Genomic DNA, 144179 nt, shown 5'->3' with positions numbered 1-144179 from the left:
TATGGGAGTTGCAGCAAGACTTGGGGGAGAAGGCAAGGCCCGGTGGGGGAGGGGGGGGAGATGAGTGGGCAGAATGGGGTGAGGGGGCAGGTGGCAGAGAGGGCTTCATTTGCCGAACCATCTGTCAGAAGCAAAGGAAAGGCACCTAGCTCCACAGCCCAGAACCCCCCCTGCACACACACTCATACACACTCACCTATGCGCATGCCCACACACACACATATACAACCACATCCACACACGTATAGTCATTCACACATGCACACATATCCACAGAATCACACACACATAAAGATACACTCAAGGGGAGTCTAGGTGGCTTATTTGGTTGAGCATCCAACTTCGGCTCAGGTGATCATCTCACTGCTCATGAGTTCAAGCCCCATATCGGGCTCTGTGGGCTGACAGCTCAGAGCCTGGAGCCTGCTTAGGATCTGTGTCTCCGCCTCTCTCTGCCCCTCCCCTGCTCACACTCTATCTCTCTCTCTCAAAAATAAACATTAAAAAAATTTTTTTAATAAATAAAAAAATTTTTTAAGAGATACACTCAAACACACATACTCTTTTACATGTGCACACATAAATGTATACAAATGGGCACCCTCACACACATACACAAGCACACGCACAAATATGCATACCCAGCCATAGAGTCATACACAAACTCACACTCACGCATACACCCATGAACAGAGATATACACAACCATATGTACACATATTAGTCATATGTACACATATGTAGTCAAACACACACGAACGTACTTACACACGTAATCATGTACTCCATACTCATACGTTGTCTCTTACACGCACCCATGCAGAAATACATAAACGAGTGTGTACATATACATGTCTGCAGGTACAATAGTACACGTGCACACACATATACTCCTGCCCATATACTCTCACACTCCCACACAACACAGATTTGCCTATATCCACACATACTCCCTCACATGCGTACCCCTGTACACATTTATACACGTAGGCACATGCTCGCATACACACGTACACACATACACAACTCCGTTGTCCTAGTCAGCTCAGGCTGCCTTAATAAAATACCATAGACTGGGTGACTTAAACAATAAGCACATGTTTCTCACAGTTCTGGACGCTGGGAAGTCCAAGATCGAGGTGTCGGCCAACCGGGTGTCTGGTGAGGACCTTCTTCCTGGCGTGCGAACAGCCACCTCTAGCTGTATCTCCACACGGCAGAGAGGGAGTACACTGGTGGCTCTTGCTTTTTTATCAGGGCATTCGCGCCATCATGAGCGCCCCACTCTCATGACCTCGTCTAACCCTATTTACCTCGCAAAGACCCCACCTCCAGACACTATCACATTGGGGACTAGGGTTGTAATATATGAATTGGGGAGGCTGGGGAATACATTCAGTCCATAGCATATGTGCACATACAGATATACATGCATATACCTATATACAGTCACACAGAGGCACACACCCCTACATACGTATGTATACAATCATATACGCACATGTTTATACTAACACGAGCACTCATGTATGTAGTCAAAACACACGCACATTCACACACACACCCACATATACACTCCCACACTGACGTACATACATACAAATACACGTGTGTACGTACATGTGCCCACAAATATATATACACAGACATATACACTTATGCAAATATACTCATACAATCCCACACACAGAGATACACTGATACACACACATACTTCCTCACATGCACATATATGTCCACACACACATGTCTGCAATTACATAAGTGCACACACATGAGCATACAAATACTCAATCACATGCACACACACTTTCTCTCCCTCTCTCTCTCTCTCTCTCTCTCTCTCTCTGTCTCTTTCTCTTTCGTACACAGACACAGACACAGACAGCCTGCTGGCCATCTTTTCTTCCCATTAAGAAAAATCACTTTTGCTGCCAATAGGCAGGAGCCTCCAGTGGGGTCACAGCACCACGTCTGCAGGAGCGAGAACAGCCGCCACCATTCCCCACTATCCCCAACATGAACCCACATTTACCCTCCCCTGCCTCTCCCACCTCAGCACCATCTGCTGCCCCCAGGAATACACCTGAGCCGCTGTTCTCGAGCCTGGCCACACATCAGAATCACTAGGGCACTGTCCACCAATAGGGACCCCAGGACCCTGATTTAATTCATCTGAAGTGGGACATGGGTATTGAGTTGGGAGTTTTAAGTTCTAGAGCCTCTCTGGTGTAAATCGCCATCCCAGCTCCATAACTTCGAGGAACTTAAGCTACTTAAAACCCTCAGAAATTACTTTCTCCATCTGGAAAATGGGAGCGATAATAATGCCTATTTCACAGGTTGTTCTATGGAGTAAATCAGATACTCCATCCAAACCACACAACACCTAGACCATAGTAAGAGTACATAAATGTCAGCTATTGTTACGATTTCTGGTTTTACACTACCACAGTATGTCCCCCAAAAATGTTGAGTCCAAAATGTTTAAAACTAAAAGTAACCCCTGAAATCTGTATGATCCCGAAACCATCTGAAGCCCATTTGGTTGACCTCTTTCTGATCCTTTTCCCCTGTGGTACCGACAGTGCCTTGGTGCCTGCAGCATCCAGAAGTCACCTTTAGGGATGGAGCATCACCCTCTTCCTGCTCGTTATCTTCTTCCCCTCTTATTTCTTTAGTACAATAATGACAATAACATCATCCTACACACGCCTGAAGCTGCACAATCTAGAGCAAGCTCCCGCCCTCGAGGTCGATCACCACTCTGACCCGTAAGTGGTATCCAGTCCCCACTTTTGTGATGAGAAAGCAGAGTCACAGAGAGCTTGGCAATTTGCACCAAGTCACATAGTTATTAAGCAGCAGAGGCATCTGGTTCCACGTCCAGTTTTTTCTCCCCTGTCATCCTGCCAGGCTTTGAATCCTCCACCCCCCTTCTCTGTGCCCCCTTCATTCTCCATACCCCTCTACTCTACTCAGAGGTCCTTCACAGCCAGGCTGGCCCACCACTCTCGTCAGGAGAACAAGGGGTGTAACAGACTTGATGGGCAAGAGTTGAATGATGGGCAAGAGATGATGACAATCTCGTTCTGGAAATTCTTGAAACGGAGGGAGATGAAAGGGCAACCAGTACCGACCAATGGCTCTCTGATTTCACTACTTTACTAAAAGCAGGACCTAGACAAAAGGGAAGAAAGGGACAAGACCAGTATTTCTGACTACCTCCGAAGCCCGAGGCACTGTGATGACACAACTTGATATTGTAGAGAAGATAGAAGGTATGCAGGTTCAGAGCACTGAGTTGGTTTGAGTTCCAGCCGCACCGCGTCCTAGCTGTGTGATCTTACTCTTTTAGCTTCTTTGAAGAGTACGCGGAGGTCTGATGAGGTCATATCTGGAATATGATCGCCTAGTGCCTGGAACACCCTAAGAACTCAATAAATGTTGGCTATTTTAATCCTGTGAACTATTATCCATATTTCCAAGTTTTATGAAAGAACCAAGATTCAAGTAAGGACTCAAGATTTTTTAAAAACATATTTTATTTTGAATGAACTAACATGGTATCCACTCGCCGGACTCTGTGGTTGTTTCTGAGCTTCCACTGCTATCTAATTATGCTCCCACACGGAGCCACGGAGGCAGCACAGCCCCTGTTCCCAAGGAGTTTAGATTCTCCTAGGGAAGAAAGGAAAGTTAGAAAGAAACATAAGGAACTAAATGAAAAATGAATAAAATGATCCACACCCACATGCAAATAAGAAAAATGAGACCTAGAGAAGCAACATAATTTGTCCAAGGACACACAGCTGATAAGGCAGGGCCTGGAACTCAGGCATGTTCTGATGCTGAATCTACTGCTCTATACACCAAACGTAAGAGCTCAGGGGACTCAATTTTTAGAGCAAATAGAAATTCTGGCAGACTGGGTGGTGGGGCCCTAGAAACATGGTCTGAACCCCTGAGAGACTCAGACCCAACAAAAACAAGAAGTCTTAGAGAATGACTAGCAAAGCTCAAATGGGAACTTTTAAAACCTCCATCCATAAACACAACGAAATACATAAACAGTCGAAGAGTGACCCTCACAGTAATAACACAGCATTTTCAGAGGGACCTGCACAAACTGAAGAAATAACGCGTCTTCTACATTTGAAGAGGGACTATCGAGAAAATGTTCACCTTTCCAACATAGCTCATGACTTTAACCAATTCTAATCAAAATCCTGAGAGAATTTTCTTTAGAACTTGTAAAATTGATTCTAAGTTTCATCTGGAAGAATGAATAGAGTTGGGCAAGAAAATATTGAGAAAAAGAAACACGGTGACAGAACCAGATATACTGGATATGAAAACTTATACATACATGTATAAAGTTCAATACCGGTAGGGGGGCAACAACACACAGGTCAATACAACAGAGTATGCAGCCAGAAACAGATGCTAGTAAATACAAGAACTTAATATCAAATCAAGGTGGCTTCACAAACCAGTGAGAACTGGAAGGATGATTCAATAAGCACAGGTGAAAAAAAGAGTGGATACCTGGGGGAAAAAAATCCTGTTAGAGCCACACCTCATGGCATTATATCTTTAAAAAAACAAAACAAAACAAACAAACAAAACTAGGAGGAAAATGTAGCTGAATATCTATCTGGCATCTCTCTAAACACAAACATCAACATTGGGAGGAAGTACAATGGAAAAGATGAAGATTGAACTGGGCACAAATTTAAAACTTTGAAGGGAGAGGGGTTGCATTATGCCATCTGCTCTGCTTTTGTGTGTGTTTAAAAATATCCACGATGGGGAACCTGGGTGGCTCAGTCACTTGAACATCCAACTTTTAATTTCAGCTCAGGTCATGATCCCAGGTTGTGGGATCAAGCCTCATATCAGACTCTATGCGGAGGATTCTGCTTAGGATTCTGTCTCTCTCTCTCTCCCTCTGCCCCTCTCCCCTGCTCGCTCTCTCTCTCTCTCTCTCTCTCTCAAATTAAAAATTTTAAAAATAGGGACACCTGGGTGGCTCAGTTAGTTGAGCGTCTGACTTCAGCTCAGGTCATGATCTCACAGTTTGTGGGTTCGAGCTCCATGTCAGGTTCTGTGCTGATAGCTCAGGGCTTGGAGCCTGCTTCAGATTCTGTGTCTCCCTCTCTCTCTGCCCCTCCCCCACTCACACCCTGTCTCTGTCTTTCAAATGTTAAAAAAATGTTTTAAAAAATGTTTAAAAAATTAAAAAATTAAAATATCCATGGTTATAAAGAAGATATATATATAATATATGTGATATATAATATATAGGAATATATTATATCTAATGGAATATTATGCAGCCATTAAAAAAGAATGGATCTTGTATTTGCAACAACATGGTTGGACCTAGAGGGTATTATGCTAAGTGAAATAAGTCACACAGAGAAAGACAAATGTGACCTGATTTCACTTATATGTTCACTCCAAAACAAAACAAATAAACACAAAAAAGCAGAAACAGACCCACAAATACAGAGAACACACAGATGACTGACAGAGAGGAGGTGTGTAGGGGGATGGGCAAAAAATGGATGAAAGGGAGTGAGAGGTACAGTCTTCTAGTTATGGAATGAATAAGTCACAGGGATGAAAGGTACAGCATGGGGTATATAGTCAACGGTATTGTAATAGCAATGTATGGTGACAAATGTAGCTGCACTTGTGGTGAGCATAGCATAATGTTTAGAGTTGTTAAATCACTATGTTGTGCCCCAGAAACTAATGTAATGTTGTGTGTCGGCTATATTTCAATTTTAAAAAGTCTTTAAAAAAAATTATTTAAAATTTTTAAAAATTAACATAAATTTGAAAGGCAAACAGCCAAAGGGAAAAATACCTTTACCACCAATATGGCATATGAACCATTACCATGTACTTCTTTGAGGTACAAAGAGCTCCTCCAAATGACTAACATTCATTAAAGCATCAGTGGATAAGAAGTGACCATTTGTGGATTATTCCCTCATATCCAATCCCCCCTTCTGCTTCCTCATGGCCTTTGATTCCCATTGAAAGATCCACAGGTTCTGGGGAAACTGACTGTGTCCTCCACTCCAAGGGGATCATGTGACTTGGCTACCCCAATCAGTTCATCCTATTCCCCAACCATTGTGATTGGCTGAGGAAGAGGCATGTGACCAAGCCAGTCCCCCACCCCCTCCACCTGCTGAGCAGACTCATTCCCAGAGCTTCTGAGGAGATCAGGGACAAAGAAGCTCTTTCTTTCCCAATGGACCTTAGTAGAACCCCAGGAGCTTCTGGGAGAATGCTGGGGCCCACAAGAACAGCTGCAGCATGACCACCTTCACCCCCAGGGTAAAGCCAGCACTAGGAAGCAGAGCCAAGAAGTCAGTAGAGACAGAAAGAGGACTTTGTAACAGTTTTTTTGAATTCAGGACCAAGTTTCACTAAAGCTAAACCCACCCACCCCTGTTTAAAAGTATTGAACAAAAATCCCATTTTTTTCTGTTTTTTTTTTTTTTAATTTACATACATATATGTGCATACAGTGCAAAATGATTTCAGGAGTAAAATCCAGTGATTCATCCCCTATGTATAACATCCAGTGCTCATCCCAACAAGTGTCCTCCTCAATGCCCTTTGCCCATTTAGCCCACCCCCCACCCACAACCCCTCCAGTGCCCTCGGATGGTTCTCAGTATTTAAGAGTAGTCCCTTGGAGCACCTGGGTGGCTCAGTCGGTTAAGTGCCCGACTTCAGCTCAAGTCATGATCTCATGGTTCGTGGGTTCAGGCCCTGTGTCGGGCTCTGTGCTGAAAGCTCAGAGCCCGGAGCCTGCTTTGGATTCTGTGTCTTCCTGTCTCTCTGCCCCTCCCCTCTGGTGCTCTGTCTCTCTCTCAAGAATAAATAAACATTTTAAAAAATATGAGTCCCTTATGTTTTGCCCCCCTCCCTTTTTTTATATTATTTTTGCTTCCCTTCCCTTATGTTCATCTGTTTTGTTTCTTAAATTCCACATATGAGTGCAGTCATGATATTTGTCTTTCTCTGACTGACTAGTTTCACTTAGCATAACACACTCTAGTTCCATCCATGTTGTCGCATATGGCAAGATTTCATTCTTTTTGACCACCAAGTAATACTCCAGAGTGTGTGTGTGTGTGTGTGTGTGTGTGTGTGTGTGTGTACATACCATATTTTCTTTATCCATTCATCTGTCAGTGGACATTTGGGCTCTTTCCATACTTTGGCTATTGTCGATAGCGCCGCTACAAACATTGGGGTGCATGTGCCCCTTCAAAACAGCACACCTGTATCCCTTGGATAAATACCTGGTAGTGCAATTGCAGGGTCACAGGGTACTTCTATTTTTAATTTTTTGATGAGCTTCCATACTGTTCTGAGGAACCTCCATACTGCACCAGTTTGTATTCCCACCAGCAGTGCAAAAGGGTTCCCCTTTCTCCACATCCTTGCCAACATCTGTCGTTGCCTGAGTTTTCTGGGTTTCTATTGCTTGCAAACAAAAGCAATCAAACTAAAATGAGCCAAGTAAGTCTGACTGTGTAGAGATCTCAAGCATGCTCCCAAGCAAGGAACAGAGGTCAGATTTTTCATGTGAGCCTAGGTGGCCAGGGAAGTTCAGGGAGGGCTGGTGCAAGCAGCCTTTCCCTCCCTCAGAGGTTGAGTAGAGTCTCACTTGTGCTCTGGCTTCTACTCTGACTCATCTCCAGTCTCCCCACAGCCCCTTTCTGTCTCCCTCCCTCTGAGAAAATAGACTCAACACCACCTGGGCCCCTGGCATCCCCATAGCAAGGCAGGCTTCCCTCAGTACCATGACTTCCTCTGTCCAAGAAGGTGGTGAGACACCTGGGGGCAGGTGCTTTTGAATTGTTTTGGTAGAGACCCAGAATCTCCAGCCTGAATGTCCTTTCTCCTGCCCTAAGATTGGAAAGCAGATCAAGGAATCTTCCAGCAGGATGCAGCCTCATTGGGGGTGGTCAAGAGTGGAGACCAACTTCACTGACTTTCTGGGTGTGGCCTCTTCAACTTTATCAGGCCAAAATGGAACTTTCTCCATGCACCCAGAGAGAACCAAATTCTCAATGACAGACAGTTAAATCAGAACACCTGGTGAACAAGCCTAACAGTGAAAGCATTCATCCACAGTGGTAGTCTTCTCTTTGTAGACCTGAACTGTTCATGCCCATATTCAGGGTCCCTCCAGGTCTCTCAGTCTCTGAAGTGGCCTAATGAGCATGATATTGGGGCCAGTGGGGACTCAGATCCTCTCCAGGCCCAGAGGTGCCTGGTAATCTGAGCTGTCCCCTGCACAGGGCCTGTGCCTTCTCTTCCAGGACCTGGAGCTCAGCCCCAAAATGTATTTTGCTGAATTTGCCTCTAAGAACCCTGCTTTTCTAAGACAACTCTTTTCCATAATCACTTTTGTCAAGTTTCAAATTCTTTCCTTTCCTAGTCAGTATTTTTGCATTCTAATTATATTTTGAGCATAGTTGACACAGAACAAAAAGGATAAATGCACCAAATATAAGTTAAAATCTATATTAAAATGACCACCCCTCAGCTCACATTCCAGCTTAAAAGCTAGAACACTACCAGTAACTTGTATCCACCGACCCCATCCACATCGCTCCCCTGCAAAATAGCCACATCTTGAATTTTGTGTTTACCACTCCTTTATGTTTTTTGCAGTTTGCACATATAAATGGATTCCATAATTGGGGTTATACTCCGTATAGTCTTCTACAGACTTGCATATTCTGCTTAGTATCATGTTTCTAAGGTGGATTCATGTTGTTCCAAATAGCTGGGGTTGGTCCATTTTAATTGCTGCACATTATTCCTCTGTGTTACAATGTGACCTGATTTATATGTCCATTCACCTGTCTACAGACCTGTAAGTTGTCTGAGTTGTTGAGGGCCTTGTGCTGTACTAAACATGCTGCTATAAGCACTTCTGCACACATGTGATGCCCATATGCAAGAAGCTATCTGGGGTCTACACCTGGGAGTGGCACTGTCGGCTCAGTGGAAATTCAAATGTTCAGTTTCACAAGACAATATCTAATTGTGCCCCCACACTCTGTCTTTAAGTATGTGGTTGCCACTATTACTGTTCCCCGTTATTCGCTCCCAGCCTATAAGAAGATTGATAATAAATCTCAACTCCTGCCGGTGGCATGCAGTGTCTTGTTGTGGATGGCGTCTGCCTCCCTGCCATGTGACTTGCACTGACCAATGGAACGTCACAAGAAATGACAAGTACGTTATCTAAGCAGAAACTTTAAGGGCCACCACAAGGTTCTGCTGTCGTTCTTAGATGGCAGCCGCTCCACCACTCCGGACCCCAGGAGGAAGACACGTGGAGCAGAGTTGCCACCATCACAAGTGATAAAAGTTATGAGGGAGAAATAAACCATGGTTAGAAGCCACTGAATTTGGGGGCTGTGTTACCGCATTGTAATACGGCAAAACTGCCTGACTCAAGACAAGTATTTACTGAGCACCTCCCACATGCCAGGCCTGGTGCTGGGTTCTGCAAAAGCAATGACGGCCAAGACAAACAAGGTCATGACCTCCTGGGGTTCACACTCTACACAAGCATCCAGTCCCAAAAGTCCTTGGGATTTTCACATTTAACTCCCAGGAACAAACCCATCAGTTAAGACTCCTTCTGTCAGAAGGGATGCACTTGAGAAAGAAACATGGAAATTTGTGGATTCTCATAAACAGAAAGTCCAGGAATTAAGCTTGAAGCAGGGCTATCCAGGAGCAAACAAGACTATTGGGGCCCATTCTCATTCTCTCTCTATCCTCTCTTTCTCTCTCTGTCTGTCTCTCTCCATCTCTGCCGTTTTCCTCTGTGTTTGCCCCCATGCTCATGTAGTCAATCTGGGCTACACCTCCCTATAGCTCTAAGAGCACTAATTCAAAGTCCTGGGCCTGACTCCCACAGACAGATTGGCCCACAAGCCCATCCCTGAACCAATCAATGTCCAGTGAGAAGGGATACACTGACTGGTCCAGGCCTGGGTCACGTGCCACCCCTGGAGCTGGTGAGGGGGGTCACCCTCCCCAAACCACATGGGCCAAGAAGAAGGTAGGGGGTAGATAACCTCAGGAAAAATCAGGGCACTCTTACAGAAGGCACAACAGATGCTAGATGGCAGACCAGCAATCACCCTTCCCGATGGTACACTGAAGCTGGCTCCCCCTGGCCCATGAGAGACGAACACACTCCACATTCAGTGACGTCACATTGGTAGTGGGAAGTCAGCCGCTGTAGGGTGTTTATACCAAAGGAATAGGCAGGCGCTGCACACCAGGGCTCTAACTTCCCCAGAGAACCAGTTGCTCTGTGTTTGCCAGCACACTCCTGCCCCCAACTCTGTTTCCTACTGGTTGTATTCCAGCTCTGCCTACCCCATATCACAGCGTCACTTGGACATGGCCACAGACCTCAATGGGACTTGACTTCTCATGACTGTAAAGCGGGAAGTTGGGCTCACTCCTTTTGAAGGGACCTGCCATCTCTGACAGTTGTGAGTCTGTGAGCCCCTGGAAGGTGTGTGTGTGTGTGTGTGTGTGTGTGTGTGCGTGTGCGTGTGCGTGTGTGTGCGTGTGCACGCGTGTGTGTGCGCGCGTGCGCAAGTTTAAATTTGCTTTCTCTGCATCAGAAATCACAAATGCAGGCATTGGCTATAAACTCCAATATAATTTGGTGAGCTGTACCTCTTCTCTCAGGCTATTAAATCATTTCTCCTCCAAAGGTACACATGTTGCGGCATAAGGAGCAAACTGTTGACAGATGGTGGAGAAACTTCACAGGCCCATAATTGAGACTTATTTTCATACATTTGTGCCAGTTTGAAATCTAATTGCCAATAAAACAATACTGTGATACTGCCACATCTAATACCTCTGCCACTCTCCAAAGTTACACTTGAATCCACTAGTAAATTCTAATCTCCCAGAGAAAAATATTTCCCCCTCTCCGTCGGCAAAGCAGAGCTATAAATCCATGTACAGTGGTTCATTTTCAAATGCGAACCTCCTTTCCCTGGTCCCCAAAGAGCCCTCACTCGGCTAATGTTAGTGCCTGCCTGAGAGCAGTAGATATTCTTTGTTTACTTGACAGAAGCACAGATGTGGCCTAGTGAATCTGGGATGAGGCCTTTTGCAGAGAAATGCTCTGATGGGTCGGTCACCCTTCCTCTTCAGAGTGACCCAGGACCGTGGTTAGAGAGATTTTGCCCCAGTAGTAGAAAAGTGGCCAGAGACCCATCACTGCCCACTGAGCAAGGGAAGGTGGAAGAACCGAGAATCCCCCTCCCTGCTTTTCTATTTTCACCCTCCTGATGAAAAGGTTTGAGGATAGATCGATCCAGATCAATTGAGACTGTAAATAAAAAGCGGGCTTTCAGCAGGAGGAAGGAGAGCAGGGGCTGGGTTCATTTGTGTCTACTGAAAAATGCATCCTGTCACCTCAAACCACAAGACTGCACGTAGCAGTAATAGCCATTGTTCACGAGTCAGAGCTTTGCCCACTTTACAAAGAAATCACCATTGCGGGCTGAGTGTGTGCCCCGTCTGTGCCAAGCCCAGAGATGGTGTGGTGAATACAGCCAATATGGCCCTTGCCTCTGCGGTCTTATGTGAGCCCTGGTAGGTGGGTTAGTATTTCCCTACCATATAGACAGAAAGCTGAGGCTCCGAGTGGCCAAATAACTCTTCCTGCAGGACACACAGTGGTTGGCAGAGGGGTGGCCTGCGCTTGGATCATCTGACTCAACTCCAGGTCCAGTGCTGTCGTTACCAGGGTTCAGTGAGACAGTTAACTCTGGAAGCTTTAAACAGGTCAGGTGCCTTCTTCCCTCCGCACCCACCCCCCCGCCAGCCCCGCCTCCCCCATCGTCCTCTCTTCCACTTGGGACTACATCTCCCTCACCTTCCACACACAGACCTTTAAACACGTGAAGATTGTTATGTAGCTTTCTGGAGGCTTCCCTTCTCCATGCAAAATACACTCAGTTGCTTCAGACATTCTCCAATCCTGGCCGGACATCTGACCGCCTCTTCTCAAACTGCGGTGTGCACAAAAATCAGAGAACTTGAGGAAATGCAAACTTCGGCTCGAGAGGTCTGGATGGGGCTTGAGACTGCATCTGTAACCAGTTCCCAGGGAGTACAGGTACTGCTGGGACACAGACCACAACTGGAGGGGTGACCTCAGGGCACAGAGCTGCACTGCCCCGTATTGGTAACCACTGGCCACATGTGGCTGCTGAGCATTTGGAGTGTGTCTGGTGCAAGTGAAGAACTCAGTTTTTATTCATTTAATTTTAATTATTTAGAATGTAAATTTTAAAAAAACTAAAGCATTAAAATTAAATTTAATTAAACTTAATTAAAATTAAAAAATATTTTTCCATTAAACACAATTTATTGTTTTGCTAGGACTCTATTTTTTTATTTTAACCACTGAAAATTTAGCATGTGAACTAAGATGGGCTGCAAGTGTGAGATACACTGAATTTCAAAGACTTTGTACTTGGGAAAATATTGCAATACCTGACTAATTATTTATACTGATTAATACTGAAATGAACATGTTTTGAATATACTGGCTATTATTGGCTACTAGAAAATTTTTAATTTAGGTAGATGATAGATAGATAGATAGATAGATAGATAGATAGATAGATAGAGTGAGCTTACATTATAATTCTTCTGAACAGCCATTGTCTAGATCATTCTCTAGCCTTTTGTTTGTCTAACCTCCAGTTTATCAACATTCCATTAACCCATGGTCTGGACACTACACTCAGACGGACACATCCTGAGATTATTGGGTTGTTTTGCATGAGTTTGAGGGGCAACGACATCACATCAACCCCTTTGTCTTTTTGTCACCTGATATTCATCAGCTCTCCCCTAACCTCCACATGTGTGGTCTAGACTTGTGAGCTGTTACCATTGTTCAGATGGTACCATTTGCCTTATTCAGTTTCTCTTGCTTGTTTCAGCCCATTCTTCCTGCCAGTCAGGGTCCCCCTGCACCTGGATTCTGTCATTCAACATCTGTGTCTCAACTTCAAAGCTCCTTCCTGTTTGATAAGTTTGCCCTCGTGTCTGCCACTAGGGCAGCAATTCAAACGTTGAAGGGAATAGGCCACATCTACATACTCACTGCTGGCTCCCAGAGCCCTGCTTCCAGGGTGACAACAGCCCATTTATCAGCACCCTTTGGGTACTGTACAAAGAGGCGGCACTCTGCCTGCCTGTGCTATCACCCAAAATCTGCAGGAAGGTGTAAGAGTTTGTCTACCGCTCAGCTAAAATTCCATTGCCAGGGGCGCCTGGGTGGCGCAGTCGGTTAAGCGTCCGACTTCAGCCAGGTCACGATCTCGCAGTCCGTGAGTTCGAGCCCCGCGTCGGGCTCTGGGCTGATGGCTCAGAGCCTGGAGCCTGCTTCCGATTCTGTGTCTCCCTCTCTCTCTGCCCCTCCCCCGTTCATGCTCTGTCTCTCTCTGTCTCAAAAATAAAAAAAAAATTAAAAAAAAAAAAAACAGAGCCATTTAGTATAGAAAATAGCAAGGAGCACCTTACATGCTGTCGATAATCAGGAATTGTTTAAAAGACAGTATGATAAGTCCTGCTGGAACGACCTGCAAATGTTTTTTTTTTTTCAAATGGTGTTCCAGAAAAACATTTAATGACATGGAAAATTGTCCTTAATATATTTAATCGCTAAAAGCATGTACCATAACAGTATGTAAAGAATACTATTTTCAAGTATGGATTTATAGTAAGTGGAAAAAAGACTGGTACAAAAATATATCAAAATGGTAAACATGGTCATCTCTCGATGATGGACTTTTATTTTCCTTGTGGAGGGTTCTGCTTACATTGTCTTGTTTAATACTGGGGGATCACTGGCATTTTACAAGAGACCGAAACCAAGTTTCAGGGAGGTTACCCAGTCTGTCCTTGGCCTCTCTGCAGGAGGCACAGGGCCTCTAGGAACTAGTGTGTCGCTGGCAAAGCTTCAGGCTCTTCCCCAAGACCCACTGCTGCCCTCCTAGGGGATGGGCCCAGAGGTACAGGATATCCAGATTTGAGCAAAATGTCTAATTACAGCCTATCTTCCTAGTTGTGCTTTAAATCCACTCCCCTTGTGCCTAGTGGAGGACATGGCTTCAGCTCTCTTTCCTCTCTCCCACAGCACCATGCTTCTCCTCTCTACAGGATCACCCCTTTCAGCAAATGAACAAGCTCTTTAAAGAAAAAAAAAGGCTTCCCTAACCCCATGTTTCCCTCCAGTTACCACCCCATTTCTCTCTTTCCTTTTGCAACAGAAATTCCTGGAAAAAACGACCACACAGGATTATTGAACAAATGGTACCAATTGTTAGGTACCCCATCAGATATGGCAAGGAGATGATGGGGTGACCAGCTTTGCAAGACACTTTGTGACAACTGTCTCATTTGGCTACTCAGAGCCCATGTATCAATGTACAGAATGTTCTGCCATTTCACACCTGACCCCTATGACAAGTAAGAGCTAGAGTGGCAGGAGCAGTTCCAAGCCCAGGGCTCCTGGTTCCCAGAGGAAATCTACACAAAGAATATGATGAGACCCTCAGGAACCAAGCCCCAGAACATACCCCATCTCTTTAAGAACAACAGCAACGGAACTAGTCAGAAAACAGAAAAGTAGGGGCGCTTGGGTGGCTCAGTTTGTTAAGCGTCCGACTTCAGCTCAGGTCACGATCTCGCGGTCTGTGAGTTCGAACCCCGTGTCAGGCTCTGGGCTGATGGCTCGGAGCCTGGAGCCTGCTTCCGATTCTGTGTCTCCCTCTCTCTCTGCCCCTCCCCCGTTCAGGCTCTGTCTCTCTCTGTCTCAAAAATAAATAAAAACGTTAAAAAATTAAAAAAAAAAAAAAAGAAAACAGAAAAGTAGGCAAAGATATAAGAAAAGACAATATTCTAAAATAAAGAGCTGAGGGGTGCCTGGGTGGCTCGGTTGGTTGAGCATCCGACTTCGGCTCAGGTCATGATCCCATGGTTCATGAGTTCAAGCCCCACATCAGGCTTGCTGCTCTCAGCACAGAGCCCACTTCAGACTCTCTGCCCCTCCCCTGCTTGAGCTCTCTCAAAAATAAATAAAACATTAAAAAAATAAAGATTATTTAAAAAGCAGGGAGCACCTGGATGGCTCAGTCGGCCTAGCTTCTGACTTCAGCTCAGGTCATGATCTCACAACTCGCGAGTTCAAGCCCCATGTCAGGCTCTAAGCTCAAAGCCTGGAGCCTGTTTCAGATTCTGTGTCTCCGTCTCTCTGCTCCTCTGCTACTTGCACACGTGCGCGCTCTCTCTCTCTAAAAAATAAACATTAAAAAATAAAATAAAGAGCTGAGGAGCATCTGGGTGGCTCAGTCGGTTAAGTGTCCAACTCTTGATTTTGGCTCAGGTCTTAATCTCACTCCCTGCATTGGGCTCTGTGCTTACAGCTTGGAGATTCTCTCCCTCCCTCTCTCTCTGCCCCTCCCCTGCTTGCTCACACATGTTCTCTCTCTAAATAAATAAACTTGAAAATTTTTTTAATAAAATAAAGAGCTGAAATTGCAGATCAAAGGGTAATTTGTCCTCTCAGATTAATTCACTCAAGAGGTAAAGACTCCAGTGGGCGGAGAAATCGAGTCAGCTACACGGGACACAGTCAGGCTGCCTCCATGCCCCTCTCTGGAGCAGTCAATGTCAAAAGGTGGAAAAACAACTCTTGGATGACAGAGGGAGGTACGTGGGAGATGGGTTAGATGGGTGATGGGGATTAAGGAGGCACTTGTGATGAGCACCGGGTGTTGTATGTAAGTGATGAATCACTAAATTCTACTCCTGAAACCAATATTGCACTGTATGTTAACTAACTGTAATTTAAATAAAACCACAGGGGGAAAAAAAGAAAAGAAAAACAACTCTTACAGAATTTAAGGGTTGGGGGTGGGAAGAATGGGACCCAAGACTTTTATTAACCCAGATAACGTGTCACTATATATAAAGACAACAGAGAAGTTCTCAGAAAGATAGCACTCATCAAACCCTTCCTGGTGATAAAAATCTAGCCAACCAATAAATGAATCCAAAAGGGGTAAAAACAGGAACTTGTGAATGGAAAGGGTGTACTGTACAAGACAGTAAAAAATGAATTCAGTTAACTACAGAGAAAAATCTAGGGAAATGTGAGAACTGAGGTTACACTGAGAGCTTCAAACAGGATAGACCTTGACAATGTCAAAATCATAGTATAATGAACAACAATCAGAAGGCACAGGCAGAGGAGGAAAAGGTGGAGGAAGTTTCTGCACCCAAAATTCCGGGTGTGCCAATGTGAGGAGTCAGTCCTTTCTAAGGCTGAGTTCTGCAATTTCCCAAGCATTATGCCATCAAGTCATCAGGCTCTTGGCCCTGAAGTCCTCCAGATTCAGCTTTACCCATGGTCAGTTAAATGACTCACCCGCACTTTTCCTGGGAAGCTAATTTTCCCAAATCCAGCTCAGTGACAATGCTCTGATTAAAATGCTAGGCCTAAACAACTGGCTAAAAGAGCTCCCAGCTTCCTAAGAGACAGGGGTCTCCCCCCAACTCCAGTCTTGTCCCACCTGAGATCTTTTCCTCCCCCCAACTCTGGGGCCCCCTCCACACAAGGCCCCTCCACTCTGCTCAATATATGCCTTTGCCAGCTCCTGCACTCAACACCCCACCCTCCCCACTTTCTCCTACACCTCTGACCCCATGCTTGGGGAGAAGGGGTCCATTCCTCAGTGCCCACAGCCCCCTGCAGATCACTGTCCCCCTGCAAATATCCCAGAAAGTCTCTTCTGCCACCCCCCCCAACCTCATCACCATCCTCTTCTACAATGTTTCTCAAAATGTGGTCCACAGATACTAATCTCACAAAATGCTCCATTGAATAAGGGTGTCATAGCCCCATACGTTTGGGAATCATAGCTCTCATACCTTTGTCCTGAGTGCCACCAGGTACAGTGGTGTGTTAAAAGCAAGAAAGGTCTCACAGTAAAGATTTCCCAGACTTCCCCCTTCATGGAACCCTTGTCACAAAAATGCCTTTTAACATTTGCTTGAATTGGCAATCAGTGGAACACATTTGGGGAAACTGTTCTACCAAACTCCATGACACTCTCTCGCTCACCTAGTAGCTTTATCACATAGCACACATTCCCCTTCTGCTTGCCTGCCTTCCTCCACAGCCCTTCTCCACTTTGCCCCTTCTGCAGGTATAGTGGAAATGACTTTCTGCTTGCCCAGTATCCTTCACCCTTCTAATAAAAGCATTTGCTTTGGGGACCATCCTACCCTCAGACCATGTGACTCAGCTCTAAAGGTTAAGTGTGACTCAGACCTGGCCGATGACAGAATTGAATTCCCCTGGCCACAGTAATCGGATCACCGATGGGCTGGGAGCAAGAGCCAGGTCAGTAAGACCCAGCTCCAAGCCTTTGCTGAAGCTTCCAGGGAAAAGGCACTCTGTCTCCCGCTGGCAGTGCCCAGCTAGTAGGATGTAAGCACAGAGCAGCTGGTGGGTATCTTCCAGACAGTCTGCCTGAGACGTAAATCAACACAGAAGAAAGTGAGGTCGTAAGATATTCCAAAGAATTAAATGGATCCAGCAATGCCTGCTTTCTTATACTTTTCAGTTATAAAGATCAATAAATCCTTCCTCTTCCCTAATCTAGTTGTGTTGAGTTCCTGTTACCTGCAACCGACTCAATCATAATAATAGCAAATATTTATTTAATCGGTGTTATGTTCCATGCACTGTGGTAAATGCTTAACATAGGTTTCCTCATTTAATCCTAACAAATACGAAGAAATAGATTTTAGTACCACTGTGTATACCGCGGGTGAAGAAATCAGGACACAGGGAAGTTAAGTAATTTGCCAAAGTCTGCACAACTAGTATATGGCAGATCCAGGCAGTTGCCCTTGAGCCCACCTTCTTAACCACAAAGCCATCCGCCTCCATCATTACAAATTCTAACCAGCGTAGCAGACTCAGCCCAAATGCTATGCCCAATCCCATCCTTAATCAGGAGGGAGTTCAGTGGCTGATTAATTCAGGAAAAGTTGGCCTCAAGTAATCCCAGGCTCAGCTGAATTCCCTCACTGCTCCTCAGAAAACCCTTTCAACCCACTTCATGTCAACTCCCAACCAAATTCCCCACCTCAGCTGTTCTAAATTTTCTCTGTTACTTTACAGAAGCTCTCTGACATGCTTCTCTTCAACAGCAACCTTCTCAAACTCAAAATTTGTCTTCAGTTATCCTTCATTTGTCCTCCAACACAACTCCTCAAGTGAGGCCAGGCCTCATTCGCTCACTTCCTGGGCTAACCATGGACGGAGATCCTTCTCCCTCTACTGTCCCCTCCCCTGGGATCTCAACCCCTCAGTTTAATTATCCCAAATGGAAAAATGACTTGGTATACAATGACATACAATGAGATCAATACAATGAGATACTCCAACTAATTATATGATGCTAGCAACATCAGGAAATAATATGCAATGTAAAAAGCAGACTACAAAGTTGTGCATGAAGTAGACTCTGATATATAAAGATAAACAGGTAGAGAATAAAGACTACAGAAAACCCACAAAAGCACTCATAATGGGTGTCCTTTCTCTTTAAAAAAATTTTTTTTAATGTTTATTTATTTTTGAGAGAGACGGAGACACAGAATCCAAAGCAGGCTCCAGGCTCTGAGATCCAGCACAGAGCCCGTTGTGGGGCTCAAACTCGCAAACCATGAGATCATGACCTGAGCTGAAGTCAGACGCTCAACTGACTGAGCCACCCAGGCGCCCCCAGGTGTCCGTTCTCAGTGGAACAATGGGTGATGGTTTGTTCCTGTCTTTCTACTCTTTTTATTTTTCCAGTTTTCAACTGGTATTACTTTCAAGTGAAAAAATATTTCAAATATACACACACTATAAACAATTTACTTAAAACTCCCTTCAATTACGATACTTTATTGCCTAATCTCCCCCCACCACCACCACCACCAAAATTTTTGAGAAAAGACATCTACGTACAGCTGGGTGGCTCAGTCAGTTGAGCGTCTGACTTTGGCTCAGGTCATGATCTCATAGTCCGTGAGTTTGAGCCCTGCATCGGGCTCACTGCTGTCAGCACGGAGCCTGCTTCGGATCCTCTGCCCCCCTCTCTCTGCACCTCCACTGCTCACACTCTCAAACAAAAACATTTTAAAAAAGAAAGAAAAGACATCTATACTTACTGTCTCCACCTTCCTCACTCCTAACACCTCCCCCCCACTTCTCCCCTTTGATTTCTGGCTTTTCTCCACAATATTCTCCTAAATAGCCCCTCTGGAACATTGCCAAGTTCACTGGCACATTTCTCAACCTCTGCATCAGATAATACTGCTGATCACCATTCACTGTTTCAATGAAAATTTTTTTTTGAGTAGTGACACTAGTATAATGAACCCCCTGAACCCAATGTCACCCCCCAGCATTCACCATTATCGACTTATACAAACCTAGCTCAAGCCATCTTATCTGGTTCATGGGATAAGGAAATCCAAACAGAGCACCATAGCTTCAGAGGCATAACTCTTTCTAGGAATTCAAACAGTGCCACCTGGACCACAAAGAGGGTGGGAGGTTGGAGGTTATAGACAAGAACTCTAGCTGCATAATCCACTACAAAAAGCCAGAAGAAAAATGATGTCCCATATACCCCTTACTCAAAATAATCACACCTGACGTTTTGGCATGTTTGTTTCATCTCTTAGCCATGCACATTTTACCCTGCTTACATGGAAATTTTCAACCATGCCAAAGTATTGCATCCTATACGGTGGCAATAAAGACACAGATATATTTTCATCAGCTCCATCACAAGAAGTAACCACTGCACCAATACATTACTTACAGTCCTCACAGGGAGATGTCTAGGACGGTGTGTGATGCCTGCCCAGTCTCTCTACAGCAGCTGTTCTACAGTGGCAGTGCTGTCCAACCGAACTTTCTGCAATGACCTGTGCTGTACAATACGGGAGCCATTAGCCACATGTGGCTATGAGTCCTTATAATGTGGTTAGTATGACTGAGTAACTGAACTGTTGATTTTATTTAGCTTTAAATAACTTGAAATGTTTAACAGCTTTATTGACCTGCCATAACATTCAACCTTTTAAAGTGTACAATCAGTGACTTTTAGTATATTTCACATAGTTCTATAATTATCACCACTAATTTTATTTTTTAGTATAACTTCATTTATTTTTTTGTTTGTTTTTTTGTTTGTTTGTTTTTTTGCTTATCTTTTTAAGTAAGCTCTATGCCCAACGTGGGGCTTGAACTCATGACCCTGAGATAATGAATCGCATGCTCTACCAACTCAGCCGGGCAGTCACACCACCACTAATTTTTTAAAACATTTTCATCATTCCCCAAAAAGAAACCCTGTACCTATTATCAGTTATTCCCCATTCTCCCCTCCCCTTAGCCCTTGACAACTACTAATCTACTTTCTGTCTCTGTGGATTTGTCTATCTGGACATTTAATATAAATGACATCATATAATTTGTGGTCTTTGGTAACTGACTTCTTTCATTTAGCATAATGTTCTCAAGATGCATCCACGCGGTAGCATGTATCCATACTTCATTCCTTCTAACTGCTGAAAATCATGCCATTGTATGGATATACCACTTTTTGGTCATCCACCATCAGCTGATGGGCACATGTGATGTTTCCACCTTTTAGCTATTATGAATAATTCTGCCACTCTGAACAGTTTTGAGAGGATGTAGGCTTTCATTTCTCTTGGCTATATGCCCAGGAGTGGAATTTCTTGGTCATATGGTAATTCTGTGTATAACATTTTTGAGGAACTGTACAACTGTTTTCCAAAGCGGTTGTGCTATTTTGCAATCCCACCAGCAGCGTACGAAGGTTCCAATTTCTCCACATCCTTGCAGACACTTGTTGTTGTCTGTCTTTTTTATTATAGTCATCCCAGCAGGTGTGAAGTGGTGTCTCATGGCTTGAATTTGCATTTCCTTAAGGATGAATGATGTCGAGCATCTTTTCATGTGCTTACTGGACATTTGTGTATCTTCTTCGGAGAAATGTCTCTGCATATCTTTTGCCCACTTTTTAACTGAGTTATTTATCTTTTTGTTATTGAGTTATAATAGTTCTTTCTATATTCTGGACACAAGTCCTTTATCAGATCTATGATCTGTAAATGTTTCTTCTCATTCTGTGGGTTCCTCTCATTTTCTTATCAGTGCCTTTGGAAACACAAAATTGTTTTGTTTTTTATAATGACCAGTATATCTGTTGCTTGTTTTAGTATCCTATCCAAGTAACTATCGCCCCTAACTTCACATCACAAATACTTAATTCTATGTTTTCTTCTAAGAGTTGCATAGTGTTAACTCTTAACTTTTGTAAATGTTATCAAGTAGAGGTCTAACTTCATTCTTCTAGATGTGGTTATCCAGTTTTCCCAGAACCATTTGTTGAAAAGAATATTCTTCCCCCAGTCGAGTTATTCTGGCACCTTTGTCAAAAAGCAATTGACTGTAAATGTGAGAGTTTATTTCTGGACTCTCAATTCTATTCCGTTGATCTAAATGTCTATTCTTATGCTAGTACCACACAGTCTTGATTGCTGTCTCTAGTACATTTTAAAACCAGGAATTGTGAGCCCTCTAAGTTTGTTCTTCTTTTTCAAGAACTTTACTGTCTATGCTAGGTTCCTAGAACTTGCACATGAGTTTTAAAATCGGTTTGTCAATCAGTGGAAAGGGGAGGCCAGCTGGGATTTTGACAGGGATTATGTTGAAATTGTAGGTCAACTGGGGACATATTGTCATTTTAACAATTTTAAGACTTCTAAACCTTGAACATGGGAAGTCTGTCCATTTAATTGTGTCTCATTTAATTTCTTCCTACAGTGTCTTGTAGTTTTATTCATACAAGACATACAAGATTTCTTTTGTTAAATTTATTCCTAAGTATTTTATTCATTTTGATTCTATCATAAATGGAATTTCTTTCTTAATTTCATTTTCAGATTGTCCACTGCTAGTGTAAAGAAATTCAACTGATTCTTTATTTTTACCTTATATCCTGCAGTCATGCTAAAGGCAAGAGATCCTTTCTTGCCTCTTCCCACTTTTGATGACCACGGGCACTCCTTGGCTTGTGGCTAAGCCACTCCAATTTCTGCCTCCATCTTCACATGGCATTCTTCCCTGTGGCTCTGTGGCTTGTCTGTCTCTTACGAGGACATTGGATTTGGAGTCCACTTGTGTAATTCAGGATGATCTCACCTCTAGATCTTTATCCTAATTACATCTGCAAAGGAACTTTTTCCATATAAGATAACATCCACAAGTTCTGGAATATAGACATATGTGGAGGGAGCACCACTGAACTCACTACATCCTCTATTCCTAGTTTATTGAGTGATTTTAATTTACAAAAGTGTGTTGGATTTTGTCAAGTGCTCTTTCTGTGCCTACTGAGTTGATCATGAGGTTTTTGTCTTTCATTCTATGGACAAAATACATTGTTGATTTTCAGATATTTAACCAACCTTGCATTCCTGGGATAAATCCTACTTGATAATGTATATGATCTTTTTATGTGTGGCTGGATTTAATTTACTAGCATTTTATTGAAGATTTTTGCGTATATATTTGTGAAGGATACTGGTCTATAGTTTTATTTTCATGTGATGTCTTTGCCTGGTTTTCATATCTAGATAATGTGGTTTCTGGCTTATAAAAGGTGTGGGGAGTGTTCCTTCTTCTCCTGCTGTTTGAAAGAGATTGTGATAGGTATTGATTTTTCTTTAAACATTTGGGAGAATTTGCTAGTGACGCCATCTGGGCCTGCTATTTTCTTTGTGGGAAGTTTAATTACTAAGCCAATCTTTTTATTTGTTACAGATTTATTCAGATTTTCTATTTTCATGAGTCAGTTTTGGTAGTTTGTGTATTTATAGGAATTTTACCACTTCACATAGGTCATCTAACTTGATGATGTACAGCTGTTCATAATGCAGTTATAATCTGGTTTATTTCTGAGATATCGGTCATGATCTTATTCTCCTATAATCTGTTTATTTCTGTAACATTAGTAGTGACATTGCTTTTTCATTTTTGACACTTTTCATTTAGACACTTGATTCTTCCTTTTTTTTGCTCGGTCAGTCAGCTAAAAGGTTGTCCATTTTGTTGATCTTTTCAAAGAAATAAATTTTCACTTCATTGACTTACTCTATTTTTCTATTCTCTCTACTAAGCTTACTGAGATTTGTTTCCTGGTCTAGCAAATATTCTAAACTGGAGAATGTTTCATGTGCACTTAAGAAGAACACATTATTTTGCTTTTGTTGGATGAAGTGTTTTGCAGATAGTTGCTTGTTGATCTCAGCCTCATTCTATCCATTATTGAAGGTGGGGTATGGAAGTCTCCAACTATTACTGTTAAATTGTCTATTTCTCCCTTCATTTCTGTCACCTTTTTGCTTGATGTATTTGAGGTTCTGCTGTTAGATGCATATGTTTTTATAATTGTTATGCCTTCCTGATGGACTGATCCTTTTATCGTTATAACATGCTCTTCTTTGTCCCCAGTAACAAGTTCCATCTTAAAGTCTCTTTTGTCTGATAATAGTATAGCTAATCCAGCTGTCTTTCTGTTACTGTTTGCATGGTATACCTTTTTCTATCATTTACTTTCAACTTATTTGCATTTCTGAACCTAAAGTATGTCCCTTTTAAGACAGCCCACCAGTTCATTTTAAAGCAGATACCAAACAGGAGATCATTTCACAATACCATTATCATACCTTAAAACATTCATGAAACCTCCTACTACCATCAAATTCCCAATAGGTAATCAGTGTTCATTTTTCAAATCTCCACTTCATGAGTTCCTAGACACAGTGCCCTCCTGGTGTCCTACACCAGGGGGCTGCAATTCTCGCCTGAACCTTCAAAAGATGTCTCTTCCCCAGAGACTGTGTCCTCAGTTCTCTGATCTGTCCTCGCATTCTCTCAGGCATCTCATCCTCTCCTAGGGTACCAACTATCAGTTCAACACAGGAGACAGCTCAGATTTGTTCTCAGGCAGGAACTTCCCACTTCCAACTGCCTGATGGAATATCTGTATGGGAGCCCTCACCCTTCAAACTTCATGCTTTCCCGAACTTAATGCCTCATCTGGCCCCCAAATTTGTTCTTCTCCCAACTACTCCATCTTGATCATCCACCGTCATCCTCCCAATGAGCTACACTCAAACCTCCTATCACCTTGGTCCCCTGCCTACCACCTCCCATATGTGCCTATACACTACCCTTCCAGTTTCCCCAGCCCACCACCCCATGCAACTGCCAGCACCTCTCTGGTGGATCTCTAGGGTGTGGGCTCTCATAACCCATTCTACCTGCAGGAAATTCCTGTCATCACACTTCTCCTCAGCTTGCCTCATCAACATGCCCTCAATGAAAACTTACTTTCACGGTGCCTTACAGAGTTTGGCATATCCTATTTGAATCACAAAATGCGCAAGAGGAAGTGATGGTCCAGAGAAGTTAATTTAGTTATCCAAGGACACAGAGCTGTCACCTGGGGGAGTTGAGACCTCGACCAAGTCTACCTGTCTCCAGGTTGTTCCATCGAACTTAGCAGTGAAAAGTACTTCACCAGCCTTCTGGAGGGAACAAAGATGACTAAGCCACAGTCCCTGCCTTCCAGGAGTTCATGAGTTTGATGGGAGCCAAGACACAAATAGGAGAAAAGTCTATTTTGTTAAAAGGATTTAAAGCTTAGCAAAGACAGCAACAAGAGACATTGAAGCATTCCTCAGGTGTTTGAGAGTGCCATTTGCTGTAACATGCTTATCAATGAGGGGCCTGGGGCTTGTGTCCAGGAGCTGTTAAAGCAGCATCAGGGGACCAGCCTATAAGGGTGTGGCCTGGCTAGGGCAAGGGGGGAGGAGTCAGAAACAACAGGAAGAAAAGCTAGGTGAGGGTGGTGGATTCACACTGGGGAGGGTTGTGCTATCAGGATGAAGACTTTGTACTTAATTTAGCAATGGTGGTGTTTCCATTTGTTTAGAAACTTCACCCAGTAGAAGTTCACCCTGCATGACTGGTACAGGGCCTGAGGTTAGCTGAGATCTGAGTGCCAGACTAAGTTTCTCCACTAATAGACAACGCGTTGTGATAGGTCCTATTCTAAGCACGTCATGTATGTTAGCCCACTTAATTCTCACAGCCCTATGAAGTCAGTTTTTTATCCCCATTTTATTGGTGAGAAAACAGAGACACAGTAAAGTGAACTACCTTTCTCAAGTTCTGATAGCTAGTAAGTGATGGAGCCAGGGTTCAAACCCAGGCTGTCTGTCTCAGACAGATGCTCACCAGCTAATACTGGTATGCCCCAAGCTAATACTCTGCCACTTCCCTACTGGGCCTCTCCTCCTCGGCCAGGGGCTCTACCCACTCTAACTTTGGTTTCTCCCTTTCAAAGTGACTCAGTGGTCTCTAAAGTCCTTTCCAGGACAAGAAGACAGAAAAGCAGAATTTGAACCTACAGTTCTTGATGGTGAACCAGCCATCTCTCTCCTTGCCTGAGGAGATCCCTGTAAAAGGACAGTGGGGGGATTTAAAAGGAATAAACTCAATACAACTAAGAGAATGGGGTGGTACATCAATGTAGAAGTGATTTTGTGCATTTCTAGAATATGACTGGAAACGGACTGGAAATTGACAAAGTAGGATGGAAAAAAAGGCAGCCGAGAACACATGAGAATAGGGTTATAGCCAATGAGGAAGCCATCCTGCCATGTCTAACCACAGAGAGATTTGAGACGCAAAGTTGCCAAGTAAGAAGGGGGCAGGAAGTCAGAACAGGGGATGAAAATAGAGAGGTTGATCCAAAGTCTTTACAAAGAACACCCAACTCCATACACAGGGGTTTCTATATCAAAGCATGCATCACACAGTGAAGACTGCACTGTCAGGAGCTGTGTGGGATAAACTCTCTGGGAAGACCAAAGACAGCTCATAGGGTGTTACAGCTCCCACCTTATAGCATTTAGGCTCTCTCAGGGTAATAGCAACTTCCCGTTTACAAACCGTAATGGGAACCATGCAAGCCTTATGTTCTCAGAGCTCTGGAGCCACTCTTCCTTAAACTTGAATGGACAACTCAGAATCATCAGACATTTGAGGCAAACTGCCAATATGAAAGTGAGTGACCAAGAAATATTAAAAAAATAAAATAAATAAGGAGGCTATGATAATTCAGCACACAGAAGAGCACAGAGATTCAAAAAGCTATTTCATTTGTGAAGGAAGAAATATAAAACAGGAAATAGTACACAGAAGAAACATAAAACATGAAAAAGTACAAATACCATGAAAAACAGAGCATGAAAGACTTGTTGGAAATGTAAAATGAGATTATCAAAATAAAAGTTTCCATAAGAAGGGTTGGAAGATAAAGCCAGGGAAATCCTCCATATGTAAATCATAGATACTTAGATACAAAAATAGTTGAAGAAGGGGCACCTGGGTGGCTCAGTCGGTTAAGCGTCTGACTAGCGTCTGACTCGCGTCTGACTCTTGATTTCAGGCTAGGTCATAATCTCACCATTTGTGAGTTCGAGCCCTGCAATGGGCTCTGTGTTGGCGACACGGAGCCTGCTTGGGATTCCGTCTCCCTTTCTCTCTGCCCCTCATCTGCCTGCTATCTCTCTCGAAATAAATTCTAAAAATAAACTTTAAACAAATGATTGAAGAAGAAAATACAGTGATTAATCTATGGGTTCCAACATTTGACTAATAGGATTTCAGAAAAGAGACAGGAGGAAATCCTCCACAAAGGTGTCATCTGGTAGGGACAGCACAGGCATTCCAGGCAGAGGAAACAGCATACATAAGACATGGAGACCTGAGAGAGCATGAGCTATTTAGGGAACTGCAAGCAGTTCTGTGTGACAGAAGGACAGGATTCCTGAGAGGAAGGGCAGAGAGATGAGATCTCAGAGGGACCACCAGGAACACCTTAAATACCACAGGTCTTTAACCAGCAGGTTCTTGAGGAATTTTTAAGCAAAAAGGTAAGGTGATCAGGTTTGCAATTAGGGAAGATTGGTCTCAAGTCCAAAATATGGAAGATAAACTGCTCTGGTCAATCGATATGTACCAAATCACCCCAAACTTGGTAGCTTAAAACAACAACAGTCTTCTTTTTGCTCACAAATCTGTAATTTAGATGGGTTTCGGTGGAGACAGTTGTCTTTGCTTCATGTAGCAGCAGCTGGGGAAGCTCAAATGCTGGGAATGATTCAATGGCTTGGGGGCTGAGATCACAAAATGGCTGCCGCAGCTCCCGCCTCACATCCCTTTGGGAAACGTGAGAGAATGGCTTTTCCTAGATTCCCAGCAAATGTCTCATAGAGGCTCAAGGTATCTGACTGGGTCACACATTTACATCTGTGAGCCAGTCACTATGGCCCAGGCAATGCAGTACACTGATTAGCCCGGCTTTGGTCACATGCTCTCCCTCCCAACTTGAGCTAGAGAGGAACCCCACCATAGCATAGAGTGAGGGTGGTAAAGGGGAACATCTCCAAATGATAAGCTGTGGAGGATGAGGGATGGAAGCTGGACAGGCAAACATCAGGTTTGCATGCTTCTCCATCTTCTTGTGCCTCCCCTCCCCCTCTGCCCATTCTTCTACGGAAGGAAGCTCTCAGTTCCCATGACTTGATGGTTGGAAGGAATGCTAATTCCCCTAACCGGAGAGCTCTGTACTCAGAAGGGTCATTTACACTCTGCTCAATACAACTGATGAAGCATAAACTAATTAATTCTTAGAGTGAGAGCATCCCTATCAGGTTTTTCCAAATAGTAATGAATCATTATCAGCCAAAACCTTAACATCTGCTTACTCAATCAATCCACTGCTAGTCACGTGTTATTAATATCATTTGCACTGCTGCCCCAGTACCAGGCAGCCTGCATCCCCAGCCCCCAGTCTCATGAGCCTGTGTAGCCAGAGGACCTCAGGCCGCAAGAGGATGAGAATTTTACCATGGGCACTGGGGTGCAGCTTGTTGGGGGAATGGCTGTGGGTGCCGTCAAAGAATTGCCTACTCCCAACTGTTATCATCAGAAAATCTCAGAACTGAAGGGATCTTCGAGACTTATGGTCTTCCAGTCTTTTCTTACACACCTCCAACAGCATGGAGCTCATGACCCCCCCAAGGCAGCACATTACACTGTTTCACACATCTGTTAGAATTTCTCAGTCTTGGGGTGCCTGGGTGGCTCGGTCAGTTAAGCATCCGACTCCAGCTCAGGTCATGATCTCACGGCTCATGAGTTCAAGCCCCATGTCGGGCTGTGTGCTGACAGCTCAGAGCCTGGAGCCTGCTTCATGTTCTGTGTCTCCCCCTCTCTCTTTCTCTCTCTCTGCCCCTCCCCTGCTCATGCTGTCTCTCTGTGTCTCTCAAAAATAAATAAACATTTAAAAAATTTATAAAAAAAAAGAATTTCTCAGTCTTTCCCAGTTAGTTTTAGATTAGTTAATTATATCCAAATTTGAGGCAGCTTGAATGAATATATCCAATGCTGAAAGAGAAAATGAACAGCAAAGGGACAAAGGCAGGAAGAAAAGGCAGGGGAAAAAAAAAAAAAAACAAAGCAGGGGCTAAGATTAGCAGGCAGAAAGGCAAATCATCCCATTTTATAGAGCCACAAATTTGACATTAAGCTTCCTTGTGGCCTAAAGGAAGAGGGAATCATGATTAGTTATAAATTCACATCAGTAAGAGATAAATGACAGAGAGAGATAAATAGATATCAAAAAAGGGTTTAAAAACTTGTTACAGGGGCACCTGGGTGGCATCTGACTTCGGCTCGGGTCATGATTTCATGGTCCGTGGGTTCAAGCCCCACATCAGGCTCTGTGCTGACAGCTCAGGCCTGGAGCCTGCTTCAGATCCTGTCTCCCTCTCTCTCTGCCTCTCCCCCGCTCATGCACACATACACACACACACACACACACACACACACACACACACTCTCTCTCTCTCTCTCTCTCTCTCTCAATTATAAATAAACATTAAAAAATTAAAAAATAAAAACCTTGTTACAGAAGTCTGTTTCTCCTGAGAGTGTTTGCTGATATTTAACCAAAATCTAATTTCCCTTTAATTTCTACACATCAGTTCAACTCAACATACATTTAAGAAATCCCCATGACTGCTTCATTCTAAGACTTCCAGTGTGTTCCTGTGATGGGCAAGACCTTGCACTGCGTGTTCTGTAGAGTTCCTATTCCCCAGCTTCTATCATTTATTATCCATGTGACCTTAAGCAAGTCACTTAATTCATGAGCCTCTGTTTCCTCATCATAGCATATAAACTAATAACCCTGGAGTACCTACTTCACAGGGTGGAGAGACGAAAATGATGCATGACACACACCCCTCCCACTCTACCCTTCCAGTTGTATTGTTTCACAAACCCACTGTTCAGGGTAAAAATAATTGCTTGGTATATCCCCAAATTCCAGGTTCTCAGTCTTCTTTTGCCCAAGCTGTGCCTTCCACCTAGAACGCCTTTCTCCCTACTCTTACCCCCTACCTGAATCTCTAAATCCTGCCCACCCTTCACCTCCCAGCTCACATGCCAGCTTTGTGAGTCCTACAGCTGCCCTTAATATTCACCTTCCCCAAACCTGCTAGCTTTTATCTGTACCTCCCTCAAGACCAATGTATCCATTCAGAAACTCCCTCCTGTTCTTTCTCAGGGAACTTAAATATTCTTTCAAATCTCAACTCCCGAGAAAAAGCAACCAAGAAAACCAGAAAAAGTACCATATTCTCCTGTGAGAATTAAAGCTTATCAATATAGAGGCATTACTGGTTTGAAGGAGTCTGCCGATGTCAAGTTGAAACCAAAAGCAGGAAAAGCTGACAGGCAGAGTTGAAGGTTAAGGTTGACCTGAGTCACTCTTGCTCATGGCTGTTGTGTTATCAGTGTGTGTTTGGTGCCCTTTTTCCTGCTAATGGTGAGTTATTCTTGCAAATAAAATATGTATTAATAAGTTTACGTGCACAGCATATTTTACATAAATCCTATGAGCAGTGTTCCAAGAAATAACAAGTTTTGGAAGACAAGGAATTCCTTAGTACTGTTAGCCTTACTGGGAGATCTCCACATTACATTATTCAAGCACTACCTGATTATGTTGACTGGCATTTTCCCAGGTTTTAATACACACTGTAGGCTATATATAGTTCTCTACTAACTTAATATTTCTTATTTCTTCATCAAAAATTTTAGTTATACATAATAATGAGGAAAGTAAATGAAGAACATTGGTAGTCTTGAGAATAACTTAGGATGTTAAAAAGTCCCTGGAATTCTCATATTTTTCCCCTGGATTCCCAAAATTCCACTCATTGCATTTAGATCCTCCTTTCTCCTTTGTGTTACAGTTATTCACCCATTGTCAGCTCCTCTAATAGACTGCTGGGTTGGATGACAAGAGTCACACTCGGTCAGTGCTAATCCTCCTTCCATCCCCTGTGCTGCTTAGCATGGACCTCACACACAGGAAACCAAGACCGCTTCTCAAAGTACAAAGAGCAGGGACATTGGGGATTTGAATGTCAGTTCTGTCATCTTCTCATTATCTGGACTTATATGTGGCTTAAATGCTCTAAACTTCAGCTTTCTCATCTGAAAAGTGAAGGTAATGATAATGTCCACCTTGAAGGGTTGTAGTAGGAATCAAATGAGATCATGTATATGAAACACACCCAGTACATGTGTCACCTTTCTTTCCAGGAAACATTCAGCGCTAAGAGAATGGATGACTGGATGGATGGATGGATGGATGGATGGATGGATGGATGGATGGATAAACTAGTGGGGAGAATAGCAAGCCTTCCCATACACACATTTCTCACTTCTGTCCCCAACTCCTCCCACAATCAGACAGAGAGTCTAAACTGAAAGAATCTAATGAGAGGCAGGGATATTCCCTGGGTTGGAAAAAGCAGCCATCAAAAGCCAGTGTGCTTTTTGTGATGCCACAGGCCCCAGGAGATGCAAAAATAAATCCCACATTCCTCAGCAAAACTGATATATCGCAAATGCGAGGACCACAGACTAGCTAACAGAGACAATGTTGGCTTTTAAATTCTTCCAGATGTAGATTGTCTTCCGGAAGGGAAGAAGTGAGTCACCTTTGAACATAGGAGCTCAGATCCTTTCTTTAGAGATCTCTCTCTCCCTCCCTACCTCCCCACGTCCCCACCTCCCCATCTTTTAGCTCTGTTCCCCTCAGTTTTGAAGTCACTCTCAGAGAGACCATCTCCCCATGGTGTCCCTTGCATGCCTTACCTCAAACCAGTTTAGCAAACACTAAAAAGAGAATTTCTATACTAGCAACAAACAACTGGCAAACGAAATTTTAAAAAATACTCTTTCTAATAGCATCAAAAAATATAAAATACTTGGCAATGAACATAATGAAAGATTTCTACGTTCAGAAAAAACCTTGCTGAGAGAAGTGAAAGAAAAGAAAAGAAAAGAAAAGGAAAGAAAGAAAGAAAGAAAGAAAGAAAGAAAGAAAGAAAGAAAAAGAAATGGAGAGATATACCATATTCATGGTTTGGAAGATTCTATATGGATAAGATGTCAACTTTCCCCAAACTGATCTGTAGATTCAATGAAGTCCCAATCAAATCCCAGCATGTTTTGTTGAACAATTGGAAGGATAATTCTAAAATCTGTATGAAAATTCAAAGGACCTAACTAACAAAAACAGTCTTGAAAAAGAACATAATTATAATATTTATACTGCCTAAACTCTACGGCAGTATATCAAGGCACTGTGATGTTGAATTAAGTATAGACAAATAGATAAGTGGAACAGAATGAAAAGTCAAAAATGAAAAGTTCTAGAACAGGAAAGGTAATCTATAATGATAAAAGTCAGAATAATGATTGCCTCTGGTGTGTACTCTGGGAGGCGAATGGTATTGACTGGAAAGGATCAGAAGAGAGACTTCCTGGGATTGACTGGAAAAGAGCCTGGGGGAATTTCTGAGGGTGATGGGAATAATCTACACCTTTATTTGGGTGTTAGGTACACCAATGTGTATACATTTGTCAAAACTCTTCAAACTAAACACTAAAGATCAGTGCATTTCATTCTATATAAATTATATCTCGATGTTAAATTTTTTTTAAAAAAGGAGCTTCTCTGTTATAGGCTCTAATAAGTTCCCAGAGCTGTCTCTCATGGCACAAATGTGGTCACATGTCCATCCCTGAACCAGTCACAGGCCAGGGGAAGGGAATGGCATGGTTGTCCAGGCCTTAGTTACCTGTCTGTCCCTGGAGCGCAGGCATGGAGCCAGCATCCTTGAACCACATGACTTGTGGTGCTGTATTTCCCCAAAGTAAAAGTCAGGATGTTCACCCCTTCACATTCACAAAGCTGTGAGAAGAAAAGATAGATAAAGGGAGGGAAGTTCAGGCCATTGTGTTCTATGTTTCCCCCCTAACTGTAGTCTCACCTTGAAGAGATAAGTTAGGTGGGTCAAGGGGAGAGGGAAGGCCATGCAAAGAACTAATGGCCCACTTCCCATGTCTACCAGCAGGAGTTTTTCTCTAGGAAAAAAACACTCAAAAGCTTTCCAACAGGGGCACCTGGGTAGCTCAGTCAGTTAAGCAACCAACTTCAGCTCAGATCATGATCTCACAGTTCGTGGTTTCGGGCCCTACATTGGGCTCTGTGCTGACAGCTCAGAGCCTGGAGCCTACTTTAGATTCTGTGTGTGTCTCTCTCTGTCCCTCTTCCACTCACACTCTCTGTCTCTCTCTCAAAATAAATAAACATTTAAAAAAAAAGGTTTCCAACATGGCAGAGGGTGATGGCACAGCAGCCACTGTAGGAAACTACCAGAGGAATGAGTCTGAGGCAGCACCCTTGAACCTCCATCAGAGAGAAGATGGCACACAAAGGTACTGAGAGGGCAAAGGCCTAGGGTCAAGAGAAAAGAGGCCATCATGGACAGGAACTTTGTGACTGAGGACAAATGGCCAAAACCACAAACTCCACCAGCATATCATCCAGAAGACCAAAAGAAATAAGTCATACCTGAGTGGCCAGCAGACCAGACTAGCTCCTGGATACAGAGGACACCATGCAAATCTAAAGCCCATCTCTGTGCTACCTGAAGAATGCAGTAAAGCCCTCAAATACCCAGTTACCATCTTGGAAAGAAGTAGGGAAAGAAGTGAAACCCCGAATGACAGGACATTTACTTAAAGAGTTATCCATCAATCCCAAAGGAACTATTTAAGCCAGCTCTGATTGGAAGATAAAAACAAAGAGTAGGAACATTTTCACTGAAAGGAGACTAAATAGGCTAGTGGAGACTGTCAGCTGGCATGTGAAGTTTCTCTATTCCTCTGTAGGAAAGGGGCTCCTCAAGAAGATCAGATACAGATAATAAAGGGGCTACATTTTGAAGCATGGTAAAGTGAGGAAATTGGCAGGTTCTACCACACAGATCTCTTTGATTTTAACGTCATCAAAGCAAAATTATGTGCCCAGGGTCACATAAGCAGTGAAAACAAGCCTGAGACCAGAAAGAGGTCTGCCATGTGCCAAAGCCACAGTCTGTCCCCTGCCTTAGGCACCCTCCGTACCTCTGTGCCCTTCATTGCTCTGTCCTGATGTATCTGGAATCCTACCGCCCAACTCTCCCACAACCCCGACCATGCCTTTGTCCTGAGGGACGCTTCTGCCTAAAGTACCCCTTTCCTGTTTTCCACTTGCACAGGGGATAATGGCAGAACACCCCAGCACTTCAGCACAGGGGCAGCCTCAGAAACCCCACACTCCAGGCTTCCTCCTCTTTCTCCCACAGCACACCTCCTCTTTCTCCAACTGCAAACATCTCCCATGGCCTGAGGGAACAAAGCCAAACTCCTCAACCTGACATTCCAAACAACTCCTGACCTGGCTCCAACCTGCCTTTCCTCCTGCCCCCACTGTTCTTATACAGTGTCAGTGCCAATCAGACCCACCTACTCTTGGCTCCGAGCTCTCACCTGCACACCTTCTCTCACCACCCTCCCTGGTTCCATCATATCCTCTCAGCCTGGAGGCCTTCCTCAAGACTCTCGCGCCTCCTTCTGGCCTCCTCTCCTCTGGCTCCTCCAAAGTCATTTACTGGGAAATCATTGCTGGGTAGAGAGACTTTTGAAAATCAGGCAGAACTGGATTCAAATCTTGCCTATTACTTCCTTGACATTGGGCAAGTCGTGTCATCTCTTTGTGCCTCAGTTTGGCTCATCTGCAAAACTGGAATGGAACTGCTTACTTATAAAGTTGCCCAGGGAGTTAAATGAGATATTGTGTGCCAAGTACATGGCAGGGCCTGGCACGTGGTAGAAGGTCCAGAAATGTCCGTTCCCTTTTGCCAAATCCTGAGAATCTTCCTAATTTAACCTTCCTGCCCACAAAGGAATAGCTCACAGTGTGTGTCTCTCCTGTCTACTCCAGAAAGCAGTAGTACTCCACTGACGTCAGTGTAGTATGGCACAGTACAGCAAGTATGGCTTTTAAAAGTATACTTGGAGGCAGACAATCTGAGTTTGAGTTTTGACTAGCTACTTGATCTGTGCACCACTCGGCATATTACCCACCCTCTCTGAGCCTCGGTTTTGTGATATGGAAAATGAAGGTAGTAACAGACACTGATTCAAAGGATCATTTTGAGGATTAAATGCACTGGTAGTTGGACTCAGTAGAGTCTGAAATTAGCCACATATAAAAAAACAGCTTTGTTTCTTCAAAGTACTGCTTTCGTCCTTTCCCTGATGAACCTCACATTTCCTGTTTTGTAATGACATCACAGGATGACCCTTCAGCCTCCTTTCATTTTCAGGGTCTAAGTGGAAATTCCAGTCTGGTTTAAAATCTCAGCCGCATGTCTCATTTAGTCCTCACACCCTTCCCATACCAGTCAGATATCAACCTGAGAGTCTCTGCCGTTGAGGAAAGGCATATGCTCTGCTCTTCTGAACTCCTCCCCCTTCCTCTCCTGGGGCCCTTTCTCCTTGGGAGCTTTTGGGCCTGGAAAGGATAAAAAAGAAAAGAGGATTGGTAGACATTAGTGATCAATAAATATACCCAGTTCTACTCCCAACATATGGCTGGATTACACTTTCCTGTCCCCTTGAAGTTAGGTGGAGCCATGTGGCTTGCTCCATAGCAAATGACATGTGAGGACAGATCCCAGGAGGATGAGTAGAGATAGACATAGAGAATGAACAGGGAATTCATTCATTCATTCATGAACAGGGAATTCATTCATTCATTCATGAACAGGGACAACTCCATTGTCATAAAGCTCTAAGAGTTGGGAGCTGGGTGTTACTTAGCATAACCGAGGCTAACTGATATAGGTGGCTGATAGCTCTTCTATGGCCACTCTTCAGTCTCTATGTGGTAGGTCCTAAACTGATCTTAGAATACAGGCATGAGTGCTTCAGGAGGCCTTACCAGAAGGAGAATTCTCCACTACTCATCCCCAAGAGCTGCCCCAAGCTGACACCCTCTGCCCTCCCTCAACTACCACCCTTAGTGATCAACCCCAAAGCCTCTTGCTGCTAAGCTTCCTTCCCCTGCATCCAGGCTCTTGGGTGGATCTTGCCAGATGGCTTAAGCCTGGCTGTATTACAAAATGCGCACTCAATTCATGAGCAACTCACGCAGTTTTATTGTGCCAAAGTACCATATCCTCTCTCCAACTCACTGTCTCTCTCTGTATTTGCTTCCTATTGCTGCCATAACAAGTTACCACAATCGGTGGCTTAAAACCACACAGATGTGTTATCTTCTGCTTCTATAGGTCAGACATCAAGTGCATATCTCCTGGGGTAAAATCAAGATGTCAGCAGGGCTATGTCCCTTTCTAGAGGCTCTAGGGGAGAATCTGTCTCTGTGCTGTCCCCAGCATCTACAGGCCCCCCGCATTGCTTGGATTGTGGCCCCTTCTTCCATCTTCAAAGCCAACAATGGCAAGCTGAGCCCCTTTCATACCCTCTCATCTTTCCTGACTCTTTTTCCATCATCCTAGTTATCCCATGTCTCTCTGATGGCAGCCAGGAAAGGTTCTTCATGGTCAAGGATTCATGTGATTAGATTAGGCCCAACTGGATAATCCAGAATAATCTCCCTATCCCAAGGTCCTTAACTTTAATCAAATCAGCGAAGTCCCTTTCACCATGTAAAATAACATATTCACAGGTTGCTGGGATTAGGACATAGACATCTTGGGGCAAGGATGGGGGTGGTAAGGGGACATTTTTCTGCCCACCACACTTTCCAATTATCCTTTCCCCCTGTTCAAATAAGCACAAAGAGCAGATCAGCAATTCCTCTGCTAAGGAGGAGTTAAGGCACAAACTAAAATGTCAATCTTCCTTCATCCAGCACCCCTTCATATCTATGAGTGGTTCTCTTAGAACCCCTCACATGAAGTGGGGACAAATGCCCCTCCAGCCTCCCCCATGAGAAATGAGAAGGGGAAAGTCACATCACCACCCTCCATACTCCCATCAGATAATTATTTGAGTATTTAAATATTCTTTGAGATAATTCTATAGGAAATATAAATATAATGTAAGACATATAGGACTTTAAATTTCCTATGATTCACAACAAAATAAGCCAAAAGAGGGGTGCCTGCCTGGCTCAGTTGGAAGAGTGTGTAACTCTTGATCATGGGGTTGTGAGTTTGAGCCCCACTTTCAGTGCAGAGATTACTTAAATAAAACTTTTCAAAATAAGCCAAAAGAAACAAGTGAAATGCATGTTAATATTCTATTTCATTTTTTTAATTTTTATTTTATTTTTTTAAGTTTATTACTTTGAGAGAGAGAGCACGTGTGCAAGCGGGGGGGGGGCAGAGGGAGAGGGAGGGAGGGAGGGAGGGGGAGAGAGGGAGAGGGAGAGGGAGAGGGAGAGGGAGAGGGAGAGGGAGAGGGAGAGGGAGAGGGAGAGGGATACAGAGAGAATCCCAAGCAGGCTCCGTGCTGTCAGCACAGAGCCCAACACAGAGCTTGATCTCAAGAACCATGAGATCATGACCAAAGCGAAAATCAAGAGTCAGACACTTAACTGACTGAGCCACCCAGGTGTCCCAATATTCCATTTCATTTAACTCAGTATATCCAAAATATTATTTCAACATATAATCATATAGAAAACTATTGAGATACTTTACATCATTTTATTGAACTAAATCTTTGAGATAATCCAGTGTGTACTTTACACTGCTAGCACATCTCAATCTGGACTAGCCACATTTCAAGTGCTTAATAGTCATCTGAGGCTAGCGGCTACCATATTGAACAGTGCCACATCTAGACTTTGATCTGTATAGGCCATGACAGTGTGGGGCCAGGGTCTGGGCTGCAATTATGGGTGGAGGTAAAAGAGCCCATCCAGTAGCTTCTGGAGGAGTGTCTGTACCTGTTTGCTTTTGGTGCTCTTTATAAAACAGATGTTTTCTGCCTCTTAGCTCTACTTCAGGGTGGCCCGTTCCCAAGCAGTGGGAAAGTCTCATTCACCACGCTTTTAAACATCGAAGTGCTGAGTGCAGTTTGTCTTCATATATGTGCCTATTATCCTACATGATGCTGACAATAGGGACAGACACACAGTAGGTACCCAAAAAGAAGCTATTGAATGAATTGGCTTTTATTTATTCCCCAAGTCCCATAAAGTCATGCCAATACCAAGCCCAGGACCAGGCACAAAGTGGACTCAATAAGCATATTCCATACATGCTCCCCAACAGGGCCCGGTCCCGGGCACTGACCACAGCAGACGCTTGATAGGAATGTACTTTCACTGCACACAGAAGCTAGAAGAGAGGGCATAGTCTGTAAATGGAAGCTAGTTCTCCTTCCTCAAAGTATGAAGCCTTAGCCAATTGGGGAACTTAGGAAGTGGATGACAATGTGGGATGTCAAAGCTAAAATAAGGGGGTCGGAAAGGTCATCTCATCCAGCCCCTTTGTTGTATAGACAAGGAAGCTGAGGCCTGGAAATGGAAAGGGACTTGCAAAGCCAGGAAGGCAAGCCAAGCCCCCCACCACAGAACCTAGAACTCGGTTCTGAAATCGAGACTCGGAAATGCTCCCCATGCCTTTTGGTGCAGACAAAAAATAACGTTCTGACTTGGGGGATGGAGGGGTCATGAGAAGGGGATCTGAAAGTTATGTTGACTCTGCCTCTGATTTCCCATTTGGTCTTGAGAAAGCCCCTCTGCGGTCCCCATCTAGAAGACAAGGAGCAAAATGCAAGCGAGTGACATGCTGCTAAGCTTCTACCAAGATCTCATCAAATCACACAGACCACCCAGCCAAGACCCATTTTTCAGATGGGAAAATGGAGGCCCAGAGATAGGAAGGGGCTTGTGTAAGATCGGCTAAATAGTGGCAGATCCTCACTTTGGGCTCTTCCTTCTATGTCCAGAAATGTCTCTCCCGATGACAGCACTCACTTCCTCTCCAACCCACCTCTTTACTCCTGAGTTCCATAGTAGGGGCCACCCCTTCTTTGAAAGGCAGGAGAGGAGAAAGAGGCATCTGGAGGAAAGGTAGGCAGTCAGCTGATTTTTCTAATCAGGGTTCTGACTCTGCAGGAAAGAGGAGTCCAAGATCCCAGCTGAGGTGAGAGCTGGCAGCCACCAATCAGGCCTAGAGAAAAAAAAAATGCAAAAGGATTGCAGCCAAGGAGAAGAAATGTGGAGACCTGAGGCTGGTTCCACGAAGCGTGCATGCACGGCGCACGCGCGTGCTCTCTCTCTCTCTCTCTCTCTCTCTCTCTCTCTCTCTCTCACACACACACACACACACACACAGGCACACGCTCAGCCTCACGTCCCGCGCCATTCAATTCCCCTGCGTGTTCTAAACCTAGATGATCAGATAATAAGAGGTTGAGTGGTATGCATAACATCAAGTTGATTAAATTTGTTTACTGATAATTCTTTCAGGTTCCCATGAATATCGTGTAATTTCCTTGCTGTATTTCAAACAGATTTGGGCTAATGCATTATTGACAGCACCCTTGCAGACCATCTCGACAATGTCATTCAGGATAATTATTTCACAACAGATTTCCAGAGCCCCTGGTTCCTGTTGGGATTCACTTGGGCATAAATTACAGAGCCGAATATTTAATCAGTGTCCCCATTAGAACCCCGCGGCTTATTTTTAGGAATTGAGGAGGGAGAGCGGGTGGGGGAGAGGGTATTTGTATTATTACAGCATGAATACATTTCTTCTGTTCTGGGTGGGTTTTTTTTTTTTCCCCAAAGCTCAACCAAGCTGAAAAGCAGCCTGAAGCATCCTTGCCTTTTTTAGAAATAAACACAAGCATTAATCTTTTGACTGCATTAAATTAAATATTAATGTTAACGGATCACATAATGTGGAGTTAAAAAAGCGATTAACATTTATACCACATTCTCTCTCTGTGACTTTTCCATTACACAAATTAGTCCCTCTCTTAACTAATAACACCTAAGCAATGGTACCTTGGAAAGGTAGGACCAGGAGGCAGGGGCTGGGTGATGGTTTCTGGTGTTTCTCAAAGAAAACTGGGGAGAAGGTGTCGACGGGCAGCCGCTGACCAGACCTGCCTCCCCACGCAGCCCATCCAGCCATAACTGAGGTGTAACGTGGCTGCTCCCTTGCAAGGAGTAATCTGAGGGCTAATTAGCAATGCCAAGGGGTGCTGCACCGGATCCAGCGGTGTTTACATTTCCGGCTATTTGTGTTGCTCAAGCAGCAGAATCAATCAAGCAGCAAGCCTGTGCTGAGCGCCCACTCCTCACCCATGAGCAATGCCTCGGCTGCCTGCCTACCACTGCAGTCCGGCTTTGCCACCGTCACACCCCAGAAAGCAATCACACGGGGCTGCCGGTGGCCTCCCACCGGCTCACTCCGGCCACCTCTCCCCCAGCCCCTCCACAGACTGACCTCTGAAGCCTGTGAGGTTGGCCACCACCCCTCCTTTTTTAAATGACTCTTTCCTTCTGCTGTTGAGACTTCCTCTGACCCCTCTTGTCACTTGAAGTTCTGTATTACCCACCACCAGGCCCATGGGAGGCCACGAGGCACTGTGAGTCCCCTCCAGCCCTCTCTTCCTTCCTCCTCCTCTCCTACGACTACGGATCCCAGCTCTGGCTGTCCCCTACGAGGTCTGCCCCACTGCCTAATTCAGATTCACCCAGGGTGCCAAGGCCTGCTGAGTCCCTGGCCATGTACATCCAGGCTCTCCCTGTCGGCCCAGGCTTCCCACCTCACCACCGCCAGAGAGACTGCACAGGTTAGTTCAGCACCTCTGATGGCCCCCAAGGTCGCCGGGATAAAGTCTGACTGTAGCCTGCAGGAAAGGCCTTCACGACCAACCCCAACTCCAAGTACTAGTCCCTGGCCACTTCCTGCCACACACCCTCTGTTCTAACTATATGAGACTCATCATCATAAATGATTTCTGTCTGTGGAGAGGAGAAATGAGGGCAAGAGCCCTTACAGGCTTCACAAAACATTACTGTGCGCCTGTAATTTGCCATAGGGTAGGCAGCCTCAAGGAATCCGGTCCTGGCTCTCTGCTCCAAGGAAGGCTCTGAGGAGACTCTCTCACTCCACCTGGACTTCCAGCAAGGTCAGAATAGAGAGATTCAACCCTCCGGGGCTGATGAGAGAATCTTTGTGGAGGACGGGCATTTGAGCTGGACCTTAAAGGAATAACCGGATTTCCACCGGCAGAGAATGCTCATTGTATTCATTTATCTGGCCAGACTGGCACATGCAATGAGAAGAGGAAAATGGGACCAGGCCATGGCAGAACGCCTCACAGGGTCCCAGAGCCACTTCCATCCTTCCTGTGAGGAAGTAGCCTTGGCCCCGGCCGGAGGAAGCTCCTCCAGGCCGGCAGCTGCCCGTGAACGGACAGCTCTACCAGCCACTTCTCAAACCTGGGACCCTGAGTTCTTTCAGCCCGAGCCGTAAGGGGGGATGACCGTTCCGTGCTCAGGTCATTAGCAACCAGCAACCTATTTCCACCATTCATTGCAGAGAATTTGGAGCCAGTAACCTGAGTTCCAAGCCCAGCTCAGCCGTTAACCGGCAATGCAATCTTGCACAGGTCCTTGGGAAAAGGAGCCCCCCGTTTCCTTGTGTGCAGAAAGGGGTTAACAACAATGTCCTCAGAGGCACACAGGAGATCAAGAAGGGAGAAGGGCGCTGTGAGTGGGAAGCCCCATTGGTGAGCCTCCACGCTCCGGCACAGCCTCCCGCCCCGCACCCCCTGGCACCTCTGGGGTCCTGGACTCTGTCTTACAAGTGCCCAGCTGGAACTTACCATGAGAGCGGTGCCCTGATTGCCTGGTAAGCACAGCCCCGCCCTCCAGAGCTTCCCTGCTCAGCCCGATCCACCGCCTACGCGCAGAGGCCCTCTCTACCTCCACATCTCCCTTTTGTTTGCAAGGTGCAGACAGAGGCCTGGCGAGGGGGCCGTTTGTGCGTGTGTCACAGTGAACTCTGCCGACACCTGCTGCCACACTTTCCTCTCCTCCTCACTCTCAGGGCACCACATGAGCCTCGTTCATCTTTGACTTGCGGACTTGGCTGCCACTGCTCCAAGATCAAAACATCAGAGAGCCAGACAGGACTGTGGTTCTCTATTGCTGGTGCTTTTTGTTGCATTTTGTTTTTTGACTAGTACATGTACAGTTCGTCCTTGAACCACGCAGGGGGTTAGGGCGACCGGCCCCCTGCGCAGTTGAAACTCCACATATGACTTTTGACTCCCCCGAAATGTAACTATTAATAGCCTACTGTTGACCAGAAGTCTTATCAAGAACATAAACAGTCAATTAACACATATTTTATGGGTTATATGTATTATACACTGCATTCTTACAATAAAGTAAGCTAGAGAAAAGAAAATGTTATGAAGAAAATGATAAGAGAAAATACATTTACAATACTGTACTGTATCAAAAAAAAATCCACACATAAGTAGACACCACAGTTCAAACTCGTGTTGTTCAAGGGTCAACTGTATATGCTTTAAAATCGGTACCAAAGGGGATTTAGTGACCAATGAGTCTCACTCCCGTTATCTCCAACCCCCAGTCCCTCAAGTGTCCTTTCCAAGTGGTATCTGCTACAGCCAGAGATATCTTACATATATTCAAACATATTTATATCTTTTCGCACAAATTTTAGCATATTATACATAACATTCTCCACCGTGGTTTTTTTCACTTACTGTATCTGAGAGACTGGCCCCAATCAGTACATGTACATTCTCCTCATTCTTTTTTTGCAAGTGCAGAATATCATATTGCATGGATGCACCATAATTTAGTGTCCTACTTGTTGACACGTGGCTGTTCCCGGCCTGGTGCTTTGAAAATCAGTGCTGCAGCAAACCATGTCGCAAAAAAGCAGCATAGCACACACCGGGATCCACAGGCGGCCCGCAAAAGTCATCCAATCCTGTCCATGCCCCAAGGTACCACCTCCTCCATGAAAAAGAAAACCGTGCCCAGAGAGGTTTTGTGACTCAATGAGGCTCTGCTAATTGATAACATAATAGAGTGAGGGATCTGGGTTTTTCCATTCCATGGAATTATTTCAATATGTTTAAAAAAATCATTCAAGGGTGCCTGGGTAGCTCAGTCAGTTTAGCATTCAACTTCTTCGGCTCAGGTCATGATCTCACCATCTGTGAGTTCAAGCCCCACATCAGTCTCTGTGCTGACAGCTCAGAGCCTGGAGCCTGCTTCGGATTCTGTGTGTCCCTCTCTCTCTGTCCCTTCCCCACTCAAGCTCTGTCTCTCTCTCTCTCTCTCAAAAATAAAGTAAAAGCATTAAAAAAAAAAAAGCATTCAAACTCTCCACTTTACAGAGGGGGAAACTTGAGGCCCTTCAACAAGGAGAGCATCTCCTCAAAATCCTAAGGCAATGGTTCTCAAACTCAAGCACGAGCATCCCCTGGAGGGTTTGTTAAAACAGAGGGCTGGGCCCCACTGCCAGTGTTTCTGATTCAGTGAGTCTACTAAGGAGTCTGAGAACTTGCATTTTTAACCTGTTCACAGGCGATGTTGATACGGAGACCACACTTTGAGGACCAGTGTCCTAAGGGTTCCTGGTGTTTCAGGTGATGCAAGGGGAGGCCCTGTGGATTCTGATTCCCCAGCCAGCTAGCCACCCACCTGAGCTTTGAACACCACAGCACTACTTTTTCTGCTATGTGAATAAGTTTAACTTTGGGGTTTTTTTTACTGGTGTTTGACTGTTTCAGTGCTGTTTTGGGGAAACAATTGGAATGCCTCAGAGGCCTTATCATTTGGTCATGAGAAGCTACCTTTCATTTCCCTGGAGAACAGTGGTCACCCCCCATGGGGGGTTGGGTGGGGTAAAGTCCCTGGGATATGAGCTGTGCTGTCAGAGCAGGGAAAGGGCCTTTCCAGCCTACCTCCTCCCCACTGGATACGCTGGATCAGAGTTGGGCCTGGTGAGGAGGGGCATCACAACCCAGATGTGTCCCCAGAAAGGCAGTTCTCCACCACGGCTGCACTGCTGGCTCTCCCCCTGCCCTGCAACCTTGGCTCAGATTCACTGGTTCTCTGAACAGCTGGCCTCTGCCCTTGGCCTGAACTTTTTGACCAGATGCCTTCAAGGGCAGGTTAAAGTCCAGCCATCAATGATTCCCTCACTCTCCCCATCCCCCCAGAGTTCCCAAGCACCCCATCAAGGCCCATCTCAAGGTCTGGGCCTCCATTTCCAGGAACACAAGTCCCTTTCTCAATACAAGAGAAGACACAGAAGTACCAGTCAATGCAGAATATGCCAAAAATGTGTCAGGTAAGATTTCAACATCCTCGTAGTCCACTGGATGGGGATTTGGAAGACTTCTGGTATTTGTCACTGACATAGGTCACTTTATGGCTGAGCCTTCCTACTATAGAATACTCCACTGTGTGTGTGGGTCTTCAGGAGGCAAAGCCCTCCTCCTAAGTCAGAAAACAATGCAGGCCTGGGATGCCTGGGTGGCTCAGACAGTTGAGTGTGGAGCCTGTTTAAGATTCTCTCTCTCCCTCTGCCCTCTCCCCCGCTCTCTCTCAAAAAAAATTTTTTTTCTAAAGAAAACAATACAAGCCTGATACTTGTTTCATATTTCCCTTCTCTTTGCAGCTGAAACCCTGTGTGTCACCAAAGAAGAGTGGACCAGATGCCCAGGACCCGTAAGAGGCAAGGTCAGGAGAAAATGTGTCCCAGAAGAGGCAGCTCCCAGGTCCCGAGGGCATCACAGTGGGGATGGAAGTAGCACCAGCTCCGTGCCAAGCCTTCCCTGCAGCTCAGTTCAGGCTGTTATCCTCATGTCCGGCCACCCTTATCCCACTTCCCTAGCTTTCCCGCTGATGCTTTGATGGGTCATATTCCCTTTAAGCAGATCCCTTTCCCACTTAAACCAGCCAGAGGTCGCTGGCAACAGTGAACTTGGACTAACACTCATACCAGTGCAGAATCCTCGGAAACCAAAAGGAACTTTTGCCCTGGACTTCCTCCCCCATGTCATCAGAGCAAGCCAGTCACCCCTGCAGGATTCTGCAGCCTTCGACTTAGCTAACGTTGGTAACAATAATCCCTTATGCTCAAGCACCAGTTAGGTCCTTTTCAAAGCTGTCCCCTCCACTATCCTGCTCACTATCACCATGCACAGGAGAGGCTGAGAGAGGCCAACAGAGAGGAAAGCAGGGAGAGACTGGGACTCAGGACACCTGGATGTTGTTGTTGTCTTTTTGTTTTGTTTTGTTTTTGTTTTTGTTTTTTGCTGTTATCACTACATAACAATAATAAAAGCTACTATTTGTTAACAGTTGGCTATTTGCAAGCAATGGGCTAAACAATTCATTATATATTTTGTGTAGCCCTGCAAGGTAGATGTTTTGATATGCATTCTCAGAGAAGTTAGTTAATTTGCCTAAAAGCATCCAGTTGCTAAGTACAGAACTAGTACTGAAATCTGGGTCCAAAGCCAGGATTCTTAGCCATTATATTAAATATTAAATGGCTTCCCACTGATCTGCCTCGGCCTACCTTTCTGGACAAGCCACTTAAGCCCCTCTGAACTCCAGGGTCACCAGCTATAGTAACTGCTCTGACTTACAACACCGAAGTTTAGATTGTCCAGGAAGAAACAGAGCACCCTTGAGACAAGTTTCTCTTGAGCCAAGCTTGGAAGGTATCCCAAACCCCAGCACCAAAGCCTATTGGACAGGCTCACATCCAGCCAACCACAAAGCCCTAATTTTGCAGCCTCAGCATTAGTAAATCCTCTCTTCTGCTCTTAGGCGGTCTTGGAGGCAGGGTGGCGGGCTAGACAGGTGGGCATTGCCACATTATTAATTTGGCTGCTGATTAACTCCACCTCCTAACTGAGAAGGATTCTAATTACAAAACCTGGAAAGTGGCAAGTCCTGGGAGCTGACGGGATCAGCCCATTACGGTTCCTTCTCTGGCCTTGCCCCGGGGGGCAGTGTGGAAAGGGAGCACAGAGCCGAGGGAGTGCGGGCGGGCCGGAGAGAGCCTGTTGCCAGTTGAGGGTGGGGGCTGTGGGCCCTGCCAGGTAGCAGAGGCAGGGGGCCAGGTTCTAGGCAGCTCTGTTGGGGAACCAAGTAGCTGACTCTGCCCTTTCACCGTGCTCAGAGGAGGCGGAGCCACGCCCCACCTTCAGCCCAGTGGGACCAATTAAAGCATTTACAGTAAAACACGGGAGGGGATGTACCTCCAGGTCTCCATCTTGCCACGTTTGCTGAAGGAGCGCCTATGACATTACACAGATTAATACTCCACTGAGCAAATTAATCCTTGGGATTTCACTCACTACCTGTGGCTTATAAATTTTAATTGGCTCTAAACCACCACCTGAATTGATGTGGGAGTGTGGTGATGCAAGGCAAGACATCAGAAAGAGTGCCAGCCACACGTGTAGCTTCAAGCAGGAAGGAGGGGGATGCCATATTCCAGGTGCCAAAGGGGTGAGGGAAGAAGGAAACCTTTCAGCAGCAGTATTCCCTTGTGCATTCAGCGGAGTGGGCAGAAGGATGCAGAAGCAGCCTTCGGCCTCTTCTTTCTCTCTGCTTGTCTCAGTCTTGTCCATCGTTCAAATCTCACATGAATTTGAACACTCCACAAGCTTTGATTGAGCACTTGGTATGTGCCACGTCCTGGACTGGGCAGTGAAGAGTCAATGTGTTGGGTTGTAAGAAAGGGAAATTCACTGAAACGCCCTGGGTTAGAAGTAGAGACAGCACCACTGTGAAGATGCCCAGGTGTCACAGGGAGAGGAGAGGGCCTCATGGGAACTGGAAGGTGATCAGAGCCATACTTTGCCTCTGACATTTTCACAGGCGTTGGCCTCTTTCTTTCTACACACCTGCTGTGCTCTGCTCTCTCCACAGGTAGGTTGCTCATCTTCTTGCAAAAAATCTCCATAACCTCCCAAACATGGGAGCCTCAGCTGCCACATTTAATGGCCTCAGTCACTGTGTCCCATTCAAATTTCCAGGAGAAAGGAGCAGGCGGGTCCGGGCTGAGTCTCTCTTAACCATTCCTGCCCTTTTCTAGGCTCACCAACAGCTTCCACTTGTTGAAACTTCCTTCTTGGCTTCTAGGACTCAGCTGGCACCATCTTTCCTCCAACCTCTAAGGCCTTCTCCAGACACTCCCATGGTTTTGACATGTTAAGGGCCTCTGAGCACTGCTTCAACTCCGTGCACATGCTATCCTTGAACTTGGCTCTACTCTGGTTCCCCCACCTCCACACCCATCTCTGCCTACAGGGAGAAGTCCATGGATGCAAGGGGATATGCCCACCCAGACACCATGGTTCCGTTCTAGACTAGCACTGTCCAATAGAACATTCTGCGATGATAAAGTTCTACCTGCACTGTACAACGGTAGCCTCCAGCTACAAGTGGCTACCACTGCTGAGGAGCTAAAGTTTTATCCTTTTATTTTTTTTATCTTATTTTCATTAGCTTTATCTCCCACAAGTTTCCTGGCCCTGCCACACTTCTTTTCTAATCCCACCCCCGCCTAACAGCAGCCTTGAGTCACTCTTCTTAACTGTAAACCATTAAGTGATCCTCTATCACCTGTATTTCATAATGAAGTCTGGCTTTTCAGCCTAATAGTTATGGTTTTTGTAATCCTGCTTCATCTCCCAGCCTCCCTCCCTCCTTGCCCCTACACAGGCAAACAGCAATGTCTGCACCCCTTCTCTATGCTCATTGAAAAAGCCTTGCCTTTTCTCACCTCTGTGCCTTTGCAAAGACTGTTCTTTCTGCCCAAAATGTTCTCCACCCTACCTTCACTCCAGTGCTAGCAAACTCCTATTTACCCTTCAAGCCCCAGGTCAACGGTCCTCTTATCACCTTCCCTATTCCTGTTCTCCTCTCTCCAAGTTAACATGCCTTTTTCAGTGCTCAGTTACCAAGGCTACTTAAATGTTAATTCTACCCAGGGTCCCCTATACATGTGGGCATCCCTCTGCAAAGGCCTCTGCAAAGGAGTAATTTGTCATTTTGCACAAGTGTGGATTTGAATCTCATTCTGGAAGGCTGGTGTGCAGGGGGAATTATACAGCTGTTTCATGAGCCTGACTGGCCATTCAACATCCATTTCTCAACACATATTGGTTATTTTCTATTCATTATTTATGAGAAAAAAGTGACTCTTTAATGGAAAAACTTTGTGTAAAAAATGCCACTCTCATCTGCCAGGCAAAAAAAGCTCTGTGATGGTGGTCTATGTAGGTATATAGATACCAACCTTCTGCTTTATTTTTTTATTGAAATATAATTAACCTACAATGCTGTTTCAGGTGCACAATATGATTCAACAATTCCATAAATTTCTCAGTGCTCACCAAGATAAGCAATCTCTTTTATCTATTTCACTCACCCCCCCTTTCTCTGTATTTAAGAGTCTTTTGTCTTTGTTTCTTAGATTCCACATATAAGTGAAATCACGTGGCATCTGTCTTTCCCTGACTTATTTCACTTAGCATAATACTCTCTAGCTCCATCCACATTTGCAAATGGCAAGATTTCGTTCTTTTTTATGGCCGAGTAATATTCCACTGTGTGTATATGTGTGTGTGTGTGTGTGTGTGTGTGTGTATCACATCTTCTTTTATCCATTCATCAGTCGAAAGACACTTAGGTTGCTTCCATATTTTGGCCATTGTAGAGAATGCTGCAGTAAACACAGGAGTGCATATATTTTATCGAATTAGTGTTTTCATTTTCTTTGGGCAAATAACCAGTAATGGAATTACTGGGTCATATGGTAATTCTAACTTTTTGAGGAACCTCCATGCTATTTTCCACAGTGGCTGCACCAATCTGCATCCCCAGCAACAGTGCACGAGGGTTCCTTTTTCTCCACATTCTCACCCCAAAACTTGTTTCTTGTGTCTTTGATTTTGGCCATTCTGACATGTGTAAAATTATATCTCATTGTGGTTTGAATTTGCATTTCCCTAATGATGTCTGTTGGCCATCCATATGTCTTCTTTGGAAAAATCAAGATGGTCTTGGGATAGAACTCCTAAATCTCAAGAGTCTCCCAGTGTTTTTCACAGGGTGATCCCTAGACCAGAACATCATAAGCAAATGTGCAAATCATGAGCCCTCCCTAGTCTAGCAGAATCAGAAACTCTGGGGTGGGGCCCAGCACCTTGTGCTGTAACAAGCCCCCAGGTGGCTCTGATGCCCTGGTCTGTTTCTGTCTTATGAGAGCTCCTGAGTGGAGTGCCCTGCCACCCTCAGCTCTCCAGGCCCAGTCCCCAGTCCAGCATTCTGGTATAACAGGCCTTCCATAGCCCGATATGTGTGTACTGAATGAGAGAATGAATGCACACGTGAGCGAGTGAACAGAAAGTTAAAAACAAATAGGGAAGAAATTGAGCAACAGATGCAAAAGAAACCAGAATAACTTCTGGTTAGGCATTTATTCCGACCTTCTGGTCCAATGAGTAGGAAGAGAAGTGTGAATAGACGACGCAGGCATTGTAGACCCCCTGGACCTGCTCCTCTCCCATCCCCCCGTCCCCATCCTTGTACTAAGACCTGAGTGGCAGTGCTTGGCCCCTCACCCTCTCCAATCCATGGCCCAGGTGAAAACTCCTAACTTCCTCAAAGAAGAACCCAGGAGCAAGGGAGCGCTGGGTCCTAAATGGCCTGTGCAGGACCCATAAATTAATTACTTAATATCATTTACAGAAGGCCAGTTGGTCTCAAGATGAATGGAGCTAATGCTGTTCTTGGCATCCAACTTAAAGATTCAAGGCGCCAGAAATACAAAGGAAGGCTTCTTTCAACTTCCAGACTAGGCTGCTGAATTAAAGCTGGAAGGATGGGATGGGGGGAGGGGGGCTATTCAAAGAAGGAAGAAAGGTTTCTTTGGTGAAGAAATATTAATCTCAATATTCACATGGCGTTAAAATATATGTTTGAGATCTCCAGAATGAGATGTTCATAAATAGATAAGCTCTAAGTGGATGATTTTTTAGCCTTGATTTTCCTTTACTGAAATATAATTAACACTTCCTGAAACCAGCTAGCTTGGAATAATTTAGTTCAATTGTAAGTATGCAAAACACTTAACAATTAGCTCCATGAAATGAGACCAGCCAGCACTGAGCCGACTTCATTAATGCCCTAAGTGCATATGCCCTATTATAAGAGCTTTCAGAAATATTGTATAAATCTGAAATGCCCCCATAGAATGGAACGGGGAGGGAGTTTCCGATTATTTCCATTCATTTGAAAGCTACATCTCATAAACGCAGCGGTCTGAAAGATGACGGCAATTGGTTTTAATATTTTTACAGCCGCTTCGAGGTGGTAAAAAGAAAAGAAACCAAGGTATTGTAATGGGGTCTTTAAAGCCAGCGTGATTTAACCTCCCATAAAGAGGGGCAGCTGGGGCGGGAAAAGCTTATGGTTTCTCATAGTCAAGGGCCCCGGGTTCAGCTGCATGGCCTGGTACATGTCCTTCACCTACCTATGTTTTCTCATCTGTAAAATGGGGATAGCCAGGGATACTATTTAAATAAGTAACTGTCAGTGCTGCACAAGCACTGAGCAATGGGAATGAATGCTGGCAACAAACAACCAGAACCATGGGCATGGTGGTACGATCTGCACACCCAGTGCCCTCGCCTGTTCATCCTGCTTGAACCTCGGAGCAGCAGAATGAGAATACAGCCCTCAGAGAGTGCTGAGAGTGTTACAGGATGTATTGAACAGAATAAGCCTTCAGTGTTTCTTTAATTTATTTTTTAGAGAGAGAGACAGAGACAGAGACAGAGCGTGAGCAGGGGAGGGGCAGGGGGAGAGGGAGACACAGAATCTGAAGCAGGCTCCATCCAGGCTCTGAGCTGTCAGCACAGAGCCCGATGTGGGGCTCAAACCCATAAACCGCGAGATCAAGACCTGAGCCGAAGTCAGATGGTTAACCAACTGAGCCACCCAGGTGCCCCATGAATGGGACAAGCCTTCAACGAGGGAAGCCTCTATTCAAATACAAGAGGTTTGGATATTTTTATATTTTTTCCTTCTTTTCTAGATAGATAGTGGCTGTGGAGGCAAAGCCATCATGAGGTTTACATTGACTCAGCTCTGAGTGGAGTGAAAAACGAAGAATTGCCAAAGCCAGAATGGAAAAAAAAAAAAAAAAAAGTACAATTTTCAGTGTGCACATTTACCAAAACACTGTTTTAACCCACCAACCTGAAACAAAGAGCAATCAGGGTGATTTTGCCAGTCACAGAATATGGAACCCTATAGGCAGGGAAGGCCAGGATGGGCACACAAGTTCCAGACTGCAAGATGCACATCTTTCTTCCAGTCACACCAGCGAGCTCTGTGACTACATGTGACCACATACGGTGACAACATCAAAAGTCCACGTCTGAAGTCCAAGGGGAGGGCAGCTGTAACACCTGAAAACAAGGAAGGTGGCCAGCTGCCGGTTCCACCTCTGGAAAGCCCTGGCTGAAAGCAGGTTCTTCCCTGCACCTGGCCCTAACTCTGTCCTGGGTGCTGCTGGCTGCACCATTCCCCAGGAGGGCCCCAGAGATAGGAGGCACTGAACACAAATCCCGACTAGGGCTCTCCTGGGGAAGCGGGGTACGGTGCATCGAAGTCTGGGGGAAGAGTAGGCAGCAACATTACTTAGAATGTAACTGGTTAGAAGCTACTGAGTACCTGGCCATGTCAGGTATTTTTCATATGTTAAACTCTTTCCTTCACAGATATGAAAATGGAGGCTCAGAGAGGTCAGGTGACTGGCCCAAGATCACACCACTAATGAGCAGTATAACTGGGATTCCCACTTGCCTCCTCTGCATCGAAGCTCATGCTCTCTGCACCCACTTATGCTGTTTATAGGGACACATTTAGGTGAGCTACCTAGCATTTAGGTGAGTTCCTGGCCTGGAGGAGGTGCTTATAAATGCCTGTGGAATTTGAGTAGAAAATACTAAATATGGATCTTGTATTGATTTCTAACTGCTCCTGTAACAAATTAATATAAACCTGGTGGCTTAAAACAATAAAACAATTTATTACCTTACAGTTTCACAGGTCAGAAGTCCATAATGGGTTGGCAGGGCTGAATTCCTTATGGAAGCCCTAGGAGAGAATCTGCTTCCTGTCCTTTTCCAGCTTCTAGAAGCTGCCCACACTTCCTGGTTTGTGGCCTTTTCTTCCAACTTCAGAGCTAGCAGCAGCCCATCTTTAAATCTTTCTCTATGAACTTTGTTGCTTCCGTCATTATATCTGCTTTTCTAACTCTGACCTTTCCGTTGCCTTCATATCAGGACCCAATGGGCCCACCCTGGCAATCTAGGATAATTTGCCCATCTCCAGATCCTTCATTTAACCACATCCGCAACGTCCCTTTTGCCACATAAGGTAACATTCACAGGGTCCCGAATAGGACTTGGACGTTTTGGGGGCCCGTTATTCAGCCGACCATCGACCTTAATATAAATGAAATCATAATACCCATTCCTTTCTTAGAAATTAGCTTTAGAAAAAGCTTTAGCATATCATTACAACAAGCTTAATTCCAGATTTTCAGGATAAGACTCAATATCAAATATTGGCACTCCTTACCAATAATAATAATTTAGTGGCTTTCACCTGCATACTTGTTGTCACAATAAATGCCTTTCAAGGATTTCATTTCATCCTTAAAAATTCTCTGTAATTTGGACATTATCATCTCCAATTTACAAAGTAGGAACTGAAGCTTCAACAGTTACACAACTTGCTCAAGGCCACAGTACACGGTGGAACTGGAATTTGAACTTGGGCTGGTGGAGAAGGACAAGACCATCCTGATTGCTGGTTCAGGAATTATTTCTACTAGACAGCCTATGCATGGAAGAAAAAGTGCTCTGGAAAATTTAAAGAGGTCCTAATATTAAGAAGAAACACAAAGAATATAAGAAAGCATTTGGAGCTAAATTCCGGTTCTGCCACTTGGGACTCAGTTTCCTTATCTGTAAGTATCTGTAAACCCAACTCCTTGGGTTGGTGTGGACATTAAGGTAAAGTGTGGACAATGCAGGTAAAGTGTGGTAACAGTGTTCCATCTGTGTTGGCTGGGCAGGGAGGAAGGCCAGAAGTGGCCCTACGGGTCCCAATGCTGGGATTAACGCTGGTCAACCTCAAGCTGTTTCTTCTCTTATCTGGACCCGAGCCCCCCATATGCAGTGAAAAAGATGGGCTCAGCAGCTCTGCAAGCAAGCTCTCCCTCTCCAGCTTCCAGCAAGAAGACTGTACAGGCTTCCTGACTCCAGCTCAAAGGCCTTTGGAGCACAGCATCCTGGTACTGCAAGCATTCCCATTTCTCCATCCCAGGGCAGCCTCAAAATGGATAGGAATGTGTAAAATGGCCTTAAATCTTGCTCAGAACCACTTTGCACAGATGCCCTTCACACCTCTTCCAGCAGAATCGTTTACCGGGCACATGAAAACAGTAAAGCAAGCACAGGGTCTGGAGCCTGGTCCCAAACTGTTTTACATGGGGATTAATGACTAGTGTGATCAATCCAGAAAGGCTGGCTCTGGCAGCTTCATGATGACATCATCTGGGCAGCTCCTTTGTCCCTGGGAAGAGAGCTCCACCCCTCTCCATCTCACACCCTTGGGAGAGTCCATGGCCAGACTGCAGTGTCAAAATGGAGTAGACAATAACAGGAAGGGCGCTACAAGACCAGCTACCCCATGGAAAGAGGCCCAGAGGCCTGCACCAGGTCACACAGCTGGCTAGCAGAGCTCATGACTGACTGCTCGGTCACTAACTGGCTATTATGATCTTGGGCAAATCACTTATCCTCTCTGTGCTTCAATTTCATCAACTATAAAATAGAGGCAATAATAAACCTATTTCACAACACTAGCTGAATTAAAATATGCAAAGTGCTTAGAAGAGTACCCAGCCCATAACGAGTGCTGTGTTATCATTAACTACTACCTTCTTGTAGCTTGGCTGTATATTCATGCTCTTTCCATGACATTAAAACACACCTTTCTGCCAGATCAGTGCTCTGACACGGTCATATGTTCTCTCCTCAGCTAACATGAAGTCCTGGGCCAATAGGCCACTCCCGATGTCCCATTCTCTCAAATCATCCACATAGGACTGTTCCTTCCCCAACACTCTCACTGGTGGTTTCTGGGACTCTTATAACATAAGGAGTTGCAACAGCTTAGGAGTTAATTACTCTCGGCCAGAATTTCCTTCTGTAAGAAGTGATGAAGGCAATCGGGCAGAAGGGAGGCCTTCACCCCGGTTCCAGAAAGCCAGGTTCCCAGAGCCAGAGGGAAGGCTGTCCCTTGTTCTCCAGCCCCGCCTGATTCCAGCTGAACTCTGAGAACTGACTGCCATATCAGTCGGGACAGCCCCCGACACAGCTGCCCTTCAAGGAAGCACGAGGTCTGTATGGATGTAGCATGGCCCAGTTGGCTGTGGTGCTAGCCAATTAAGGACAGCCACCTTGTCACTTTGCCCATTAAAAGCCCCAATGCCAAGGCCTGCCTTGATGTCTAGCCCTCTCCCCCTCGCACACACAGCTTGTTCCTTCAGTGAAGACATGCCCCTGACAGAGAGGAGGTCCACAGGAGCACAGAGGAAATGGCTGGCAGGGGCAGCCACAAACATGGCCCCAGTCAGCCAGCTGGGCCAGCAGGACTCAGACACACACACGGCATCCTGGTCCATTCGAGCTACTACAACAAAACACCACAGACTGGGTGGCTCATAAACAACAGAAACTTATTTCACACCTTTCTGGAGACTGGAAATCTAAGATCATGGCAGTAGCATGTTGGGTGAAGACCCTCTCTGGGTCTGGGTCACAGACTTCTCACTGGGTCCTCACATGGTAGAAAGGGCCAGGGCACTCTCTCAGGCTTCTTTTAGGAGGATGCGACTCCCATTCATGAGGTCTCCACTCTCGTGACCTAAACATCTCCCAAAGGCCCCACCTCCTAACACCAGCACCTGGGAGACTGAGATTTCAATACATGCATTTTGGAGAGACATGAATATTCAGACCACAGCACATGGTATGACAACATGGACCACAAGAAGGCCAAGGGTCTTTATGACCTTGGGACAGGGGAAACCATTCAAGGAGGAGCAGGAATGTGGTGAGAAAGCAGAAACAAAGCTCTGGAAATGAACGAGGAAGGTGGGAGGGGCACGGCCAGGAACCCCACTCCCTACCACTCCTTCAGGAAATAAAGGAACGAGCTGAGACAAAGGCCATGAGAACACTACTTCCCAAGTACCCCTTGGCCAGAGAAATCTCTCTACCCAGAACTCCTGGACTAAATGATAACAGGCCACGGGCCTGGGTTCATATTCAGACTGTGCCACTTACTAGCTGTGCGACCTTCTACAAAAAGTTAACCTCTCTGGACTCCAGTTTCCTCATCTGCACAATGGGTCAAAAACAGAAATTCTCTCATATTGTTGATCTGAGGCTTGAAAGGGATAAATATATATCACTCCCTTCCTTCCCATGGTCTCTGCTTTACAGTTAGCTTGCAGTAATATTAGCCACCATGCACCACTGTATCTGCAATAACCAGAAGAGCCGTGACACCCCAGAAGCACTTGAGAAATACCTAATGAACGAATGAATGTTCCATCATCTGGATGTAGTAATCAGGCCAATTTTTGCCTGGCAAAGTTACAAGAATTAAATGGGATTCCACATGGATATGTGTCTCTCACAATGCCTTCCCTCTCTCATGGGCGCAAAGTGATTTGAATTCTGGAAGAACGCGCCAGTGAACTGTGGTCTTTAAGGCCTCCCCAAGGGCACAACCTCCCTGCTCAGAGCCTTGAGGAAGTAGCTGCCCACTAGGAGAAAATAAGACCCCCTCACCCCCACCCCAAGAAACCATGCCTGGTTCTGTTCTGCCCATGATCTGGAGTGAGACTTCAACTTACCCTTGGTCTGTGGCAGATGCATTTGGTATATTTGCCCCACCCATAGCCCCAGCTGTAGGGGCCACCCTAAGTGTCCCACATGTTTTCCTCTGACTCAAGCAGAGACGGATACCTGACCTAAAAACATCTAGGTCCTTACGACATCTGTCGGCTAACCAGTGATCGGTCAGATTATTTCCTGTCAAGAATTTGGACCAAGGGATAGGCACTGTGGGCTGTGTAGAGACATGGCCAAAGCTGGCCCTACAGCAAACCAAGCCATCTGCAAACAAGCTAGAGGAGGGGATGTACAGAGCAGAGAAGCCACGAGTAAGCAAAGGAGTACTGCCTACAGGGAAGAAAACAGCAAAGAGGTTGCTCAGAGAGGGGCAAAGAGCAAAGGCCACACAGCCCAAGAGAGATGGGAAACGAGAGGCAGAGGGAAGTTGCCTTACGCTCCGGTGGCCTACCTCATCTGGCTGCTGTGAGCCCAGCTGGCTTCACTCTCCATCTGCAGCCCCCTATACTGTTCCAACCACCATGGCCTGCCTGGTACACGAGCTGGCTCACATGGATGGTAATCCATGCAACCCAATGATCCCCACCTACAACAATGGGCATGGTGCTGCTCAAGGGGCAGGGGTGTTTCCTGGCCCTGGGGTGATTCCATGCCATCCTAATGCCCTTCTCTCCATCCTTCCCAGGGGCCCAAACCTGGGCCCCTTGCAAGGATTTCTCTGCAAGTATTTCTCTGAGTTCCTGGGCAGGATGCAGATTACACTGCCAGAGAATTCAGGACATCAGGGCTCAGCTGTCTAGAGATAAGAAGAGGCATCTGTAAAATATTCCTAGAGTTACTGCCCTTCTATGAGGAAGCTTCAGTGCAGCCATGACATGATAGATTGTTTTGGTCTCCTAGAAATGAAAGAATCTCCTCCAACAACTGAAATAAAACTGTAACTCAAAGTATTGTATCACTAGCCAATCGATCGGAGTGGAAAAGCTTGGGTTCAAATTCTGGCTCCACTACTTACTTTGTGACCAAGGGCAATAACTCAACCCCTCTGTTGTTCAAATTTCTCATCTCCTGTGGAAATAGTATCTGCTTGGTATGGTTTGGAAAGGGCTCAGCAAGATAATGCATCTAATTGTAAATACTGGAAGAGGTTGCCTATCCATCAGCCTGCCTTTCCTTCATTGTAAGTGACTGGCAACAAGTAGGTACTAAATGAGTGTATTGTGATGGCCAAGCCCTCCTCAGCCTATGGCAGTGCCATCAAGCACACACATCACAGAATCCACTCCTGGCTGCACTAAACCATGAACCCCTGGAGAAGAGGAGCTCTATCTTGTTCATCCTACCATCCTCCAATTCCCAACACCAGCTCTAGTACAGCTTGGAAGAGGGAAGGAACAAACAAGTGGGTTCCTTAGGGCACATCCAGCTCTGGAATGGTTTGGCTCTGGTTATCATTAAAATACACTCTGTGAGTCCGTGCCTTTCACCTAAGAGACTCACGCCCAGGCATGGACTTGGACCAGGCCTTCTATCCATCTGAGATGGAATACTCCCACTGTGTTTAATGCACGTATGTGTGATTGAGAGCCAGGGCCAGTGGGTAAGGACGCCCAACTTCCTGTAAGCCCCGGAACAGATTCTCACCTTGGACACTGACTCCCTACCAACCTACGTACACACGCGCGCACACCCACACACACACATGTATAAAACCAGGTCAGGGAAGAACATATCCAAGCTGACCTCACCTACAAGGTCTCAATCCTCCTAGACAGTTCGGTAGGGGCCAGGAGTTGGGAGAACCTGGGCCAGGTCCTCTAGGGATAGCTCGGGATCCACAGGTGCATCCTTTTTCCTGAGGGTATATCCTGTCATGTACAAAATGCCAACACCAACAAAGATGGATCCAACTAGGCTGCCTATTCAAGGGGCCAGATGGAATCAAAGAGCCAGATTCTAGAACAAATTCAGGGACCAAGAAAGCAAAGAGAAGTCAAGGATCAAAGAGATTCAGAATTCGGACCAAGAGCTGAGCTCAAAGGAGGTCAGGGTCAGGGCACAGGGGCTGGCCATGGGGTAGCAGCTTTACTCCAAATAGCCTCCCCATCTTCAAGTGGTTCCCCTAGCCCACCTCCCCTAAGAGAGACATCATCATACTCACCTACCGACGACATGATGAGAAAGTGGGAAGTAGGAAAATACCATGTGATGAGCCGCCTCAACTTGTCACTCATCCTATGGTGGGACGCATGGCAGGGCAACGTCCTGCTTAAGAGGAGACAGCCACAACTCCTTACACATGGGGGACTAGGGGGAGAGAGGCCCAGGAATGGAGACGGGAAACCAGCGCATCTCTTACCATTTCCTCCCATGCAAAATAGACCCCGGGAACATGGAAGCACTTCAAATTTTCAGCACATTCCATGCTATTCTATATGCCTCCATGCCTTTGTTCTCACTCTTGCCTTTCCTCAGGATGCCCTTCAAATATTTCTTACCCTGCCAGTTACCACAATCCAGGACTGAGCTCAAAGGTCATCCCCTCCAGGAAGCTCTTCCTCAGTGCCCAGGAGCTTAGTGAACTAACATATGAGAGCTCTCCCATCCCTATGTTCGCCTTAGCTCTTTCCATTTCATACCAAGAGTCTCTCTTAGGTGTATGGTCCCCAGTGGGCCAAGAGCTCCTTGAGGGCAGACACTATTCTTAGTCACCACTTGGTCACCACCCCAGCATCTATCACAGGGCTTGGTGTTATAGTGAGTGCTCCATTAGTGCTTGCTGAGCAAGTTCTTAACACACAGAAAACAGTGGTTAGGATTGTGGAGAAGAGAGTGGAATGAGAGATGAAGAGGCTGGATATGGGCATATTGAAATCTGGTGGGATGCCCAGGTAGAGACAGAGCCACAGAGAGAGCACAGGGCTGGTGATAGGTTTGGGGGTCTCCTATGTGGAGCTAATAATGAAAGGCATGGAAGCAATTTGAGCTCTTTGGATTGAGAGGATACTTTGGAGGATAGGAGGGGAGGATAGGAACCCTCATGACGCTTCTAAAATTGTTCCACTCACAAACCAACTCTCTCTCAGTGTGTGCACAGGATGTCTGCTGGAATTTTTACTGTTGCCCCCAGACTGGTATGTGCACAGAGTTAAAGGCAAAAAAGTACCTGGAAAGGTACTAGTAGCTGACACCTTCCCAAAGGTTTCACCAAGAAACTGAACCAGCACCTCTAACACCAGGCCCCATCGCAAACCATGACACACACACATGGTCTATGCGAGAGGGAAGGAAGAAAAAGAGGATCGCTGGGGAAACTGGTGTCCTAGAGAACATACTGTTTCAGTGAGAGGGGCTCAAGAGAATCACTCGTAGAAATGCGGGGAGTGCCCACGAGAGGGGGAAGCTGGCATTTCCCTCCCCAGCCGGGTGCTTGCTGAGCTGTGCTGTCTGCAGCCCCACCTTGTACTGCCAGAAAGAGGCAGTAGTAGTGCCAGGAGAAGCTGACGTGGGTCCCCTGGAGCTTGGAGATTCCATGGGCATGGAATGTGGCACCCACTTTTTCCTGGGGATCTCTCAAGGCAGAAGGAGCCTGCAGCAGCACCAACGTATGGAAAGCAGGGGGCAGAATGCTTAGGAAGAAAGGGGGTGCCCACACCTCTGACCCCACCAGCCCCTGAAGGCATAGTAGGGCCTCAGCTGCTCCTATACAGCCCCATGGAGGTGTACAGAAGAGAGGATGGGCCAGAGCCACAGGACAGCCCAAGAAGCAGTACCCCGCGACACCCCACAGAAAGGCGGCAGAGTGTGCACCATTCATGGGACTGAAGCGATCCGTTGCCACTGAGCACATCATCAGGGATGGGTGGTGCTGGCATGAGCTGTATTCTGCCCTAAGGACACCAGCCTGCTATCTACCCAGGTCAGCCACGGCAGTAAGCCAAAGTAGAGATGCCTCCCACCACACATGGGAACTTCTCTAGGAAGCCTGACTCCACAGCCCCCTGTCCTTGCACCTGACCCCAGGGGGTGGGCCCCAAAGCTCTGGACCAGGAGGAGGAGTGAGAAAGCAAACACTACTTCCCCCCCCCCACCCCACCCCTACCCACTTCCATCATCTGAGTACAGGCCTGGCCTACAATGGGCCAAGTGGAGTGTTTCAGTCCAGAGATACACCAGTGGTTTTGACCATAAAGCTATGGACTCTACTCCAGCTAATGTTAAGGGTAATTTGACAGAGTTTAGCAGAAAACAATGACTAGAGAAAAATAAAACCATTTCACATCTCTATGCTACCAAGTTGACACTCATCAATAAACCAGTTACACAGAGGCCAATGTGGAAGCCCCTCCCTAAACTGACAAATGAAGGAAAAAGGGAAGGGGGGAGAGCTCTTGGCCCCCCACCTCTGTTTCTCAGGAAGATAGAACTTAAGTCAAAACCTCCTCAGTCTTAATTACCAAACAAAAAAATAACCAGACGAGCTTCTCACTGTATGTCTTTATTTATACTGTCATCTGCTCCGGCATTTTAATATCCAACTTTCCGTTGGAAGACAGATGCCTGGATGTTCACACCCCGTTCTAATGGCTTAATACCCTGGGTACTGGAGCAGGGAGGGGGCCGCAAGGAAGGAGGGGGATGAAAGCCGCCGCCACATTGAGCACAACTTTGGAGCAAATGGGTTTGAATATTCATTAAACAACATTTAATTTAAACACCCAAACTCTGAAAGCAGCAGCATATGGCCTGTTTTATTTTACATAAACTGAATAGGAGGTTGGGCCATTCGTTTCTGCAGACATAATGTTCAATACCAATGAATAATGCTTCCCTTTGAGGACGCCCCTGCACTATACTGGGCCCACTGCCCCACTGCCCCCACCGGCTCAGACCAGCCCACTCGTGGTGGCACAGCAACATCAACCAAACCCCCATCACCCTTTGGGGGCAGATTTGGATTTCATTAGGGAAAGAAAGAAGATTCTGAAGAGCCATTCTCCTGGTTCCTTGGTTTGTACCCTGGGAAACATGATTGGCAGAATTCTCATCCTAGACCAGGTCTCCCCGGTGCCTGGGGGCTAGGTGGCGGCCTCCAGATGGCATGAGCCTGACTTCCTCTGCCTGTGCATGGCTGCCATGCAATGCTTACACTAAGCCCCAGGGCCCTGGATCCCCCACCCCAGCCTGGAACTTAGGATTGGGCACATTTATACAGAAGGCTCTAGGTACAATGAGATGTGTGTGAGCATATGTGTGAGCTTGTGTGTACGTTCTTGTAGGGGGATGTATACACATGGCCCCGCGTGCTGGATATATGTGTGCACATGTGCACATATATGCAGTGTCTCTCTGGGTGTGCCTGTAGCTCTGTGTGTGTGTGTGTGTGTGTGTGTGTTTACAACACATTCATCTGGAGAGGTACCAGGTGTTCTCTGTAACTTTCTATGCAGGTATGAAAATCCCAGTAGGTGTGTAGGTACATGCATCCACACAACGTGTATGAGACAAAGTATGGGTGTGTAAGGGTTTTTTTTTGTTTTTTTTTTTTAATGGTCACTCAGTTCTTAACTTGGGGCCCACACACATCTACCATGGCATCCATGGACAGAGTACAAGAGGAACATGAACTTTGATGAGGAAAAAGGGGACATCTTTATTTCACTAACTTCTAATTTTTTTCCTTTATAAATGTAGACAACAAACCCACAGTAGTAGTCTGTGTTGCCAACAGAAATGAGAGGTATCTTCATATAACACCATGGACATTATATATCTCAAGATGTTCTTTACACTCTCAGTCACTACTTTGAATCGTAAGTATTTAGACCTGCTGTGAGATACTATTATCACATTAATAAAGAAGCATATATGATACTTCATCACAAATTATCTGATATTTTGCTATGTGTACCTGAACAGAATTGGTTTTCTTCGTAAGTTCGTGTTTTTTATGCACTTAGAAATATTCCGGGATGGACCCCATTGGTCACCAGCCCACCCAGGGGCAAAGAAAAGGTAAAAGAGCCCATGTGTGGGGATGGACAGAGCCAGCTGTGGTCCAGCAAGCACTCACAGGATGCCACATGGAGAGGTGTGCAGGACCCTGGCAGAGATGGAACCAGTACCTTCCCCTCTGAAGGAGACTCTCCCAAGAAGGCAGGTGTCCACAGGGGAAGAGGGTAAAAAGCCAGTAACTATATAGCTATAAAAGACAACTATCTCTGCATGCGCCCAGTCATGCTGGACACTATGCAGACGGCCCACGCTGGCATCCCCTCGGCACTTACACTCCAGGCCTTGTGAGACAGGCTTCTCAGAGGAGCAGGGACTCGGACAGGGCCATGGGGCATGCTCCCAGTAAAGGCCGTACTGGGCTCACCTTCTCCACTCATGAATCGTCATCACTGCCCGTCCACCCAAATGTCTGTCAGTTAGGCTTTCTTCAATGACCAATTCAAACTATCTTAAACAACAGACAGCATTCATTAGCCTCCATAACTAGGGTCCAGGATAACAGGTGCTTCAGGTAGGTTTGAGCAGGGCTCTGGCTGTTTCTCCGCTATTCTTTCACCTCTTCTCTGCTCCAAATCTCAACTCTGTCCTCAAGCTGGCTTTCCTCATGGTAACAAAACGGGTACGGTGGTTCTAAGCCTTCTATCTGCACATCACACCACCTGGAGCAGGAGGGATCTCTCCCCAGCCATGAGCAGAAGCCTTCCCTCCAACTGTGATAAGCCTAACCTCAATCAGTTGCTCTGGCCAGGGGCGATTCCGTGCACTGATCAGTTTAGGTCCGGGTCACTGCCCATCACCAAGCCATTACTATGGCTTTACTATTACTAACACCACACTTTTATTACTTAAGCCAGTCAAGACCCACCTCCCCAGAAAACAAGTTGGGAGAGTGGCAAGGGGATAAAGTGGACACCTGTAAGGGAAATGGGAAGATTTTCCAAGATCTGTCTTTCCAAGAACTGCTAGCAGGCATGGCAGCTTCCAACCAGACTGGCAGTGCTGGGGCAGGTGCCAGCTTATGCCTATTCACCAACTGCAAGCTGACCACTCCGAAAAGCACTTCATACATCACCATGACAGGCCCTCAACCTGCCACTGAGCACACGAAAAGCCCCTTTCGGTCACTGCCACACAACCTGAGGGGGCTCCCCTCTCCCACGGAGACCAGACTTCTTCAATAAGATACTGTCTGGGAGGCAGGAAGGCTGGGGAATTCCTTTTGTGGACCTCAGTTTCCCCACATGGTCAAAGGGGGGACTGGACAAACTAAACCTAAAAGCACTTCTCAACTGACAGTTCATGCACCACAGCAAATGGAGAGCGTCTAAACCTAAGAGTCGCCATCACCTACTGTCAGATTCTGCCACAGCCTGCTGGCTGGTTTCCCCACCCCCCCTCCAGCCCCGCACCCCAGCCCAATGTGCTCTCCACAAAGCCGCCATTTGTTGGGTCAGTCAGTCGGCAAGCATTTACTTATCCTGCTGAGTACCAGGCATTGTTCCCGACGCGGGGGATACAGCAATGATGTACATACAAAAAATAAAAATAAAAATTGTTGTGTAGACACACAAGACCCTGCCTTCATGAAGCTTCCTTTCTAGAGAGAAGACAGTCAATAATCAAGAAAATAATAGAAGTGAATGTTGAGGAGAAAAAATTAAAGTCAGGAAGAAAATTTGAGGAGGGATACAATCTTTGATAAAGTGGTCAAAGAAGGCGTCTCTGAGAAGATTAACACTTGAGCAATGACCAGATGAAAGGGAGAGCATGACCCACAAGGTTAGCTGGGGCAGAGTGGGCAAGGCTGAGGGGACAACACGGGCAAAGTCCTAGAGCAGGAGCAGGGCTGACAAGCTGGAGGAGCACAGCTAGTGGCACAGCTGACAGCTAGGAGCACAGCTAGCGGTGATGGGAGGCCAGGTCACAGGCCATGTGGATCATGGAGAGCCTTTTGGCATCGCATTAAGTGACTGTGCAGCCACTAGAAGCTTCTGAACAGAAGAAGGACTTCATGTGACTCTCATTTTCACAGCTCACTCTGGTTACTGCATGGAGAATAACTCTAAGGGGTGAAGGTGTCATCAGGACTGCAGTGAAGGGGCCACGGCGGTAACAAGGTGAAAAATGTGCAGACTTGGGCCAGAGGAACCACAAAAGTGGTAAGAAACAATCACATTCTGGATAACTTTTGAAGGAAGAGCCAGAAGATGTGTAGATGAACGGGCCATGGGAGTGAAAGTGGAAACCACCTGCCATCCATGGGAGGATGGCCAGCAAGAAGGAGGACAAGCAGGGACTACCAGGGGCTCAATTTCTGGCCAGTGGCCTTTGTAAAAGGCACATGATACACGATTCCTCTGCTTAAAATCTTCCAGCGGCTTCTCCCTGCCCTCTAAGTAAAGTCCAACCTGTAATCACCTGCGTAGTCCAACCCCTCCCCTCACCACATTTCTATATGTTCCCAGTCCTGCCTTTTCCAGCTCCCACAAACCCACCCACCTTATCTTGCCTCTAAGTCTTGGCCTCTGCTAGTCTCTCTTCCTGAAAGATCCCTCGCTTGTTTGCATCTCCAGGCCCCAAATGCCTCGCCTGCAGAAAGAAGATGCAGAGTGTAGTACCTGTTGACTTGCAGGGGACCATCCAGCCGCACCAGGCTGCAAGTCCGTGGCCCTGGGTTTCCACGCCCTCCCTTGACCAGGGAGGGGAAGATTGGCACCAGAGTCCAGCGGAGAGTATCCCAGTGCAGGCTGGGGCATGCCCCAAGGGTCAGCCTGAAGTACAAACCCTAAGACTCGAAGGGAAAAAGCATGGAAAGGATGCAGAAGAGCCTGAGTAGAGGTAGGAGTGACAAACTCTTGTCTAGAGTAGACAAGAACCCCAAAGCCAATCTGTGTTTGCCAAAGCAGTGCGTTCCACCTGGGGAACCCTTCCCTTCCATCCTTGCTCATCCTTCACAGACCCTGCTGTAACTCGGCTCAAATCCCCTCTCCCCAGCGAAACCTTCCTGCTGCCCCGGACCCTCCCCTGCAAGCCAGTTAGTGGTGAACACACCGGTCTTCCCTCTTACCTCCACACCCAACCACTCCATCACTGACGGAGCCGACTTGGAGCCTCACGCACTACAGATTTATCTTAAACTGTTCATGGAATCAGATTGCCAATATACTCTGCACAAGACATGAGCTTCCTGCTGGGGCAACGTACCCTTATCCAGCAGGCAACCTGGTCTTTGTATGGGGAAGAAGCCAGAGGGGCTGTGATCCAGGCCACGTCCCCAACCCCTGGCCTGTACCTAATCCAGCCACTTCCTCTCACCTTCAGGATGTTAAGAAGCCAGAGACTCCTTCTCCTCTCTCGCCCTCCCTCACCTTCCGCCCAGGGATGTTATGAGAATTAATGGGATAACAGATGAAGTGCCTCCAAGGAAACGGGCTACATAAATCCAAAGTGTTGTTATTAAATTCCAAATTTAGCCCTTGGGATCAGTGAGACATGACAGATCTGGGCTGGGAGCAGTCCCAGCTGTGTGTACAGGAAGTCCCCATAAAATCAGAAGCCACAACGTACAGGCTTTAGGGGTCAAAGGAAACCCTAAAAAATCCCCCAGGCCTGCACCTTGCAGAAGGCCCAAAGAGTCTCCACAGCAATCCCACAGAGCAAGCAGCTAGACCCTCCTTATACACAACCAGTGACAGGAAGCTCACGACTCTCCAAGTCAGCCCCTGCCCTCCTCCATCAGCTCTGAGTTTTAAAAACTTCCTCCTATCCAGCCAAACCATTTTGCCTTATTTTCCACACACTGGGAGAAATCTCACCCTTTTCCCACATGATAGCCCTTGACCAATAACACCTATCCCCTCTTGTTTACAGCTAAATACTTCCAGACCTTTTCAGGGGTGCCTGGCTGGCTCAGTTGGTGAAAGCGTGCAACTCTTGACCTCGGGGTTGTGGGTTTGAGCCTCATGTTAGGTGTAGAGATTACTTAAAAATAAAATAAAATCATAAATAACTCCAGACCTTGCAAACAGGTCTCATAAGCCATCATCTGAAGGCAGGCTATCATCCCGATACTCCTCTCTGAACAAGCTCCACTTCACAGTTTCCAAAAATAAAATAACCCCAAGGAGTGGTCCAAATGGACAGGGTAAGAGGACTCACTGTTCCTTCACTCTAGATGCCCACTTCCTATGGAGGCAGCTGGAAGCAACAATTTGTGCTTTTTTTAGTATCCAAATCACACCATGAAATCATATAATCTCCATTTAGGTTTTAGGCCATAATCCCTGCCACACATGTATCTGTCTAGTTATGGCCCTGAAGAACCCCAGAAATGACACCCAAGGTGGGTGGGTGGCCTCCTGGGAGCAGAGAACCATAGCACATGACACAGCCCTTGGAGCCAACCCTGACCTAAATTCACGACCCTGCCACTTACTGAACCTTTGGAAAATGACTAAAATCCTGAGTTTCAACCTGTTTATCTCTGAGATGAGGATAATAATGCTTACCTTGCAGAAGTGTTGTGAGGACACAGAGTATATACGTAACGTGCCTAGCACGGCAAACAGTGAGGATTCAGTAAAAAGCATTATTGTTCTATTCAAAGTCTCACGGGAGCCCTGACAGAAGTTTCTAAGGACAGAAAACTCAGGAAGTGACAACATAGTCCACTGATTTTCCACAAGGGTGCCAATACAATTCAACAAGAAAAGAACAGTCTTTTCAACAAGTGGTGCTAGGACAAAATGAGTAGTCACATGAAAATGAATGAAGTCAGACCCCTTCCTCACACTGTCCATAAAAATTAACGCCAAGTAGGTCACAGACATAAATGTAAAAGCTAAAACTATTAAATTCTTAGAAGGAGCCATTGGAACAAACCTTCATGAACTTTGGGTTAGGCAATGGTTTCTTAGATTTAACATCAAAATCACAAGAGACAAAAGAAAAAACAGATAATCATCAAAATGTAAAACACTTGCCTTTTAATTTTTTTTAACATTATTTACTTTAGAGAGACAAAGCGCAAGTGGGAGAGCCAGAGAGAGAGGAAGACACGGAACCCAAAAGAGACTCCAGGCTCTGAGCTGTCAGTAGGGCTCAAACCCAGGAACCGTGAGATGGTGACCTGAGCTGAAATCTGACACTCAACAGACTGAGCCACCCAGGCGCCCCAAAACATTTGCCTTTTAAAGAGTACCATCAAGGGGCACCTGGCTGGCTGTCATTAGAGCATGCAACTCTTGATCTTAAGATCTCGAATTCAAGCCCCACACTGGGTAGAGAGACTACTTAAAAAGCATATGTTTTAGTGGCACCTGGGTGGCTCAGTTGGCTGGGCGTCCGACTTTGGCTCAGGTCATGATCTCAAGGCTGGTGAGTTTGAGCCCCATGTAGGGCTCTGTGCTGACAGCTCAGAGCCTGGAGCCCACTTCGGATTCTGTGTCTTGCTCTCTCTCTGCCCCTCCCCTGGTCACCCTCTGTCTCTCTCTCCCTCTCAAAAATAAACATTAAAAAAAATTTTTTAATAAAAAAATCAAATGTTTTAATAAGAAAGTAAAGAAAATAATAAGAACATCATCAAGAAAGCGTAAAGACACTGCACAAAATGAGAAAAAAATATTTGCAAACCAAACATCTGATAAGACATATCTAGAATATACAAAGAACACTTACAGCAATAAAAAGACAATCCAATTTTAAAATGAGCTAAAGACTTTCTAAAGACATATGAACAGCCAATAAGCACACATAAAGATGCTCAACACCACTAGGAAATGCAAATCAGAACCATAATAAGATACCACTTCGTATCTACTTAGCTGGCTAAAATCAAAAATACAGATAATAGTAAGTGTTGACAAGGATGTAGAGAAATTAGAACTCTCACACACTGCTGGCAGGAATACAAAATGGTTCTGCCTCTCTGGAAAATACTTTGGGAATACCTCAAAATGTTAAATACAGAGTTACCATATGAGCCAGCAATTCTGCTCCTAGGTATATATCCAGAGAAGTGAAATTGTTATGTCCACACAAAAACTTGCATATAACTGTTCACAGTACCAGAATTATTCCTAATAGCCAAAAGCAGAAACGATTCAAATGTCCTTCAATTGAATACACAAAATAGGGCATAAGCATACAATGGGATATCGTTTGACAATTAAAACGAATAAATTACTTCTACATGCCACAACATGCATGAACCTTGAGAACATCATGCTAAGTGAGAGAAACCGGTCACAAAATGATACACATGAGATGATCCCATTTACATGAAATGTCCAGAATAGGCTAATCCACAGAGACTAGAAAGCAGATTAGTGGTTGTCAGAGGCTGGGAGGGAGGGAATGCTAATGGGTAAGAGGTTTATTTTTTGGAATGATGAAAATGTTCTCTGTAAATATACTAAAAATAGTTGAGTGGTACACTCTATAAGGTGAATTTTATGGCATGTAAGTTATCTCAATAAAACCGTATTTTTAAAAAGGAATGAAGTATAAGGGCGCCTGGGTGGCTCAGTCGGTTAAGCAGCCGACTTCGGCTCAGGTCATGATCTCGCAGTTTGTGAGTTCGAGCCCCACGTCGGGCTCTGTGCTGACAGCTCAGAGCCTGGAGCCTGTTTCAGATTCTTTGCCTCCCTGTCTCTGACCCTCCCCCGTTCATGCTCTGTCTCTCTCTGTCTCAAAAATAAATAAACGTTAAAAAAAAAAAATTAAAAAAAAAAAAAGGAACTAAGTACTGATATGTGCTACAGTATGAAGCTTGAAAACATGCAAAGTAAAAGAACCAGTCATAAAAAAGATCCCATGTTGTAGAATTCCATTTATAGGAAATGAAATGTCCAGAACAGGCAAATCTATAAAGAGCGAAGGTAGACTAGTGGTTGCCCAAGGTAGGGAACAGAGGCTGGGGGAAATAGCGAGTGGCTGCTAAGAGGAACAAGGTTTCTTTTTGGCATGATGAAAATACCCAGAAACCCGGTGGCGGTGATGAGGTGCACAATTCCAAAGCCCACTGAATTATACACTTTTAAAGGATAAACATTGCAGTATCTGAATTACGAGTAAAGCAGTTTTTAAAAAGAAAGTTTGGTGGGTTTTTTTTTTCAGTGGCAACATGGGGTGGTCTGGGAGTGATGAGGAGGAGGCAGAAGTCCTCACAACACAAGCGGCGGCTGCTGTGGACACGTCGGCAGTGCTCTCTGTTCATCCCCTCAGGAAGTGCTCCCTCTGCCCCAGTTAAGTGGAGACTGGGCTGCAGGAGCTGGCAGGACAAGGAAGGGACCTCTGTCCTGGGCGGGGCCGGTCAGTGTCACATTGCCGGTAAGTGACAAGTTGGATGCCAGGTCTAGTTAATGGAACTGGCTACCTGGAATAGGAAGCAATGGGGAGGTGGGCGTGGGGAAGGAGAGCATAGAAAGCTGCCTGCAAAGGAGGAGTAGGAGTGGACTCACAGAAGGGGAAGGAAGAAGGAGGGAAGGGCTGATTTGTATCAGAATCCTTTCCCAGTCCCGATCCCAGGGAGGCTGCCTGCAGGGCCTACACTTTGGTTCTTAAACACCTCTCAGCTTTCCAGTAACTTCCTTTTGCTTGAGAGGCTTCTACTCAGAGTCTCTATGAAACATCCATTTTCTTCATCCAGCCATGGCAGAGACTGGTTGCTGTCCCCCAAAAGCATTTTCCCTACTTTTGCCTGGGCTAGAGCTAGCCTACATTTTCCAGCCCTCTTACAATTAGGTGTGCCAGGAGACTGAGTCCCAGCCAATGAGACAGGAACAGCAATGATGTGGGTGACTTCTGGTCAGGACTTTGTGGAGAAAGGGTGCCTCTCCTCCCTCTTCCCCATTCTGCCAGGTAGATGCAAGTGACCAGGAGGCCCTGAAGATGGCAAAAGGCAGAGTAGGAGGAGCCCGGATTCCTGACTCACCACATGCAGAGGAGAGCCTCCTGCTGACCAGGAATAGCCCCGCCGTATCTGGCAACCATTTGCAGAATGGAGCCAATACTGTGAGTAGCAAAGCAGAGGAAGTGGCTAGGTCCTCATAACACTCTTGATCTGCTGCATCAACCAACCCTGAAGACCCCTCTGCATCTAGATGGCTTCTTATATAAACAAATAAATGTCCTCACTGTTCAAGGCAATTTAAGTGGAGTTCTCAGTGTTCTGCGGCTGAAGGCTTCCTACCCAAAACACCATCTAAACCAAAGACAAAGCCAGCTCAGGGAGCACCAGTCATAGACGTTTTGACTCTTAGCTTCTCAAGGAAGACCTCTGTACCAGTGATACTCTGCAAGATAGCACAGGGAAATGAGCTGAACAGCACGGAAAAGTCCCCCAGACAACACTGCAGTGCTTTATAACCTTAAAAACAGAAGGAAGATGGTGTTGGAAAAACTGGACAGCCACAAGCAAAAGAATGAAACAGGGCCTCTATCTTACACTATGCACTTATACATAAATCAACTGAAAATGAATTAAAAGATTGGGGCGCCTGGGTGGCTCAGTGGGTTAAGCATCCAACTCTTGCTCTCAGCTCAGGTCATGATCTCACGGTTCATGAGATCAAACCCTGCATCAAGCTCTGTGCTTATCTCAAAATAAATAAATTCTAAAAAAAAAAAAAAGAAAAATGTGGTAGACACCATACACATACACATACACACACACACACACACACACACACACACACACACACAGTGGAATATTATTCAGCCATTAAAAAGGGAGGGGCACCTGGGTGGCTCAGTCAGTTAAGCATCCAACTGTTGGTTTTGGCTCAGGTCATGATCTCTGTTTCATGAGTTCAAGCCTCACATTGGGCTCCAAGCTGACATGCAGAGCCTGCTTGGGATTCTGTCTCCCTCTCTCTCTCTGCCCCTCCCCCAATTATGCCGTCTCTCTCTCTCTCAAAATAAACTGAAAAAAGAAAAAAAGGAAATCTTGCCATGTGTGACAACATAGATGGAGCTTGAGAGCAGGCAATACACTAAGTGATATTCAAGCAAGAGAATACCGTTATGATCCCACTTATATATGGAATCCAAAAGAAGTCCCAAACTCAAAGAAATAATAGAGATTGGTGGTTGCCAGAGGCAGGGGGTAGAGTGTAGAAGAAACTGGTGAAGGTAGTCAAAAGGTACAAATTTGCAGTTATAGGATAAACACATCCTGGGGATGTCATGTACAACATGATGACTATAGTTTACCATATCATATATTTGAAAGTTGCCAAGAGAGGTCTTAAAAGTTCTCATCACAAAGGGCGCCGGGGTGACGCAGTCATTTGAGTGCCCAACTCTTGATTTTGGCTCAAGGCATGATCTCAGGATTGTGAGATCGAGCCCAGCGTTCTTTCTCCCTCCACCCCTCCTCTGCTCTCTGTCTCTCTGTCTCTCTCAGAGTAAGAAATGACTCCTGAGTAGCAAACAGCTCAGTCTGGGGTCAGAAGGGGAGTGAGCTCAAGGTGAAGAGGACTGAAGCTTAGTCTTCTCCCTACTACTGATGAGCTGTGGGACTTAGGGAAAGTCAACTGTGCCTCCGTGGCCTTATCCATAAACAGAAGAAAATGCAGCGCTACCTGCCTACAAAATGGGAGATGCCAGATCAACTAAATAACTTTCCTTCTCCAAGGAGGCTGGCTGGAAAGATGCATCTTGTTGAACACATTTCCTCTGCCAACAAGAGCTGCAGTTCAATGGTGTTTGCCTATGGGTCGGACAATTTCTAGCCAAACTCTCAGAGTATCATTGCAGAGGATGGCAGCCAGCAGAGGGCTGTACCCAGACCCTCCCTTGACTCCCACATGCCTCTGTGATGTGCACGTCTACAGCTCTCCGAAAACACAATTCCAGAGACTAACTACCCAGGCAGAGCAGCTCAGCTGGGTGAGCAGTCACAGCAAGCTGTGTGTAGTACGCCAATCCCTGGATTAATGAGGTGAATGCTGAATGAAGCCTCGCACAGTCACGGCCCCTCCCTCTGCGCAGTGTGTATGTGGAATACACTCTGCAGCTGAGAACAGGGTGTAAATCTTTCCTTCTTCCAAGAAATGCAGAATAGAAATCTATAGCAAATCCTTTATGTCTAGAGATCTGTATTTTAAAAAACCCAATTTGATAGTTTCCACCTTACTGCCTTGCACCAAGTCCCCAGCAAGGCTTACTTAAGTGGATACAGGAGATGGATGTCTTACAGCAGGGTTTATAGCTGCCCTGCAATCCAGGTTCCCCGACTAGGACAAGTCTGTCTCAACTCCCCAGAGCAAAATTTTATAACAGCGCCTGAAGGCCACCACTCTCGGCACCACTCCCATCTTGCAGAGTAGGGAACGGAGGCCCAGAGAAAAGGGACTGGCCTGAGGAAATATGGTTGGGACAGAGCTAAGGCCTGAAGATGAGTCTCATGACCCAGCACTCTAGCCCCCTACCCAAACCATCCAAAAACTGGATGGAGGCACTGCACCACAGGGAGAACACTGAACCAGAATCAGGCCACTAGGGTTCAAGTGTTCTCTTACCCAAATAAACTGCAAGCCCCTTAGCTGGGGCACACAGCTGAGGGGCAGCTTACAAAGGAGAAACGCTATTTGCACTGAATCTGCAGAGACACTGCAGCACGGATGGGTAGACATCGCCATGCGCACGTGAACAGCAGAAAGCCCTGCAGGTTCAGCTTCCCTACGAGGGCCGAATCCTATAAACAAGATTACCACCCCCATTAGACCTTCTCTGAGAAGAAAGAGTGACCTCTCCAGTTGATGTGGCATTAGGCTTTTTTCATGCTTCCGCAAGGAGAGCGGCCAGGACAACAAAGCAGGCTGCATCCGAGCCTGTGCCTACAGTGCCACCTTGTGGGAGTCTGTGTGGCTCCACAGACCTCTTTATTCCACCAAAGGAAAGGCCAGTAATTGGAGCAGTCCTTACCACCGCCCTCCCTGGTCCCCACAGCTGTCGCACTGAAATGTGCCCCCCTGCCCCTCAGTGGTTTTCAAACTTCAGCCTGCACAAGAAGCTTCTTAAAACACAGGTTGTTGGAACCTACCCAGCTTTTGGTTCAGTAGCTCTGGGTTGGGGCCCAAGATTTTACATTTCTAGCAAGTTCTCAGGTGATGCTGATACAGCCAGTTCAGGACTTTTGGAAAACCACTGCCTTTGCAAATCTCTCTGCACCCACCAATGCTCAGCGAAAATTCTAGCCCTTTATGAGATGTTCCAAATGTCCCCAGACTTCTACCATGTCAAAGCTATGTTAACTTTGATCAAGTTCCTTAACCTTGAGCCTCAATTTTATCTGTAAAATGTGGATATTAATAGCTCCCTCACAGAGTACTTGAAAAAGATAAATGATACACAGGTCTCCCCCTCAAAAAACCTACATGCGCACTTATTTTTGCTAACTGAAAGGAATCCAAAGAGCATTTTCATTTTTGCAGGAGTGGGGGAGAGGAAGCAAAAATAGCATTTAGTTTGTTTTGCAGCACTCCGAGTGGCACGAGTCACTGCCAAGCCCCTTGCCCCAACATACACTCAGCACCAAGACGCCATAGCTTTGAACGGTGTTGTGAGCACCTGTGCTTTACCTCAATGTATTTTGTTCATCCATTAGTAAGATGTATCCCAAGATTTCAGGAAAGCCCGAGAGGTTACTTTCTGGGTCTGAGAACACTCCAAAATTCATATAAATTAATAACTTTGTTCTTTACACCTTCTGAAAGGCTTCACAGGATCACTCTACTTCCAGATAGCCAGGAAAAACTGTAATTCCTCGAACAGGTTTACTGGCATGTAGAAAATAAATGTCAGCTATTCTGCCATTATTTTATTAGCAGTAGCAGTATTACTGTTCATGTCCCAGCTTCTCGAGGACAGGGATCATTTCTCCTACTCAACACTTCTGAGGCAGAAGGGACCTTAGAAGCCCATTAGTCCAAACTTCCCTAGAAGCAGCACCTGGGGAAGTTGTCACAACTTCAGATGCTTGGGTGCCCCCCACAGCTAACTCAGGAGGCCTGGACATTTGTATTCTCAACCAGCACCCAGATGCCAAATTTAGGAACTACTCATCTAGCCCTGTACCTCATCTAGACACGGGAAAATGGAGGCTCAGAAAAGTCTTACCATCCATAGCCCCAGGTGTCTAAAGGCTGAGCAAGGATCAGAAACTAGGTCTCTGAATTCTAGTCTAGTCCTTTTCCAAGCCAGACTGCATGAATGCCATCTCTTCAATCCCTAGCCTCCTGCGCAAATCCCCTCTCCAGCATGCATGATGAACAGTCCAACAGCTTTATGTATCCCCCATGCAGAGGAATTCAGCATGGGACACGGACATTCAATCCACAGCTCAACATCTCATTCTCCAGCAGTTTTTTATTCCAAAATATTGAACAAGGGAAAAAAAAACCCTTAGCCTGTTGCACGAGGTCCTCAGTAACCTGCTCCCTGCTGACCTCTCTAGTCTCACTTCCCTCCAGAACCTCACTTATACCCTAACCCCCAACCAGTGTGGACTCTATTTTGGGCGTCTCACTTCCACGTCTGGCCTACAGAAATTCAACAGGGAGTAGATGGTAAAGGGCAAATGAAAGCATGGGTGTTCACCCCCCTAGACCCACACTGCAGAGTTCTAGAACTCAGGAGAGCCTCTACTTCGCCAGCACAAATGAACTTCTGGTGCCCTTAAACCCAACCCGAAGTCTTATTTTTGAAATGGGAGTTTCTAATACCAGAAACACACTATGCCAAACTGCTGAAGCCACCAGTCACCACAGGGCCTTCCATCTGATCTACAAGCATGCTGCTCCCACCTTACCCACCTGTACCCCAAAAGAGTGGGCTCACTTCACCCACACCTGCTGCTTATTCCTACCCTGCAAAAGTTCTTTTTGAGCTTCCATGGCACTAGATCAAAAAACCCTGCTCCTGTGCATCCAGATTAGATTGTCCCAGTTGGTGGTATTCCCTCAGAAGCCTTCTAAGACCCAGTCACCCTGCACGGTTTCTCTCACCTCTGGATACCTATCATGTAATTTAACACAATTAAGCACCGTCTGCTGCTTCACGGTGAGAAACCAGGCCAGGAGACTGTGGGGAGTTGCTTAACCCCCTGAGCCTAGAGGGAAGGGATATTTTCTCCATTCACTTCCCCAAGTCCCCACCAGAGACCAGGGCACACAGCAGCTCAGTAAACAGGGGATTCAGTTGGCCATCACTACTTCAATAATCTCACGGCAACGGGCAATCTGTTGAACACAGTGGGCATACAAATCAGTTATCTTGGAACGCCTGGGTGGCTCAGTCGGTTGAGCGTCCAACCCCTGGTTTCGGCTCGAGTCATGATCTCACGGTTTGTGGGTTTGAGCCCCACATCAGATTCTGCACTGACACTGGAGCCTGCTTGGGATTCCCTCTCCTGCCTCTCCCCCACTCACGTTCTCCCTCTCAAAATAAACCTTAAAAAAACTCATGTCTTGTTCACCTTCACGTATCTTGCAGACAACAGCTACTCAACATGTGATCAGAGGCACAGCAATGAAGACTCTGTATTTGGACAGCTGTGTTCCACCCCCAGCCCCACTACTTGCACAAGTTGCTTAACTGCTGTCAACTCTCCAACATGGGTCCAATGACACTTGCCTCTTGTGGTTACAGTGCAGATTAAAGGTGTTTATCTGGAATCTAGAACAGCGCTTGCCCTGGCTCCAAGAGTATGACCTATTAAGATGCTGTAAGGAGAACCCAAAATAACCAACCAGGGAACCAAGCCCACAGCACTGGTAAAAGCTGCTTGATTCCTTGGGCACATGCAACTACAAATGAGGCAAGCTGTCAAGAAGCACCCCAGTATTCACTGGCGACTATAAAACCACCCCCATCAGAATCACCTCTAGCTTCTTCAAAGATCCCCGCTACCTCTCACCAAGCCAAAGCCTCCCACTAGGGCCAAATTGAGGAAAGGGAGGTATTCTTCCTCACTGTTGACTCCCCTTAGTTAACTTTGCTTTTTGCAAGGGCTCCTTCAAAGCCTGCTGACAGCACAGCATGGTCTGGTTACTGTCAGGGTTGACAACGCTGGATCTGAGAATCCTGAAGTTCAACAGCACACATGCCCACAATTTAAACTGAGTTACTGCCAAGTCCTTCCTATCACACATTGCTTAGCAATGCGGTTCCCAAACTGTTCTTACAGGTGGATGCTACATCATTTGAGCCTCAAAATAGCCTTTAAGTCAGGTCAGCAGAGCAGGTACCCATGGGTACCTCAATTTGAAGAGAAGTTAACCCTATCATTTGACCAAATGACTTGCCCAGACATCTACATGGACTACATGGAAAAATCACACAGAACGGACATGAGATCAGAGCGCAGGCAGTGAGGGTGTGAGCTAGGCGCAGGAGCAGAGGCTGCGGTGGAGGCGATGGTGGACTAGACAACACTTATCCTGAGGCAGGTGGCCAGGCATCTAACCTTGCCAACTGTCAGTATGGAGGAAGGTGAGCCTGCTCTTGGGTCCCAATATTTCAAGAGGCTGTTAAATCTGGATTGTTACGTATCATTTGTTCAGTTTCAAAATGTGCCCTGCGCAACAAAGCTCACAGACAAGACTACCAGTCGGTGACTTCGGCAGCCGCCCAGCCCAGCAGGTCCCTTGGAACAGTGAGCTCAGCCAGAGTTCATCACAACTCCAAGAGGCTACTGGATAAATGCCAACTCCACCCTCCCTGAGCACACCCCAACAGAAGCTTCCATGCCTTGTGACTGCTACCAACCTTCACTTCCACCCAGGCTCCCTGCAGCTGTGCCTGCTAGCTCACATCAGTCCCTGGGACTCTGCTCTGAAAGCCACCACCAACCCTTCAGTTTGCTTCCACCAGTCCTGCTTAACCTTCCATCCACCGGCCACTAGTTCACACACCCGCCTCCCCCAGCTCCAATTTACCTGGTGCCCTGCATCCCCTCTGCCAGCTGTCCCTTCCCTTCAGCACCTCGCTCCTGCCTGCTCCTCCCCAGTCCTCTGCTCCCTCAGTCTCAATGCCACAGAAACCCCTTCTCTTTCTACAATGTTGGCCACCAGGCACCAGTGACCTCTGCACTGATAATTTGAAATCCCCCACTCCAGGGGCGCCTGGGTGGCTCAGTCAGTTAAGCAGCTAACTCTTGATTTTGGCTCAGGTCATGATCCCAGGACTGTGGGACCAAGCCCCACATCCATGCTGAGCGTGGAGCCTGCTTAAGATCCTCTCTCTGCCCTTCTCCTCTGCTCACTCTCTAAAAGAAATAAAAATTAAAACAAAATAAAATACCCCCCCCCACTCCTATACATCACCAGTCAGCCATTTTGGTGAAAACGGACACTTGCAGGCCTGAATCTCCCACTCCTCCACACTCTCCTACTACATCCTGGCCCTAGCAAGGACACCCACAGGGCCATGGGTTCCACAAACCCAAGAGTGCAGCCTGAGCATACAGGTGCAGCCAGGCGGAGCAACTGCACCCACCCCACCAGCCGCAGGCCTTGGCCAGCAGGTCCAGCCCCCACATCCCTATCCTCAGGTCTCCAACTTCTTCAGTCTCTCACCATGCTCTCCAAAACATACAACCATTCCTACCAGCAACCTTGTGCTTTCTGCTATCACGATTCTTGCCTTTTCCTGAATCCCCATCTACCAACTAACCAGGTCTTTCATTCCATTACCACTTCCTGAGGTTTCTCTGCTGCTTTTTCATCCACAGACACAGTTCCTATAGTATTTATAAGCTTGACTCCCATACGGACCCACGTTAATATGCAAACCAATCCTACACCAACTTCAGGGCAAAATAGCATCCAAAACCCTTAAGCTATTAATGCCTCTTCACCCTCAACTCAACTTCTGCACTTTCCACCCTCTCTATCCTCTCATCAAAAGGCACCACCCCCCACCTTTAGGGCGCCAGGGTGGTTTAGTCGGTTAAGCATGCGACTCGATTTCAGCTCAAGTCATCTCACGCGTGGGTTTGGCCCCACACTGGGCTTGCACTAACTGTGTGGAGCTTGCTTGGGATTCTCTCTCCCCCTCTCTGCTCTTCCCTCACCCATGCTCTTGAGCTCACTCTCAAAGCAAATAAACTTAAAAATTTTTTTCAAAAAAAAAAAAGGTACCCCAACCCTCACAGTAATCTTAAAACCACCACTCCTCAAATCTCTCAAATGTACACAACTGACCAATCATCGAGCTCGAGTACTCAACCCTGATGCCTGAAAGACAAACTCAGAATCAACATCCAGCAAAGAAAAAGTAACACCACATAACCCTCCATATTTCACCAAAAGCACATACTATCAGATTTACCAAGCTATTACACACTACACCCAAATATTCGTTACACTAGAGCCTCTGATTCCCCACTCATAATACATCACTCACTTATCCCATAAGCACAAACTTACAGTGGACTAACAATGATTTTGGTGGATCCTACTGACTTTATGATAGATGATGAAAACATTTAGCAATCTAGTAATTTATAATCTAGTAATTTCCTGTCGAGGCCAGCAAATTTTTCAGTTAATTAAGAATAAAGTCAGGTTCTAGGAAGACCAAAAAGGAATTCAGATTTCAAGTGTCTTTTTCAGAGACTGACCAACTAGACTGATGGCAAGTATTCACATGAGGCAAAACAGACTGGCCCTACCTATATGCTCCTGCTTTGCTGAGACTGTACACCCAACACCTTTGTGCCACGGAAAGGAACAACAGTCATGCCAAGTTTTCACTGAAAGCTTATGTGAACATGTGAATCCGGGCAGCAATCTAAATCCGCTCTAACAGCAAATTATCATAACACTTCCAGTAAACATCAAATGTTTCAAACAACCAGACACATAAAAGTTCTTAGTTTATTAATCCTCTCATGAAAAATCTGCACAAACGCCAGATAGTCCCTGAAGCATCTTTACTCCTTCTGTGGAACAAAGAAAAAGAAAAATTTAGTTAGTTAACCACCTTTAAAAACCTGAAAATTAAAGTTCAAACCCTTCAACAAACTCCAAACTTAATGACGCTCATGCAGAAAAAGTATTAGTAACCTAGAATATTAACTTTGTGATAACACAAGGGAAGCATCAAGAAATAAAACTTGCAAGCATTCAAGTCAGAAATGAAATAAAAAAGCAGTTAAATACTACTAGATTTTAAAAACAAAACCATGTAGTTATCAGTATTTAGAAGTCTACAGTTCTTGAGAGAATTTGTAAGTGGACTTCCAAAACCATTTCACATGCTCTATAGTTTTAAATTACCATTATCAGTAAACAAGTCTAATGATCTACATGAAAAGCTTAAATTATACCTGTTGTCCAATCTCCAGCTCACTGAATCAGTGGCAGGGAAGGGAGAAAGGAGGGAAGAAGGAAAAGAAACATTTCATTAATAGTCCCTTTTCAAACTCCAAAATAATCTGCATTTACATGCATGCAATCAGACACCTTAAAAATGACGGTTTTCTTTGTAATTGTATACCAAACATTCTTCAGACACTCACTGATTTTATTCCCCCCCATTCTGAGAATACCTCGCATGATTACTACCGTTCTTATGTAAACAAAGTGGCATGAGGACTTCACAATGAAGAGATCATGCCAACGGCAGTGCCAACCCAAGCTGCCACCGCCTACATATACATGAAGTACACATGCCTGACCCTTATCCTTCCTGCTCTGCTCAGCAACATCATGCTGGGCACACAAGCACCATCAACAGACATGGGAAGCATCCCACACAAGAATCTAAATTAATTTAGCCTCAGAGAGAACTCTAAATGATCAAGCAAGCCTAAAACCTGTCTCAGTTCAATACTTTAAACGTCACTGTTCACAGCCACCGAAAGCAGTACAAGTTAGTTTTTAGAAAGGCAAAACTCAGTCGATGAAAAGGCTTCAAATGCTCCTCAAAAGCGAGACTATTTATTCCTTCATTTAAAACAACTCTATCGTGATCTCCCAGTCTGTGAGTTCAAGCCTCTTGTTGGGCTCTGTGCTGAAGGCTCGGAGCCTGCTGCTCACCCTCTGTCCCTCTCTCTCAAAAATAAATGAAACGTTAAAAAAAAAAAAAAAAAAAAAATCTATCGTACCCAAAAGCTAAGAGCAAATACCAATTTCAACATCCAAACAAAAACAAAAGTTAACATCAGTATGCCTGGCCATTTTGAGTCAAATACACGTGCATATTTACGCATTCATCTCCCAGCCAGGTTTTCAGAGCTATGCTAGTGAAAGGCACCAGTGCAACCTGAAGTAGGGACAGTGATGCTCAGGTCCACAGAGGTAGCCCCTCCACACACGTCACCGTCAAGCACTAACACACAGGTCTCAAAGGCTGAATGAAGACAAGAACGGGTTAAATGTCCTTTGGTCTAGATCAGTCCACTGACTGAATCTTTTTGCAACCTCTGGGACTTCCGTTGACAGGTATAAGCCTCACAAACAGGGAGCAGTTCTAAGCAGCAAGTAGTTCCTCTGGCAGTTCATCCATTACTAGAACTCCACGGCTGAGAAGACAATGTGATTAGAGAGGTGGGCAGGCATAACACATTCACTGCCTGGCAGGGAGTCATCGCTAGAGGAAGCACAAAGGGACAGTGACTACAGTGTTTCAAAACCCTACTACCCTCCAACCCAGTCTTAGCCCACTTCACATGCTATGGATTGGGGCTGCTCAAATGCACAAAAATGGTTAACATGGGGTAGTGAACTACTGTGACCAGATAGTTATAGAAAAAGAGTATTTGTCGAAAACCTTGGTGTGAATATACAATTACCTTGGAATTTTTTCAATTAAAAGAAAAACGGACAGCAGATGGAAAATCGGAGGTCAATAAAAAGCAATGTACGGGGTCCTGGGTGGCTCACTCGGGTTAAGCCTCCAACTCTTGATTTCAGCTTAGGTCATGATCGCACCATCATGACATACAGCCCCGCATTGACAGTATGGAGCCTGTCTGGGATTCCCTCTGCCTCTCTCTCCACCCTTCCCTCCCTTGCGCTCTCTCAAAATAAATAAACTTTAAAAACTTAAAAAAAAAAAAAAAAAAAAGAAAAGAAAAGAAAAAGCAATAGAATGGTACAAGGCCATTCTATTGAGCAAATGCTTCCTGGACACTTCCTAGACTAGAACTGCCAATGAAATCAACCAGTCCCAGGGTCCCTAAGGGAAAGACTGTTGACAAAAAAAATGAGAGAACCCTTCCCAAGCCCTGTATCAACCAAAGCCATTTCCTGGGTATGTAACTGGGGCACAGCATTTCCCAGTACAAATTAAAAGGTGCCTACTTGGTAGAGTACCCACCTTCCTCCACCAGGTCACTTCGCAACATAACATGCATTTTTGAGTTTCCAAAATAAACGAGATTAAAAGTTTTTCTCCTTTGCTCATAATCTACCATTTTAAAACATAGCATTTCAATTATAAAACACCATACTACAGAAAACTCTTGTTGTCCAAAAGCCAACATGCAAAGCATCAAAGCAAACTCCGTGAAGGTGATGCATCCCCACACCGTGCTCACAATCTCAGTACCTGCTAGACACTTCATTTCTGATGAACAAGAAATCCAAGAAAGTAGAGGGAAAAGGCAAAAAAAAAAAAAAAAAGTTCACAGAACACTTGATTATTTGTTAATTTAACAACCCAGCACCTTAATTCCATTCAACTATTATTTACAGTTAGCTAGCAAAGCTGGTAAAAAGCTGCTTATCATTAAAATCACTTCAGTCTTGGCTAACTGGAGAGGAAAGCAATTGAGATCTCTCAGCTGCCTCTCCAGCATGCCAGGAGAACATGGGCCACATTGATTCAACAGCTTCTTAAACCAGTTATCCGTTTTAAGCAAATAAATTTAATCTCCGGGAACCAGACATACTTCCCCATTAACAGTCTAAACCAATTAGCAGTAAAATGGGAAACTTTTCCTGATAGGGCTTGCAAGATGCCCACCAAGATGACTGAACCGATGTGGCCCGTGTTGTGCTAATCTGTGAGCTGACAAAGGGTGGGCAAAGCTACTCTAGTGAGGTGTTAAGATACTACATCGTGTAGCGTCTCAAAACACGTTACCTTCTGTAATCCAGAAGAAGTGGGAAAAGAAAAAACATTAAAAAGGTTATTAAGAAAACAAATCCCTCCTTTCTAGAAACTAAAGACCTGCAACTGACATTTCTGTATTCTCCTTGATAAACAATACCTTTTTGCCAGCACCAACATTAGCTTTTGCAGTTCCCCTGACTTTCTTCATTCGGTTCTTGCGTTCCTTCCGCTGTTTTCTCGACGTCTTTTTCTTCTCATACAGGCCATGCTGAAGGAGAAAGGAGTACCTCATAAGTGACTGGCAACATCAACTCAGCATTAACTAATCTGGTAAGGACCATGACCAAGCCAGACAGTTCAAGAAATGCAGCTTCCCAAAATCAATACTTCTTCAAGCACATTTAAAAATACTTGTTTGTGCTAGTACCTGGTCATCAAATTAAGGGACACGTATATGTACAAATCAATGGCACAGGAACCAGATGTGCTCTCAACGCCCCACGTCACTCTGCCGTTCCTGCTGCCCGAAGACTGTTTCCAACCAACCTTCACATGGACCTCAGCTTCAACGTCACCTGCTCAGCAAGGCCTCCCAGACCACCCAATCAAAGAGTGCAGCATCTATCTACCACATCATGTTTTCCCTCACCTGTGTTCTACTTATCTGATGGCAGAGAAGGAGAAAGAGAAACAAAAGTACCTGAAAGTAACCGTCTGCGTACTAGTTTACGACCTAGAATCTAAGGGAGCTTCTCCGGCTCACTGCTGTAGTTCACTCTAGTGCTTGGCACCCACAAAATGATCAAAAACCTTTCATGGTTCCTGGCTACCTGTGAGAACCAAATCCAAACTCAGACTTTAATATCAAGGATCTCAATTTGGTGCCAACCTTTCAAACTCATCCCCCTATTTCCAACTCCTATCCTCACAATTATTACTTGCCCTTCTAAACACAGCTCCAATGCCATCTCTTCAAAAGCTGTAGACTCCATTACTAACACCCTGCACTCTTTCTTATCTGTACATCTGTCGAAGAACCTTCTCTCTTAACCCCGTTAGTGTTTAGATCTGTAGCTTGTCCTTCCCCAGACTGCTTGCTCTTGCTCATTCCACTGCACCCACAGCACAATGCTGTTGAAATTCAGTCTTCAGTAACTGTTGAACAAATGAGAACACCTACTCGTGCAAGTCTATGTTTGGGTTCATTTTTCTTTGCATAATCCAAGGAATCATAAATCATGCCAAAGCCAGTTGTCTTGCCACCTCCAAAATGGGTTCTGAATCCAAATACAAAGATGACATCTGGTGTGGTCTTGTACATTTTGGCTAGTTTTTCCCGAATTTCTGTCTTAGGTACTGTTGCCTTTCCGGGGTGAAGAACATCGATGACCTTAAAAGAAATAACAAGTTTTAGCACTTATCATTACGAAATGCATTTTTTGAAGCAAAACAACCAAACTGTGATGTGTCCTTCCTTACCATCTGTTTCCGCTGAAGTAGTCGGTTGGTCATGAACTTCCTGGTCCGGATAGTTACTGTGTCATTCTGAAAATATTAGACACTAGTTAATGATACCACTCAACCTTTTCTTGATCCCGCTGTAATTTTCCAAGCTCTGGAACTGCCAAGGAGTAGCCACCAGCCATATGTGAATAATCTCTAAATATCAAATGACATTTAAGATGCAATTCCGAATCCCGCAGCTGCAGGAGCCACATTTCAAATGTTCAAGAACCACAGGAACTAGTGGTGGGAATGCTTCCATGAAAAGAAAAACAAATCCCAAGTGCCTACCTTCTAGGACACCTCTAACACACGTAAACTCAGTACCAAGAAAACCCATTCAGCAGCTTTCTGGAAACTTACTTCTCTTTGCTACGGGAATCACTCTGGAGCAGTTTCTCTAACTCAACACCTCATTTTGGTCCTAATTCTGTGAGGTTTGTCCTATTTTAACCTGTTTAGGAGCACCCATGGCCTCTAACCACTAGAGGCCAGTAGCACCCCCAACTACCCAGTCGTGATAAGAAAAAAATGTCTCCAGATTTTGCAGACTGTACCCTTAAGTGTAAACAAACCCCAAAATCGCCCTCACCCAAAAACCCATTCTCTGAACTAAAACTACTTCCACTTTAACAAAGGTTATAGTCTCAACTACGTTCCTAACATCCTGCACAAATCTGACACAAACACTGCACTCTGCATGTCAACTACCCGTCTTGAATGGCCCACAAGAAATCCTACCCCCTTCTAAATGGCCCAACAGCTCTTACACAAGTGACCACCAAGGAAACGTGGGCATTCGGCATGTTTCCACTAAGAAAAAATTTTACAAAAAGAGGAGAGAAAGGAGAGGCAACAATTGGTTGCTACGTTTCAATTTCAGTTTGAAAAGCCACCCCAAAGTAAGTTCACTTCAATAGTACCCAACTCTTCAGAAGATCGGGGGGAAGGGGGGGTTGCAGAGGAGGTCGACTTAGAAATGGGTGCTGAACCTTTAAGACAGAGCTGACTAGTCATGACTTAATCCACACTCTTTGCAGGCTTCCATGTCCAGGGCCTCGGTTTCCCCAGTGTGCAAGAAGTTCCATCCGGCTGACAATATTTTAGCTTACACGTGGAATCGGCTTCACTCGCCACAACTCGCCCGGGCGCCGCCAGTACCCGCTTCACCTCTAGAGCTGCCATCACTTGCAAACCGCCTATCGCAAACTGAGACCCCCCGGTGAAATGAGTCTCACCCCACCCAGCCCAATCCACTAGGCTCCACGAAGGCGACAAACGCAGGAGACGCTCGCGCAGTCCCCAGGCCCGGGACCCTGAAACCCGGCGTGTCCGGGTCCGGCAGCGCAGCCCGGACTCCCCACCGACGGCTCCGGGTCTCTAGGCAACCAGCCTCCGTCAGACACACCCAAAGAAAAGCGACGGGGCTTCAGGTGGCCATAGCGCAAAAGGCAGGACCCAGAGACGAAGGATGGCTCAGATACGCAACGGATGACTGCACGGATCTAAGGAAACTCACCATGATGGCGGTCGAGCTTTAGGCAGCCAGGGAGGAAAAGAGAACCACTAACCGCGGGCCAATCATATCAATGCGCTCGGAAGGACCCCAGGAGGCGCCGGCGTGTGGGCGTGGCCCGAACCGTGAGGGCGGCCGCGCCAATGCCGGATTGAAAAAGGCTTAAGGTGAGCCAAGGATCTTCGGCCACACCCCCGGGATTTTGGACTGGCCAATCCAGAGGCGGAACAACTCGGGCCGACGGATTTACGCCAGCGTGGGTTCCCTTTCAGCTCAATTTACTGTCTTGAACTGCGCTTCTTTAAAGTTCCGATAAGCCGAATTATAGTTTAAATTGTCTCATTGCGAGTTAGAGGTTCGTAAAGATGCAAGACATCTTAGGAGATACTGTCAACCAGCCTCCTCATTTTATAGCGAGGAAAACTGCAGAAATCCTGACTCAAAACCTTTGTTATGTCAAATATATAAAACTATTTTCGTTGATTGCTACGTATTGTTTTTCTGAGATTTTCCTGGTGATTTTGTAAATTAAAAACAAAAAACTCATTAATTAATTTGCTTTTTCTGAAAATCTTAGTCCTTATCAACAACAACAACAAAAAAGCTGTTTGATCCATAAATTCGTTTAGTTGTTTAAAGTAAAATGGTCATGCAAAAATAAAGAATATATGTACATGTTCAAAGAGACATTAGGAAAGAACTTTCCGAAGGTTAGAATGAACGAGAAAACCACAGTGCAGGCTTTGAGGACAACTTTCCTATATTTTTTAGAATAATAATAGTTAATATTCACCGAGTGATTGTTATGTGCCTGTTACATTCTAATTACTTTCACCTTCATTTTGCCATTTGACCAACTAAGAAGTAGGGTACCTATTGCTGACCCCTTTTATAAAATGGGGAAACTAAGACATAATGAGGCTAAATAGCGTTCCCAAAGTTACACAACTTTTAGGTGGTAGTACCCACGGAGGCACTGTGGTTCCAGAACGTTTGCTCTTAACCTCTCTATGACAAAATCACTCATCAAATCTTGTTAGTATGGTCTTGTTAGTATAGTATTGTCCACAATAAGTAAAGTAAAATCTGATTTGCTTTGCTTTTCGTCTGTTGCATTTGTGTTTTGCTAGTAAGAATCCATGGAGTCTAACGTACCTTCTTACAATTCAAAGGTGTTAAACCACTTCATTGGATTCGGTTTACAGTTCCCCACAAATAGTAAAGACATTTTTGGCTCTGTAGCACTGAATCCTATGGTAGTATGGTTTCCTTGGTAGTCTCATGTGCTTAGATATCACACTAGGATCACCTCCCACAGGTTGTCACAGACTGGGTAAGCAATTTATCTCCTGTACACATTAATGATTTTCACTTTGCAGTGTCCCCTCATCTTGTATCCCTAGCTCATCATGGCTAACTTTTCACAGATTTACAGCTTCTGTTTTTGTAATCAATAACATGTTTAATTCATTTCTTTTTCAAAGTAACTTTGTAAACTGAAGGTGCACGCATGGCCGTGTTTTCTGACCTGTTTATTTCCTTCCGTGGTCGTCCAGTTGGTACCTCTGTACCCTGGGCAGGTTCATTTTAAGCCTCCACCTTAACTTAAAAAATTAGAGGATCTTAATTAAGATGTTGTTGGTGACGATGACGACGATTTTCCTCTTTATGCAGTTTTTGTCTCCCTGACTGCCTGAAAGTCCTGAGGCAAAGCGTTGCAGTATCTCTGCAGGTGTCAGAAGACCTGGAGAAATGGACCGGAAATGGGCTTTTGGAAAATACAGCACAGGCCCTGGTGCAGTTTCAAAGAGGCGCCGCAAGATGGCAGTGCAGGGAGAAGGCGAAAAGCGGCGTGTCCGAAGCCTCTCTTGACTGACAGCCGCGCCGGCGAGTAGCGGAAGAGGAAGCGACCACGTGGGGCGCTCTACGGTGGCCGAGAGGATGCCACTGGTGTATTAGTAACGAGGCAAGAAGCACGGCCGGGAGGTGCAGGGAGCTACGTTTCTCTAATCTAGCTCCCCCGGTCTCGAGGAGGGTGCCCCGGCAGCCGTCACCATGGTGAAGGAGCAGTTCCGAGAGACAGATGTGGCCAAGAAAATGTAAGGAGGAGCAAGAATGGCCAAAGGACGGAGAAATGAGGGCCAAAGGGGCGCGAGGTCAGGGGTCCTGGGTCTCAAAGAGTCGGAGATGAGGGTCAGTTGGAAGGGGAGGGCCAGGAATCAGCGGAAGATGGTGGGCAAAGCTTAGAAGTAATCAAGGTAGGTCAAAGAAATCGGTCAGGCAGAGGGCATTCCAGCACTCGGGGGACTGCAGGCCGGGGGTGGCCCCTGGGCTTTGGGAGGAGTAGGTGGGATGGGACGTGAGCCTTGGGCCTAAGCACGAGTCCGCTCGAGGTCAAACGATGGCCCCTTTGTTTCAGCGAATCTTCTGCCACTGCAGCGTGGGGGAGCAATCTGGGCCGGGGAGTGTGTCTAATTCTGGTATTACTGCAAAGCACCTAACACGGAGGCAACATTTGCTGACCAAAAGCTTGGAGTTACCAGCTAGAAAGCTGTACCACTGGGCTGTGGGTGGCAGTCTCAAAAATAAGGCTGCGCTTCTGGGTCTACTCCTTCAGAGCTTAGTTATCAGGCCACGACCTCTCCTTAATGCTTCCAGTGGGAAAATGAACCAGTTGCTGTTGCAGCAGATGCTCACTGAGGAAGGTATGGTGTGCTAGACCCAGCCATAGGCTTTAGGGATGGGGCGTGAATAAGACCTTACTGCCTAGTCTAGTCGAGGAAGGTAGACAAGTGAACCTTGGCAAGTACAAGCGTAGGTATAGGGGTTCAGAGAGTATGTTATGAGAAAGCAGAAAAACGCTGACCAGATAAGGAGCGCACTGGAGGGAGAAAGGAGTGATGAGAAGGACATGGGAGATCTGAAGCTGTGTTCCAGAGTCATCTGGCAGGCAGTAAGGAACCTTTGAAGCGTGTTAAGCAGGGAAGTGTCTTGATAAGAGTGCTTCTTCTGGAAGATCTCTTGATTCTTGGGGAACAGAGTAAGAGAGAGACCTTGGAGGCCGCTGCAGGGGGTCCAGGCAGGGGTAAGGATGGTCTGCATGAGGGTGGTAGAGTCATTGGAGAGACGTGGATTTTAGAGGAGTTTAGGATATAAAATTGACAGGATTGTTAGGGATGAGGGAAGGGAGAAATGAGATTGAAACACAGAATTTCTTGCTTGGGCAGCTGTGTGGATGGTTGCCATTCAAGGGGAACAAGTATCTTACTTGGAAGAATCTGTATTTCCCTGGCCCCTCATGCCCACCCCAAACCCCATCCATATTCAGATGTAATCTGTTCTCACAAAGCAGGCTGGCAGACTCTGTTAAGATGCAAATTAGGTATCTGAGACTTCCATTTAAAACCTTCTAACAGCTTTCTTTTGCACTGACATTTAAATTCTCTACCAGAGTTGCCAAGCCCAACCTGACCTGAGCCCTGTACACCTCACTGATTTCATCCTGTACCATTAGTTTTCTGTGCTCCATCATACTGGCTTGGTTCATTTGGTTCTCGAATGCCACGCTTGTGCTGGCTCTGGGATCTTTGCCCTAGTTGTTCTCTACTAAAAATGCCGGACCTCTGTCTGGTTTTACGGCTGTCTCCCTCTTACTTAAAATTCAGCTTAAATGTCAACTTTACAGAGGTTTTCTGACCCCATAACATAGTTTTCTTAGACTCTGTCTACCACTTCATATCATTTTCAATCTCTGCATCTATTCACTTTTGTGTCTGTATTTGCTTGTCTCTCTTGCCCACCCTGAACCGTGAGTCCCATGTTGGCAGGGTCCTTGTCTGTGTCCTCTAATATGGATCTTCAGCTTGGCACATCGTAAATCCCCGGTTTGTTGGTCAGATGGTTGAAGGAAAAGATTTGGGAAAGAAAGTTCTGGGTTCTGTTTTAGATGTGTCGAGTTTGAGGTGCCTGTACGGCTATGCAGAAGAGGTGTCTATTACCGTCTCCAGCCGAGTAGTAGTAGCTGGTCTATAGGAGATTAGACAGACATTAACAGGTACTCCAGTGACACAGTCACTCAAGAGGGACGTGTAGAATAAAAAGGAGTTGTGTTGCATCCCTAGGTGAGGAGAGATCATACTTAAGGGATGATAGTAGGAAAAACAACTACAAAAGAGACTTAAGAAGGAACAGGTGGCATGGGGCCAAGGCATTCAAAGAGTATGTGGTGTCACCAAGGCCGTGAGAAGAAAATATTTCAAGATAAGGGGGAGAGAGAGTTAACATCCAGCACTGCAGAGCAGGAAAATAAGAACATTCTCCTAGAATTTAGCAGCAAGCAATCATTCACTTGATAGTAAGAATGGAAATTATTTCGTAGGACGAAGGGATGCTTACCAAAGAAAAATGAGAGAGATTTGAATATATTTAATAATAGCACAGCGAGCCTACAGACAGTTGGAAGGATAAGGTTGGTTGTGGTGGCTCACTGTGCAATAGCTGCTTTTGGTAAGCAGTTTTGATGTAATTTCTCCCCTCTCTCGTTATTAAGCTCTGTGCACTACATTGGATTTCCACTTGCGATCCCAAGATCAAGAGTCTTGGTGCCCTACTGACTGAGCCAGGCAGGCACCCCAACTCCCGTCTCTTTTTATTCCAGAAGCCACATCTGTTTTGGAATGAAGTCACCTGAAGAGATGCGCCAGCAGGCGCACATCCAGGTTGTGAGTAAGAACCTGTATAGCCAGGACAACAACCACGCCCCCTTGCTGTATGGTGTGCTTGACCATAGGATGGTAAGGTCCCAACTTCCCGCTTCTGTGCGTTTTGACTTGCCAGATTGGAAGAAGCAAGAACTTCTCTCCATCTCCCTTGTTCCCCCTGCACATCTCAGGGTCTCCAGACCTCAGTCTGGAGGATTTGAATACACTGCACTTTCCCAAGCGATTTTGACTCAGAGTCACCTGGTCCCTCTTTCCTGTGCAGTGGTCTCCATTAGTGATTGCGTGTGCTTTTTTCCAAAGGGTACAAGTGAGAAGGACCGTCCTTGCGAGACCTGTGGGAAGAACCTGGCTGACTGTCTGGGACACTACGGGTACATTGACTTGGAGTTGCCATGCTTCCACGTGGGCTACTTCAGAGCAGTTATAGGCATCTTACAGGTAGGCGCAGAGGTGTCCGTTTTTAGGGTGTAAACTTAGGAACTACTGCTCAGGGACACTGGGAGTGAGCTTAGGAGCCGTGAGTGGTCAGAGGGACATCTGGGGAGGATTTTTACATTACATAACGTAATACTGCGTCTTACAAGAAGACGCATAAGGATTCTTTACTCTTGATTTTTCTTGAGTAGGAGGTAAGTACGTGTTGTAAAAAGTAATCATGGGCGCCTGGGTGGCTCAGTCAGTTAAGGGTCCAATTCTTGATCTCTGCTCAAGTCATGGTCTGACAGTTCGTGGATTCAAACCCTACATCAGGCTCCGTGCTAATGGCACAGAGCCTGCTTGGAAATCTCGCTCCACCTCCCTCTCTCTGCCCCTCCCCTGCTTGCTTTCTCTGTCTCTCTCTCAAACTAAACTTTTTAAAAAAAAAAATTTTTTTTTAGCGTTTTACTTATTTTTTTTTTTCCAACTTTTTTTGTTTTTGTTTTTTAATTTATTTTTGGGACAGAGAGAGACAGAGCATGAACGGGGGCGGGGGAGGGGCAGAGAGAGAGGGAGACACAGAATCGGAAACAGGCTCCAGGCTCCGAGCCATCAGCCCAGAGCCTGACGCGGGGCTCAAACTCCCGGACCGCGAGATCGTGACCTGGCTGAAGTCGGACGCTTAACCGACTACGCCACCCAGGCGCCCCTTGTTTTACTTATTTTTGAGAGAGTATGAGTATGAGAGACACACAGTATGAGTGGGGGAGGGGCAGAGAGAAGGAGGAAGACACAGAACCCGTAGCAGGCTCTAGGCTCTGAGCTGTCATCACAGAGCCCGACGTGGGGCTTCATCCCACGAACCATGAAACCATGACTTGAGCTGAAGTCAGACTCTTAACCAACTGAGCCACCCAGGCGCCCCATAAGTAAACTTAAAAAATAATAGTAATCATGAATCAAGCAGTACAGAACAGCACAAAATTTAAAAATCAGCAAAAATTCTACCAGGCAGCTCTGACTATAGGTAGCATTCTGGTAAACATCAGCCCCCTCTCTGTGCATATCTCCGGGCACATCGCTTAAAGTCTCCTGGGCAAGAGGTAGGGGTAATTTTTTTTTTTTTTTTTCCTTCAAGAAAAGACTTTTTCATCTCTCATCCTTTCATCGGTTTTAATTTTTAAAAGATGATCTGTAAAACCTGCTGCCACATCATGCTGTCCCAGGAGGAGAAGAAGCAGTTTCTGGATTATCTGAAGAGACCCGGCCTGACCTACCTCCAGAAACGTGGCCTGAAGAAGAAAATCTCTGATAAGTGCCGGAAGAAAAACATCTGCCATTACTGTGGTGCTTTTAATGGTGAGGAGAACACATAAAAGGTTTGGTGATAGTCATTTCCACTCACTCTGGTCCATTTAGCTTATTAGTTTTATGGAGTGTTGGGAGGTCAGGTTTTTTTCTTGCAAACTAGACATTAGAGCCTAGCAACTGATGCCCTGTTAGCCAAATGCATTTTCAGTGATTTCATTAGCCAGACTGCAGCCTCAGGCCAGCCTGAGCAAGTATCTCATTTTCCCAACCTTGGTAAATAAATTCTCTCTTACAGGTACTGTAAAGAAATGTGGATTACTGAAGATAATTCATGAGAAATACAAGACCAACAAAAAAGTGGTGGATCCTATTGTATCAAATTTCCTTCAGTCTTTTGAAACAGCCATCGAGCATAACAAAGAAGTAGAACCACTGCTGGGAAGGGCGCAGGTGAGCCTGAAATCACATGCCTGCCTCCCCCTGCATCACACGCACCCATTCTTACCCCCCCCACCGATAGACATGTCTTCCGAAATGAGAAGCTCCATTAAGGTAGATCTCTAGGAATACTTCCATGGAAAGTGTTTATCTTACAGTGTGTTCAGTGTTTAATGTAGACTGATGATGTAACTAACACGCTTTTTTTTTTTCTTTTTTGCATTTATTTATTTTTGAGAGACAGAGACCGCATGAGCAGGAGAGGGGCAGAGAGAGAGGGAGATACAGAATCCGAAGCAGGCTCCAGGCTCCGAGCTGTTGGCACAGAGCCTGACACGGGGCTCAAACCCACAAATTGTGAGATCATGACCTGAGCTGAAGTCGGACGCTCAGCTAACTAACACACTTTGAATTGTGCAGACAGTATGTCTCAGTTGTATCATAAGAGATTGTGGCATCACAGCTATACAGAGCATAAACTGAGAGAGCCTGTGTCTCACATGGGTGAGATCTAAGAAATTGTAGGTAACTCCCGTTACTTTTCTTGGTACAGGCTTAACTAGTAGAACTTTATGAAGTAGCCTGTTCTGCCTCACTTTGATTTCGATTAGTACTGAATTCACACAGTACCATCCAGAATTGGTAGTATACAAAACTAACAAATCAGTTGAGTGGCTACTGAGTACCAAATTCTGTCAGTCATATGGGGAGTGTCAGGAACTGTAAGACAGTGGGTCTGTTGTCACTGACCCCACCGTTTAGATGTGTCACGAGCAAGTAGTCTGAAAAGATAACTGACATCCTGGGCCAGGGCGCTAACCATCACTTGAGTGGCAGAGACCGGAAGTACAGTACGGTGGGAAAGGAGGAGGAACGTGTTGCTTTGGGCTGGGCTGGGAAATACTGAGGAAAGGTGTGGTTTGTTCTGGTCTTCAAACAGGAGTAGGGTTTACAGAATCGAGGGTAGTGAGCTCAGCACATCCAGGCGGCAATGCCTCAGCTGATTCTGAGGCTGAGGCTCTGAAAGACCAGAGAGTGCTAATGAAAGCACTTGCCTTCAGGGACTGCTCAGAGGGACAGGACCTGTTCCTTGCTCTTCACATGGATTGCCTCTGATTTAATCCTCAGCAGCGCTTGAGACAGCCCTGCCCAAAGTGACAGAGAGGACTCAAGCCACGGCAGCTGGAGTGCTAGAGAAAAGACACAAGTGAGAGCTTGGTGTAGAGTGCGTCCTGCTCCGAGGAGCGTGGCCCCATCAGAGGCTTTGAGGTGGTGAATGGTTCATGGTGAATAAATGACAGAATTGCAGGACAGCCTGACTGCTCTTCACAAGACCCCATTACCAGAGAGAAAGGGCAGGTCACGGCTTAGGAGAAAGCGGTCACAATTCATACATCTGACAAAGGACTCTCGTATCCAGGAAACGGTCCTGAAAAATCAGTAAGAAAAATAACCTGATTTTTTAAAATTTATATTTATTTTGAGAGAGAGAGAAGGTAAAAGGCAGAGAAAGAGAGGAAAAGAGATAGAATCCCAGGCAGGCTCTGCACTTCAATGCAGAGCCCAGTGTGGGGTTTGAACTCACAAACCGTGAGATCATGACCTGAGCTGAAATCAAAGGTCAGACTCTTAACTGACTGAGCCACCCAGGTGCCCCAAAATACAACCTGATTTTAAGCAGTGGGAGCAAAACTTGAATTGGCATGTCCCAAAGCATCCATTCCGATGCCAATAAACAAAGGAACATTGTTCAATGTTATTAATCATCAGGGAATCACTAATTACAACTATACCCACACAGAAAAATGGAAATGTAAAAAAACTGAAAACTGCCTGCTTGCAAGGACGTGAAGTGACTAGCACTCACATTGACAGTGTGGAAGGTTACCGCTACTTTGAACGGCCATTTAACAATTTCTTACAAAGTTACGCCTACACTAACCATACAATTCAGCTGTTTGTTTTTTTTTTTAATTTACATCCAAATTAGCGCATAGTGCAACAATGACTTCAGGAGTAGATTCCTTAATGCCCCTTCCCCATTTAGCCCATCCCCCCTCCCAAATCCCCCCAGTAACCCTCTGTTCCCCATATATATGAGTCTCTTATGCTTTGTTCCCCTTCCTGTTTTTATATTATTTGTGTTTCCCTTCCCTTATGTTTATCTGTTTTGTCTCTTAAAGTTCTCATATGAGTGAAGTCATGTGATATTATAGGTATTTCTCTGACTAATTTTGCTTAACTTAATACTCTCCAGTTCCATCCACGTGGTTGCAAATGGCAAGATTTCATTCTTTTCAACTGCCAAGTTATACTCCATTGTGTAATATATACCACATCTTTATCCATTTATCCATCGATGGACATTTGGGCTCCTTCCGTACTTTGGCTATTGTTGATAGTGCTGCTATAAACATGGGGGTGCATGTGTCCCTTCGAAACAGCACACCTGTATCCCTTGGATAGATACCTAGTAGTGCAATTGCTGGGTCGTAGGGTAGTTCTATTTTTAGTTTTTTGAGGAACCTCCATACTGTTTTCCAGAGTGGCTGCACCAGCTTGCATTCCCAACAATTGAGCAATTTTAATCCAGTACATACCTGAGAAAAACGAGTGCATATGTCTGCAGAAATATTTGTATGAGAATGTTCATTGCAAGTTTATTAATAAAAGCCAGAATTGGAAATAGCCCAAATGCCTGTCAGCGGGAGCATAGCAAATTGTCATAAAAAAAATTTTTTTAATGTTTATTTATTTTTGAGAGAGAGACAGAGCATGAGCCAAGAAGGGGCAGAGAGAGGGAGGGAGACACAGACTCTGAAGCGGGCTCCAGGTTTTGAGCTGTCAACGCAGAGCCTGACGCGGGGCTCGAACCCACAAACCATGAGGTCATGACCTGAGCCGAAGATTGGCGCTTAACTGACTAAGCCACCCAGGTGCCCCTAGCAAATTGTCATAGATCCACACGATGGAATACTATGCCGTAATGAAAGAAGTGAACTCGTGACACACAACCTGGCCAAAGGTCAGAATCCTGCAGAGAACAAGAAGCATATATAAGAGAGTACGTAGTGTATGATTCCACGTAGATCAAGTCCAGCAATAGGCCAGACTGATCTGTGGTGATTGACATCAGGAGAGTAGTTACCCCTGGGGTGAGAGCTTGGTACTGACTGAAAAGAGGTATCAGGGTCCTGGGGCGCTTAGGTGGCTCAGTTGGTTAAGCGTCCGACTTTGGCTTAGGTCATGGTTCATGAGTTTGAGCCCCCCATGGGGCTCTCTGCTGTCAATGCAGAGCGTGCTCAGGCTTCTCTCTCCCCCCTGCCACTCCCCTGCTCGTGCTTGCTCGCACTGTCAAAAATAAAAATTTTTTTAAAAATACCGAGGTCCTTTTATGGAGAGATGGAAATACTCTGTATCTTGATCGGAACACTAGTGTGTGTCTGGTATATATGCGTAGAAACGTGTCAGTCTCTTTAGGATTTGTGGAATTTAGTATGTGTGAATTATGCCTTGACTGGGGAACAGAGCGGGTACAAAGAAAACAGACCGTGAACCTGGTGGTGTTAAAGGAGCCAGAGGCCAGAGTCACTGCACGCAGTAAGAATGGTCAGGGGCTGCAAGTGTGCATGCAGACATCTGGGAAAGGGGAGTGTTCTGGAAATGGGGAGAGAGGGTGTCAGCAATTGATTCAGGCAGAAATGTCTTCAAAGGCAGTAAGGGTGAAGCTGCTACAGAGGAAGTGCGGGCAGGCTGAGGAAGATGGTCTTGGCCCTTGTACAGCCCAAAAGAGAGAGGCACTGTCCAGGCTGGTGGCTGTGCAGAAGGCTTTCAGAAGCCTGGTGAGCAGCCTTGGTCATGGGCGTGAAGGGTGCCTGGGCTTTCCTGGGGGCGGCCTGACTTGCAGGGTGCCCCTGCACACACTCTGCCGCTCCTGGATCAGCATCCTTGACAGCCCACCACTGCCCCCTGCCAGCTTTCTGTCCGGGACGGGTGACCACTGTCTCTGCTCCACACACTCTCCATAGTAGGGAGTAGCACGATTCTCCCATACGGCCTGGGAGGCATCTTGTTTGGGAAAGTCTCCTTCCTAAATGACTCAGCCCTGGAGGTAACCCCTCCCATTTCAGAGTCTAGAGCATCGAGCTTGGCTCCCTGGGCATTCCCCCACTGCCGCCACCCCCGTGTATCTCACCCCACTCTATCCAGATTGATGCCCCAGAGGTGGTTTAGGGTAGTGGTGAAGAGCTTTGGCCTTGGAGTCGGACCCAAGATTAGAGCCCAGTTCTGCTGCTTGTTTGTTCTGTGACCTTAGACACGTGACCCAACCTGGACTTGAGTTTTGTAACTCTAAACAGGGATTACAAGAGTATCTGCTTTAAGGCTATTGTGAGGATTAAGAGTTGAATTCCAGATCAAGTGCTTAACAGAGTGCCTGGTGCAGAGCAAGTGCTTAGACCGTATTACCCAGTTGCAGTAGTTAGCGCTGCTACTGACAGTATGAGAACAACGACAGGGGTGCCCAGCTGGCTCAATGAGAAGGACGTGTGACTCTTAATCTCAGGGTCATGAGTTCGAGCCCCACTTTGGGTATAGAAATTACTTCAAATAAATCAACTTCGAAAATAAATAAAAGCAATTTTGTCTAGTGCATCTATATGATTCAATTTACGATAATGAAACTATTTTTAAAAAAATAATGACAGACGTGGTGAGGATAGATGAGGTTTCCTCCCCCTCCACATGTAGGCTCAGACTCCATGTCCTTTTGGCTTTACTCAGCCTGCTCCCTTCCCCTCTTTACCAAACTCTCCCTTCCCTTGGCTTCTTCCCTGCAGCCCGGCACACCTCTGTTCTCCGGACCCTTTGACCTCACTCTTTCCTCAACCACATGTCCATTGTCTGTGCCTCCATAGCACCTGTGTTCCATCTTACATTTCTGCTGGTTTCTCTTTTAAGTGTGGTCTATAACAAGATCTGTTTTTCTGAGACCCTGTTTGATGCCACTCACAGTGCTTGGACAGTGTGGGGGCCTCCAGACTCATCAGAGACCATCAGCTCATCCTGCCTTTTTTTTTTTTTTTTTTTTTTAAGTTTATTTATCTCAAAAGAATGTGTGCACGCTAGGGAAGGAGCACAGAGAGAAGGGGGGAGAGAATCCCACGCAGGCTCCATGCTATCAGTGCAGAGCCCAACATGAGGTCGATTTTATGAACCCAACCATGAGGTCGTGACCTGAGCTGAAATCAAGAGCCAGACGCTTAACAGACTGAGCCACCCAGGGCCCCTCATCCTGGTTCTTATACCAGCTGTGGAAGAAGGGAGGGGGCAAAACAGGAATTCACCATTTGCCTGATTCCGAATGGCCCTTCCTCAGAACCGCTTAGTAACCTGAAGTGAACAAAGCATCAGTGACTTACTTTTACCTTTTGTGGAGAGGGGCATTGTGCAGACAGGCGAACGTATTGCCCTGAAGTTCATTGATCTCAGGAAGATCCACATCCTGACATGTTTACCTACCCATTTAATTTCCAGGAACATGGAACCCCATATGCCTTTATGGGTAGCATAGCATTCTTGAGTTGATGGAGACCATAGAGCAGTGGTTCTGGACCTTTCCTGGCTCACAGACCTCTTTAGGAATTGAACAAAAACTCTGGACTCTATCTCCAGAAGACTAGTGTATATCCACTCCCCGTTTTTTGTTTTGTTTTCCATTTGTTTTCATTTTTTAGAGCATGCAAGCCGGGAAGAGGGGGAAAGAGAGTCTTTTTTTTTTTTTTTTTTTTTGGTGTGGGGGGGGAGAGTACCCTCCAGAAGGAGAGAGAGGATCTTAAGTAGCCTCTGTACTTGGCATGGAGCCTGCCGTGGGCTCAATCCCGCAATCCCGGGATCGTGACCTGAGCTGAAATCAAGAGTCGAGTTGGACGCTCAACCAACTGAACCACCCCAGGTGCCCCATCCAGTCCCAGTTTTAATGTAAATCCAGGGGTTGGTGGACCTGCAGATAAGAGTTTGTCCATAGATGGCATCAGTCTTGCCTCCCCACCAGGTATAAATGCCTTCCACAGCATCTCCGGCAGACTGAGCGGCACGCTGAGAGCACGCGGTGCTCTCTTCACCACCACCCAAGGCAGCCCACGCTCCACCAGGGAGCCCTAGCTGTTGGGATATTCCGCCTCAGACCAAACAGCCCTTCTGTCTCTCTAGTGGTCCCCAACTTCTGTTTCCTGTCACATAACGATAAGTCAGGCCCACTTCTGTGTGTCCCTTGGGAGATTGTTGTTACGTGACTCTTGCCAGTCTTGCCCCCCTGCATCGTGGATGTCCGTGATGTCCTTGTCTGGCACGACTCTGGTACTACAGGTGACATTCAGCCTTCATCGTGTTCCTTGAGCTCTTAGTTTTAGATTTCCTTCAACTGCTTCAGGTGGCCATGAGGTGCTTGTTGCTGGGGGACAGGGAAGCTGAGGGAGGTGAATTCTGTGGGCAGGGACCAGACTGCAAAACGTCAGGCAGGATTCCTTCTCCCCAACTCTACTGCCATCTCTTCCAGGGTAGGACCATGGAAACTTCCTCTTGCGACAGTGTTTTAAGGGCAGTGGCTGTTCAAACATTTCTTCTTGGTTTTGCTCCCTATTTCATTAAGTTACGCATAGCAAGTTCTGGTTGTAACGTGTTCTTGGTCACACAGTCTCTCATCCCAAGAAAATGTAATAAGCAGCAACAAGACACGAGCTGACTGTTCTTAACTTTCGTCTTTGGGTATCTCTGATCATTTGTATAGTTCTTGTATTACGAGTGAGTTGTTGTAGCATAGCACTTCTATTAAATGAAGTTAATACAAAGGCAATATAAGTTCACTGTAGAAAATTGAAATGTAAACGAAGAAGCGATTATAATTCCATTCACCTGCAGACAGTACTGTTAACACCTCGCTAAATGTACATTTCCTCTTTTCTGTACAGATGTACATTTTCCCCCAAAATGAGATCATATTATACACACACTTCTTTCATTTACCAATGTCTTATGAACACCTTCCATAACAGTGGCTACATTTCTGTAATGTGGTTTTTTAATGGCTTCATGCTTGCTCACATGTGGATATACCATGACTTTGTCTAGCTAGCAACCTATCAGACAGTCTCAATTCTTCGCTATTAACGGCTTTACTGAACATCCCTATAGCCAAATCTCTGTGTTGACTTCTAAAGTCAGACCCTGTGGAATAATTATGAGAAGTGGAATTACTGGCATTAAATAATTGGAAGGAAAGGTATACACATGTTTAGGGTTCTGCCAGTGTAGCGTGTTACCAACAGAAATCTCTGCCCATGTTTGTACTTACTCTGAGTTCCGTGGTGGGTTGGGTAGAGTGCACAGAGAAGTAAACCCGTGCCCAAGCTGTGGGAAGTTAACGTGTGTCTCCATTCTTCCTTTCCTGCTCTCCATAGGAAAACCTGAATCCCTTAGTAGTTCTGAATTTATTTAAACGAATCCCAGCTGAAGATGTCCCTCTACTTCTAATGAACCCAGAAGCTGGAAAGCCCTCTGATTTGATTCTCACGCGACTTTTAGTGCCCCCTTTGTGTATCAGACCCTCCGTCGTGAGTGATTTGAAGTCTGGCACCAATGAAGATGATCTGACGATGAAACTGACAGAAATCATTTTCCTAAATGATGTCATCAAAAAGGTCAGTATTTCTAAGCCCCAGGTTTAGGAGTGTATCTATGCAAACGCTTCTTACCGAGAAAGATTGACCCAGGATCATTTTTTTTTCTTTATTTCTGCTCATTTTTAGCATCGCATATCAGGAGCTAAGACCCAGATGATCATGGAAGACTGGGATTTCCTGCAGCTGCAGTGCGCCCTCTACATTAACAGTGAGCTCTCGGGCATCCCCCTCAACATGGCGCCCAAGAAATGGACCAGAGGTTTTGTCCAGCGCCTAAAGGGAAAACAGGGTACGTTTCCAACAAAATGTGCAGGAGACAGTCTTCTGCCTTATGTTACCCTTTTTTTGGAGTGTGTCTAGTGTATCTAGTTGGAAATTACAGAATTTTCTTGTTTGTGGTCATACTATATCCCCAAACAGCATACATTTGTGCTGCAGAGACCTATAACCTATTTTTATTGATTTAGGTCGATTTAGAGGCAACCTTTCAGGAAAGAGAGTGGATTTTTCTGGCAGAACAGTCATCTCACCTGACCCCAACCTCAGGATTGATGAGGTAGCCGTGCCAGTTCACGTGGCCAAAATTCTTACTTTTCCTGAGAAGGTAAGTACCATTCAGCCGCTTGATTCTGTTTTGACTCCAGTCTTTTACATTATTATTTTGAGATTCCAAACAGTAGGCAGTTGGAAAATCCCGAGGTGTGCGTGTTATCTTCCAGTCTGACGCATATACCACCGCATGTAGTGTCTGCAACATACACAAACACAGATATGTCTGCCTTTGTGTGTATGTATATATTCACATTTATGTCAGACATCTCTTCTGCAACTTACTTCTCCAAGGAGTATGGTCTTTGCCCTCTTCCTGTGTTGGTTCTTACCTCTTCTTTTAAAATAACTAATGATAGGGGCTCCTGGGTGGCTCAATTGGTTGAGCATCTGACCTCAGCTCGGGTCACGATCTTGCAGTTCGTGGGGCCAAGTCCCGCATCAGGCTCTGTGCCGACAGCTCGGATCCTAGAGCCTGCTTCAGATTCTGTGTCTCCCACCCTCTCTGCCCCTCCTTTGCTCACACTGTGTCTCTCCCTCTTTCTCAAAAATAAATGAAAATTTTAAAAAGCAATAAAATAAAATAAGGCCACTAAATGATAAACACCACACCCAGTTAATTTTCTTGGGATAGATTATTATTTTTAAGGCCTTAACAACCATCGAGTCCAATATCTGGGGTGTTTTAAGACTATTGAGGCATAGCCAGAAAGGCTGCCCCACTTTACACTTAACTCACACTCATCATGAGTGTAAAATGGCCTTTACAGTAACTGAGGTATAGAAAATGCAAGGCCTGATAGCAGGAAGGTATTGGCTTCGGGTTTGCTTTTGAGATTCATAATTAGCCCAGATCATGGAAGCTTCCGGTAAAGCTTGTGTAAAGTATCCTTAGTTGATTTACTAATGATCCAGAGTTTCCTTCTGACAGTATTTCACGAGACTGTTGTCCAAGAGGTCATGGGACATGATGTTGCAGACCAGGGTCTAACAGTGCTGGTGCCACAGCTTTTAAACCTCGGGAGCCCATGGTAAATCACTGCTAGTAAAGTTGCCAACTGCTCATAGAATGTTCTGGAAGGTCCTTTCAGCTGAGTCCAGCCCACTCATTTTACTAATGGGGAAACCAAAGGCCAGAAAGGACTTGGCCATTTCACCCTTCCAGTGGTGAGTTCGGACTGGAACCCGGGTGCCTGTGTGCCAATCAGCTGTTGTCGTTAAACCCAAGACTCTAGGCAGCAGGAGATAAACAAGTTTCTTCTCTTTCTTCTGGAATCACTCAAGGAAAGTAAAGATTGAGACACAGTACAGTATAGTGTGCTAGCTTACGGAAAGCTAACAGCCTCTCCTTGTGTCCTCTATCGTGGTTGTGCAGGTGAACAAAGCAAACATCAACTTTTTGAGGAAACTGGTTCGAAATGGCCCTGAAGTTCACCCAGGAGCCAATTTCATTCAGCAGAGACACACACAGATGAAAAGGTAATGCTGTCTCAATCTATTTTTCTTTTTAATTTTTTTTTAACATTTATTTATTATTGAGAGCAGAACATGTGCATGGGAGGGGCAGAGACTGGGGGGTAGACACAGAATCCAAAGCAGGCTCCAGGCTCTGAGCTGTCAGCACAGAGCCTGACGTGGGGCTCAGACCCACAAACTGTGAGATCATGACCTGAGCCAAAGTCTGATGCCTAACTGATTGAGCCACCCAGGCGCCCCAAGCTGTCTCAATCTAGCTGTGTGTAACGACCTTCTCATGACAGAGGTCGCCATATTCAGCCAAAGAATGTCGTCCAAAATCCAGCATTTGTGACATTTTACCTGTGGAAAATACTGTTTAAATTGTAGTGAGCCTAGGTATGTCATTTGCTGTGCTTACTCGTTGCATATACACAAAATGTCTATTTGTTCCCTTGCGTTTAACGTTGGATCTAGGAAGACAGAACACGTGGGGGTGTGCAAGCCAATCATTTTCTACATCGTGTGGGCTCTCTGGGGTTACTTGACTCTACTCACAGCCTAGGGGGCACTGGTTTGGCCAGCTCTGACCCTTCACTGATCTCTGGTGCCTTTTTATCTCTTGAGACAAACATGAGACAAAACATATCAACAGGGTGCTGTGGGAGAAGCTGACTTATGACTGCACTTTTGTAATTCTAAGACATAATTTTCTCATATTTAACATTTACAAAATGAGGACCTATCTGTGTCATAGTTTAATGGCTTGTGGAGGCAGCTTTGATCCAATGAAATATCCATCATTTTAGAGACTGAATCCTGACATGAAGAGGGAGCACCTTGGTGAGGGAGCTTTGTTCTCACAGATCACGTTTCTTATCACATGTGTAGGTTTTTGAAGTACGGAAATAGGGAAAAGATGGCTCAGGAGCTCAAGTACGGGGACATCGTGGAGAGGCACCTCATAGATGGAGATGTGGTGCTGTTCAATCGGCAGCCCTCCCTGCACAAATTGAGCATTATGGCGCATCTGGTGAGTGTGAGATTCTGTCTTTATTTTCTGTTGGTGGGAGTCTGCTGTGTGCGCATGCTAAATTCCAGACTCCTAAAATTAAGATTGCCGGTAATCTGAAATTTTTTGTCACTTTTGATTTTTCTCTTCCTTCACTTTTTAGTTTGAGTGAAACTTTTACATTTTAAGCTTCCCTTCAACGTTTTTAATATTTATAAAATCCGCACTCAACAGTAAAACAGAAAGGAACTAATTGAAAATTGGCATGAAAGTAACTGGCATGATTTCACTTGCAAATGAAAATATATACATATATATGTGTATGCAGACTTATGTAAAACAGATAGAGCTGAAAGTTGACTTGGGGTTTAACGTGGCTTATTAACTACGGAACTAAAATGCTTAGGAGATTTTTCGTCACAGTGGCCCTCCAATGAAGACCTTGGAGCATATTTTTTTCAGTGATTTCGTTTTGCAACAACAGCAGTTCCTTTTTCTGGAGATTTAAAATGGAAATGAGGTGCAACTTTAATTCGTTAAATATTCATAAATTCTCCTATCTCCAAAGCCGTTAAATCCACGAGCATTTGCAACAGCATTTAAACAGCCTCTTCAGTTAGTGTTTTTCTAGATTCGGTCTTTCAGTTTACGAACATGCTGCATCAGTCATTTTACTTAAGCGTGGAAATACCGAAGAAGCACTTTATGACTATGGGATTACGATCATGGGGATCTGGGAAGGTGAACAAAATCCCTCCCTTTCCAGAAACTTTTGCTTGACTTTGGGACATTTTCAAAGTAAAGGTTTTTTTGCTTGAAAAATTTCAAATATATACAAAAGTAGAAAGAATACCATGATGAACTCATATGTTCCCATTCTCTATATTGAATAATTTTCCAAGATTCTGCCACACTTGCTTTGTCTCTCCCTTCTTTCTTTGATGACCCAGGTGCCAGGTCTTTTCTCCGTGTGTGATCAGTTCACGCATGTGATGGGGGCACCTGGGTGGCTCAGTCAGTTAAACAGTTTACTTGTGCAAGACACACACAACCACAGCGCCATTGTCACACCACACGGAATGAACACTCACTCCCTGCTCTTGTCTAGCACACAGCCCATGTGCACATTTCCCCAAGGGTCTCAACTGTCTTTTCGCAGCTACTTTGTCCAAATCAGGATGTAAAGTCTACATGTTACATTTGGTTGATACAGGTCCTCCGTCTCTCTACAACAATCTCCCCTCCCCCTGTTCTTGTAATTTCAGTGTCGTTGTTGGAAAAAAACAGGTCACTTGTCCTAAACAATGTCTCATGTTGTGTGTGTGTGTGTGTGTGTGTGTGTGTGTGTGTGTGTGTGTGTGTAAGCATACGGCACTAAGAGTTTATTGTTCCTTTTATCCCTCTGAACTGGGCAGTACTCGAGGCGCGATCAGATTCAGGCTCAGCTTCTGGCAAGAATGACTCCTAGGTGGCACTGGCTGCTTCTTACCTTATTTCAGGAGGGGCGTGCTGTCTGGCTGCCCCACTCTTCTTATGTTGAGAAGGTTAGAGCATCAGATACTTCAGCCTGATGCCTCCCTTCAAAGTTTCCTTACCAACCTTTTATCTAAAGACTTCATCCATGGCCAATTATTGCCCGTATTATTTCATTGGGGCTGCAAAATGAAGAATTTCTCATTTATCATGCCTTTCATATTCCATACCTATCATTTTATTTAAAAAATTTGGGGGGGAGTGTCCCTGGGTGGCTCAGTCGGTTAAGTACCTGACTTTGGCTCAAGTCATGATCTCACCGCTCGTGAGTTCAAGCCCCGCGTCAGGCTCTGTACTGAAAGCTCAGAGCCTGGAGCCTGCTTCCAGTTCTGTGTCTCCCTCTCTCTCTCCGCCCCTCTCCCACTCATGCTCTGTTTCTTCCTCTCAAAAATAAACATTAAAAAAATTTTTTTTAATTAAAAAATTAAAAAAAATTTTTTTAAAGCTTTTATTTATCATTTTTGATAGAGAAAGAGTGAGCAGGGGAGGAGCAGAGAGAGAGGGAGACAGAATCTGAAGCAGGCTCCAGGCTTTGAGCTGTCAGCACAGAGCCAGACATGGGGCTCAAGCTCACCAACCATGAGATCATGACCTGAACCAAAGTCAGGTGCTTAACCCACCGAGCCACTCAGGCACCCCTCCATACCTATCATTTTTTTTTTTTTTTTTAACATTTATTTATTTTTGAGACAGAGAGAGACAGAGCATGAATGGGGGAGGGTCAGAGAGAGGGAGACACAGAATCTGAAACAGGCTCCAGGCTCTGAGCTGTCAGCACAGAGCCCGACGCGGGGCTCGAACTCACGGACCGCGAGATCATGACCTGAGCTGAAGTCGGCCGCTTAACCAACTGAGCCACCCAGGCGCCCCCATACCTATCATTTTTATAATGAAGAGCCTGTTCTTGTTAACTACGGTTATTTGTTTATCCAAAAATAGAGCGCCTGAAGGAAAGGCAGCATAAATGCCTGATTCTTGTTCCTTTATTGTCAGTCTGGGAAGGAAAAAGTTGGTGCTCAGTTTCTTCCAACGAGGTCGGGTTGGATTTATTTGTCTGTTTTTGCTTTCTCTTTTTTCGGTGTCATTAACCCATGGGTTTTTCCATAAGGGACTCTTGAATACAGAAAACATACTGAGGGTTGCTGGCGGGGTGTTGAGAAGGGGGATGGGCTAAATGGGTGATGGGCATTAAGGAGGGCACTTGTTGGGATGAACACTGGATGTTCTATTTAAGTGATGAATCACTAAATTCTATTCCTGAAATCATTATTACGCTATATGTTAACTAACTTGAATTTAAATTAAAAAATAATAATAATAATAAACCCTGGGTTTTTATTTAGTCCATGTGTTTTATTCAACTTCTGCCATAAATCTTTTTCATAGCCAGCTGTGACATCACTGGCCAGTGGGAGCCCCTTCACATGGCTCTTAACCTTCGTGCTTGCCTCGAATTAAAACAAACTCATTGCATTGTTTTGATCTCATAAAGAATACCTCCACAAGTGACATGTATCTCTTAACAAAACATACAAAGATTTTATTTCCTTAATCTAAAGTGTCCAGTTTTAGAGGAAGCCATTTATTGATATTTTGAAACCATGAAGCTTTTGGATAAACGACTAACCCCCTCTCCTATTTTGTTTTTTTTGTATTCCACAGGCCAAGGTCAAGCCGCACCGGACCTTCAGATTTAACGAGTGTGTCTGTACACCCTACAATGCGGATTTTGATGGTGATGAGATGAACCTTCATCTTCCTCAAACAGAAGAAGCTAAAGCAGAGGCTCTTGTTCTCATGGGGGTATGTAGGGTAGGGCAGCCCCGCTTCTGTGTAACAGCTTGAAAGGAGGGGGAGGGGAGCGTGTGTCCTGTGTGAAAACACCCTGTAGGGTGTAAGGGAGTGTCAGTGACAGGTGGGGAGCTGAGAGGAGTGGGTATTCTTCTGGCCTATAATATGCGTTTCTAAGGTACAGGACATACATGAAAACCAGCTGGGAAAAGATAGATGTGGGCGTAGCAGTATCTTGACTGTTGGGTGTCAAGGGCACAGCAGATGTTCTGCATAAGTAGGTTTTCTGGTAGCTGAAAATTCTTTTGAGTACCCATACACTTTATTGAAGACTTTCCCATAGTATGTTACATACTTGTTTGTCGTCTAAAGGTCACCCTAAACAGAATCATTGTATGATGACCCATACCACCATTTCATTTTCCAGCAGTTAAGGGGAGCCCCTTAGATGGCAGAGAAGTTCAGCGATGACTCACACAGACACCTGCTCCCCAGGAGCGTGCGGCTGGGCTCTCGTTGCTGTGCTACATGGGCTACCGGCTCGCGAACCCAGCTGTAGCACAGTGCTGCGCGAGGCTCATCGCTCCTAAATTTAACAGGGCCCCGAACTGTTGAGTTTTTAGAAGCTAGGTTTTCCTTTTTCCCAGTATTCTGGTTTTCTTGTTATGAGTAGATTTGGCTGTGGTTGTTAGTGTTGCTACCCACAAAACACTTCTTACCATTTCTGATAGAGTGTTTTTCATCTCTTTTGGGGTAGGATGTTAGTATCGATTCTAAAGTCAAGGCTGTTAAGTTCTGTAAGCAGATCTATTAAAAGTACATGAGGATTTGGTGGGGACAGGAACGAGTGGCTGCGTTCATGGCCTGTGCCTCGGTTTTTCATGCCTAAAGTCGACATCTTTTCTAGTAAAGTATCTGATATGTTACTTCTTTTGTACACACACTTAATACTAAGAAATTCATGCGGGTAATTTCAGTTTTTTTAGAACATCAGTTTCTTACTTATTCAAACATTGTAGTGTAATGGAGTTATTTAAGGTGAGGTTTTTGCACATCACATCTCTTTTTTCTTTATCTCCATCTCTTTTTTGTTGTTTATTTATTTGAGAGAGAAAGAATGGAGGAGTGGCAGACAGAGAGGGAGAGAGAGAATCCCAAGCACACTCCACCCTCAGTGTGGAGCCTGACATGGGGCCCGATTTCACAACCGTGAGATCGTGACCTGAGCCAAGATCAAGATTTGGATGCTCAACCGACTGAGCCACCCAGGCACCCCTATTTTTATCTGTTTGTTGCTTATCCACGAACTTAGATGGTGGCAGTCATGGTTTTTAGTAGCCTTGGTTTTGCTTTTATCTACTTAACATGTTATAAATGCCCACCTTTGTTGTAAAGTTTTCATAATTATTGATGATAATGGCTTCACAGTATTTCACAAGCTTAGCACACCATGATTCACCTACCTTCTCCTGAAAATTTAGGGTGTTTTCCCTCTTTGCTATGAGGACAAATCCCTTAAGGGCCATCTTTGTGCATTTGGAGTCTTTCTTCCGAGTTATTTCTTCAGACCCCTCAGCCTTTTTAAATGATTTGGTTGATGCTTAATGAGTACCTACTGTGTGCCACCAAGTACTCTCCTAGCAGGGCAACACAGAAGAAAAAAGTCAAAATTCTTGCTTTTATCCTTATTCGAATGGGGAGAGGTGGAGAATAAACCAATATAAAATAGGTCGTGTGGTAGCAAGTGCTGAGAAGAAAAGAATAAATCACAACAAGGAGGAAAGAAAATGAGAGGAGTCCTGTTTCATGGAGGATGGTCTGAGAGGGCCACTAGAACGATAACACTCAAGGCAAGTTCTAAAAAGTTGACGAGCAGTGTGGTTGTCAGCAAAAGATCAATCCAAGCAGAGGACCAATAGGTACAAAGACGCTGTGGTGTGATCATACATGAGGTAACAAGAGGCTAGCCTGTTTCCTCCTAAGCCTTGTATTTGTAGCAGTTGTGAGGAGTGCTGTGCTCTGTATTGGAAGATAGCAAGAGAGAAGATGAGGAGGGCGAATGGCCATGAATGAGATCCACACTCCCACAGTCAGATGGTGCGTTGACCAGTGCAGTCATTTTTTCTGACCTTGTACTCTTATTCTAGTAAGCTCTCCAGAGGAAATAACCAGTTGCAAAATCACTTGTAATGATAAAACATTAGAAGCAGGCAATGTCCGCCAATAAAAAAGTTGGTTAGGTTAAATCACATCACATTCGTACCACAAAATCCTGCATGGCCCTTAAAAATGATGATGTAGTATTGTTGTCAGCATAAAGCTACTTATGATTTATTTTTTATTTAAAAAGCAGTCTGTGTGTAAGACATGATCTTATTTCATTTGGTAAATAGATGTTTCCGTGTTTGTAAAAAAGCTTATAGCCAGAAATTGGGAAGGTTATGTACCAAAATGTTTTAACTGCAGTTCTTTTGGTTTGGCAGTTCCATGCAGAGATGTTTTTTTGGGATTCTGGGTGGGGTTTTTTTGTTGTCGTTTTGGTTTTTTTCGCTTATCTACATTTTTAGACTTTCTGTAAAAAACATACTATTTTTGTAACAAAAAAGCAATAATTAGAATGTTGCTAGTGATATCAGCTATGTAAGCTAGTTGCTAGAGATAATGGCCTGTAGCCAACTACTTGGACTTCAGCCTTGAGTTCGGTACTGAGGATCCATTTTGTTATAACAGCATATATCATTGGTTAAAAATGACAATAAAACACAGGCTCTAAGGCCAGGATGGAAGATCTTTGTTACCATCAGGACAAATCCCCTCAATTACATGTAAGAAAATTATCATCTAACTGTATCAACTCAGCAGTTCTGTCTCAATAGGCAGGGCTCTAGCCTGAATGTGGTCCCAAATTACTGGGGAGACTTTTACAAAATATGCAAATCCTAGCTTCACGTGCTCAGCCCCAGACCACTCCATTTCCCATCCCAGAGAGATTCTTAAAAACAATCATGAATGATTGCCTTCCAGCCCTCATTGGAGGATCTTTGTTCTGTGAATGTTCACAATAAAGCAGGAACAGGTCTCTGCCTTGGAGGGCCTTTTACTCCAGGTGAGGTTGCCTGGACAACCCACAAATAACATAAGCATCTCCACATCATGATTTGAGCAAATTTACATGTCGCTTATTTCCCAACAACAACAACAAAACTTGAGCATATGCACTGTGATGCACAGAATCTTTTTTAATTTGTTAATTATGTACTGGACAGCTAGCACCCCTTTTTGCTCAGTGTAGGCATTCATTAAATTTTCATTAAATCGTGTCATTAATTATCATTAGTACTCACTGTCTTCATTAAGAGTTCAACAGTTCTGCCCTCGTTGTGGAGAGGTATGAAATTGATTGACCTCAAAGAGAACAGTGCTATTTATCATTCATAGAAGTGAATTTTCTTTGGAGAAGTGAATTTATTAATAACTAGGAAGTCTTACACATACAGAGTTCTTATAGGGATCCAAAGCTTCACTCAGTATTTAGTGTTGGCAGGAACGTCTGACGTCAGTGTTGCAGGTATGTTTTGACTCCTCTTAACAGATGAAGGAGCAAGGAGCTGGTGACAGCTGGGATTGAGAGCCTTGGCTGCCATTTCTCAGCCCCACTTTTCTGCTCACCTGCTCTTCTTTATTTATGTGTGACAATTCAGAGCCTTTGTGGTGCGGTTCTTTGGACTGCATCACGCAATCCAAAGAGTGTCCGAGAATGGCTAACATGTTGTGTTTGTTTTTCCTTTAGACGAAAGCAAATCTTGTAACACCAAGGAATGGAGAACCACTGATTGCTGCTATTCAGGACTTTCTAACAGGTGTGTTTATGAATTCACTTGAAAGGAAACTGTGGAACACTAGGATTCTCATTCACAGTGATTCATGTAACAACTTGAGAAGCGATTTAATTTCATGTGTTTAATTCTGTTGTTTACTATGTTTGATTCTGAATCTGCTTGAGAGATTTTGGATTGGCTGGTTATTCATTGAATCAGTAAGCATTTGTTCAGCTCCTGACATGCACTAGACAGTTTTCTAAGCACTGGAGATAGGACAGTGAGTCAAAGTCCCTTGTGGAGCTTAGATTCTAGTGGAAGACGGAGCCAGCAAGCAGCTATAGGTTTTAACTCACTCCTTAGCAATATTCCAGATTCCTTTTAAAATCGAAACCTTTTGGGGCACCTGTGTGGCTCAGTCAGTTAGGCGTCTGACTTCGGCTCAGGTCATGATCTCACAGTTTGTGAGTTTGAGCCCCACGTCGGGTTCTGTACTGACAGCTCAGTGCCTGGAGCCTGCTTCAGATTGTGTCTCCCTCTCTCTCTCTGCCCCTTGCCCTGCTTGTGCCTCCCCCCCCCAAAAAATAAATAAACTTTTTTAAGGTAAAAAAAATAAAATTGAAACCTTGTAATTGTCTCGCACATTCACTCCGTTTCTTTTTGTGGTGTTTGCAACATTCATAGGCGCCTATCTCCTCACTCTTAAGGACACTTTCTTTGACCGAGCCAAGGCCTGCCAAATCATTGCTTCAATATTAGTTGGCAAGGACGAGAAAATTAAAGTTCGCCTTCCACCACCTACAATATTAAAGGTTTGTGCTGGGAGCACCCGGGTGGCTCAGTCGGTTAAACATCTTACTCTTGGTTTCTGCTCGGGTCATGATCTCATAGTTTATGAGATCAAGCTCTGCACTGAGAGTGCAAAGCCTGCTTGGGATTCTTTCTCCCCTCTCTCTGTCCCTCTCTCTGTCCCTTCCCCATGTGTACGCATGCATTTTCTTTCTCTCTCTATGCAAATAACTATACATTTAAGACAGTAAAGCTTTGTGCGGGAGCCAGGCATGCCGGGTACAGGTTTGCATGTGAGTACTCTGCAGACCAGGCTCAGCCAGCTGACATTGTGACTTTCTTCCTCCTTCAGCCTGTCACCCTGTGGACAGGAAAGCAGATATTCAGCGTCATCCTCAGACCTAGTGATGACAATCCAGTAAGGGCCAATCTCCGAACCAAGGGAAAGCAGTACTGTGGCAAAGGAGAAGATCTCTGTGTCAACGATTCCTGTGAGTCAAAGCAACAGGGTGGGAGCAGGCAGAAAGCAGGTGGCCAATGACTGCCTTCACTTAGCAAGCAAATGCAATGTTTCTCTTAGGCAGGAAGTTTATTCTTTAGGGAAGTGTAGTTGGTATGTCTCCTCAGCTGTGATTCCCCATTTCTCTAAAAAGTAGAGATCATGTAGATACATGATCCAGTGATTAGAATGTTCCTCTCTGGATGTGTTTTAGATGACTAGTGTCTGTAAATTAATGCAATTTCTTTTATTCTGCCCCCCCCCCCTTTTTGCCATAAGAAAGTATCTCATCATATGAGGCATATAATTTATCATTTTATGTCCAAAAAATGTGTTCATTGTCTAAAAGTATAATGGGATTATTTTTCTATCGCCTCCTGGTCAACTTGTTTCTTATAACACGAAGATCAGGTGTAACCACAAGAGGATATAAATGTTAAACCATCTGAGTCATCCAGACTAATTCAACCCAAAGTATAGTCCACAGACCAGTGCCTTTCAGCCAGCGTTTCCTTTCTGACACGAGCTCCCTTGCTCACCCCAGACTGCTAACCAGCAGCTCCCCAGCAGGCTCCTCTGAATGGCACTGACTTTGAATGGGCTTTGCTAGCAAGGTCTTGTGACAAGAAATGGATCTCCAGGACTCTGTGCTGAAGAACTGAACCACAGAATCTCTGAAGGTCAAGATTCCTCTTTTGTAATGAAGAGTAAATGTGTTGAAGGGCACCGATTTTTCTCAGGGTTAGAGCCTTTGCTTTGAAAACACACCTCTGGTCTTTCAGGTGTTTTGGCTTTCTTGTTTTAGATTGTACTTTGTTTCATCTCCATGTAATTCCATTTTGTTGTATAGGCTCTTCATGGTGGTGTCATCAGTTTTCATCATCTTGGGGAATAACAAAGTGCTTTACAGTTTATGGAGTGGTTTGTGGCATGTGATTTCACCAGATGCTCACAACATCCCTTTGACACAGGATAAGTGCTTGGTGCTGTCACTTATAGTTCACAGTTGAAAATGAGGGTCCTGTAGTACTTTTCAGAGTTAGGACTGTAAGGTAAACCACTGGGCTTTTCATGCTTTTCAAAAGTCCCTAGATTTCTCTCTTTTTCCCCTCAAAAAATTTTGAGAGAATTTTGCTTTGCTTTCCTTTAATTTTCATAATGGGAGCATGCTTTCTCCACTGCCCCACGTTGGAACGAGGCTGAGTAGTAAGTAATTATTCAAGTGCCCAATCTTTGCTGTCCTTGCAGACGTTACCATCCAGAACAGTGAGTTGATGAGCGGCAGCATGGACAAGGGAACGTTGGGATCAGGATCAAAGAACAATATTTTTTACATTTTGCTTCGAGACTGGGGGCAGAACGAAGCTGCCGATGCAATGTCACGGCTTGCCAGGCTGGCTCCTGTCTACCTCTGTGAGTATCTCCAGCGTCCTCTGCGTATGGTGGTGGTTGCTTGGGTTTCAGGGCTGTGCATTAGTTTGTTCTTTTACCTTTGTTTCCTTCCCCCAGCCCCCACATGCCGCACACATACCCGCACACAGAAAGGAGACTTACTCCAGGCTGAATCATTTGGGACTTACAGAATGGGATCAGCTCAGTACTGACTTGCCTGGTTTCAGATTTGAACTTGCTCTTGAATTCTTGTCTCAAAATGCCCAGTAGCTCCACGATGCCAGTCAGACAGGGTTGTTAGACAAGGGCCCTCCGCAGGCTGCTTCCAAGGTACCTGCGCTCCACCTATGGCCCTCTGGGCCCTCACAGCTCAGCTCTGCTGGGTTACTCTGTGTTTTCCTTCTCTCCTTGCACTGTTCTGTTTCCTTTGTTGGCCCATCTCTGAGCATGCCATACGTGCAGGTTTTTACGTGCCCAAAAACGTTTCATTTCCACCCTTACACTTGATCGATTGTGTGGCTGGGTATAGAGCTCTGGATTGAATTTTATTTTTCATCAGAATTTTGAAGGTACTGCTCTACTCTACAGAGTTGCCGTGAAAGTGTATTTCTATTCTTATTTTCAACTTTTGTATGTGTCTTCATTTTGGAAGCTTTGCAAATCCTCTTGGTTCTGGAAGTTCACACTGTAGACGCTTGGTATGAGTCTTTTTTTCATTCATTGTGTTGGGCACTCTGTAAGCTCTCTTAATCTGCCTCCGTGTGTCCTTTGGTTGTGGAAATTTTGTTTTTGTTTGATAATTTTCTCACCTTAACTTTCTCTGTTCTTTTTGGAATTTTTGTTCATTTTGTAAGTAGAGCTTCTAGATTGACTATGATTTTTCTTACCTTCTTTTCTCTGTTGTCCATTTCTTTGTTTCTGGATTCACTTTATCTTTTTTTTTTTTTTTTTTTAAATGTTTGTTTATTTGGGTGGGGGAAGAGGCAGAGAGAGGGAGAAAGAGAATCCCAAGCAGGCTCCAGCACTGTCAGCAAAGAGCCCAGTAAGGGGGATTCAATCCCATGAACCGTGAGATCATGACCTGAGCTGAAAGCAAGAGTCAAGACATTTAACCAACTGAGCAAGCCAGGTGCCCCTCAGTTTAACTTTTAAAAATGATTTCCTAGAGGGGCACCTGGGTGGCTTAGTGAGTTAAGTGACCAACTTCAGCTCAGGTCATGATCTCACAGTTTGTGAGTTTGAGCCCCACATTGGGCTCTGCTGATAGCTCAGAGCCTGGAGCCTGCTTCGGATTCTGTGTCTCCCTCTCTCTCTGCCCCTCCCCTGCTCGCGTTCTGTTTTTCTCTCTCTCAAAAATAAATAAAAAACATTAAAAAAAAATTAGGGGGTGCCTGGGTGGCTGAGTCAGTTAAGTGGGCCAACTTCAGCTCAGGTAATGATCTCATGGTCCGTGAGTTCAAGCCCCACGTTGGGCTCTGTGCTGACAGCTCAGATCCTGGAGCCTGCTTCAGATTCTGTGTCTCCCTTGCTCTCTGCCCCTCCCCCACTCACACCTCTCTCTCTCTCTTTCTCTCTCAAAAGTAAATACATAAATAAAAAATTAAAAGTGAGTTCCTCGGGGCACCTGGGTGGCTCAGTTGGTTATGCATCCAACTCTTGGTTTTGGTTCAGGTCATGATCTTACAGTTCATGAGTTCCCCCTGGGCTCTGTGCTGACATTGCAGAGCCTACTTGGGATTCTTCTCTCCTCCCCTCAGTTGCTCTCTGCCCCTCCCCCATTCATGCTCGCGCTCTCAAAAATAAAGTTAAAAAAAAATTTAAGTGAATTCCTCTATTGATTTTTTTTTTTTATTTTAACTATCATTTATTTCACTTCCAACTATATTTTCCATGTTTCTTATTTGCAGGTAGATTTTGATTTTGGGGTTTGTTTTTTTTTTTTTTTTGTAGACTTCCTGTTCTTGATCTCCAGATACCTCTTCTCTATCAGAGACAATGTTTTTCATAGATTTATCTGCTCCCTGAATTTTCTCTTTAGTTTTGTTTTTCTGTGCATTTGTTGTCTTTAGTCTTTCATGTTGAAGACTTTCCTCAGAGGTCTGGTGGTCCCAGGGGCACCTGGTTGGCTCAGTTGGTTAAGCGTCAGACTTTGGCTCAGGTCATGATCTCACATTTTGTCAGTTCGAGCCCTGCGTTGGACTCTGTGCTGATAGCTCGGAGCTTGGAGCCTGCTTCAGATTGTGTCTCCTTCTCTCTGCTCCTCCCCCACTTGTGCTCTGTCTCTCTCTCTCTCTCTCTCTCTCTCTCTCTCAAAAACAAATAAACGTTATGTTTTTTTTTTAATCTGGCGGTCCCTGGCTATCCATTCATATTTTGGGGAGTGAGACACCAAACACCGATTGGAAATGGATGGAGCCTGTTGGTTGATGGACTTCTCAGCCCCTTGATTGAGCTGCAAGGCAACGTTTTCATTGAGGAACTACCAAATAGCCCTGTCAGTAATACTTTTCTCTAGGGAGGCTTGGTTTCTCCAGGGACATATCTTCCACTCTCAGTCTCCCACCCAAAGTTGAGACCTGCTTCTCAGGATTCTGGGATGTGGCCAGGGAAAGGGACTAAGGAATCACAGTCATGGTATATACAGACCTCATGCCCTACTTTACAGTCCTCCCTCTCTGTTTGCACTTAGGATCCCTCAGTCTAGAGCTCTCTAATTCCGTATACTGGGACATAAAGTCTCATCTTCCACAGGAAAATACTGGTTTTCCATCAGGTTTCCTTATCTCCCAACACATACGTTGTCTCCAGCATCTGCAGAAGCTGGCAGTATAGTTTCTGAGCATTTCCAGACTCATGGGTCCTCATTTCCACAGCCACTCTTAGGTGTCCCTTCCCCACCCTGCTAAGCCAGGTGCCTCTCATCCACCCATTTTCTACATATGTTAGCGTTGGGATTATTGACCATGTGTAGTTCCCTCAAAGGTGGGGTTTTTCTGTGTTTGGGGAGGATTTCTGAAGAAGGAAGGGGGTGTGGGCAGAAAGGTATCTGAGATGATGTCTTAGAACAAGAAGTCAGATGGCTCGTTTTCCATTGCTGACTTTGTCCAGCTGCTTTTTGGTATTTAATATTGGTCTGCTGTATATTATAGTTAGTTGGGGACAGTACTTGCTCCCCACTGGGTTGTAACGTCTCTGACAGGATTCAGTGAGTCTTGGTCATTTTGATGTAACTCTCTACAGACTGATACATTTTTATTTAATTGGGTCATGATATATTCTCTCAAGGTATAAACTGGTTTGTATATAGTGGGTTGACTAACATCCATGGCACTCTCTTTCTGCTCTACCTGCCGACTATTCTGCAGCCAACCGTGGATTCTCCATCGGGATTGGTGACGTCACACCTGGTCAAGGGTTGCTAAAGGCCAAGTATGAGTTGCTGAATGCTGGCTATAAAAAATGTGATGAATACATTGAAGCCCTAAACACAGGAAAGCTGCAGCAGCAGCCTGGTTGCACCGCTGAGGAGACTCTAGAGGTGAGTCTGCTCCTCGGGTGGGTTAGCCACTTCATGCCCACAGGGCTGTGCTGCAAGCCTGAAGAGAAGGTAGCAGAAGGGAGGAGGAAGTAAAGGCAGTGCCTTTAGCCCCAGGTCAGCCCTGTGCGACATGTGTGTGTTCTCGTTTAACAAGGGGAGGGCCTTCAATCAGATCCTTTACATCCCTAGCAGCTTTCACGTTCTAGGTGGTGAAAACAGGGCCATCTGTTCACTTGACCACATGGGGCTGCTCTTGTTCCAGCGTCACACTTAGGCCCCTTCTGTAACTGGTACTCACATGCTTGTGCCCTTTCTATTTCTAGCATCTTTGGAGTAAAGACTAGCAACCGCAGCTCTTTAAACGGATGGTCTTTGAAGGAGCACCTAGCTGGTTCAGTCGGTAGAGCGTGCAGCTCTTGATCTCAGGGTTGTAGGTTTGAGCCCCACATTGGATATAGAGATTACTTAAAAATCAAATCTTTAAAAAAATAAAAATCAATGGATGGTCTTCAAAAGAGACTTGGGCACAGAAGAGGGAAAATTCATATCACATGCTTATCTGCTTCCCCTGTCACATTAGAAACTAGGTTAGCTGAGAACGTGCCGAGCAAGGGTCAGAATCAGAATGAGGACCAGCCTCTGGGAGCTCTGCATTCTGTCAGGCAGCCTGGGTCGGCAGTCTGACTGCACCAGGATTTCACCTGGCTTTCTTCTGTCTCCCCTGCAGCCCATGGCTCAGAGCTTTAACTCACCTAAGTGTGGAAAAATGGATAAGCAATAAGAAATTTTCTGATGACATGAATTTTTTGTGAAATAGGAAGAAAGCAGAGTTGTAGGCACCATTCACCATTAGCTCATTCTTAATCTCACTGAGTCTTTTAATTTATTTTTTTACTTTTTAAATCCCAGTTAGCTAGCATATAGTGTAGTAATGATTTCAGTCATAGAATTTAGCGATTTATCACTTACATGAAAACCCAGTGCTCATCCCAACAAATACCCTCCTTAATGTTCATCACCCATTTAGCCCATCCCCCCACCCAATACCCCACCAGCAACCCTCAGTTTGTTCTCTGTGTTTAAGTCTCTTATGGTTTGTCTCCCTCACTCTGCTTATCTTATTTTTGCTTCCCTTCGCCTATGTTTATCTGTTTTGTTTCTTAAATTCCAAATGAGTGACATCATACGATTTTTATCTTTCTCTGACTTATTTCACTTAGCATAATACACTCGAGTTCCATCCACATTGTCGCAAATGGCAAAGATTTCATTCTTTTTGATTGCCAAGTAATTGTCCATCGTGTGTGTGTATGTGTATGTGTGTGTGTACATACACACACATACATATACACCACATCTTTATCCAGTCATCAGTCGATGGACATTTGGGCTTTCCATACTTTGACTATTGTCAGTAGTGCTGCAATAAACATTGGGGTGCGTGTGCTCCTTCGAATCAGCATTTTTGTATCCTTTGGATAAATACTTAGTAGTGCATTTGCTGGATTGTAGGGTAGTTCTATTTTTAATTTTTTAGGAACCTCCATACTGTTTTCCAGAGTGGCTGCACCAGTTTGCATTCCCATCAACAGTGCAAAGGCAGTTCCCCTTTCTCTGCATCCTCGCTAACATCTGTTGTTTCCCGAGTTGTTAATTTTAGCCATCCTAACAGGTGTGAGGTGGTATCTCATTGTGGTTTTGATTTGTATTTTCTTGATGATGAGTGATGTTGAGCTTCTTTTCATGTGTCTATTAGCTATCTGGATGTCTTCTTTGGAAAAGTGTCTATTCATTTCTTTTGCCCATTTCTTCACTGGATTATTTGTTTTTTGGTATTGAATTTGGTAAGTTCTTTATAGATTTTGGATACTAACCCTTTATCTGGTATGCCATTTGGAAATAATCTTCTCCCATTCCTTCAGTTGCCTTCAGTTGCCCATTCCTTCAGTTTTGCTGATTGTTTCCTTCACTGTGCAGAAGCTTTTTATCTTGATGAGGTCCCGGTAGTTCATTTTTGCTTTTGTTTACCTTGCCTTTATCAAGTAAGAAGTTGCTGCGGCTGAGGTCTTTTGCCTGTTTTCTCCTCTAGGATTTTGATGGCTTCTTGTCTTATTTTTAGGTCTTTCATCCATTTTGAGTTTGTTTTTGTGTATGGTAAGAAAGTGGTCTGCGTTCATTCTTCTGCATGTTGCTGTCCAGTGTTCCCAACACCATTTGTTGAAGAGATTGTCTTTATTCCATTGGATATTCTTTCCTGCTTTGTCGAAGATTAGTTGGCCATACATTTGTGGGTCCACTTCTGGGTTGTCTATTCTGTTCCATTGATCTATGTGTCTGTTTTTGTGCCAGTACCATATGATTACAGCTTTGTAATATAGTCTGAAGTCCGGAATTGTGATGCCCCCAGCTTTGGTTTTCTTTTTCAACATTACTTTTACTATTCGGGGTCTTTTCTGGTTCCATACAAATTTTAGAATTGTTTGTTCTAGCTCTGTGAAGAATGCTGGTGTTATTTTGATAGGAATTGCATTGAACATGTGGATTGCTTTGGATAGTATTGACAGTTTAACAATATTTGTTCTTCTGATCCATGAGCATGGAATGTTTTTCCAAAAAGGAAAATTGTCAGAATTGTCTTCTTCAATTTCTTTCATAAGTTTCCTGTAGTTTTCAACATATAGATCTTTCACTTCTTTGGTTAGGTTTATCCCTAGGTATTTTATGGGTTTTGGTGCAATTGCAATGAGAGCAAGTCCTCTTTCTGCTGCTTCATTATTGGTGTATAGAAATGCAACCAATTTCTGTACATTGATTTTATATCCTGCGACTTTGCTGAATTCATGTTATCAGTTCTAGCAGTTTTTTGATTAATCTCTCTAAGTCTTGAGAGAGAGAGAGAGAAATGGATGTTCCTCACTGGCACTTACTTAGGAATTTACTTGAGGCTCCAGCAGCATTTGTTTTTAGTGGAACCATGACTCGTAACTGATTTAGCACCCTCTCTGTGAGCTGAGAAAGGACACCTTGTGGATGAGCTCGTGGACTAGAATATTCCTGTAGAGTCACCTCATCACACGCTTAACTTGTGGGAATTCACATGTGTGCTTGGAAAGTAAAAATAAGAGGTAAATTTTAGAATTAGCATAAACAGTTTTCCATTACTACATACTACACGGTAGCTTCTGTTCCTAAGTGTATTTGGGCCTACGTGTGCATGTACAGTTGATATGTATACAGACATATTGTAGAGGATGCTGTACACATGCTATATACTTTCTGCCTTAGGGGCCATTTAAAGGATTTTTCAAGACTTTGTTACTAATCATTTTTACCTTAAACACTGATTTGGAACCTTTCCTTCCTCATGGAAGGTTAGGGTCTTTATATAAGGCATATTGATCTTCAAGAGCTCGAAACCCTTTCTCTATTGGAAATCTGACATCTGGCTTAAATTTTGTCAGATTTCATTAAATGTCAGGTTGAAAAAATAAATAAATAAAATAAAATAAATAAATAAATGTCAGGTTGAATGTTGGTAATCAGCAGAGTCCTCATGCACCTCGCTTTTTCCCTCCAGGCTCTGATCCTGAAGGAGCTGTCTGTGATCCGCGACCATGCGGGCAGTGCCTGCCTCCGGGAACTGGATAAGAGCAATAGCCCCCTCACCATGGCTCTGTGCGGCTCCAAAGGTGTGCGCTCCTCCACCAACTGCCCTCATTGCATTCTCTGTATGGGTTGACAGGTTTTCTCCCAGAAAATGCAGGAGTAATTTCAGACCGTTCATTTATAAGGGTATGTCTTGGGGCACCTGGGTGGGTCTGTTGGTTAAGCATCCGACTCTTGGTTTCAGCTGAAGTCACGATCCTTGAGGCTTGTAAGTCAGAGCCCCGTGTCCGGCTCCGTGCTCTTAGCACAGAGTCTGCCTGGGATTCTCTGTTTCCTCTGTCTCTACCCCTACCCCACTCGTGTCCTCTGTCTCTCTCGAAAAATAAATATATGTATATTTAATATATAAATATGTACATATTAAAAAGTATATATAAAGGCATATATTTTTTTATTAAAAAAATTTTTTTAATGTATATTTATTTTTGAGAGAGAGGAGACACAAAATCTGAAGCAGGCTCCAGGCTCTGAGCTGTCAGCACAGAGCCCGACATGGGACTGGAACCCATGAGCCGTGAGATAATGACCTGAGCTGAAGTTGGACGCTCAACCAACTGAGCCACTCAGGTGCCCCAGAGCATATCTTTTTAAATCCTAGGTATAGAAAGAGAATTATTTACATCTTAGACATTTAACTCCTATTTTTTTTTTAATTTTTTTAAATTATTTTTTTTAACGCTTATTATTGAGAGACAGAGAGACACAGAGCATGAGCAGGGGAGGGGTAGAGAGAGGGGGAGACACAGAATCCAAAGTAGGCTCGAGGCTCTGAGCTGTTAGCACAGAGCCCGACGCAGGGCTCAAACTCACAAACTGCGAGATCATGACGTGAGCCGAAGTCGGTCGCCCAACCAACTGAGCCACCCAGGCGCCCCCCTATTTTTTTTTAATTTTTTTAACGTTTACTTAATTTTTGAGAGACAGAAACAGAGCATTAGCAGGGGAGGGGCAGAGAGAGAGGGAGACACAGAATCCAAAGTAGGCTCCAGGCTCTGAGCCCACGTCGTGCTCTGTGCTAACAGCTCAGAGCCTGGAGCCTGCTTCAGATTCTGTGTCTCCCTCTGTCTCTGATCCTCCCCCATTCATGCTCTGTCTCTCTCTGTCTCAAAAATAAATAGATGTTAAAAAAATAAAAATTAAAAAAATAATAAAAAATTAAAAAAGCTTTCTAAATTAATGTATTTAGTGATATGGTAAATGCTTTAATTTCATAGTTGTCTAGGACCTAAAGCGTTAAGTTTCATGGTACTGCATTCAGATTCAAAACCTCCATGCTTCTATTTCTGTAAATTTTTTTGGCAGAATAAAGTCCAACTTTGCTGCTTCCCTCCCGCCCCCTGCAGTGTTCACCTTCCTGCTCCTGATGAGCATGCCCCCCACTTTCCCATTCCTGTGTCTTTGCTTCCCACTTTTCCACTTTCTTTGGAATCTCTCCCCTCATCCCTTCTTATATCCACATTGTAATGTCCTCCAGAAGTTCAGCCTGGTGGCAGACTCTTCCCTGCAAGTCTTTGCTCCAGCCCCAAAGTGCTTACACTCCCTGCTGAGCCCTGCAGCTCTCCCTCCGCTTTTGTTCTGTTGCTGAGGGCTCCACCCTGTATTATTCTCGTTCTGGCTCTTACTGTCCCTAGACCGTGAGCCTGCGCTGTCATATTTCTGTTTTATCCCATGGATCTTCTTGTGCTTAATTAACGTGGTTCGGTAAACGTTACATTCCTGACCTGTTTCCCCAGGTTCTTTCATTAACATATCACAGATGATTGCCTGTGTAGGACAGCAAGCCATCAGTGGCTCTCGAGTGCCAGATGGCTTTGAAAACAGGTCCTTGCCTCACTTTGAAAAACACTCAAAGGTAAGTAGTAGTGGTTAAGACAGAACTTTGGAGGGCAACTGTGGGGAGTGCGGAAGAGTATTGGGAGCCCTGTGCTGCCAGCGCTCCCAGAGGGGGCATGTGTGGGTGGGCTCCTCTGGGGCCTTCCCTCTCCAACCCCTACAGAGTCGTGTGGGAGCCTTGTTAGATTTGCTGCTACCAAACTTGATCAATGCCCTCTTGTTTTCTCTCCAAGAGGGAGGATTTCAAGGTCCTTTCCAATAATCAAAATCTATAGATACCTCATGTCTGATCAATGTGTGATTATGGGAACACTGACATCAAAGTATGGGGATTTTAAAATAGTGATAATATGAACCACACTAAAACGACCAGGAAAGTCCAGATTTTCCTCTCGACTTCTCAAACTCGGTTTTTAAATGACCTCTGGGTTTCAGTGGTGCTGGTGGTTTGGGCACTGGTATAAGCAGAAATAGACAAATCTGTGCTAGGCTTCTTATGGGACTCAGGACAGACAACTTTTAAGTCTAGGTGAGGAACTTAGAGTAGGTTTGGTCACTCAGCTTCTGGATTTGGAATCAGCTCTTATTCCCATTAAAGCACAGATACTGCAGCTGCTCTTATCCTATGGGACTGTGGGGTTTCTGTCCAGCCACACGCCGCCCCCCCCCCCCTCCCGGGGAGACAGGACTGCTGTACTGGGAATGTGTAGGTATTTTCTGTATCATACAGTCTGAGGAACATTTTAGGGACTCTGTCCAAGATCAGAATTCACTAGAAGTCAGAGAGCCAAGTGGTCACTGGAATGGTGCCCATCTGTGCATGTCAGGCTCAGAGTTCTAAGGGAGCCTGACACATTTAAAGGGGAGGCTGGGGGCATTCAAACTGCTTGGTCCACTTGCCTGCCACTGGCACCAGCACCAGCACCTGCCCTGCCTGGGAGCTCACCCTCCTTGTCTCTGGGAAGGATGGTTTATGCCAAGTTCTTTCTCCTTTCAGAAAGGGCGTGTAAAGTCTGCCCCTTCATAAGCGTGCATTGGCCAGGTATATATAGTCTAAAGGTGGGGCATTTTGTGATTTGAATGAGGTTTGAAGTTGTGGACCTTGAAGGTTTTTTTGTCTGGCTTTTCTTTTTTCCCCACCTCTCTTTAGCTCCCAGCTGCCAAAGGCTTTGTGGCTAATAGCTTTTATTCCGGTTTGACGCCGACCGAGTTTTTCTTCCACACAATGGCTGGCCGGGAAGGTCTAGTCGACACAGCCGTAAAGACTGCTGAAACGGGATACATGCAGGTAATTTGAAGAAATGTAGGCCATTAGCGGCAGAGCAGGACAGGGTTCCGAGGATTTTGACTGCTGAGTGTTTACATATTTTGTACATGAACTGTCACGTATCGAGTCTTAGTATTTAAAAAGAATAATTGGGAAATGCGGGAGCCCTGGAAATAAACAGCATAAAAAGGTAATATGTTCACTTTATCCCTTATGCCTTAAGTGATTCAGACCAGGCCAGGGCCACACTCACCAAAGCTGTACTGAGAACGTGGACTGGAAGTGTATCCGGGGACACGTTACTGAGCCTCACTGGGCCTCTGTTTCCTAATCCATGAAGATGTGGATGACAGTACCTACGTCCCAATGATTGAGAGGACTCTGCTTCTCACTTGGCAACTATTTATGTAGCCTCTTGTTTTTTAATTTTAACTGACTCCAAGAACTTACTCCGGTGCCTGCAGGAGGTCTTGGACACTTGGAGGGATGGCTCTCCATCATATGTGCAGCTCCGGGACAGTAGGCTCAGGGCGACAGGATGAAACTAGAGGGCTTCCTGTTCCCATGCTTCTCAGACCGCCATAAAAATATCCCTAATGGCAGACAAGTAAAAACACATCCCGACTTCATTCTTCCTTATATAAGACCACAAGCAGAGGATTTCATTTCATTCCCTGATTATCATTTTCTCCTCTGTCTTCCATGACCTGTGTTTGCTTTTATATTTTTTCAATGTTCCTATCTCCTTATAACATCAGATAAAGTCAAATCTCCCAGTTGCTAGGCTGTGAACTTGCTGTGGCTTTGAGTCCCCTTTGTCTCCACTGTGGATCCCAGTTTAAGAAGCACAGCCCTTTGCAGGCTGGGAAAGCAGAACTGATCAACCAGAGGTGTGAATAAGACAGGCAGAGCAAACAAGGTTGATGAAGGTGAGAGCAGACTGGAGTCCATAGAAATAGCTATTTCCATAAATATGTGTGTGTCCTCATCAATACTTCCCCTTTTCATCATGTTTTGATGGGAAATTGCCCTTCAGTTTTGGAGTGTGCTGCTTTTGTCAAAAACCCAACAGACTGTGAAATGCTTTTACCACTCTTGCCAGAATGTCTTTTGACTGTATTTTTTTACTTTACCTTTTTGAAGTAGAGAGGATGACTTTCCCAGAGCAGTGTGTTAACTTAGAACAAATTAGTTCTGGCACGAGGGATTTTTGTTTTGAGGTTGCCTGGAGGAAGATTTCTTTCTCTTTAATTCACTGCACCACTGCTGGCTGGAGCATTCTACTGGTGGAAGGTTCTCCCTAAGCAGATGTGAGAAATGGCTGCTGCCTGCTGGTTCAGACACAATGCCATCCCTGTTCTCTTTTCTTCCCCCTGGGTCCCAGAAGGGGGTATGCACCTGAGATCCTCTGTAATTCATATTGAAGTCCACCCACAGGGGTCCTGGATTCAGTTGTGTTTAGAAATGTAAAGCTGTTGCATTAATTTATACCTTAGGGAGAAAGAGAGGGAAGAGGCAAAAGGGCCTAGGAAAACAGTTAGTGTTTACAGAATCCTTTGGGGGTGATGGGCCTTAAATTACATGTATTCAAAAACACACTAAAGCACTCGAGGTTGGGCATATTCTGAATCCCACTGCACAGGCTTACGGGTCACTTCTGGGCTTGCTGTTCCAAAGGGCCAGGGGACTCTTTTTTAAGGGATTTCTAATAAAATATTTTAAATGATGAAAGTGCTGGTAACCTTGAAAGTTAGCATTGCAGATCTCATCCCCTGCACATGTGACTGGCCTTCTCAAAGCATCTGAGCGTTTGTTTCCTCTCCTCCTCTTCCTTCAGAGAAGGCTTGTCAAGTCCCTTGAAGATCTTTGCTCACAATACGATCTGACAGTCCGAAGCTCTACGGGTGATATTATCCAGTTCATTTACGGGGGAGATGGCTTGGATCCTGCAGCTATGGAGGGAAAAGATGAACCTTTAGAGTTCAAAAGGGTTCTGGACAACATCAAAGTAAGATTTAGCATTATATCTGGGGTTAGAGTGTTTCCAAGGACGTGTGTTTACAACGGAGGCATCCTTTGGAGTATCACACACAGTTAATACTCGAGTTATATCTATCCAGCCACCGGTAGTATTTTTCGTCTTGTGTTACCCTGCATAATTTCCCCAAATTTGAAGGAAAAATATTTTTTCAATTTCAAAGTCTAGTATTGGTAGTAATCCAATGCCAACAGAAGAGGGCTTTGGTTTCTATCTAGTGAAGCATGTTACCAGCCAGTGTTAAAAGTCGTGGGTGTTAAGAAGCAAGCTTTAAGCTTTTACTAAAGCACATGCTTTAACTAGGGGTATATTTTAAAAAACCTTTTTGAAAGGTAGTTTGACAATACTAATCTGAATTTATATGTGGGTGTCTTTTGACCCAGCAATTCCACTTATAGGAATTTGCCCAACAGAAATGACTTAAATGTACCAAGAATGTTTTTCTAGCACCTTTTGCCCATATATTAGGGTAATATGCAGCCTTTAAAACTTTGGGGGACTCCCGTGAGCTTTGGGGTAGGGGAGTAGTTTCACTCCTGAAATGTTTGGGGTTTTTTTTTTATTTTTTTGTTGTTGATTTTTTTTTTTTTTTTAAACAGCAATACATAATTTCAGTGCAAATCTGGGATGGGGTGAAGGTTGACAAGTAATGGAACGGTACCCACTGAATCAGTCACACTCACTCTTTATGTGAGATGGAGTGGGTTTATCCTGTCTTCAGAATATAAAATATGCTTTGAAAGAAAAAAAAATCATAGATTGGTGAGAAAAAATCATGCTCACTCTGAGAAAAGTCATTTTGTCTCTTGTAAAGTTTTTCATTTAATCCTGCCCCCACCCTCAGTCACCCCCATACACATCACACTATTTCCCTTTGATACTTGAGGCAGTCTTCCCGTGTCAGAGCGAGCCTGCGCTGAGTAAAAATGAGCTGGTCCTGACCACGGAGTCAATCATGAAGAAGACGGAGTTCCTCTGCTGCCAGGACAGCTTCCTGCAGGTGAGCTCTCTACTGGTGGGAGCACCCAGCTTGGCCATCAGCAAGAGATTGTTGCCCGGTGCCGGCAGATGGTTTTTATAAGCGAGGGGTGGGGGCTATGGGGTGGAGTGTGTTAAAAGTGTTTTCTTTGTTAAAAATTTCAGGAATGGCCCAGGCAAACTCTCAGCAGCCGACATGAAGAATTCGTGTCATGTCCTTCTTAGTGTCTGTCTCTCACCCAGGTGTCACCCTGCTAGAAGAAAAATACTTCCTTTAGAGAACTATTGTTTTTTGTTGTTGTTCTTGTTTTTTAACCTTGTCCCCCTATCGACCCCTTTACCTGCTGTCTCATCTTGCAGACCAGCTCTTCCCACAGTCATTGCGAATCCTGGTAACTTAAGACTTCTTTTTTTTTTTTTTAATTTTTATGTTTATTTATTTTTGAGAGATAGACAGAGCATGAGCAGGGGAGGGGCAGAGAGAGAGAGAGACATAGAATCCGAATAGGCTCCAGGCTCTGAGCTGTCAGCACTGAGCCCGACTTGGGGTTCGAACTCACAAACCGTGAGATCATGACCTGAGCTGAAGTCAGAAGCTTAACCAACTGAGCTACCCAAGACTTCCATTTTTAAGTAATCTCTACACCCAACGCAAGGCTTGAACCCACACCCTGGATGTCAAGAGTCTCACGCTCTACTGCCTTAACCAGCCAGACACACCTGGTGGTGGTGGTATAAATTGCTCTTCCTGTTACCATAGTGTGGATCAGTAGTTCATGGAGTCAGCCAGCCTCCTTTTTCCAGAGAGCTGTTACCTTGATAACCTCTTAGGGCTTTGTTAGTTTATTGTTTTTTTTGTTTTTTTTAATTTCACTGACCTGCTGGAGCAGCTCCTTCCTGTTTATTATCACGGTTATGATCAAAAGCAGAGGGATACAGAAGCCAGTAAATGGTTGCCTTTGTGTGCCAATGGGTGATTCAAATGCAGCGCAAAATTGGCAGGAATCTATCCCTTTCAGTATATCAAAAATGACAACAGTCATGTGAAACTGAAAGAGTATTCTAATCAAGTATGCCCTTGATTCTTTCTTTTCCTATGTTGAGGTGTGAAAGGCGAAAAAGAGACTTCCAGATTTCAATAAGTTTAAATCCAGAGTATGGTTGGGCTGGGTGCCTTTGTTTGTGGTTTTTCCCAAATTTTCATTTTTTTTTTTTTAACAAATTAGAATTGTGATTTGGTGTTTATGCGTGATTATATTATATTCACCTATTTACTATTCTGTTTATCCTCAAAGACCTTAACTGAGACAGGCTATGAGAAGTACAACGAGGTAACGTGCTGAGCATGCTGGGAGTGCTAAGCTTAAGGGGTGAACTTGGCAGCAGTCCGGCTGTTTGCCCGCCCCGGCAAGCTTCCGCCTCACTCCCGGCACAATCGGCTTCCCTGCTCATCACTCTGGCTCCCTTCTTGCCTTTTGCAGGGTTTTACGGGTGCCTCCCTGACCAGGAGTGTGTGCGTATTCAGTGAGCACTCCTAGCCCTCAATATGGCACACTCCCTGCAGATCCCGGGGACACCCAGATGACTGTGTCCTTGCCCTCTGCGGGCTGACGGTCTAATGAGCTCAGGTCCAAAATCCACTGGCCGGAACCCGATTTATCTGAGGCCACGGAGGCCACTCCTGAGTGGCACGGAGCCCTGGCCGCCCCAGAGGCTGCTGCCGGTGCCCACAGTTGTGCTGCGGAGGGTGTGAAGACGTAACTGCCGCTTAACCGTGTGATTAATTGCCTGCCAGTTGCCGTGTTGTGAGTTCTCTTTTAGTATGCATGGGTTCATTCAGTTGAGTTCTTAGTAGCTTATTTCAGTTTTCATTTCTACAAAATGAGCCTTTTTTTTTTTTAAACCTAACTTTCAGAATATCTGCCCTAACTTTTGTGTAAGGAAAGTCATTCCTTTCAGCAAAGCCACTGGAAACAATGTCCATTTGGGTGGTAGCTGAAAGACTCCTCTCCAGTGCTTAAGCTGAGCAATGGTTGTAGGTGTGTGTTCTTTTACTCCTTCTGCGTTCAGAGTTTCTCACAGGTGAAAATCCACGGGTCTGCTCAGCCTTGGGCTCTCCTCCGGTTTCTCTGTGCCGCCAGGTGGGGCAGCCTTTAACAGCTGGCACAAGATGACCACACCTGGACCGAGAGGGCTTTCAGGAGCTCTCCCTGAGGGCACACGAGCACAGCTAGACGAGTAGGCTGGGGGAGGAAATCACCAACGTGAGAGAGGCTCTTCACGCTGAATGGCATAGCAGGAAGACGAGGCCGTAGCACGTACTCGTGCCTTTGCACGCTCCTGCCGTCGAGCAGAGCCACGCCAGGAGAGATGGTTCCAGTGCCCTCTCCGGTCTGGTTCCCTGCTCCGGTTTGCAGGAGCTGACTGTCTAAAAGTGTAGTCTCAAACTCCCAGTTAGTGAGTAAATCTGGAGAGCTTTTTAAAGAGTTACTTAAAATTTTTTTAAGTTCTTATAAATTGATAAAAGTCCTTTCTGAGTAGAATGACGATGGGGCACAGTACTCCTCGTGTATCCCACGCTTGGTCGAGGAGAAGGAAGAGAGTTGGCGCACAGGAGCAGTCGTCCTGAGGAAGCTGCATTCGTGAACGGGGAGCAGCCAGAGGGCAGTGGATCTCCGGTAGCCCCTTGGTTAGCTGGGCTCCCAGTGGGCAGAGGTGGCACTGCAGAAACCGCTGGCCCAAGACCAGTCTTCAGAGAAAGCATCTGACTTCAGGGACAGGCCTGTTGCCTTGGCCCAGCCCATGACCTCCCAGAGCCCCTCAGGGCCCTCCACTCTAGCCTGTTAGGGTTAATGCCATACCACCTCACGGGGAGGTCTCAACCCCTGGGCAGCTGCTGACCGAGAAGGGCCCATGAGCCATGGACTGTGTGGATATAACCTAAGGCTATTTAAACATAACAACAGTAAGTGTTAGGGGTTTTTTGCTTTCAGAAAAGATAGTAAGAAATCGCCAGGTGGTCTGTGGGAAGCTAAAGAGATTAATTTTTGCAAGGTTATGATAAAACGGCTCTAGTAAGTGTTAAGCTCTCTGTGGGTGCCCATAGGATTCTATCTTTGCAAAAGTAGGCTTCTGGTTCCATCTGCTTTAAAATATTTGTTTCAGACAAAACATTAGACATTTTCAGCTATGTGATACAGACTGAGTAGACTTTGGGTAGGGCATACTGGTCTCTCCTTAGGGTCCCTCAGCCCGCCTTATAATCAAGAAACAAGACTTCTTGAAGCTTTGCGGCCACCGCAATATGCAGTCCACCCTCGGGCTGTCCATGTGTGTGGGTCTGTCCTCTGCCAGCCACACAGAACAGCTGGGTGCCTGCACTGACATTCAAGAGTGACATTTAAGCTCACTGCCACCGTTACTTGTCCACGATCAGTGAGGGAAATTACATTTCTAGGAGGGCTGCTGAGGGAAGTGCAGTCTGTCTACTCTCCCATATTCTCAAAAACGCCCCTGGATCAAACTAGAGCAGGTAATCACCAGCCCCCATGCCTGCATTGCAGCAGCCTCTAAAGGATGGCTGCTGCATGGCGTGTGCCATCAGCTCACCTGGGACCTGCCCTAAGAGTCAGCACTTGACGTGTGAGCACCTGGGAGCCGGACTTTGATGGGTGTAGTTCACTAAAGCTCACCACCCCTCTGTAAGTCCTCCTTGAGTGCTGGCCAGTCCTGCTTCCAGGAGTGACTACAGGGTGGATTTATTTCAGAGATACACCATAAATTGCAGAACAGATGGGTCTTCCCCTTTGAACGGTTGCCAGAAAAGTTAGGCCTGTGGCCGATAGCCCTGCCCTGTGCCTCCTCCACATGATGTCCTTGTCGCCTTCTTCCTTGCTCCATGTAGGTCTCATCCAGGGCTTTGAGTACTATTCTGAAATACAGAGGGGACAACAAATACACAGATGTTTCATTTCCAACTTTGCTTTCCAGGAATCCTTACAAAGTCCTAATTGTTGGGAAGGGACAGTGACCCTGGGTGGGGGAGATGCAGAGGTGAGGGCCAGAGAGAGAGAGGCAGGGATTTGGGAGTGTTTTCTTTGAAATGAAGGCAAGCTGAAACCACGTGTTTGTGATGTATAAACAGCATCTACAAAGCTATGCGTTAGCTGCTACTTAAATTGATCTTAAGTTCAGAAAAAAGCCCCAGAGTAAGTCTGCTTAGAGACTACAGGTTTGTTCTAGCCGTGCTGAACTGTGTGAGTGCAGGTGATGGGAGAGCAGAAGAGAAGGCGACAGCGTGGGACGCGCTCCCCGTGCCAGGGTCTCGTGGAGCAGGCGCGGGGGGTGGAGCTAGCCATCACGAAATCAGTGGACACCTGACATTATTGACGTTTGTAAAACAAACTGCCATCTAGGTTCCCGAGAAATACACAACTGATGCTTGCTGTGTAATCTTTCAGGAAATAAAAAAATTCATTAAGGGTGTTTCTGAGAAGATCAAGAAAACCAGAGACAAATACGGCATCAACGATAACGGCACAACAGAGGTAACGGGCGGCCTTCCCCGACCGGCTCAGGCACCCTCATGGGCTCAGATGCCACCAGCCTGACCCTGCACTCGGCTTCTGTCCTTCCAGCCCCGGGTGTTGTACCAGTTGGACCGGATCACCCCCACCCAGATTGAGAAGTTCCTGGAGACCTGCAGGGACAAGTACATGAGGTACGCATGCTAGTTTTCTCAGACTGCCAGGCAGTTGCATGGGCCTCCTGTCCTTCCTGTCTCCCCAGTGGAGCAAAATCCTGCGTCAGCACCACTTCCTGACTGTCAGCATCTGAACAGGTTCTGTCCCCTCATCTCTTAGGGGCTCCGGTGGGGAGGTAGGCTGGATGCTGCAGGCAGTGGAAATAATCTCAAAGACATTTCCGAGTGTCCTCTTCCTGTGGAGTAACTATCAATATGTTTGGCGGGTACCAGCTGCTCTGTCCACCGTCGGCACCATGTGTCAGCAGGGCTCTTGGATCTTCTGCGGGTAGTTGATGTTTGGGCCCAGTCACCACATGCTGACCACAAGGAGCCAGTGGTCAGAGCCCCCTGACTGTCGTACCCCTTCCCCGCCTCCATCTGCACCTCCTGCCGACCTGTTGCAAGCACAGCCCAGCTCGTAGCATATTCCCTCCTGACCCTGATGACACCTGCGTTCTTGTCTGTGGAGGGAGGAGAGAAGCGGAGCCTCCTCCCAGCAGTTTTGCTGGGCTTTTCTTCCATACCCTTCCCTTCTAGGGCACAGATGGAGCCGGGTTCTGCGGTGGGTGCACTCTGTGCCCAGAGCATTGGTGAACCAGGCACTCAGATGACCCTGAAGACTTTCCACTTTGCGGGCGTGGCCTCCATGAACATCACCCTGGGTGTGCCCCGGATCAAAGAGATCATCAACGCTTCCAAGGCCATTAGGTGCCCGCCCTCTGTTTCCCTTTTGTTCTCCTGCTGCCTGTCACACATTCTCTCATCACGTGTGATACTCTGATGGGCAGTGTGGTAAACTCTGGTGATAGGCTTGTGTTAATCAGATCTGGGGTTTTAAAAGACCCGCTTGAGAAAAGTCAAAATTAGATACAGTGAAAATTAAGGCAGTGGTTGCTTATGGCCACAAGTCACATGAAAGGGAGAAACAAAAAAAAATGACTGGGAAAACTATTAATATGTCCCTGTAGATTTCAACTGGAGATCTGATTATTCCCAGCCTAATCACGCCTGACAGTGAGTGTGTCACTTGACTATTGGCCATATTCTGTGACTCCCAGGTGATTTCGTGGTAGGGCTTGTAGGTCATCTGAGACTAGAAAAAGATTAAAAACTCTCTCTCTCTGTCTCAAAAATAAACATTAAAAAAAAATTTTTTTTTTAAAGAAAAAGATTAAAATAATACGTTACAGTGCATTCTGTGACAAAATCATGATTCACTCGCGCTCCACATCCAACAAAGGGATGACAGGTAGCATTCAACGAAGGAGTGCCACGCTTGGTTCTAGAGCAGCACCTGGAGGCGTCCAGGGTGGCAGGGGCTCTGCAGCCTCCCTGGGCGGCTCCAGTCTCTCCCAGGAGTGTGTTCGGGGGATGCCAGCCAGCACGTTCAGGGCACAGGCTGGTAGAGAGTGATTGGAAGAGTTGGAGACGTCCTGGAGAGGCGGTGGTGCGGGTAGGGCACAGCGATGGGAAGCTGTAATACACGAACACGAAGGGTCGGTTCACTCGGGGAGCAGAACCAGAATAACACCTGCGAGGACCAGAGAGGAAGAGATAGGTTCACTTGGTCAGGAAGAACGTCCCAAAAACTGTCTCATTCACTGATAGAGTGGGTCCCGGCATGATTTCTAAAAATAGGAAGTCTGGGTGAGAATGTCTGTGAAGCCCCCAGTAAATGCCCCAGGAAATTGCAGTTGTGTTTAGCGTTAGGATCCGGTAGTGCCTGGATTTCACAGAGCAGCCATCTCCCGGCGGGCTCTCTCCTGCTGTAACCACTGTCCCCCTGCCTTTTCTCAGCACTCCCATCATCACAGCCCAGCTGGACAAGGACGACGACGCAGACTACGCTCGCCTCGTGAAGGGCAGAATTGAGAAAACCCTCTTGGGAGAGGTAAGAAGAAATCCCTCTTGGCAACAAGAACACTAGATCAGCAACGTTGTGAGCAGGCGTAAACACCAGTGGTGGGTGTACTGGTCATTGTGGCCATGCTGGCCCGTGTCCCTAACCACAAGCAGCATATGCTCTTTGGAAAGGGAGAAGTGACTGTGTAACGTTCTGCTCTTTTGACATGACAGATTTCAGAGTATATTGAAGAAGTGTTTCTTCCGGATGATTGCTTTATCCTCGTCAAACTCTCCCTGGAACGGATCAGACTTCTGAGACTGGAAGTGAGTCACGTAATTAAATGTGGGCAGGAAGTCATCCTCCGTTAGTCCCAGGATGGGCGCCAGTAAACTGGGGCAGGAGCTAAGCGAGGCACGAGAAGCACTGCAGAGGCTTTATTTGGGTTTCTGCTCTGTAAGAGTCCATTGTACTTCCCTCCCCCCCCCCCTCTCTCTTTTTCTTTTTAAGTTTATTATTTTGAGAGAGAGAGCACGAGTGGGGCAGGAGCAGAGAGAGAATGAGAGAAAAGCCTAAGCAGGCTGCCATCTCGGAGTCACATCTCACAAACCGTGGGATCGTGAGCTGAGCTGAAATCCAGAGTCAGACACACAGCCGACTGAGCCACCCAGACCCTCCCCCCCTTCTCCCTTTCTAAACCCGACCCTGACACACACACTCCCATCTAAAGACACGCAAGAAATTAGTTGAGATTTTATGAAGCCACGATACTTTTTCACTATAGCATAGTACTGCGGGGTCTGGCGGGAGCATAGGGCCACCCGTGTCTCACTCGTCTGTGGGCCCTCAGCACAGCGCCTGTCTGGCTCGGCGAATGTTCTTGGCTGGGTGGCTTACTCCGGCTTACTATTACTGGTGTTCCTGAATACATAAAGATGGAAAGATCATCAGCCTTTCTCACAGATCAGTTGAGGCAAGGTTGCAAACTGAGTAACTTCCTGGCACTTTCCTCTTCCTCCCAGGTAGTTAACATCCATACTGCCCTTAATACATTGTTTCAGCCCATTCTCTCAAGTACCAAGTTTGTGTTGCCCGTAGTCTGTGATTCCAGATTTGAGTGCCCAGTTCCCCAGCCTGGGGGCTTCTGTAGCCTAGCTCGGGCCACCTGCCTTGTGGCTCTTCTACCAGAAGAGCCGGGTTGCATTGAGGAATGTGGCTCATGAGCAGTTGTAGTGAGGTCAGTAAGAGGGAGGCTTCACTGACACTTTTAAATTGTCCTGCTCTCCAGCTCCCGCTCCCAGAACCTCAGAGCCTGTGTGTGTTGCTGTGAATTGACCATCCATTTTCAGTGGGGAAAAACGTTGGTTTGGGGATAAGGGGAGGTTGTGGAAAAAAAAAAAAATCTCTACCTAACAAGGAAATACATAGTATGTCTCATTTTAAAACTTCATGGTGAGAAGCAAGATTGGGGGGGAAATGAGGTGGCTCACTGGGGGGCAGCGATGGGAAAAGGCCATTGAAGCCTCCACAAACGTCAGTGACGTCCTGCGTGTGTGGCCCGTGCCCGGCCACCTTACAGGTGAACGCTGAGACAGTGCGGTATTCCATCTGCATGTCTAAGCTCCGTGTGAAGCCTGGTGACGTGGCCGTTCACGGTGAGGCCGTGGTGTGCGTCACCCCCAGAGAGAACAGCAAAAGCTCCATGTACTATGTGCTGCAGTTCCTGAAAGAGGATCTCCCCAAGGTGAGACGAAAGTCCCTTCTTGGCCCCTCCCCCAGCCTATGCCCAGAGATTTGTAAAGGGAGAGGTGGCATTTACCTCTCCCCCAAATACCCAGCTGTCTGGCAACCTGAGGACTGAAGGTCCTGCGGAGACTGAAGGTGGTGCCTGTTTCTTCTTTTCTGCCACGTCCCTCTGGGATCAGGTTTTTCCCATCTTAGCACCGCCATGCTGACTCTGCTTGTTAGATTCCTGTCTGTTCTGTCGTAAAACTGATGGAGTATATATGGCATGGTCCCCTGATCTTCCGTTTTCTGCATAACCCCTAACAGCACACAGGCACTTTTCGGTTTGGTAAGACCTGAGAAACAGGGATGGTCAAGGTGCCAACCCAGTTCTCACAGCCTGTGTGCTTTCTGAGGGTAACGGGGGCCATGGGGCCATGGGCACCGCAGGGCCTTGAGCCTTCTGTGTCTCCGAGTGCAGGTGGTGGTACAGGGCATCCCAGAGGTTTCCAGAGCTGTCATCCACATCGACGAGCAGAGCGGAAAGGAAAAGTACAAACTCCTGGTGGAGGGCGATAACCTGCGGGCAGTCATGGCCACTCACGGTGTGAAGGGCACCCGCACTACCTCCAACAACACCTACGAGGTACAGCTCCTGCCCAGGGTCACCTCCCAGTTGTCCCGGCACACCCCTCTGACCCTGCCGCTTGCCCTGGACCTACCACTAAAGATTGCCCAGCACTCCATTTCTGGTAGAGGGCCCGGAGTTTGCCGTTTAGCTTCCGGGCAGAGGAGAACTGAGGGAGAACTTGGGACGGCTTGCCGGAAGAGGCTGCTTGCACTCATCCTGGCTCTCTGTAGGTGGAGAAAACCCTGGGCATCGAAGCTGCCCGGACAACTATCATCAACGAAATCCAGTACACGATGGTCAACCACGGAATGAGCATCGACAGGAGGCACGTGATGCTGCTATCCGACCTGATGACCTACAAGGTTCGTGGGAGGGATGTGGCGTGCCGAATGTCTCACACACGGCTGTGATGACACCATTCAAAGAAAATCAGATGTTACCATCACCCAAAAGCCAAAGCATGTGGTCAGGCTGGGTGTTCTGGTTAACTTCCAGGATGAAATGTGCCACCTCATGGAATGAGGTGGGATGTTATTTCTGTCCTTATTAGAAATGTCCTCCTAAAGCAAAACTGGCCATTGCCGAAAGCTTAGGGATTTCCGTGGAAAACCAAGGTGTTTATTTCCCTTCGAACCCATTCTTCACACTTCTGTAGCCATTTCCAGGTAAATGATAAGTTAATGTGTTCTGAAGGGGAGGTTAGATGGGAATGAGACTGGTTATTTTGTTTTCCTCTTTTCCCACAAATCATATTCCCCGGAGTAGTGCCGTAAGATTTTCAGGACGCCTCCGCATAGAACGAGGTGGGGAAATGACCCGTTTCCTCCACCCTGTGGTAAAGGCTCTCGTTTTTAAGTCTTCCCTTCCTGTGCTGTTCTCCACGCACGTATGTGTTACGTAGTTGCAGTGAGTAGTGGACATACCGTTTTTATCCTGTTTTATTTGTTGTAAGTACCTTCCACATTGTTATGTGGTTTTTATAAATATCCTTTTTAAACGATGATGCGGTATTCACTTAAATGAAGGCACCTAAATTTACTTAACTCTTTCCCTACTTTGAAACTCTCAAATTATTTGACTTTGGAGTTCTTTGAGCCATAGTAAACATCTTCAGAAATACTCTTTTTTAAAATTAGGTCTTTAATTCTAGCTCTCAGTTCCTAGTTCTCTCTTCCAATGACACGTGGTCATGAGTGTAAGGGTACGGGCGGGACAGATGGCCGTTAGGGTCCTGTTCACACCTGAGACTGACCTGAACTGCCACCTCGCTGACCTCTGCTTATTCTGTTGATGGGGTTGCTTTGGGCCTTTGTAAGGGGCGTGAGTACCACCCTGTCCTCTCCTCTCCTGATGCAGGGTGAAGTCCTGGGCATTACGAGATTTGGCCTGGCCAAGATGAAAGAGAGTGTGCTGATGCTGGCCTCCTTTGAGAAGACAGCCGACCATCTCTTCGATGCTGCCTACTTCGGGCAGAAGGACTCCGTGTGTGGTAGGTTTGGTGTCTCTAGGAGCTTCACCAGAGGCCCTTGTTGATAGTTTATCTCGTGGGCTAGGGCTTCCCAGGAGGTGAGGGAACTGAGTAGGCAGAGCTTTTATTTTTTGAGAATAAAATCACGGATGATCTTTTTTTTCTCCAAAGCCTGGCTGTGGCACCCTGCATCCCTCCCTCTCTGTTACATGGCTCCTCTGTCAGTACAGACGGCTTTGGGGCCAAGAAGAAAAGATCAACCTTGGGCACCAAGGAATTTTCTCAACCTTGGAGTTGCAGTCAGCCATTCTGATCCTGCACCCTCTGTGTGGTGCCTGGGCTGACAGGAGAGGGACAGCGTCCAGCGCCCCTGCTGTCGTGACCCCCCAGGAAAGAGCCGCCGGGCCCAGCACCGTGCGTGCACTTCCTTCAGCACATGTGTGAGGTGCAGGTATTAAACCCTGCATAGGCGAGAAGAAGAAACTAACTTGCTTGCTGACAGGTCTCGCCCTACACCGGCCTCCTCCCCCTGCTATGCAGCGCATCTCTGATGACAGCCTGGGAGAGGAGAGCTGTGGGGGAGCCATCACGACAGTGCCCGCTGCCCAGCTGGCTCTTCCCTGAGTCCCAGCACTGAGTGCCTGCTGTTCTCTATCCTTTCTCATGTGAGACCCTGCAGGCCCGAGGCGGGAGTCCCCGGGGGACTCAGTAGCCTGCCCAAGGTCACATTCTCATCTGGCCCAAGCAGGGATGCCCAGCCTGGCCGCCGTCCCCACCACCAGAGCTCTGCTTCCTGGCGGTGGTTTCCCGTCTCCTCTCCCAGTCTTAGGTGGATTTGCCAAACAGGTGGCAGTCAGGTGGGGGTGCCCATCAGGGTAGACACCTCTGCTTTTTTCGTTCCTAAGGCTAACTCTTCCTCCTTTCGGAAGGGACGCAGCTTGCAGATAGAGGGACAGAGAAATTACTACATCATTTTTAAGATCATGAATGGTCAGAGGAAAGAAAAGGGAGCAGAGATTGGGGCAGGAGAACAGGGCAAGGCAAGGCAAAAGTAAGAGCAAGCATGCTTGACGATGGGACTGACAGCCAGCACGCACCCCACACACTGCCACCTCTCTCCATGCCGACCGCCTCCAGGGCCTGGCGTGGTCACACCATTCCCACTCTGAAATCTCCCCCTTCCTCGTCCTTTAATGTTGCTGATTCATTGTCAACCCTCACATCGGTTGGTCTTTAATTTGGTGGTTGTCTCTCTGGTCTCCTGGTAGCACAAAGCCCAGAACACAGTAGGCAGGCACTCATTATGGAAGCAGAAGCCTGATCCAAAGTTGGAGTGGAATTCAGAGAAGGAATCTGCCCCATCACCTCACTCCTGTGTCTGTGCGGGAGCCTTGTCTTCTAAGTGTGTCTGGTTAGGGCTGTGGGTTTCCAAGGCACAGGTGTGCTGTTAGGCCTGGCCCAGCCCTGACCCCGAGCACAGGGAACAAGTTTTTGCTCCTGTTTCCAAGGGGATTGGCATCTACTGACCGTCAGCCTGGTTGCTTTTCTTCTAGGCCCTAAGTTAAGGAAATATTGGGTGGCTTGGTGTTTCCTGAGCATCATTCAGTATCCTTGCTGTCTATGTGAAGGCGTGCCTACAGACAGCGGGGACCTGCTGGGCTGTGAGCCCACCCCTGTGTTGAAAAGCCCTCTCATCCCCTTTCTGGTTGGTTTCAGGGGTGTCTGAATGCATCATCATGGGGATCCCCATGAACATTGGAACTGGGCTCTTCAAGCTGCTACACAAGGCCGACAGGGACCCAAGCCCTCCCAGGAGGCCCCTGATCTTCGACACAAATGAATTCCACATCCCCCTTGTCACATAGTCCAGGGAAGAGGGGACCATTCCTGACCTTGGCTCTTTGTCCCGTCTGGAAAGGGTCGACATTGGCGGCCGATCTGGAGAGCTTGTGCTTCCTGAGACAGACCCTGACATCCCCACCGTGCTGCCAGGTACCCCAAAGTCACGTGGTTTCTTCCCGGGCGCCACGGCATGCAGCCGGCATGCACCCCAGGAGCAGCTCACCAGTGCCCCTGATCACACCATGGTGCATGGTTGGGAGAACTGAGGTTTGTCTGTCTGTTTGAAACCCTGGAGTCACGAGGAGACCCCGGCCAGGCATCTTTGTCCTTCTCACTTCACCCATCACACCATGACCCAGAGCCAGCTATAAGCCTCACGGTCAGGGCATGTTCCCTGGCTTTTCTGTCCCTCAGTCATGCTAGAATCTCTCAACATGGCCAACTCATGTAAATGTTATCACTATTATTTATTTGTTCAGTAAAGAGTCTCGTTATTTCTTATTATTTTGGCTTTACTTTCAAAACCAAGAAGCTATAAAAACTAAGAGAGCCAGCATCAAAGTATCATGGGAAAAACTGGTTAACCAAAGGGACCAACTAGGATTTGTAACCAAGTTGAAACTGTTATGAGGCCCCAATACTCTGAAACATCTTTAACAGACACCCCTGGCCACCCCATTGTTTTTGTTTACCTCTGACCCCCGTAGGGGGAGTCTCTGCCTTGTGACAGGAGTCAGACCCTCCTTTGTGGCCAATAGAAACCTTGCCAAAGTTTGCAGCCCGCTGAGGTGGGGACTGTCAGTGTACATGGAGGTGATGCATGAGGCTGGTCCAGGCCCCTGCACTGCCCGGGTGGCGACCACACCCCCTGAGGTATGTGCGCATTTGCCCTGCCTCCCACATCCAAAGAGCAAGCAGGGCAGGTGCAGAGCTGTGGCCTAAAAAGTGCCCCGGGGGCTGCGGTGGGATAGGTCCCTCCTGGATACAGACAGGCATCCTCCTTACATACAAGTAAGGGGTGAACGGGCCACCCAGACAGGAAAGGAGTTCCACGTGGGGGTGGAGTGTCAGAGCTGGCGGTGTGCCCCATTTGGCAATAGCAGGCTACTCAAAGGGTAAATCTGTAACAATCGAAAGCACCTGTCAGGTTGGGAGGAGCGCCAGCAGGGTATCCCAGGAAAACCCACGTTTAATTGCCTTCTTGGTGTTCTGCTGGTGACTGCACCATCACTGGTGGGTTTTCCAGGGCTTGAGATGGGGTTTTGTGCAACAGAGGAAAGAAATGGACATAGCATGTCTCAGAGAGCAGACGGTTTTACTGCTGGAGACTGCGGTGCTTTGTACTGAATTAGCTCCTTAAGATTGGGCCAGGGTCACGGAGAAGAGTGATGATGGCCACAGCTCTCTACTCTCTCTGGAGAATGTTCTGTGAAGTCTGCTCTCCTTCCCTTCCCTGTCCAGAGCCGAGTCCCACTGATCTGGTTCTTACCGCCTCACCAGAGGCTTGGGAAACCAAGGCTGTTTAGTTGGAAGTGAGATGGTAGTGAAAAGTGGGGCTTTGACCCTACTTCCTGGCTCCATGTACCTGAGAAGGTCTACTTCCGAAATGATGTCGCCATTCTCTCATTGTATCCAGCCGCTGGAAGAAACAGCAGCCCAAACTGAAGACGTAAGAGTTTATTGTTGAGTAAGAAGATGGTGTGGCTGATTGAAGAGGCGGATGTGGTAAAAGTAGGGGAGGGGGGCCAGGCCCCCCCCCATCTACCTCTTTAGCACTCAGTTAGTTAAGCATCCAACTTCAGCTCAGGTCATGATCCCATGGTTTGTGAGTTCAAGCCCCGCTTGAGGCTCTCTGCTGTCATTGCAGAGCCCACTTTGGATCCTCTGTTCCCCTCTGTCTGCCCCTCCCCTGCTTTCTCTCTCTCTCTCTCTCTCTCTCTCTCTCTCTCTCTCTCTCTCAAAAATAAACATTAACAAGCAAAGAAAAGAGAAAGTAGAGAAGATACAAAGAATTCAAGTAGTATTACACAGAACTATGCTTGGCTTCCTCGGACATTCCCTAGCTGGTTCCCCCAGTTCTGAGTTCATGCTGCCGATGTATATTTCATATAACCACTCATTCTGGGGTCTGTGTTAGAATGAATGCTTTCTCTCCCATACTGAAGTGATTCTGAATTCAGCATTCTTGACCTGAGCGTTTGGCCATTCTCTGGCTTAAAATTCTGTTAAAATTAGTTTGGCCCTGTGGTCTCCTTGCACCCATGAGGTTGACTTAGGAACTCCTCTTTAGGTGAAAACTCACTTTTCAGGTTCTACCTCCCACCCCTGTATCTCTGACCTAAGCTAGCCTGGTTCGTGACAGAGGTGAAGCCTGTCAACTGGCTTGTTCAGGGTTGTCGCTTGAAACGTCACCACGGGCACCGCTTCTCTCGCACAACCCGCAAAGAAACCTCAGAGCCACACCACCGCCTTCCTGAAAACCAGCCTGGCAGGGAAGCATCCGGCCTGCCCAGAGGCAGAACTGCTGGAGTGCACAAACGCAGAGGAAAGATGACGCGCGCTGCCGTGAACGGTAGAGATGATCCCGCCGGGAGCCGCGTCCCGCTCGAGCCAGTGCTCTGGGTGCCCTCAGGAGATGTGTGTGACTGTGCTGCATGCGGGCACGGGCCGCGTGTGGGTCAGCGTGGCGCCTGGGAAGAAACCACATGTCTTTGGGGTGCCTGGCAGCCCCCGCCCTGCTCCCCACCGTGGGTGCCGTAGTGGGCGTTCACCTCTCCCCGAGGGGTCACCCGCCCTGCTCTGGCACTGGGCCGTGGGCAAGCACGGAACTCGGACCCCAGATCCACGCGGCAGTGTCCTCCAGAGCAAGCTCAGTACGAGGTTAGGATTTTTCTGTGTGCCTGTTTGGAAGAAATAAGAAAAACACATTTACTTTTTTTTTTTTTTTTGTAATGTTTACATATTTTTGAGAGACAGAGCATGAGCAGGGGAGGGGCAGAGAGATGGAAACACAGAATCCGAAGCAGGCTCCAGGCTCCGAGCTGTCAGCACGGAGCCCGATGCGGGGCTCAATCTCACAAACCGTGAGATCATGACCTGAGCCGAAGTCGGACGCTCAACTGACTGAGCCACGCGGGCGCCCCAAGAAAAACATATTTAAATTGTGTCCTCCAGGGGCGCCTGGGTGGCTCAGTCGGTTAAGCGTCCGACTTCGGCTCAGGTCACGATCTCGCGGTCCGTGAGTTCGAGCCCCACGTCGGGCTCCATGCTGACGGCTCAGAGCCTAGAGCCTGTTTCAGATTCTGTGTCTCTCTCTCTCTCTGACCCTCCCCTGTTCATGCTCTGTCTCTCTGTCTCAAAAATAAATAAACGTGGGGCGCCTGGGTGGCGCAGTCGGTTAAGCATCCGACTTCAGCCAGGTCACGATCTCGCGGTCCGTGAGTTCGAGCCCCGCGTCAGGCTCTGGGCTGATGGCTCAGAGCCTGGAGCCTGTTTTCGATTCTGTGTCTCCCTCTCTCTCTGCCCCTCCCCCGTTCATGCTCTGTCTCTCTCTGTCCCAAAAATAAATAAACGTTGAAAAAAAAAAATTAAAAAAAAAAATAAACGTTAAAAAAAAAATTTTTTTTTTAAATTGTGTCCTCCATATTAACAAATTCGTATTTCTGACTAGTCCTTTGCCCTTTTTACACCTCTCATAAAAGGAGATTAAATAGCTGTCATCAGCTCAGTTACAGCCCCCTGCTTGTTCAGCACTGTGGGGGTGGGAGAGACATTCTGGAGTCTGTCAGAAAGTGTGTCAGAGTTAAATCACGGTGCTTCGTTTCTGTTTCAGGGTATATCCCTGCATGTTCACACTGATTCGTGTCTGATTGAGCCTGACACGGTATGATTATTTTTCTTGAATTTTTGCAGCATCTCTGCAGAACTCTACTTTTTGAGTAGAACTGAAAAGAGGAAAACTTGCTATACATACAGTGGTAACAGTTCAGGCCTGTGGGTTGGGACACCTGTGGGCTCTCACTCCTGAAATAATCAATGTCCCCTGCCACAAGCCCACCTCCCAGGTGCTGGAGGTCAGCAGGGAGTGCTGTGCCCCGCCCCCGTCACGTGGCCTAACTCCCAACTCCCAACTCCATGGGACACAATGCAGCATCTCCTAAGCCTGTGCACTTCTAGAAGTGCCACCTAGCCAGATCAAGTGCTTTGCCTGTTTGGGTTTTTTTCTTTCTTTCTTTCTTTCTTTCTTTTTTTTTTTTTTTCAAGTTTTTCTTAACTTACTCTTAAATTCATTCAGCTAATAAGGGCCTGCTAAAGCGCTAGGTACTAGAAGAGCAGCAGTAAACGAAACAGGCAAATCAGATGCCGATGCACCTAAAACTCATTCTTCAGCAGAAGAGGGCAAAGAGGTTGTGGATCAAGCCTGCAGAAGTGTGTCCAGCACCGTCTAGGGTCACAGCTGCACAGTTGAGGATCCAGTGGGAGGCCCGCCAACTCAGGCTCACTGGGAAAAAGAGAAAGTTCCCTCAGCCAGCACAGCCCCCTGGTTCCAGCCCCTCTACAGGGTCTTTCCCTGCTGATTTGGCCTCTGTCCCTAGGACTTAGATTCTAGAAGGTGGGCACGGAGTGGAGGACACTCACTGGGTGTCCTGTGGCCCCTGGGAGAGGACGCTCCCATACTTACCCCACCTTCCATGTACAGTGTTACTAAGTGGACATTTAAGTCCAGGAAGATTTGTTCAGCTTCTGCTCTGTGCCAGGTGGTGTGCCCGCCTCAGAGAAAATCCCTGCATGCATGGGACTTACCATCTGGTCAACCAGCTTGCGGTTAAGAGCCTGGGTTCCATGAACAGACTATCAGAATTCAAATCCCAATTTCCCCTTTCTTCCTGGTGCCCTTGAACTAATGATTTAACCTCTCTGCCTCATTGTATAAGATAGGAGTGCTAGTTAGTGGTACCCAATTCATAGGGTCATTGTGAAATTTCAGTGTGATTATGCATGTAAGATCCACATATAGCAGCTGGCACAAAGGACACACTCATTAAGTATGTTCACAGTTATGGTGACTATCAGTATTTTTTATGAAAAACATGGTCTGAGAATTCAGAACTAAAACTCAAATTCCCAGGGTGCCTTGGCGGCTCAGTCAGTAGAGCGTCTGACTCGATTTCAGCTCGGATCGTGATCCCAGGGTTGTGGGATTGAGCCCCACGATGGGCTCCACACTGAGTGTGGAGCCTGCTTGAGATTCTCTCTCCCTCTGCCCCTCCTCCCCTCACTCTGTCTCTCTAAAAGTAAAATATATCCTTAAAACTTTTTTTTTTTTGGTTAAAAAAAAAATATATATATATGGGGCACCTGCATGGCTCAGTCAAATAAGCTTCCAACTCTTGGTTTCAGCTCAGGTCATGATCTCATGGTTCGTGAGTTCGAGCCCTGCACTGTCAGTGTGGAGCCTGCTTGAGATTCCCTCTCTCCCTCTGTCTCTCCCCTGCTTGCACACTCTCTCCCCCTCAAAATAAAAAATTTTTTTAAACGTTTGTCTATTTCTGAGAGAAAGTGTGAGCAGGAGAGGAGGGAGACACAGAATCTGAAGCAGGCTCCAGGCTCTGAGCTGTCAGCACAGAGCCCGACGTGAGGCTTGAACTCACAAACAGCGAGATCATGACCTGAGTTGAAGTTGGATGCTTAATCAACTGAGCCACCCAGGCACCCTGATGAACTTTAAAAAAATAAATAAAACCCAAACTCTGATCCTTTAAATTCACCCAGATGGAGCTGTCCTTTGTGGCCTTGAGGATCCAGCCTCCCTAGTCATAACTTCTGCCCCACAGTCCGCTTGATCAGTAGATCCAGGAAGTATATCATACCAGGGAGAAGGCTAGGGAAGGGGACTGACATTAGGCAGTCATATGACTGGGGCCTTGAACGTTTTACTTTAGGCCATAAAGTAAATGTGACCTCATTTTAAGAGTTGTGGGCAGTAAGACCAAAATAACTCAGAGTCTTTATAGAGGTGGATATTGATATATTTATTTATATGGGTTTACTAAACAATAGGGTGTCGCAGGAGGTGCAACGTTTTTCTCTTTAAAAGGGAGGTGACCGGGGTGCCTGGGTGGCTCAGTTGCTTACATATCTGACTTCGGCTCAGGTCATGATCTCATGGTTCGTGAGTTCAAGCCCTGCATTGGGCTCTGCACTGACAGCTTCTAATCCTCTATCTCCCTCTCTCTGCCCCTTCCCTGCTCGCTCTTTCTCGAAAATAAAGTAGAACAACATTACAAAACGGGAGGTTACCATTTAAAAGCCTTCCGCAAAGAATATGTTAAGAAA

General features: G+C 45.8%; 2 protein-coding genes across 8 annotated transcripts; one reads left to right on the top strand and one right to left on the bottom strand.

Moving 5' to 3' along the window:
* Positions 1-78645: 78645 nt before the first annotated feature.
* Positions 78646-84943, bottom strand: RPS24 (ribosomal protein S24). Of its 6 annotated transcripts, XM_043596682.1 has the most exons (8): positions 84870-84942; positions 83327-83392; positions 83028-83237; positions 82005-82115; positions 81878-81880; positions 81341-81358; positions 79116-79137; positions 78646-78728 (listed from the first exon to the last, which is right to left on the bottom strand). In XM_043596682.1, exons 1-6 carry the CDS (start codon positions 84870-84872, stop codon positions 81353-81355), a joined length of 399 nt encoding a protein of 132 aa, XP_043452617.1. In that variant the 5' UTR covers positions 84873-84942; the 3' UTR covers positions 78646-78728; positions 79116-79137; positions 81341-81352. The 6 variants fall into 6 exon arrangements, with proteins under 6 accessions (XP_043452617.1, XP_043452620.1, XP_043452619.1 ...); XM_043596685.1 differs by lacking the exon at positions 81341-81358; XM_043596684.1 differs by lacking the exon at positions 81878-81880.
* A 1830-nt stretch (positions 84944-86773) lies between these two features.
* On the top strand, positions 86774-138344 carry POLR3A (RNA polymerase III subunit A). Of its 2 annotated transcripts, XM_043596680.1 has the most exons (31): positions 86774-86965; positions 89524-89659; positions 89888-90025; positions 91192-91363; positions 91611-91765; positions 99211-99450; positions 99559-99721; positions 99900-100036; positions 101357-101460; positions 102328-102469; positions 105644-105784; positions 109563-109632; positions 110275-110402; positions 110732-110870; positions 112127-112291; positions 115636-115808; positions 119386-119497; positions 121208-121326; positions 122458-122595; positions 124412-124582; positions 125499-125612; positions 130051-130137; positions 130228-130310; positions 130872-131042; positions 132132-132225; positions 132411-132503; positions 133757-133921; positions 134384-134548; positions 134764-134895; positions 135890-136022; positions 137718-138344. In XM_043596680.1, exons 1-31 carry the CDS (start codon positions 86922-86924, stop codon positions 137864-137866), a joined length of 4173 nt encoding a protein of 1390 aa, XP_043452615.1. In that variant the 5' UTR covers positions 86774-86921; the 3' UTR covers positions 137867-138344. The 2 variants fall into 2 exon arrangements, with proteins under 2 accessions (XP_043452615.1, XP_043452614.1); XM_043596679.1 differs by having other exon boundaries at positions 86787-86965; positions 89524-90025.
* The last annotated feature ends 5835 nt before the right edge of the window (positions 138345-144179 follow it).

Source organism: Prionailurus bengalensis, chromosome D2, assembly GCF_016509475.1.
Source record: "Prionailurus bengalensis isolate Pbe53 chromosome D2, Fcat_Pben_1.1_paternal_pri, whole genome shotgun sequence".
Classification (NCBI taxonomy): Eukaryota; Metazoa; Chordata; class Mammalia; order Carnivora; family Felidae; genus Prionailurus; species Prionailurus bengalensis.
Note: the sequence above shows the minus strand (reverse complement) of the source record. Positions and strands in the feature narration are given on the sequence as shown.

What these genes read in the sequence shown, in the direction of transcription:
- RPS24 (XM_043596681.1), bottom strand. An exon ending in TACTTCAGCGGAAACAGATG is followed by an intron (nt 83,238 to 83,326) that starts GTAAGGAAGGAC and finishes ATTTCTTTTAAG; the next exon opens with GTCATCGATGTTCTTCACCC. An exon ending in CCAAACATAGACTTGCACGA is followed by an intron (nt 82,116 to 83,027) that starts GTAGGTGTTCTC and finishes TTTCTCCTTCAG; the next exon opens with CATGGCCTGTATGAGAAGAA.
- POLR3A (XM_043596679.1), top strand. Translation starts at nt 86,922, where the DNA reads ATGGTGAAGGAGCAGTTCCGAGAGACAGATGTGGCCAAGAAAAT. An exon ending in ACAGATGTGGCCAAGAAAAT is followed by an intron (nt 86,966 to 89,523) that starts GTAAGGAGGAGC and finishes TTTTTATTCCAG; the next exon opens with AAGCCACATCTGTTTTGGAA. An exon ending in TTACTGTGGTGCTTTTAATG is followed by an intron (nt 91,364 to 91,610) that starts GTGAGGAGAACA and finishes TCTCTCTTACAG; the next exon opens with GTACTGTAAAGAAATGTGGA.